This window comes from Anastrepha ludens, chromosome 3 (assembly GCF_028408465.1).
Source record: "Anastrepha ludens isolate Willacy chromosome 3, idAnaLude1.1, whole genome shotgun sequence".
NCBI lineage: Eukaryota > Metazoa > Arthropoda > Insecta > Diptera > Tephritidae > Anastrepha > Anastrepha ludens.
In genome coordinates this window covers 126377114-126521292 of record NC_071499.1, presented here as the reverse complement: position 1 = coordinate 126521292, position 144179 = coordinate 126377114, and the positions used below count along the sequence as shown (strand labels likewise).

At 35.4% G+C, this 144179-nt stretch overlaps 14 protein-coding genes across 28 annotated transcripts in view; 8 read left to right on the top strand and 6 right to left on the bottom strand.

The window, feature by feature from the left end:
- Positions 1 to 13518, top strand: part of LOC128859094 (uncharacterized) — a 13746-nt gene extending 228 nt beyond the window's left edge. Inside the window, exons 1-4 of one of the 2 annotated variants that reach the window (XM_054095807.1) lie at positions 1 to 565; positions 11815 to 11954; positions 12033 to 12189; positions 12255 to 13518. The exon at positions 1 to 565 is cut by the window's left edge and continues 228 nt beyond it. In XM_054095807.1, the coding sequence (XP_053951782.1) occupies positions 521 to 565; positions 11815 to 11954; positions 12033 to 12189; positions 12255 to 13094 (1182 nt within the window). In that variant the 5' untranslated portion in view covers positions 1 to 520 and the 3' untranslated portion in view covers positions 13095 to 13518. Of the gene's footprint in view, positions 566 to 11574; positions 11724 to 11814; positions 11955 to 12032; positions 12190 to 12254 lie in introns of those variants that run through there. The other variant, XM_054095808.1, reaches the window with a different exon arrangement.
- Positions 13519 to 24895: 11377 nt separating this feature from the next.
- Positions 24896 to 25529, top strand: LOC128859093 (DNA polymerase epsilon subunit 3). The gene has a single exon (XM_054095806.1). It carries the CDS (start codon positions 25028 to 25030, stop codon positions 25412 to 25414), a length of 387 nt encoding a protein of 128 aa, XP_053951781.1. The 5' UTR covers positions 24896 to 25027; the 3' UTR covers positions 25415 to 25529.
- Positions 25473 to 27819, bottom strand: LOC128859090 (anaphase-promoting complex subunit 7). The gene is made up of 4 exons (XM_054095804.1): positions 27004 to 27819; positions 26288 to 26946; positions 25946 to 26226; positions 25473 to 25874 (listed from the first exon to the last, which is right to left on the bottom strand). The coding sequence occupies exons 1-4, from the start codon at positions 27572 to 27574 to the stop codon at positions 25655 to 25657; spliced, it is 1731 nt and encodes a 576-aa protein (XP_053951779.1). The 5' UTR covers positions 27575 to 27819; the 3' UTR covers positions 25473 to 25654.
- A 447-nt stretch (positions 27820 to 28266) lies between these two features.
- LOC128859091 (uncharacterized) lies at positions 28267 to 29486 on the bottom strand. Its single transcript, XM_054095805.1, has 2 exons — positions 29395 to 29486; positions 28267 to 29341 (listed from the first exon to the last, which is right to left on the bottom strand). Exons 1-2 carry the CDS (start codon positions 29420 to 29422, stop codon positions 28419 to 28421), a joined length of 951 nt encoding a protein of 316 aa, XP_053951780.1. The 5' UTR covers positions 29423 to 29486; the 3' UTR covers positions 28267 to 28418.
- Positions 29487 to 29614: 128 nt separating this feature from the next.
- Positions 29615 to 33447, top strand: LOC128859088 (serine/threonine-protein kinase Pink1, mitochondrial). 2 transcript variants are annotated; one of them, XM_054095797.1, is made up of 6 exons: positions 29615 to 29694; positions 29748 to 30112; positions 30193 to 30589; positions 30660 to 31496; positions 31560 to 32570; positions 32650 to 33447. In XM_054095797.1, the coding sequence occupies exons 3-6, from the start codon at positions 30449 to 30451 to the stop codon at positions 32842 to 32844; spliced, it is 2184 nt and encodes a 727-aa protein (XP_053951772.1). In that variant the 5' UTR covers positions 29615 to 29694; positions 29748 to 30112; positions 30193 to 30448; the 3' UTR covers positions 32845 to 33447. The 2 variants fall into 2 exon arrangements, with proteins under 2 accessions (XP_053951772.1, XP_053951771.1); XM_054095796.1 differs by lacking the exon at positions 29615 to 29694 and having other exon boundaries at positions 29734 to 29817; positions 29990 to 30112.
- Positions 33448 to 33886: 439 nt separating this feature from the next.
- LOC128859089 (apoptosis-inducing factor 3) lies at positions 33887 to 47862 on the top strand. Of its 6 annotated transcripts, none has more exons than XM_054095803.1 (5): positions 33887 to 33970; positions 36740 to 36931; positions 36995 to 37182; positions 44188 to 45095; positions 46525 to 47862. In XM_054095803.1, coding segments are annotated over exons 1-5 (2049 nt in total). In that variant the 5' UTR covers positions 33887 to 33968; the 3' UTR covers positions 47284 to 47862. The 6 variants fall into 6 exon arrangements, with proteins under 6 accessions (XP_053951778.1, XP_053951776.1, XP_053951775.1 ...); XM_054095801.1 differs by lacking the exon at positions 33887 to 33970 and adding an exon at positions 34098 to 34132; XM_054095800.1 differs by lacking the exon at positions 33887 to 33970 and adding an exon at positions 34184 to 34266 and having other exon boundaries at positions 36740 to 36925; positions 37019 to 37182.
- Positions 47863 to 48711: 849 nt separating this feature from the next.
- LOC128859086 (vacuolar protein sorting-associated protein 26) lies at positions 48712 to 51609 on the top strand. Its single transcript, XM_054095794.1, has 2 exons — positions 48712 to 49120; positions 49642 to 51609. Exons 1-2 carry the CDS (start codon positions 48974 to 48976, stop codon positions 50998 to 51000), a joined length of 1506 nt encoding a protein of 501 aa, XP_053951769.1. The 5' UTR covers positions 48712 to 48973; the 3' UTR covers positions 51001 to 51609.
- Positions 51553 to 52189, bottom strand: LOC128859087 (ribosomal protein 63, mitochondrial). Its single transcript, XM_054095795.1, has 2 exons — positions 51909 to 52189; positions 51553 to 51824 (listed from the first exon to the last, which is right to left on the bottom strand). The coding sequence occupies exons 1-2, from the start codon at positions 52077 to 52079 to the stop codon at positions 51675 to 51677; spliced, it is 321 nt and encodes a 106-aa protein (XP_053951770.1). The 5' UTR covers positions 52080 to 52189; the 3' UTR covers positions 51553 to 51674.
- A 3097-nt stretch (positions 52190 to 55286) lies between these two features.
- LOC128859085 (required for meiotic nuclear division protein 1 homolog) lies at positions 55287 to 56739 on the bottom strand. The gene has a single exon (XM_054095793.1). The coding sequence runs from the start codon at positions 56623 to 56625 to the stop codon at positions 55402 to 55404; it is 1224 nt and encodes a 407-aa protein (XP_053951768.1). The 5' UTR covers positions 56626 to 56739; the 3' UTR covers positions 55287 to 55401.
- Positions 56740 to 56819: 80 nt separating this feature from the next.
- On the top strand, positions 56820 to 59146 carry LOC128859083 (lariat debranching enzyme). The gene is made up of 2 exons (XM_054095791.1): positions 56820 to 57150; positions 57211 to 59146. The coding sequence occupies exons 1-2, from the start codon at positions 56954 to 56956 to the stop codon at positions 58667 to 58669; spliced, it is 1656 nt and encodes a 551-aa protein (XP_053951766.1). The 5' UTR covers positions 56820 to 56953; the 3' UTR covers positions 58670 to 59146.
- On the bottom strand, positions 59050 to 60261 carry LOC128859084 (NAD-dependent protein deacylase Sirt4). Its single transcript, XM_054095792.1, has 2 exons — positions 59979 to 60261; positions 59050 to 59902 (listed from the first exon to the last, which is right to left on the bottom strand). The coding sequence occupies exons 1-2, from the start codon at positions 60154 to 60156 to the stop codon at positions 59160 to 59162; spliced, it is 921 nt and encodes a 306-aa protein (XP_053951767.1). The 5' UTR covers positions 60157 to 60261; the 3' UTR covers positions 59050 to 59159.
- A 1163-nt stretch (positions 60262 to 61424) lies between these two features.
- Positions 61425 to 85625, top strand: LOC128859081 (septin-1). 2 transcript variants are annotated; one of them, XM_054095789.1, is made up of 6 exons: positions 61425 to 62264; positions 82597 to 82789; positions 82855 to 83113; positions 83238 to 83603; positions 84600 to 84879; positions 84942 to 85625. In XM_054095789.1, the coding sequence occupies exons 1-5, from the start codon at positions 62247 to 62249 to the stop codon at positions 84847 to 84849; spliced, it is 1086 nt and encodes a 361-aa protein (XP_053951764.1). In that variant the 5' UTR covers positions 61425 to 62246; the 3' UTR covers positions 84850 to 84879; positions 84942 to 85625. The 2 variants fall into 2 exon arrangements, with proteins under 2 accessions (XP_053951764.1, XP_053951763.1); XM_054095788.1 differs by having other exon boundaries at positions 84600 to 85625.
- Positions 71844 to 72406, bottom strand: LOC128859082 (uncharacterized). The gene is made up of 2 exons (XM_054095790.1): positions 72014 to 72406; positions 71844 to 71918 (listed from the first exon to the last, which is right to left on the bottom strand). Exons 1-2 carry the CDS (start codon positions 72404 to 72406, stop codon positions 71844 to 71846), a joined length of 468 nt encoding a protein of 155 aa, XP_053951765.1.
- Positions 85626 to 93445: 7820 nt separating the features above from the next.
- LOC128859079 (phosphorylase b kinase gamma catalytic chain, skeletal muscle/heart isoform) lies at positions 93446 to 143674 on the top strand. Of its 7 annotated transcripts, none has more exons than XM_054095782.1 (11): positions 93447 to 93731; positions 94846 to 95254; positions 126548 to 126726; positions 126813 to 127097; positions 127217 to 127307; positions 127429 to 127565; positions 127865 to 127962; positions 128852 to 128935; positions 132029 to 132979; positions 139585 to 139743; positions 139979 to 143674. In XM_054095782.1, the coding sequence occupies exons 2-11, from the start codon at positions 95160 to 95162 to the stop codon at positions 140111 to 140113; spliced, it is 2214 nt and encodes a 737-aa protein (XP_053951757.1). In that variant the 5' UTR covers positions 93447 to 93731; positions 94846 to 95159; the 3' UTR covers positions 140114 to 143674. The 7 variants fall into 7 exon arrangements, with proteins under 7 accessions (XP_053951758.1, XP_053951757.1, XP_053951759.1 ...); XM_054095784.1 differs by having other exon boundaries at positions 93447 to 93854; positions 132029 to 132577; XM_054095781.1 differs by having other exon boundaries at positions 93447 to 93854.
- Positions 143675 to 144179: the final 505 nt, after the last annotated feature.

Sequence of the window (144179 nt, the reverse complement as noted above, 5' to 3'; positions counted from 1 at the left end):
AGTTAAAAATAAACTGTAGCAAGGAAAAAGGAGTGAAAACCAAATAAAATATTCGAAAAATATACGTTTTTATAGTTTTTAATAGAATTTCGAAAGAATTCTTCGCATTCCATTGCGACTTGGAAAACCAGACAACCAGACAACCACAAACAAATAAAAGCTTCCAACAATACAATTTTAACTTAATTCACGTGCGCAGTTTACCTTCTACGGCATTCGTTTTAACCGGGGTCGCGTGGAAGTGTGTGTGTATGCAAAGCATTCGATTTGACGCTGTTAGGAGTGTATTTAATTGACGCCTTTGCAACGTAAAGAGTGTGTTCGGGTGTGACTACATAAACCGAGCATATTTAGTTGAATTGCGTGAAATTTTGGCGCAACATAAAACGCATTTCCGTCGGCGCAACCTGTAACGCGTAGAAAGACAATCTAATTTAAGAGCTAAATAAAAAAGCAATTGAAGAGCTGTAGAAGCAGAGCAGTTGCCTAAGAAGCAAAGCAAAAACACAAAGCACTTAAAATGGCAGATGTTTCGCATGAATTGGGCGCACTACGTTTTGTGGTGGTAAGTTGAACAGTTAAAAGTTAATTTATTCTTACAAAGCTTGATAAAGCTGCTCGAAAAGGCACTTTTAAACTACATTATATAATACAATAAATTAATAAGAGCAAATAAAAATTAAAAATTGCATAAAATAATAAAAAAATTAAATTAAATTAAATTAAATAATATAAGATGAAATAATAAATAAATAGATTTAAATAAGATAAAATAAATAAAATATTTATGTAAGCAAATAAAATATATATTTATATATTGTACTTCGTAGGAATAATAAAAATAAATAGTTATTTTTTTTTACTAAGACCTAAAATAAAATAAATAAACTACTAAAATATATAAATAAATGAATAAAATTGCAAAATAAATAAAAAGAATTAAATTAAATTAAATCAAATAATATAAGATAAAATAATAAGATATATAGAAAGATATACAGGTATAGGAAAAAAATTCAAATAGAATAATATAAAATAAAATAAATAAAGTTTTTATTTTTTTTTTGTTGGTACATCGATATATGTTATATTTTCTTGTCTAAAACTTAAGCGAAATTTACTTTTGTGGCGCCAGATTTAAGTTTCTTCAAATTAAAATAGATGCAAATGAAGATTTCGTTAAACTGCAAAGAATTTTCCCAAATATTGTAATTGTAATAATAATAAACACATATTTTTTTACTAAGGCCTAAAATAAAATAAACCAAAATAAATAAAATCAAACAAAATAAAATAAACAAAAAAATTAATAAAATAAATAAAAAATTAAGTAAAATATTCAACTAATTATTTTTTTAACATACATATATAAATATTTATTTATTTATTTTATAAGAGTAATAATAATAAATAATTATTTCATTAAAATTTTTTTCACGCACCAATAAATTCGGCCGCCGTAGCCGAACGGGTTGGTGCGTGACTACCATTCGGAATTCACAGAGAGAACGTAGGTTCGAATCTCGGTGAAACACCAAAATTAAGAAAAACATTTTTCTAATAGCGGTCCCCCTCGGCAGGCAATGGCAAACCTCCGAATGTATTTCTGCTATGAAAAAGCTCCTCATAAAAAATATCTGCCATTCGGAGTCGGCTTGAAACTGTACGTCCCTCCAACAGACAACATCAAGACGCACACCACAAATAGGAGGAGGAGCTCGGCCAAACACCCAAAAAGGGTGTAGGCGCCAATTATATATATATACAATATATAATATATATAAAATTTTACAAGAGCATTGATTAGTAAGACCTTCGGCTCATAAAAGAAAATAAGATTAAAATAAAATAAAATAAAATAAAATAAAATAAAATAAAATAAAATAAAATAAAATAAAATAAAATAAAATAAAATAAAATAACATAAAATAACATAAAATAAAATAAAATAAAATAAAATAAAATAAAATAAAATTAAATTAAATTAAATTAAATTAAATTAAAGTAAATTAAATTAAATTAAATAAATTACAAGTAACGAATAAAAATACAACAAAATCAGAATACAATGAATATTAATTAACTTAAACAAAATTATTTGAAATAAATTAAATTAAATACACCAAAAACAATAAAAAGATAAAACACATTAACTGAATACAAATTTTAATAAAGTAAAGCGAAGTTAATATAAAAAATATATGTATATGTAAAAACTAGATTCAGTCAATGATAATTTTCTTAACTTGCTAATAAAGTAGACTTTACTAACCGAACGATAAACTATTCCAAGCTGTGAGTGCTTTAAAGTGACATTTAAGTATTTTTAATCTCAACAACCGTCTGACTTAAATAAGTTCGCTAGTTCTGAAACTACAGTAAAAATCTCTGAATTTCTTTTTTATTTATTTATAATTTTATTCTATTTAATTTTTATTTTATGAGCCAAGTAACCAGTGCTCTTTTAAAATTTTAATGAAATAATTATTTATTATTATTGCTCTTATTTTAATGAGTGGTATTGACGGTGAGCCAAACGTAATAACACTTTTAATTCATCAGAAATCATTACATTATAGGGATAAAGTTTGAAGAAAATTTTTAAAATTGTATTGATATTTTATCGATTTGGAAACCATTTCTTGAAAATTTTAAAACTGTCTATTTTTAAAAGGTCATAAATCCTCTGGCAAACCTGAAAATATAAAGTAAATCCATTCAAATGTTACAAAAATACTGTATTCTAAAAAATCCTCACTTAAAATTAAGTGATCTACATTCAAATTTTGTAAAATTTTTAAAACCTCTGGCCCCTAAATATCTCTTACATAGTACTAAAGATTTGACAATTTTCCACAAAATCGGATTGCAAAACTTATGCAATTAGCAGCAAGAAAACGAAAGTAAATAATTGAAGAATAAAGTAGCAGATAGAGCATACAGTGTGACGTCTGATGAGTGCCGTGCAGCAGGGCGTATGCGTAATGCGGTAGTTTACTTCAATTGAACCAATCGCCTACGCAGGGTGTGAACAATGATATAATAAGCTATTGATTCATACAATAATAAATATACAATATTAAAAATAATCGGGTTTCAGCGAGGTATTACCAAATAACATATATCTGTAATATACAAAATTTTCTGCTTCGCTATCCACACTAAGAATAGAAAATACTTTACTTTAATTTTTTAATTCATCAAAATATAAATATTTGTATGCTTTACATATGTACACAAATACATACGAGTACATATATGTATATATTCAGAAATTCTTGTTTAATTTTCTTCTCCTGTTTTTTGGAGTTAATAGCCAAGTATTTGCTTATATTTTAGCAAATTTCATTCGCTGCCAAGATATTAAAAAAAATCCAAAAATTTTTTCTATAAAATAATTCTGCGATTATAAAAAATTTCAAGGCCATTGTTTTTTATTACCTACATGACAGTGACATGGAATTTGTTTAGGTGAATGGCGTTGCTACATACATATGTACATTTGTGTGTGTGCTTTTGATTAATACACACAGCTTTAATGCCGCATATTTATTGCATGCGTTTAGTAAATGACTTTTGTTTGAGGCGTGGATATACATCTGTAGCATTTCGCAAAAGTGGCATTGTTAAGAAAATATTAGCTCTCTATTTTGAAAGCATTTGCTTTCATTATTTTTATAGTGCTTCAATCTAGAGTTGGGTGAGCGAAAACTTTTTAGTATCTACAGATCGTTTGCACATAGAAATGTGTAAAATTTGTAAGAAGAAAAGTAAAGATCTGTATACCTAATTTTTTGTCGCGACTGTTTGGTGGCCCAAATTGGAAAATCTTGTATTTAAGAGCAAAATGGAAAGAGTGCAAAGGGCAGCATCCAATTATCAAAGAAGTGCTGCCTTCTACCCCAACCAAGGCTTTTAAGACTCTATTAGACCTTCTCACCATAGATACCTATGGCAAATTTCGGGCTAATTGCAACGCAATTAGAATGAATGCATGCCTACCCTGGAAAGATTTCAGATTAAGGCGCTCGAAAATTCTTGGAACTCTTAGGGAAACACATAAAAAATCTATAAATATTTAGCGCGTTCACTTCTGCTATGTGTTTAACCGAGCCCCTCTTCCTATTTGTTGTGTGCGTCTTGATGTTGTTCCACAAATGGAGAGACCTACAGTTTTAAGCTCCGACCGGCAAATGGTTTTTTATGAGGAGCTTTTTCATGGCAGAAATACACTCGTAGATTTTCAATTGTCTGTCGCTATTAGAAAAAACTTTTTCTATAATTTTGCTGTTTCATGCAAATTAATTCTGTTTTGAGAATAAGTTTTCCACACCAATCTTAAAAAGATGTGAATGGAATAACGTGAAGGACCTTGGCCCAGGGTCAGTGGCCATCTTCACTAACAGCTCAATACTGAATAATACGGACAGAAGTGGCATCCACTCAGAAGTGCTGCAGTTAAACTTCTGTCTACGGATGCCTGACGTCTTTCAAGCTGAGTACCAACTAGTGCTATCATAGTGGACGTCAAGGACTAAGTGGGTTCACTCTACAAAATAATGGAGAGTGGCAACCACCGTAACCTAACCTAACCTTACTGCGGGTGATGACAGTTGACTTAAATGAGTCAATAGTACCGATCCATGAATAGTCGGTTGTATGAGAAGCTAATAAGCAGGGGCTTACACGGGGGTTTAATCGAATAATTTCTAAAGTACACCTAATTGTAAAAATTAAAAAATTAAAAAAAAAAAATTAAATTTAAATCATTTAATTAATTCCAATTCATTAAAAGCATTAAAAATCTGAACCAAATTTTGTAAAAATTATTAAAATTAAAAAAAACTAACTAACTAACAAACTATGAAGATTTTATATACATTTTATTGTTGTATTACTATGATAATTTGCCAATGCTAATATGACAGGTCGTTCGCGTTTAATTGTGACTTGCCCCAGTGCAATAAGTAGTTAAATTATTTTTATACATATATGTTTACAGTTATTAATATTTTTACATATAATTGTTTCTATCTTCTACTACAATCTTTATTATTTAAAAAACAAAAACACTATGCGTCATTCGCGCCACACATGACGTATTCACCCATTTCACACCTTCTTCACGGCTTACCACTACAGCCAAAACAAAACATGGCAATAGACGTAAATCAAAAAGCGAACGCACCCACATTTCATTTCTCACCTAGTAAATTATCTAGTAAAATAAACATTGTCAAAAAACGTTTCAATAATAATATACAAAAACAAAAATATTCAAAAATCTAAAAATCTATTCATAAAAACGTTGCAGCAAAAAGCAAGCACAAATTGCAAATATCCAAAAAAACACACAACAGCACCGCAGCCGTCGCCATGACAGTGATCAGTCGTCGCTCGGCGTCAGTTCACCTTCATGGTTTAACCTCACTACTTACCGCCGCTTTGTCAGGCGACCAAATCACAGATTTGCGCGACGCCTCTTGCTTTTTTGTTTGGCGGCAAAAATTCAATTGACGCATCCGCGCCACACACATCCGCCCGTTTGACTGCGGGACAAGTGCCAAAACTTTTGCTTAGCAGAAATCGGGCACACCGGACTCAACATTTTCGGCTCGTATATTTATGATACATGTGCAAGTATACACATATTTATGTGCATATATACGAGTATGTGAGTGTTTGTGCATATTTTAAAAACACTTGTCGTCGCTCAATCGGTGTGCTTTGCGCTAAATTTGCTAGGTTTATACTTGTATGTGTGTAGGCGAAATCGCCACTATGTAGGTAAGTATACGCGTACGTATGTATATATGTGTGTGTGCGTTTAATGAGGAGACACATGCTCCACTCACTTTTTCTCCTTTGAACCTATGGCGCATGTGAAAATACAAACCCGACTGGGGAAAATTCATAAGAAAAATAATATATTTTACTTAATTAGATTGCGAAATTAAGCAAATGACACGGAGACTCAAAATAATCGCACAACAATTTTACTTATCTTTATCTAGAGACGCTCCTTGCAATGTCAAAGACGCAGATGTTTGGAATTTAATGGAGACCTTTTTTTAATTATTTTAGTTTTACTTCTAAAATAAAAATACGACGCATACTTATTTAACGAAGAATAGTATTTGAGTTATTTTTGTTTTTTTTTAGAAATATATTTAATGTCTTCACAACGGACCCATTTCGTGGTCTAAGTGGCATCGTTGTCTCTATGTGCGATGCGGCTGCCAAAACAACCTATTTAATGTCAGCGTCAAAAGAAAGTGTACACCATATATTGACAAGTTTCGTCTATTTATTTACTAATTTTTTAATTTGTAAATCTATAGTTTATAGTACAATAAAATCCATATAACGCAAAGTTTCAAACTTTGTACAAAATTAATAAAAATTCGGCAAATTTCCATCAATATTTCAAACTTTTTAATCAGAATTTCTGAAAAAATTTCGAGTATGCAGTTTTATAGTACACTGCAAGTTTCAAGTGGTCAAAAAATTGCGTTGATTTTTGTCATTTTTTTCTGCTGGCGGTATTGGGTGCTGAGGCTTCATGTTCCATAAAGGAATAAAAGGATCAAATATGTATATATGTGCTTTCCGCCATATAATGAATGCTCGAATTCTTTTTTTACGAAGGTGTTTCCAAGCGAAAAATTAATAAAATTGCTAATATTCAAAGTCTTAAGAAACCATGCCCTTTTACGATGAAGTTACAGACTTTTATGTTTCTACAACAAAAAATATATATACTAAGGGCGAAAATATTCCTACAACTCGTTTTCCTACAATGCGGAACCAAACCATTGTGTGATAGGGGGAATTACACTAAAACACACTAAAAGTTTTTGTGAAGTGGTTGAGCTAAATATCTAAAAAGCAATAGTCGTACCATTTTGCGCGTGAAAAAAATTTTAAAAACTTAAAAATTTAATTTATTTAAATTTAAAAAGCTTAAAAATTTAATGAATATTTAAATAAAAAAAAAACAAATTTTGTTTAAAACAATGTGCGCACTTATTTTTAGTTATTTTTTCTTTTGCCATTCATTCTTGACGACAATTAAAAATTGTTTGTGCAAATTTCCTCACTTGTGCATATTTTTAGTCCTTGATTTATGGTGCACGCCTGATGAAATACCACAAAATGTTTGGAATTTTCAAAAAGCATGCTTACTGTAAAAAAATAACATTTGTATGTATGCACCCACATTTTTTTAAGCTTAAGGGGCTTAACACAAAGTTAAATGCGTAATTTTTGCGTCAACAAAAATGAAATATACACATAAATAAACTACCTTGTGTTTTCGAACGAAAAAAAGTGATTTGAAAGAATTATGGGAATTATATGAGTTAAAAAAACCTTTCATTTTAGGTTAGATTAAGTTAGAATGGACTTAAAGGGCTAATCAATTTAACGGATTCCACCTCGCTGCCCTTCTTTACCAAGCAAAAAAGCGAGATATCGAAGACCCAGATATATATTCAATTTTCCGTGATTGCCATCAACAATGGAGTTTCATTAAAGATTACAGATTTTCTGCATAACAAACTGCTCGTACCAAGATAAACGCCTACTGCAGTCGCACCACCAGTAAACGACCACCAGTAAGCTTTAGCGGGCCCTTAAACTGAGTATAACAGACTTGCCCCAGCTTTTTTTCCTTCCGTCGTATCCTAAAATTAAGAAAAACATTTTTCTAATAGCGGTCGCCCCTCGGCAGGCAATGGCAAACCTCGGAGTGTATTTCTGCCATGAAAAAGCTCCTCATAAAAATATCTGCCGCTCGGAGTCGGCTTGAAACTGTAGGTCGCTCTATTTGTGAAACAACATCAAGACGCACACCACAAATACGAGGAGGAGGTCCGCCAAACACCCAAAAACGGTGTACGCGCCAATTATAAATAAGTAAATACTTGTACATGAGTATGGGTATTGAAATCAATCAAAACCTCAATTTACCAGACAACACACAACCTTTCCGCTTAGCTCTTAAAAAAATTGATTGATGTGTCTTCCGGCTTGTGTAAATTCTTGTCTAAATACATATACATATTTGTAATTTAAAAATACTTGAAGAATTCGATTTTTCCCAATTATGTAGGGGTAATAATTTCCTTACATGAGTCATACTGTATACTTATATGCATGTATATGTACCTACATACATGCACAATTTTGCCGTACAGCTGCAGCTGTCAAACAGGCAAAGCAACAGTTAAGATTAACATAACATAAAAATAAAATTGAAATGAATGTTCAGAAGAGTGGCTGTAACAAAATGTCTTGTCTATAAAAATCAATTTTACATTTGATTAGTATTTTAATTTATATATAAATAGTTTAAATACTTGTATACCTACTAAATAAAAGCATCTTTACATGTAGATGAGTGTGTGTGGGCACATAAAAATGCACATTTCACGCATGTGGCCGAGTGTAGGCCGCGTGCAGCGTGCAGCTTCCTGGCCAAGAGGATGATGGGCATATTCTTTTTGGCATGTTGGCGTTGAAGGCTGACAGACGCTGCAGGAAGTGTAATTTTTGTGTCGGCAATTGTGTGGGCATATGAACCGTTGTGAAAAGAGCCTTTCTGGGGTGTGAGCTACAGTCTTCCGTATGAATTTTATATTTCTATAAAACTTTGGTTGAGACAAATTTTAAAATTTGGCATACGTATGTATATATAGTGAGCAGTTCTAAAAAAATCTTAGAAACAAGAATTTAGGACACGGACCTACTGGTATGAAAAAATGTTTTTCTTTATTTTATTTTTCAAAATTTGTTCCTAGTTAATAGAGAATGCAAAACACGTGTTTGAGTTTTTTTTTGGCAAGAAATTTCTGCTGCATGTGGCATGAAATAAAAAGTATTTATGTAAAATACATTAAAAAATAAATAAGATAAAATACAAAAAATGTTTGCTCTCAAATCCGTGGTACTTGGATGAGGACAAACTCATCTTGGTTTTCGAAAATAAAAGAAACAAAAAATATGGAAAAATAAAACAAAACAAATAAAAATGAAATTTGTATATAATATCAATTGAGATGAAATAAAGGGTTTTCCAATAACAGGTGTTATCTATCACTATCGAGAGATGATTAACAATTTTTAAGGCCGGAATTGGATGGTATTGATCTGGACAACGTTTATTTTGAATAAACACAACCATTGATCTTTTACGGGAAAAGTTTCCGGACCGTGTTATCTCTCCAAGACGTGTTCACAATTGGCAACTGAGATCTTGTGATTTAACACCTTGTGACTTTTTTCTTTAGGGCCACGTGAAAGAGAAGGTCTACGCCAACAGCCCAGAGTAAATTCAAGACCTCAAAGATGGAATTCGTGAGGCTATCGAGGTCATAGGTCAGCCATTTTGCAATTCGGTTATGGGAAATTTCATGAAAAAGATATTATCCTGTAAGCGTGGTCGTTGGGGTCATTTGCCCAATGATATTATTTAGTATTAACGGCATACCTTCCTCTTTATAATAAAAAAAACATCCAATCATTTATATGAAAAAATAGCATTTTTTTTGAATATCGAAGAGGTGTTATTCTTATTGGAAAACCCTTAATATATAAAAAAATTAAATTAAATTAAAAAAATTAAATTAAATTAAATTGGACTAAATTAAATTGAAAATAATAAAACTGCAAAATGAAATGAAAGGCGAACTTTAAAGTTAGTAGTTGTTTGCACAAGCTGCTCGAAATGCGCGAACTTCAGTTGAATGCGCCTTCAACTAATCGAAAATCTATTTTATTCAGAAAAATTCGACTTTTCGCCCAACTAAAATGAAATGACCAAATTTGCAGAAATATAACCATGACTAATACTTCTACCACACCTGTTGTGATTTATGCTTTGTCTTGTTTTCTTCTTCTAATATCATTTCGGAATTTTTAATCGAAAAACACTCCATCCATTTCACATTGTTGTAACCTTGAGGGCGGCAGTGTATTTCTTTAGAAACATTTCAAATTCAATTTCAAACGATTACACAGACAAAATACTTGGTGTTAGCATTTTAAAGAGCAGTTGTTATGCCATTGACAGTTGCGTTGTAAAAATAAATCAAAATTCGTGAGCAAGTTCAGGGGTGTTCTTGTTGCTACGATGCACATGCAACGGTATTTACAATGTTTATATTTATACCTTTTTGCAAGTGCATAACCACAAAATCAAGAATTTACTAATACAAACAGACTCGTACAGATTTACATATCTACAATGTGTAGTACCTGGCGCCATTTTGACCATTAGAGAAATCAACGAACTCTAACACTTGCGGGCAAGTAGTAAACACTGCAGTGAATTTGTGATTAATTGACAAAAGCAAATGCGCGCATAATATTTACATCCCTGCATACGAGTACATTTGTACGTATGCATTTAAGGAGCATTTTTTAAGATCACGTATACGCCCTGTGATATGCCTTGCTAATTTATAGCAGTGAGAGGGAAGAGAGTGAGTAAGTTTGTGAATGAAGCAATGATGTATTGTGAAATCATATTTGTTTATTCGCCAAAAAATAAAATAATGAATTGAAAAAAAATTAAGAGAAAATAAAATAATGAATTGAAAAAATGTAAAAAAAAATAAAATTAATTTAATTTAATTAAATCGCTAGCCCTACAAACGGCGTGTGCTAATGTGTGCTCTTTAATAGTATCATAGATAGCAGCATTGCAAAACCCACTCTGCATAGGTCAACGAGTCTGTTAAGACTCAAGACTGCCAATAGTATTGCCATAGCTGTCGTCTGAAGGCATATGTATATGACCGCTATGGCAGTATATTTATAGTAGTAGCTTACGCGATTTTGGCCGAGTTTAACAAAGAGTGCCGGACACATCTTTCTCGTGCTAACCAGCGCCAGATGAACAGACCAAGTGAATCCAAGTCCTTCTTCACCTGATCTATCCAACGCATCGAACACTGAATACTTTCAGAGCCAGAGCATTTGTATCCCTTTGGACGTAATGGCCCAGCCAACGAAGCCGCTGGTTCTTTATTTGTTGCGCTATGTCTACGTGATCGCCTGGTAGAGTGTTCGTTTTTTTCGTCGGGATAGGACTTTACTACTCTATTGCCTACTTAGCCCAAAGCAGCACTTGTTGTCAAGAGACATTTTTGGTAGGAGTTTAATTCTTATATATATTCAGAAGTACCAGAACAACCGAGCTCTCACGAGGAAGCTGAAGTTCTTCGTTTTCGATGGGTGTTGGTTGAACTTAAAAACCACATTCGGCACCTTTGAACGGTATTACGGTGCCCATTGGATTATTTGCCTGGCTATGATGTTTACAGCCCCCTTCAGTCACTACCAGCCGCACAAAGCCGTCTTGATATCCTGCCTACTAATTTATTCAAAAATTTACTAAAAGTGCTACTGAAAGTTTTTTATGTGGCGCAAACTCAACCTCTGCTTGTGAGGTAAATAATTCACTTTGCCAAAAAATGCTGTTTCAAATTTTAAATTGGAGTTAAAACTCATTTGGGAAATGAAAATTTTCAAATTATACAGATAATTTTCATATTTTCTGCCTTTCTATTATAACATAATGGAATAAATTTCGGCAAATTAAATAAATTTATAAATTAATAGTAAAGCAATAAATTTTTACAAGATCATCAATTAAATTTAAAAAAAATTGAACGCCCGTTTACAGCATCAACGAAGTGCTCACCATCATTATGACTCAAGTGCTTATCTGGTTTCAAACAAAAAGTTTTGCATAGTCTCAAACCAGACTAATCGATTTTCTTTCTGCTTCTTTTCATCCTCTCGATGTAGGACTCGTCGCTCTCCTCCAAGGTGGCAATGTTCAACAAACAAACGCAACAGCACCAACAACAACAACTGCTCAATCCCTTCTCATCAGCAACTGGACGTATGTCACCGAAGCCTAGCTTCTCCAAAGATGAATATGGCAAGTAAGTAGAAACTGTCTTACCCATATCGAGCGAGTGTCAGTCCCCGCTAATCGAAATTCTATTTTGCGCTCTTCACAGGCCATTGGCAGGTAGCTTGACCGAGATGCGCGGCCAGAAAGCTAATATGCATGTGCTCCGGGAAATGCTGGAGCTGTGTCAAATCATCGACTCAGAGGGCTACAATGTCAAGGATGAGCCGAATATGCGTGTCATACCATTTGGTGAACTCTTCAATGTGAGTATGAAATGATAACTTTATTATTTCGCTCTCTGCTCACTGTGCGCGCTTTCACTTGATAGATTTACAACTATATCTCCGATAAGGTGGTTGGCATATTATTGCGCGCGCGCAAGCACAAACTGCTAGATTTTGAGGGTGAAATGCTGTTCCAACGTCGCGATGACGACGTACCAATTTTCTTGCTCAAACCAATCGCCGAGATACGTCAAGAATTGCAATTGAAGATTGAAGATATTAAGCGAGCTGGCAGTCCAGCACCGCAAGCCACATCGCTGTTATTGGACAAAAGCGCACACAAGCAAAAGTTAGCATCACGCGGCTCCACGCCCTCAAACTCACCAGCGCCGTCAAAACCGGCAACACCAGCACACTCAAAGGCCTCCTCGCCGGCGCATTCGAAGGCATCATCTCCAGCGCCAATGGAACAAGTGCCAGCAGTAAAGCCACAAACAACAGCACAGCCAACGAAAATGGATGCTCAAGCGGCACCGGAAGTTAAAATCACAGCTGCGCCCGTTGTGGAAGCGACAGAAGTGGTAGCAGCAGGTGATCAGATGGCCAGACTGGAAGGTGGAGAACAGCCAAACGTACCAACGGAGAAGAGTGACGCTACAGCACCAGCTGATAATAACATAGTAGTGCCTGAGGTTGTGGCGCCGACAGTTGCTGAACACGTGGAGCTGCCGCCTGTATCTGTCAGTACTGCAAATATCACCAACCCAAATGCCACTGAAAACAGCGATCTACCTACGATTGTCATTGATGCCGCCGCCGTGTACACACGCACGGCACCGGCACCTGCAGAGGATGCATCAGCTGTAGCAGCAGCGGCGACAGCGCCAAATGCCACGATTACAGAGAATACGACCGCTAATAGTGAGGGAAATCCTCAGGCCTAATTTGAAAAGAAACTCTATTTTTGATTCGAATTGCTAAGCTAGTTAAACTTGTAAATGCTTCTCTAAATAGGGTTAGGTTATAGCGGGGTACTTATCGGCATATCACTTCTGTGTAAGCAAATGCAGTAAACTAATTAGTAGTTTAGACATTAGTGCAGTATTATATAATATTGTAAATCGAATAGAGAGGCAGCAATTGGCCGTTGGAATGAAGTTGGAAAATACTTTGTGCTTCATTCGAGCTGCTAAATTTGTTGTGCTCTGATAATTTGCGAAAGGATTAATGCCACTTATAAAATAATGATTTGTAAATAAAATTTGCTGTAGATCGGGTACTTAAACAGAAAATTTTATTATGTACAATAATCTAATTTTTATTTCAATAAAATAGTATAGACAGAAAGTAAACCAAAAAAATAAGTTTTATTTTATTCAATGGGGATCAATTCAGCTGATTTAATAGATTCGCCTTGCTGCGTATGTAATGAAAGAAACTGGAGAAAGAAAGAAATGAAGAAACTGGAGCAAAGAACACATAAAGACAAGAAAGTGCAGTTCCCGGTCCAAAACAACAACAAAACTTGGTAAGGAAATTCGACCGCGCAAAAACCAATTGGAACTAATTAGAATCAGCTTAGAAGCTATTAGTATTTTGGTTTTAAAATGATTGGTCCAGTAAATTTTATCCTTAGCCGATTTCAAAAATAACAAAATCCAGAAAAACTCTTTGAAAGCGAGGAGGTCTAGAAACCCGACTTGGAGCAGCGCACCCTCAAATATTCATAACTTCATCAACTTTGCTCAAATTACGCCGGGCACAGAAACGCAGCGGAACTGCGAGTAAGGTTGTTTGTATCTTAGATACACTTATATATATATAATAGGGGCGCACATCCTTATTTGGGTGTTTGGCCGAGCTATTCGTCCTATTTACGGCGTGCGTCTTGATGGAGTGACCTACAGTTTCAAGCCGACTCCGAACGGCAGATATTTTTATGAGAAGCTTTTTCATAGCAGAAATACACTCAGAGGTTTGTCATTGCCTGCCTAGGGGCGACCGCTTTAGAAAAACCTTTTTCTTTATCTTGGTCTTTCGCCGAGATTCGAACCTACGTTCTCTCTGAATTCCGAATAGTAGTCACTCACCAACTCATTCAGCTACGGCGGCCGCCTTAGACACACTTACCGATATTTATTTAGCGTATTGTCTATTTCAATGGAAAAATGTGCATATAAAGTCGCCAAACGTGCGTGGGAATTTCTCCTCTAGCAGCTGTGAAATCTTCTCCTCACTCAAGAAGTTCCACTGCTTCTCTGAGCCACTGTAATTGATTTTTCCTAAAATAATGCATAATATACAAATAATTTTCGAATTATGTGCTGTAACACAGAGACAACAGGGGCAGTGACAGTGCAAGGCGAATTCATTAAAGGTGTTGGCACTAGAGCAGCTGATTTTGTTTCTTGATTGTCAAAGCCTTCTTCTTTGTTATTCTTCGTTTGTTTGATTATTTTCATAGGGATTTTTACAAGAAGTACTTAATTACAAAAACAAAATACATGTAAGGTTGTTGCTCTACCGCAGCTCTACTGTTGCTCTTTACAGCTGATTTCAAAAACTTTCGCTGAATTGTTGTTAAATAAATGTGCCCAAAATTTTATTAAAAGTATCTCTATTAACCTTTTTTCCTTGACTACATTCATTTTCTTTTGACGTTTCTCGCTTCCTAAACGATAAATTAATTTAATTTCATCCAATTTATTCAAAAGTCCAAACGAAGAAGGGAAGCAGAATTCAAAAGTTCAAATTACACTTTAAAAATTTGCAAAAACACACGGAAGTTATCGTTATAATCCTAATGCCATGTTCCCATGGCACGTATGTATGTAATTCGCGCTCTAAGTAGTTCACCATTTAACCTGTTTCAACGATGCATTTGTAATTCACTTTGGCTCACCTTCTTGTTCTTGTTCCTTGCATTTTATTACTATTATTTCAGTGAATAATGAGCCTGTGCTAATTAAGAGGAAAGTACTCTGGGTGGTAAATTTTTAACAGTTCGAATCTTCGACATGAAGCACCAAATGATGAAAAAGTTAAGCAAAGGCAAACCTCCGAGTGTACATCTGCCGTGAAAAAAATTTCTCATAATAAATCTCTTAGATATGCTCAGGAGAAAATGATAGCTGTAATTCGCTCTTTGCAAACCGACAAGAGAAATCTTATTAAAAAGGTAGAAGAACTACAGTTTGTGCCCATTTACACGATGTCTCCTCTGGAAGGGAAACATTTTGTTCGGGGGTGAAGGACGGCCGCGGAAGAGAGAAGGGAATTTGTCTCCTGTACTGGCGACACGCTTTGTGCTTCTTATTCGTATTTCCAATCTTAAAGCAATTTTTGACAGTTGCTTCATTCGTTTTCTTCTTTCGTGGAAGAAAGTTCTAAGTTATGTGTTGGTTTTCAAGCAAACGGAAGATAACAACGATGACAAACATACAAACGCTGCTTGGGAAATGCACAATTATTTTTGCTAGTAAAGTAGTATAATTTAAAATAGTTATGGGACATGTTTATGTTGATTTCTAATTTTTCCCTGCATTTCTAGATACTCAGTTTAATTTTAAGTTAATTATTTACATATGAAGTATTTTTAATTTAATTTTTTTTATTCAAGTATAAGAATTTATAAATATATTTCAATAAAAAAAACAACAAATTATTTATTATTTAACCAGTTTGCATTTTTCATTCATATATTTAAGAAACTGTTGTCGAACGCTCTCTGCTTTACATGTAAGCGCATGCTAGAATACATCCGAACCAGACGATGCTAAAGTATTAAATGTCAAAATGTCGCCGAAAACAATTTTGCCCGTGTGGCCGCGAATGAGACATGAAAAGAGAATTTCCAGTGTCTCCATTCCAGATGTCTCCGTGTGTAAATGGGGTGTTTGAGGTAAAAGCCGTTCGTCACAAACTTTGCGATCTCGATTACCCGATTTACACACGGAGACATCTGGAAGGGAGACACTGGAAATTCTCTTTTCATGTCTCATTCGCGGCCACACGGGCAAAATTGTTTTCGGCAACATTTTGACATTTAATGCTTTAGCAGCGTCTGGTTCGGATGTATTCTCGCACGCGCTTACATGTAAAGCGGAAAACGTTCGTCAACAATTTCTTAAATATATGAATGAAAAATGCAAACTGGCTAAATAATAAATAATTTGTTGTTTTTTTATTTAAATAATAGGACTATGAATAAGTTCGTGCGGTTTTACAACAGATGGCGTAACTTGATTATTAATTCCATCGATCCACATTTCCAAACATTCATTGGAGAGCTACTGTCGTAAGGCACAAACGTCAGTATAAGTTTTTTATTTGAAGCGTAAACAACAATATTTTTACCACACTTGAAAATGTCGAATTTCGTGCCAAATAATGTGTTTTTGCGGGGAATTCTTCTTCATTATTTTAATATGAAGAAAAAAGCAGCCGAAAGTCATCGTATCTTGGTGGAAGTTTATGGTGAGCATGCTCTATCTGAGCGAACGTGCCAGAAGTGGTTTGCACGCTTTAAAAGTGGTGATTTTGGCTTGGAAGACGAAGAACGCGAGGGTGCGCCGCCAAAGTTCATGGATACCGAATTGGAGGAATTGCTCGATCAAGATCCGGCTCAAACGCAAGAAGAGGTTGCAAAAACTTTGGGAGTTGATCAATCAACCATTTCCAAACGTTTAAAAGCCATGGGAATGATCCGAAAGGTAGGCCATTGGGTGCCGTATGAATTGAAGCCAAGAGACGTTGAACGCCGTTTTATGGCATGCGAACAACTGCTTCAACGGCACAAAAGAAAGGGTTTTTTGCATCGAATTGTGACTGGCGATGAAAAGTGGGTCCATTACGACAATCCAAAACGTCGGGCAACGTATGGATACCCTGGCCATGCTTCAACATCGACGTCGGCGCAGAATATTCATGGCCTGAAGGTTATGCTGTGTATCTGGTGGGACCAGCTGGGTGTTGTGTATTATGAGCTACTGAAACCGAATGAAACGATTACGGGGGATGTCTACCGACGACAATTGATGCGTTTGAGCCGAGCACTGCGAGAAAAACGGCCGCAATACGCCGATAGACACGACAAAGTTATTTTGCAACATGACAATGCTCGGCCACATGTTGCACAAGTGGTCAAAACATACTTAGAAACGCTCAAATGGGATGTCCTACCCCACCCGCCGTATAGTCCAGACCTTGCGCCATCCGATTACTATCTCTTCCGATCGATGCAACATGGCCTGGCTGACCAGCACTTCCGTAATTACGATGAAGTCAAAAAATGGATCGATTCGTGGATTGCGGCAAAACCGACCGAATTTTTCACAAAGGGAATCCGTGAATTGCCAGAAAGATGGGAAAAAGTAGTAGTAAGCGATGGACAATATTTTGAATATTAAATTTGTAACCATTTTACGTCAATAAAGTTTCAAATTTCGAAAAAAACCGCACGAACTTATTCATAGTCCTATTATATTTATAAATTATTGCCCTTGAAGAAAAAAAAATTAAATTAAAAATACTTCATACATACATAATTAACTTAAAATTAACTTGAGTATCTAGAAATGCGGGTAAAATTAGAATTCAACATAAAAATGCCCCGTAATATATTTTAAATTATACCTACTTTACTAGCAAAAATAATCGTGCATTTCCCAAGCAGTGTTCGGATGTTTGTCATCTTTGTTATCTTCCGTTTGCTTGAAAACCAACACATTACTCAGAACCTTCTCCCACAAAAGAAGAAAACAAATGAAGCAATTGTCAAAAATTGCTTTAAGATTGGAAATACGAATAAGAAGCACAAAGCGTGTCGCCAGTACAGGAGACAAATTCCCTTCTCTCTTCCGCGGCCGTCCTTCACCCCCGAACAAAATGTTTCCCTTCCAGTTGTCTCCTCGTGTAAATGGGCACGATGTCGCTGCTACTATTCCCGCTTTGGCTAATGATATAAAAGCCCTTCACAACAATTTACATGTACTACACGACAATAATTCTGCAACAACAAAAAACAAGGATCGAGTACTTGTTTCTAACTCAACACCATCATCTTTCTCTTCTGCTCCATCTACCTCGTATGCACGATGGAGAGAATAATGAGATGGCGCCTATCGTGGTCCCGTTACTTTGCGCTCAGCGAATTTGACAACTAGTTAGACCCGATTTACACGAGGAGACATCTGGAAGGGAGACACTGGAAATTCTCTTTTCATGTTTCATTCGCGGCCACACGGGCAAAATTGTTTTCGGCAACATTTTGACATTTAATGCTTTAGCATCGTCTGGTTCGGATGTATTCTCGCATGCGCTTACATGTAAAGCGGAAAACGTTCGTCAACAATTTCTTAAATATATGAATGAAAAATGTAAACTGGCTAAATAATAAATAATTTGTTGTTTTTTTATTTAAATATATTTATAAATTATTGTACTTGAATAAAAAAAATTAAATTATAAATCTTTCATACATAAATAATTAACTTAAAATTAACTTGAGTATCTAGAAATACGGGAAAAATTAGAATTCAACATAAAAATGCCCCATAATATATTTTAAATTATACCTACTTTACTAGCAAAAATAATCGTGCATTTCCCAAGCAGTGTTCGGATGTTTGACATCTTTGTTATCTTCCGTTTGCTTGAAAACCAACACATAACTCAGAACCTTCTCCCACAAAAGGAGAAAACAAATAAAGCAACTGTCAAAAATTGCTTTAAGATTGGAAATACGAATAAGAAGCACAAAGCGTGTCCCCAGTACAGGAGACAAATTCCCTTCTCTCTTCCGCGGCCGTCCTTCACCTACGAACAAAATGTTTCCCTTCCAGTTGTCTCCTCGTGTAAATGGGCACTTACGTGATTTCTTTCCATCATTCTTGCCATAGATAACATTCTTGCCTCGTATGCTGCCGCTGCTGCAGCCGCTGCCGACTCTCCAGTCGTTGACCCGATTTACACGAGGAGACATCTGGAAGGGAGACACTGGAAATTCTCTTTTGAAGTTTCATTCGGGTTCACACGGGCAAAAATGTTTCCGCGACATTTTGACATTTAACACTTTAGCATCGTCTGGTTCGGATGTATTCTAGCACGCGCTTACATGTAAAGCAGAAAGCGTTCGACAACAGTTTCTTAAATATATGAATAAAAATGCAAACTGGTTAAATAATAAATAATTTGTTGTTTTTTTTTATTGAAATATATTTATAAATTCTTATACTTGAATAAAAAAAATTAAATTAAAAATACTTCATATGTAAATAATTAACTTAAAATTAACTTGAGTATCTAGAAATGCAGGGAAAAATTAGAAATCAACATAAACATGTCCCATAACTATTTTAAATTATACCTAATTTACTAGCAAAAATAATCGTGCATTTCCCAAGCAGCGTTCGGATGTTTGTCATCGTTGTTATCTTCCGTTTGTATGAAAACCAACACATAACTTAGAACTTTCTTCCACAAAGGAAGAAAACGAATGAAGCAACTGTCAAAAATTGCTTTAAGATAAGAAATACGAATAAGAAGAGCAAAGCGTGTCGCCGAGTACGGGAGACAAAATCCCTTCTCTCTTCCCCGACCGTCCTTCGCCACCGAACAAAATGTTTCCCTTCCAGATGTCTCCTCGTGTAAATCGGGTAAATATATCGTACGAAATGCTAAGGTTTGCAATAAGCTCTTTCCCGCTGCTCCGCCTAATGCCAAAATATCTAATACAGTACACAAAAACATAATACGCACTCTCTAGCGCTGCTTACTTCGTTGCTATCACAAAGCAATCAAGCAGTGCCGTCGGATAACCCTTCTCTTGCTGATTCGCAGCATCGTCGGTTAATGATGAAATGTTTACAACTGTTGGTGCTAAGAACAAAAATCCAAAACGTAAACCGAAAAACACTGTTGTTGGCTGCAATGCAAACGGTGAACTGGATGTAATTGTAGCTATGAAGTGGATACATTTGTCATATTTCAACCCCACAGTGACCGCTGAAAGCATAATCGAATATGTACACAACCACGCAGCGATCGATAAGAGCGACCTTTCTGTTATATGTTAGTAAAGAAAGACGTCGAACTTAAAGGACTAAAGAGAGTATCGTTTAATCTTGGTGTGCCCGAAAAAAATTATAACAAGATTTTCGACGCTTCTCTTTGGCAAGAGAATATAAAAGTGCGTCCGTTTAAAAATTTTCAAAGAGAAGAGACGAAACCGCCGCACACCTAGCGTGTACCCAAGAATGATAGAAAGAAGATTGCGCCCATCAGAGAGTACGTGACGTCACGTTTGCTGGGTTGTGCAGTATTGCCAACCATTTGGTCTTCGCAATAAAGAAAGTTAAATAAGACCACTCTGAGAAGATTTTAGTGCTAATGAAAATTAGTTGGTTTTTATAAAATTTGATATTTTGAAAGTGTGAATTTAATTATTTGCTCCTTTTAAGGTTATGGAAGAATATTAAATGCCCCTCTCTCAACTTTTCTTAAGATTGAAAACTTTTTACACATTTTAAAAGGCGTTTGAATTTACGGAATGCGCATTAAAGTCATAGAGGTGGAATCGTTTCTTCCGGCCATCAATCCTTAGTGGGACATAGGGCATCAAGAGGTGTATTCATTATAAAACTAAGCAACAAAATACCAGAAAATACTAAAGAAACCATACTGACATTTTTACAAAAAGAGTACCTTATCTAGTTACATAACCTCAAATATAGCAAATAAGTCGTTCCCTTAACAAAAGAGTCTCGCTTGACAAAAATAACTTATAAATTAAATTGTACATAAGCACAACACATTTATTAAAAAAAAACGCACATTCTAAAGACAATTTGTCACGCATACAAAGTTCTTTAAATGATTCAATAAAAATTTGTTGGGTTATTTTCTTTGAATGGGCATTTTAGTGCGTTTTTATATCCAAAAGTAGGCAATACTGCAGTAGCGAGAGAGAGATTTGACTGCCGAAAGCAGAAGAACACCTGCAATCGCGGGCAATGCTACCAGATGTTAAAAAAAGTAAAGCTAAATAAAACTAAGTGAATTATTGAACTAATTTAAAAAAAATTTATATTTTACAAAATTATAAACATTACTTTTAATTAGAACAGGCTAGAAAAATGTCACGAAGAAAGAACTAAAACTCTATTAAATACGGCAGATTTTCTACTGTATTATAAGAATGCTGGCGGCATAAGAACTAAAATGCAACCATTGTTGTTTTTCTCCTCTTCATCTGTCTATGATATCATAGTTTTAACAGAGACTTGGCTTTCTGAATGCCATTATACTGCAGAAATATTTGACTGTTAACTGTATAATGTATTTCGTAAAGACAGATACTCCGCACTACTGGTCTCTCTAAAGGTGGTGGCGTACTTGTTGCTGTAAGTTCGAGACTACCCAGTACACAAATCACTTTGTCACCAAGTACGAGTTCCGACAACGGATATTTTGATGTTGATCAAATAATAATTAAAATTAATTTAGGAAAATCGAATGAATTATACATTAGTTTAAGTTATATACCGCCTTCAAGCAGTGGCGGCGCTAGACCAAATGTGTACGTCGGCGACATCCACTTCGCGAGGCCTCTTTACTTCGCAGTGAAAAAACCCGTTAAATTAAGTGAGCCAAATTATAAAATAATTTATGAGTTTAACGAGTTTTATTGTTAATAAAATGATGACAAAAAATAATTACACACAAAAATTAAAATAGTCGAACTTTTCGGCTTTTAGCCGCTATTTCAGCTCCGATTGACAGAACTGATATCGCGGATAGTCTGTCTTGGCTCATTATGCTTCTCAAATAGGTTTTTATCAATTTCAACTTTGAGAAGCTTCTCTCAAGGGAAGCTGTGCTGACCGGAACTGTGAGCACGGTTCTATTTGTAATATAAGCATTTGGATATATTTCTTCTAAATTAATTTCTAAAATGTATTGAATGAGTTGTTTCGCGTCGTTGATAGAGTCTAGTGAATTAGTTTTTAAAAGCTGAAGCTCTTCATATAGTTCGAAAGGCTATATATCACTGTTTTCGTCTTCCCAAAGTCTTGCACCTAAATCAGTAAAATGTTTGAGAAGATCATCTTTTGGCATAGATTTCAAATAATTGATATCATAAATAAAACCAAATTGTTCAAAATATTCATTGAGCGCTGTAAATCGACATTCGGTATCGACTATTATAGCACATTATACCATTGTGTTAAAATAAATAGCTCTGAACTGCATTTCAGGAGATTCAACTGGTTCATCAGTATGTTCGTAACTAAGCATTCGTTTTTTCCTGGCTATTATTTTTTCCTTAAATTGAGACTGAATTTCATAAGTACTTTTCTCCACAAATAATCTAGCTTCTGTTACGCTTTTTTCAAATCCTGTATTTCGGAGTCCTTGAATGATAGGTGTGAACATGGATGTAGTTATGCATAAGTATAAGCACTATAAGTCATAAGTTTATTATATATAGAACGTACATATATTAGTAAAATAAATACATGTATTGTATGTCGAATATAACTGTGTATTATTTAATTTATGTTGGCTTGTGCAAGTAGCTCGCTGTTTATTTCAAAATCTTGAAAGTAGCTCAACACATTGAAAAGGTTGGCGATCACTGATATAGAGTATCAAGCGCACTTTTGCCGCATATAGCCTCTGCCAGATTAACAGAGTACACAATGATATGAATCGCTTACTTGGTTTAGTATTCATAAGCAATGATCTAAAGTCTGATGTCGAGTCCCTCTCTTCACCCCCTCTTCCTAACTCCATACACCACAAAGAGTTATGTGTGCGTTTTAAACATATAAGCTATATCAAATAAGTTATTAATAATTGCATAAATTATAACTTCTATAAAGCCAATTTCAACCAGATATCGCGGTCATTGGATTTGGTAGATTGGGAAACTGTCTTAAACAAACCCGTACTATCACAGATGTATGCTGATTTCGTAGGAAGACTAGAAAGGGCAATTCATATGTTTGTTCCAAATAGTGTCTGCAAAAAATCAGTCCAAACCGACCTGGTACAATTCTAGGCTCATTAATGTTAACAATAAAAAAACCAAAGCATACAAACTATACCGCAAATCTAAAAATAACGCAAACCTTTATGAAGCGTACAATCGTTTACAAAAAGAATTCGATGTTCTGAACAAATTTTTATATCAGAACTACATTTCTAAAGTGGAGAGTGGTATCAAAGAAAATTGTAAATCTTTTTGGCAGTTCGTTAACGGTAAAAAGAAAACAACTGGAATTCCAGAAAAAATGCGTTATTTGGGGGAAACGTTGTCGGACATTCAAAAAATTAGTAACCTTTTTGCAGATTTTTTTCGATCTGTTTATGTTCGTCAATACGACACCGGAATAGAAGATACCTACTTTAACAGCTCACGAACAAATAAAGGTTTCCAGCTCTCATCTAATGATGTACTCAGGGGCCTATCGGCCTTGGCAAATGACCCAATTCCTGGAGAAGATGGCTTCCCTCCTATATTACTAAAAAACTGTGCTACATCGCTAGCAAAACCATTAACAATTATCTTCAATAAATCACTAGCTTCTGGTGAGTTTTTACATAATTGGAAAAAATCGTTTATCATACCGATACATATGTAAGTCTGGAAGTAAGTCGGAAGTCCAAAATTATCGCCCTATCTGCAAAATCTCTTGCATACCTAAACTCTTTGAAAAGCTGGTTTATGATTTGATTGTCTTCCGAATTTCAAATCTCATATCGCCTAATCAGCACGGCTTTGTTAAGAGTAGATCTACTGTTACGAATTTAGGGTTATTTACAAATTATGTCTTAAACCAATTTGAAACAGGCCAACAATGCGATGTCATATTCACCGATTTTTCGAAAGCGTTTGATCGAGTCAGCGATAGTATCCTACTTAAAAAGCTGGGTTCATTTGGTCTTCATCCTAGCTTACTCAAGTGGCTTGCATCTTATCTAAAAGATAGAACTCAATTCGTTCGTATGAATAACATAAAATCTGATGCCATCAAAGTTACCTGAGGCGTACCTCAAGGTAGCCATCTCGGACCACTATTGTTCTTAATGTTTGTTAATGACATTCCAGACGTTTTTGAGACATCACGTTGTCTGATGTATGCAGATGATCTGAAAATTTACAGTCGGGTAGAGAACGTAACTGACTGCATAAGACTTCATGAAGACTTAACAAGATTGGAAGCTTGGTGTGATGATAACTCCTTATCTCTTAATGCTGGTAAATGCCAGCACATGTCATTCAGTAGACGAAAAATTACGATTGATTTCGATTACAAGTAAGGACGAGCTCGACCAAACACCCAGTAAAGAATTAAAACAAATTTACCGAAACAATTGAGTTTGCTGTTGGCAAACCATTTTTTTTGTTCTAATGTTATTGGTTAAGCGTCTAATGAATCCATTGACTTAAGTTCCAAGGAATTGAACTCAGCAAACACAAATATTTTTATATACTCGCTGCTCTTCTTCTACATCAAAGCTCTCGAAATATAAAAAGTTTTTAATTGCAACTCGCTTTGTATGACTAATTCCCGTTTTAATTATGAATTAAGTAATTAAGCTCGAAAAGATGAGATGAACATACTGTTATGACTACTTTTTAACAACAATTATGCATCGTGAATACACTATCAGATAAGAATTTATCGATTGTTTTGTAGGCCCAATAGTTAATGGCAAGCTTGTCATTGTGATTACACATGATAAGAAGCAGCATGTAACTTAAATTTTGTTTACCGCTTTGTCACTGGAAGCGAAGTGAGAAGTGAAAATAAATTCTACTGCGATATACTTCAAAATTTAATTTTGTAAAAACTTCGATAACACTTTTGTGATGGTTGAGCGGATTGAGGATTTAAATTTGCCCAACGCCGTTGTCGGACGCTTGATTAAGGATGCTCTGCCTGAAGGCGCGAACGTAAGCAAAGAAGCGCGTGCTGCCATAGCTCGTGCCGCTTCTGTTTTCGTGATTTTCCTCACTTCTACATCAACAACGCTGGCACATAAACAGAATCATAAAACCATTACAGCGGCGAATATTTTAGATGCATTGAAACAACTAGAATTCGAAAACTTTGTTGATCCGTTAACCTCTGATTTGGAGTCCTATCGTAAAGCCATGAAAGACAAAAAGGATAAAGCCAAACCAACTACATCGGCAGCTGCTAGCACCATCGCCGTTGCCAACGATAAAGAAATGGAAACCGAGAAGGTGTCGTAGAACCACACTATTTTCTTTTACTATATTGGATTTTTGCCCAAATAAATGTATGCACATATTTAAGCGTTCAAATTAACACAGTATTTAATATAAATATGGTTTTTTTGATATGGAACTATTCAGACTTATCACTACCAATAACTACTATTATTTGCGCTGTAGGCGGTTTTAGCTCAATATTTGTTGCCAAGCAAAATAAATTAATAGGGAACCCCACAAGTCTCGCAATACCACAAATTTTTAATTGATGACTTCGGACTCCAGATCTTGCCAGAATGGATCAGAATACGTGTCGGAGTCGTCATCATCATGCGAAGAAGATTCTTCTGCTTCATCATCAATTTGCCATTCCTCATCACGAATGCGTGATATCATTAAAGAAGTGTCTTGATCTTGTTTGTCACCGCCGCGTGTCAATGCATTAACACCTTTCAAAGCGCGGCGGTCATTAGGTTCGAGACTGAGAAGAGAAAATATAGAAATTAAATACTTCCGCACAAATTTTTGCATATTTCTTAGAAGCACACATACCTTAAAGCAATTGTGTAATATTCCAGCGCACCATCCAAATCTCGAACAGTCCGACGCAAATCGCCCAACATACTAAAATAAGAGGGGTTCGGAAAAGTCATGACCTGCTTCTTCAACATAGCACTAGCTTCTTGAGTCTCGCCATTCGCCTGGCACACATCTGCCATAAGCGCTACGGCGACCGCATAGTGCTCATCTATTTCAAGCGCTTTGGCTAAAAATTTTTTGGCACTTTTCTTCGCAAGCGGATTATTGGAATGCAGTAAGACACGCGCAAACATCTAAAATTAAAAAAAAAATTACAAACTAAGGTTTAAGTGTACAGTTATTATTTGAATATACCACATAACTACGCGGGGAATTACGGAAGTAGCGAACCGCCAAAGCGCACATAGCCTGCGCCTCGTCGCGTCGCTTCATGCCCACATAACAATGGTAAAGACCTTTATAAACCTCAAAGCGATAACTGGCTATACACTGCGCCGCACGAAAATACGAAATGGCTTCAAGGCGCTGTTTTAATTGTAAACAGATTCGTCCACGCAATAGCTGCGCCTCAACGTTGCGCTCATTCAACTCGATAGCCTTCTTTGCAAATGAAACGGCTTTCTCAATTTGACCTGCAGCATAACAACTCTCGGCAACAACAAACCAATGATCCGATTCAAGATCTTTTATCTTGCCCATTTGTGATGAGAGTTTATCCAATTCTGTCAATTTCTGATTATATTCATATACTACGGCTAAAGGCATTAGCGCTTCCGTATTGTGTGGGTTAATCATAAGTGCCGTCTCCAAATACTGCTGCGCTGGTATATATCGCCCATAATAATACAGACTTTTGCCTATCAAAGTGAGTAGGTAACAGTTCTGGTGGAATTTTGTGTTGTCGTTGATCGCTTGAAATGTCTTTGATGCCTCTAAATGCTCGCGTCCGTACAACTGAGCATGTGCCTTTATCCAACTGCTCAACCAATCAATATGTTTCGGTACAGCACTGGCTTCAAATTAAAAATAAAAACATTAACACTCAGCTAAAATATTTTAAATGCATTTACCATTGACCACCAATGAATTAACTTCAATGCCATCCATACTCAACATTAATAGCGCTTCAATAGCTCCTAGCGCCATGGGACAATCACCCAACACTTCCTTATAGGCTGCTATAGCCTCTGCATTATCCGTATTTTTACCATACTGCCAAAGCTGTGCCAATAGCATATTTACTTTCGGTGAACGCGCTTTTAAGGGCAGGGCATGCAATGCACCTATAGCCTTACGGTCTTCACCTAACTCATGGTAGCATTTGGCGAGACGGTAACGCGTCTCTAGCTCACTAAACTGCTCAAATGTGATCTCAATGCTAGCTAGTTGCGTATTCTTAGAACGCAACATAGTTTTACGCATTAATAACGCAGCTTCATATTGTTTGCTGGCTAAACGGTAATTTCGTTCATAATAATGTGCATTGCCACTAAAGAGCAGTACTTGATACTCCATTTCGGGAGTAGCAACATTGCGATCGTTTTGCAACAGAGTACTTAGTAAACTTGACAACGGAATAACACAAGAATACAACTCCTTGGCAAAGAGTTTCTTGATGTTAGCGAAAAGCACAGACTCCATTATTTCAAGACGAGAGCAAAGATTTGATGAATTGGTGGCGCTCTAAATGCTTACGATTAACGATAAACGTCAACTACGGCAATTAAATATATTTAAAAAAGGTTAATATTTTCTCGTTTGACGATACTTTGATTATTTTTTATGTTTATATTGCAACATACAGTATCAACTCTTTGCGGTAAATTAGAATCGGCCAAGAGATGGCAAGAATGTTAGAATACCGTGAAGGCCTGATAAATAATGCTTCTTCTTTTTCAAGTCACGGTTGCAATATGAAAAACATTTAATATGCACAATAATGCTTATAGACACAACTGTGATAGAATATACCATTATATATTTTATAATAAAAATAAAAATAAATAATTGGAGCGTACACTTTTGCTCAGTGTTTGGCCGAGCTGCTCCTCCTCTTTGTAGGATGCGTCTTGATGTTGTTCCACAAATGGATGGGCCTACAGTTATAAACCTACTCAGAACCGCAATGGTTCTCGTGAGGAGCTTTTTTGTGATAGAAATACACTCGAAGGTTTGCCATTGCCTGTCATTTTATAATTACTAATGAAATAAAATGTATGTGTAAATAAAAAACGGAAAACTGCGAAGTACTTCGCTGTTCAAAAGTAGCACTCGTTAGTAGGAGGGCTTCTTCTATGTTTTCATGTCAGCTAATACGAGTGCTAAATATGAGCACTTACTTACTGTTTTTATTCTTTTCGTAATAGTCAAGTTTATTTAAAAAAAAGTCAATACAAATCAGTATCTAATAAAACAACAAAACACAAAAATTCTAACATTAATTCTTTAACAAAAACATACATATAACATCATGTGAACTAAATAGCTATGGCTTTTTAAGTGCAAACAGACCAGATAAAAAGTTAAGAGCCATTCCAACAGATTTCAATATTTTGACGCAGTCGTTTGGATTTTGAATACCAATAACTTTTAAATCATCCATAGTTAAAGTAGAAAATACATCCAAATCAAGAATTTCTTCCCGTTCGAAGATTGTCCAATACTCTTGCATTCCAACGCGCGCCAATAACTCATAGATTGAAGGATTTGCCATTGGTGACAAACGATTCCATACCCAATTGAAAACAGATGACATACGCGAGTCTACTTCATCGCCCGGTGTATCATCGAAAACCAGTTTGGGTGGTCTATGACGACAAATATTTTCATGATGGCTTGTAGAAGAGGAACATGAAGAACTCGAAGACGACAAATCCGAATTTGTTGCCTTTGAATCATTATCATCAAGACGGTGCCCGCCACCACAAGAGGAATCGAAAGTTGACTCATATTTCGGTGGTTTGCTATTGCTCATACCCCAATTTGTATAATTATCTGGTTCACTGTTAGAAATCATACCCGAATTTTTTGAAGAAGTAGATCGCGCGGAAAGTTTTCGCGTTCTAATAGCATTTTCAGATTTGACATTTTTCGTGTTCAAATATGTTGGTTGTTGATTGGTGTATTTACATGGATTCACATTTATACCACCAGCCAGCCCAGCTGGCGAGGATCTAGGAGTTCCATCAGATTTGACATTTTTCGTGTTCAAACATGTTGGTTGTTGATTGGTGTATTTGCTTGGATTCACATTTATACCACCAGCTCGCCCAGCTGGCGAGGACCTAGAAGTTCCTTTAGTGCGTTGTGCTTCAATGAATGGTTTAAGCGAATCGTCACCACCTAAATTAAAACTAAATGCAGTATTCGTAGCGAACGGCTTGAGGGGCGTGAGGGGAGATTTTGGATCTGTTAAAAATCATTAATGGATTATGTTATTATAAACACAAAACTGTACATACCTCGATAAGCACGACTAAATGCGCTCATTCCTTTTAAAAATCAATTATTAAAATGTAACACAAAAAATTTGACGGTTTACAAAGAAGACAAAACAAGAACTGTTAACGAGAACACTCATGTATATATTAACGTACATTATTTGATGAAAGCAGTCGCATTTCAATGCAGTCCCATGGAAAATAACTGTAACTGAAACAGGTGCTTTAATCCCGGTTCAAAGTAGCGAGTAATAAGTACAGTTAACAGACAATACGAAGTATGCACGACGTATTTATTTGCCTTGAAAATATATCTTTATGGTACTGATTTTCATTGTTCTGTTTGAATTTTAATATAACTTTTAAATTTGTAGTATTAATGGTTTCATTTATTGCCGTAACTTATTCGGCACATTCGGCATTTTTAAATAAATTTGTCGTAAGGTAACAATTACACTGTTGTATACTGAATTCATGACAGACCACATTACTTGGATAATACACACCGTGTATAATACAGCTGTTTCTCCATTGTGATCGGGTCTCGTGTGTCGGTCAACTCGTTCTTTCGTGTGCTTATGGTTTGCCTTTCAATGTTTTTGTTTGCTAATTATAGCGATTACCGATAAAGCAGCGAACAGGCGAGTAAAATTTGCAGCAATATTTCAAGCGACAAGAAAATAAACAAGGCACCAACTGCAGAAATTTCAGCTAGTCTCTATAGTAAATGCAATCCACAGTAAGTTGTAGAAAAGCAGTAGTAGTGTAGTTGAAGCACAGTGATTACTAGATATTTATTACTTTCGTTGTTACATGCAGGGGTTCAAACTTATGCATAGTAAGTAGTCAAGCGTGGAAAATATTGCGATTGTTAGATAATTGCAAAAAAGAGGAGGAAACGCGTTTACACGTTCTACGTTCCTACGTTCAGCTGGTTGTCAAAACAACAATTCACAAACACAAGAGTACCCCCGCGGTGCGACAGAGAAGTAGTGTGAGACCAACAACTGTGGGTTTGCGGGCATCATATTTTACATTTAGCGGTGCATAGGCGTGTTAGCAGAGGTCGCCAAGTATGTCTGTGCGCCTACTAACCTTGCGACTGGTTAAACATGGTCGTTATTTCCTACAAAGCTACTGGAGACGCGATATACACGCCAACATTTTGGAACAAAATCGAGATAAGACGCGCCGAAGCTTACCCAACTCTTTGAGGGTATGGAAAATGTAATTTTTGAGTGCCTTGATAAATGTATTAAACTTCTTTTTGTCTAACAAACTTTCAGCCGGGTTCCGGTACTGTTACCGCGTCCACGCGACTTTTACCAGCTAGGGGCGCTCTTAATGGCATCAGAAATGCAGGCTCGAGTGGCTCGGCAAAGTCCCTTCCACGAACCGGTCTCTTAAGCGTTGGACAACATGCGCGCAAAGTATTTATCGATAACATCTTGAATCGTGTCACAACAAATTACTCCCAAGATTTGCGTAAACAAGCAACTAAAAAGCTCTTCTATGGTGATTCTGCACCTTTCTTTGCACTCGTCGGCGTAAGTTTGGCTTCAGGAGCAGGTGTCTTAACAAAAGAGGATGAATTAGAGGGTGTTTGTTGGGAGATTCGCGAAGCTGCCAGTCGTTTGCAAGCGTCGTGGAATTGTGATGAAATATCTGAAACATTGGGTAGTGATTTCAGCATAGATGAATTGGAAGTGGGACCAGCGATTGCCAAAGGTTGTGCCGCCGTAGTATATTCGGCAGCATTTAAAAATGATAGCAATACTGCTGCATCTGTAGAAACGCCAGCTTTAAACACAACGAATGATGCTGAAGCTGCGACAGCTATGGGCCGTGGTAGCCAACCTACACCGCTACAACAGCAATCCTTCCACCCAGAGTTAATGTCACCAATACAGAATATGTCGCGTTTCGTACACAATTTTGGCAGTTCTATGGATAACTTGAATGAATTGTATAATCAGAACTCGGCCGCGGCCGCATTTGTTGCCGAGCGAAGGGGACATCGATCGAGTGCCGAGGAAGCGGAAATTACGCAGAAATCGGACACCGATTTGAATAACGATATGAATGCGGGCTTCTCAGGTGTCAGCAGCGGAATGCAGAGACTGGTATTTATTAATTTGAATTTTGAGTATATTGAAATGAAAATATATGCCACTTATTGATTACAGCAACCGATTGACTCGCCTCTTGCTAGCATTAATCGTTATCCGCTCGCTTTAAAAATGATGTTTAACTATGATATACAAAGTAATGCACTCTCCATATTGCGCGCCATGTACAAGGAGACGGTGCCCGCACGTGCACGTCGCATGAATGACTCGGCAGGCGAGTGGGAGGTCTTATTACAAAATCAAACACTCTCTTTGCCGCCTCATCCAAATATAGTATGTATGTTTGGTTTCTTTTGTGATGAGGTGCGCAATTTCCCCGATGGTCATTTGTTGTACCCAATCGCTCAGCCGCAACGCATTAATCCACATGGATATGGTCGCAACATGTCGCTATACCTACTGATGAAACGTTACGACTACAGCTTACGTGCGCTGCTCGATTCACACAATCTGAGCGCTCGTACTAAACTATTGCTACTGGCGCAATTGCTTGAAGCCACCGCACATATTAATCGTCACGGCATTGCACATCGCGACCTTAAGTCGGACAACATACTCATTGAAAAAAACGATGACGATTCGCCACCAGTGTTGGTACTCTCTGATTTTGGTTGTTGCTTGGCAGATAAAGTGCACGGCTTGCAAATACCCTACACCTCGTACGATATCGACAAGGGCGGAAATGCAGCACTTATGGCTCCAGAGATCATTAATAAACAACCTGGTCCCTTTGCCGTCTTAAACTATGCTAAAGCGGATTTATGGGCTTGTGGTGCGATTGCCTACGAAATATTCGGAATGCGTAACCCTTTCTATTCATCCAGCGGTGGTTTGGCTATGGCCAATGGCGAGCAAACGCTATCGCTACGCAATAGTGATTATAAAGAGGACGATCTGCCACCACTGAGTGATGAATGTCCAGTGATTGTGCAACAATTAATCTATAATATATTGAATCCGAGCCCATCAAAGCGGGTTAGCCCTGATATTGCAGCGAATGTAATGCAGCTCTTTTTGTGGGCACCATCTAAATGGCTAAAGGCAGGTGGTATGCCCAACAGCCCGGAGGTGAGTACAACCGGGCTAAACGCTGTTCAACCGTTGCTCACTTAGTAATTTGTTTTTCTATATACCTCTACTTTTCTAGATACTCCAATGGCTGCTTTCACTCACCACAAAAGTTATGTGTGAGAGTCGCGCAGCTGTTGATCAGCTCAGCTTCAACGCGAGTGGTCGCCGCACTTATGTGGAATATCTATTGATTTGCAGTTTTTTGGCACGTGCACGTCTAAGACGTATACGTGGCGCACTCAACTGGATACAAGATGTGGTAGTGGCTTAAGCAAAAACCTCAACTATATTACTACTAAATTAAACCTAAGCGACAACTTACCGAATGTTAGCATTACTCAAGTATAAAAGCATACCGTGAAGTCCAGCACTATTGCTTGTAAAGCTATCACAAAAGCAACAAAAAACAAGTCAACAAATTTTCATCTCCTACACCTTCTAAGTTTGTAAAAGTTTATTTATATATGTACTTGTACCTTTATTGTGGCAAATTACTTTGCCGACTCTTGTCAGAATCACCCGAAAGAATGAATAATTTGTGATGAATGAGAATATAAAACGATTTACAGTTGTTAATATATACATACACATATATACGTATGCATACGTAGAAATTTTACCAAAATTATAATTTAATATTGGCGATAGGAAAAATTTGCATATTTTTTTATAGGCCTAAATTATTTCTAATCTTAAAAAGCAAAATTGGTATTGCAGACACTAAATACTAAAATAATTTGCGTGTTTAATATATTTATCTATATAGTTTATGATAAGAAATTCATTTTAATTGTAAAAAAAGAGAATGCACCATAGCATCTTCAAAATTATTATGTACAGAGATAATAAAGGAAATACATGCTTATGCACAGAATTTTATTCGAATTTGCATCACTTCTTTTCTAAAGATACATATACTTGTAATGTGCAAAAAAAAAAAATGTAAAACGCTGCTAGTCCCTTTAAATTGAATTCTACACCATCAACACGCCGTGGGCTTATATTCAAACAAGAAAGTTATTGTTGATGATGGAATATTGCTCTTCATTGTCACAAATAAACCAAATATTTTGGAGATGTAGCAAAGTAAGTTGAAGTAGTAAAATATTTTCAGTCGTTTTACCTAAATATTGTGTGATTGAGAAAGTAAAGAAATCTAAATTAGTGGTTTTATAGCTGTCTGTAATACAACTTGCCAAGTTCAAATGAGTCTGTCAAATTTGGTCCAGCTCCCTCCCAAATTTTAACGCATTAGTCAAATCCCAATCAGCTATAAATTTGCAACCCTGTCATCTCCAATCAGCTGTTACTAATTGCAATTCGAGCTCAACTGATGACAATAATACACACAAACCGGTGCAATCACATCTATGAAAATCATTGAACGGCGATAAAATGTAATAAATATTTTTAAAGTGAAATATTGGGCAATTATATAATATGCATTTACTTTATCTACATTTGTAGTTTGCATTGCCAGACTTACTAAGTACTTAAGTCCATTTTCGATTGAGTTTTCAAATTTTTATCAGCAAATAGATGGACGGAGTGCTAGAAAAGTAACAGAAACTAAAACAGCAAAACAAAAGTTGTGTTAAGTTTTTTCGCTTATCAGTGCGGTATGCATGGCGTCAGTGTTTAAAATATGCAAATATTTCAAATACCCATTCACTCTATCAATTGCGGCTTTTGAGTAAGCGGCAGCGGTTTCCCTTTATGCATATTTACAATTGCCAAATATTACTAGCAATTGAAATGAAAGAGTACACTCAATTCGGCAAATAGGTTTTGAGAATGTTTTGTAATTCTTTATTCGTGTAAAACTTGAAATGGTATTATGGAGACACGTAGTTCAAAAATTATGAATTAATTTAAATAATCAGATTTGATATATGGAAACAGTACATACATATCAGATTTTTAAATATTGTGAAACCTATATAAAATATTTGACAATGGTCTTTTCAGCTAACAATGAATTCGCCAAAGGTCATAAAATTTTAGAGAATGGTTATTAAATAAAAGAAATCGAAGGCATTAGCGATTTGCTGAAACCACAAAAATATTATTTTATCTTTTTGGTTTTGATAAATACATACACATAGGTATTTCTCCTATCTGCTGAACTAGTACATATATACACATTGTGTAGGCATTTGACTTTTAATGACACCGCAAACGAAGATTATATGTAGTTCTAGTAATTTTTATTTTATGCGGCTCCAACAGTGTGAGAATGTTGAATGTGGTATGTATGTATGTATGTATATATATATATGGTTATGCATGGGAAATAAAAATGCACTGGGGTATTATAGCTTTGTTAACATAACGGTTGTTTTTAATAGTACAACGAAATCGAGATAGAGAAGGATATACAAACTAATGTGTATTTAAAAATGTTTATAACGATGAAAAAAGTTAATTTAGTCATATATGTAAGTACATTTATCATTGTCTATTACACACGGTGAGACTCTGTAATTCACTTCGGAGTGGATTTCACTGAAATTTTCTGGCAATTGTGCCAAATATGTATATATTAAGACTTTTGCAACATTCGACAGAATAATCCGCGAACAAAAATAAATTTCCAGCAGAAACTATCAGCTTCCTCTCAAAATTAAAAGTTCATTTACTTGCTAAATTTCCCCTACTTGTTTGAAGTTAGAAATTTTTTCTAAATGTACATTGGTGTTTTACACTTTCATAAAATAAACCAAAGTTGGAAATGAGATTTCCTTTTGTCTAGTAATGATTTAAAAAGCATTGACCAGTGATCACGAGCATTTTTCATGTAATAGGCAGTTAAAATTTGATAAATTATATTGCGTCTCAGGCTAATCAGGCAAAAATATTTCAATTTTATTTATCAAACGATCTGATAGTTGTAATTATCATCACTACTAGACTATTTCTATGAATTTTACTCAAATCTTGCACTGGGTACTCATATACATACATACATGTATACATATAAAGTTCGGTTCGGCCCCAACTCGGACACTTCTTAACTTTTTTCATATCAAGTTTTCTGTTAGCTTTGCTCCCAAACAAAGCATATGCAAACATACATATACATATATAGTACATACATATGTACAACACGTAAAAGTAAGAGTAGCATTAGTACAAATCAGTTAGTCGTGCAAGTTGGCCAAGTTCGTTGCTCATATTTGATTTGTCGTTCACGCGTGTTGGATGTACGTAAGTTAATACATACTTGCCGAAAGGAATTCGAAATTCCTTGTGAACTTTCTGCTATTTGAATAAACACATAAAAGTGTGAACAATAATTAAAAAGATAATAAAAATAGTACAGTAATTAAACTCAATTCGTATAACTTAACAAATACCAATCAAACAAGTTCAATGCGAACCAAAGTGAACAGCTCTAGTAATAAGAGTTGGTAGAAACAAAAACAAACAAAAAAATGCAATAACAAAAACACGTAACACAGTGAATGATTGGGGGGAAAACCAGTCACGGCGTCGCGTGTTTCGTACGTATGTTTCTTATACGAATGAGGATTTATTAAGTCAAATACGTTCGCACATACATATGTAAACATATATATAAAATATAGTATGCACATAAATATGCATTAACTGCTTTGTAGAGAGATCATAAAAGTATACTAAATATTTTGTTTTTATTATACGGCTATCAAAGCTGTATATAATTATGTTTATGACATTTCATGTAAATGAATTGAAAATACCCTTCACCGGTTTTTCACGCATTAGTCACACAATGTAAAACATAAAGTTAAAGTTAGACACTATTACACATAAGCATATGTATGTATGTTGGATATGCATGCAAACATTCAAGTGCTGAAACACTAAATTGAGATAATAATGCAACAAGTGTTTTTCGTTTTAAATACATAAATAGCTACGTATTATTTACGCGCAACGCTATTATATAAATTATAAAATTTTATTCGTGATTTCATGCCTTTATGAAAAAATAAATATAATATATGCGTTCATATAAAAATTCTTTTTGTAATATACATAACCATTTATAAGTTGTGCTAAAAAGATTCCACGTACTTTTCTCTCTGACGTACATCTCAACGCATCCTATTGCATTGCCTCAATAACCTCTTACGTGTTTTGTGCGCATTTGGCATTACATCACAAACACCTATCACGCACAGGAGTTTATTAACGCGCCTAGGTGGCAGCATTTTATCATCCCAGTTATTGGTGCAGCAACAACAGCGCTATTATACCAATAGTAAACTTCTGACCACCTATCGTAGTGAGCTAAGCAATTCGACATTCCGACAGCAGAATTGGAGCGATAACTACCATTGCCACTTGAGGTCAGCCCAAAAGCGAAGGTCAGAGTGAGTTAGACTGTTTGGAGTTATGCCGAACTTTTGTTTTCATATTAATCGCATTATAAATAGCATTCCCTTTCGAACATTCAACAGGTTTTACCACGAAAAAACGAAACCGCAACCACAACAACATACAGTGCGTACAAATTTTTTATTAGTCAACAGAAAATCAGTAGCTATGGGTTCGGCAAATTGTAAGGAATATTCGACTACAACGTCCAAAGACGACGCGAATGCATCAACCAAGCATCAGGATGGTGAGTAAAGTAGAAACGAAATTATGGTTTGGGTGTTTTTCGTATTTACATACGTCCATATGTTTAAAATGTTTTCTTAAATGAAGTCTCATAAGTTTTTTGTATGCGCGTGTGTGTATGCGTAATGCTTAAAAACTAACGGATATCCACTAGGGTGGAATTGCCGCGATTTTATTGAATTTACTAGTCCATAATCCAGCCTTGGAAGCCTTAGACGATGAATGCATTGTATAAGCGAATCGTCCTTTTTACCCTCATAACAGGTTAAGCTTTTAATGAAAAAATAGGATCGACGCGAAAAATAGGATATTCACTAACCAGTTTAATTGAGTTTGGCTGTGATCCGACCAATTCCTTTTATAAAGAGAGTTTTAATACACAACTAGATGGCGTCTCTTAATTAAAGTTATATTAAACATCCACTTATATCGATGCAAAACTTTGTAAATTTCCTTTTTTTCTGCTGCTATTTTTCTCTCAACCCTCTTCAAATGAAAAACTCCAAAACTGTATGTCTCACAGATCAATACATTTTTCTTTGAATTTTTTATTTGTATATTGTCAATTAATAGTTTTTTAATTTCACTTGCGTGTTCAATAACAAATAAAAGTCGTTAAAGAAAGAACGAAACACCCAAAACTCCCGGAAAATTAAAGCCTAAGAGGTGCTAAAAAGTGGTAAGTTGCTCCTTGTGCTGTACCCTAATTCAAATATCAGGTTAAAAATTCTCCATCGCGTGATTGTCCTCCGGCGTGGAGATTACCTTTAGCTTTGCTGAAAAGGTTAAAATTTATTGAAATGAATTTAGTTTGCATGTAAACCCAAATCTCCGTAGAAACAAATGTCCGAAATGTGAAAAAGAAGAAATATGGAATCAAAAACACTACGCAAACTCAAAACTCTGAGGATTCTCGCTGTCTATTCGCTTTGCACAATCTGTGTCATTCATAATAATTCAAATGTCAGTCAGTAGTGAAATTTTCTTCTGCACATTCCAGTGCCGCTGAGCAAAGCCAAATTATTAAAAAATACTTCGTAGTTAACGCAATAGAAAGCGGCGAGGCAAGGTAATCTAGATTATAAATTATTAAAAAACCGTTCACAAAATTCAGGGAAGTCAGTGAAGTGAAAAAAATTAAAATTGAGACAATCAAGGCAGAAACATCGCGTCACAAAAAACAAAATGATTACATTAACGAAACATTATGATCAAACAATTGAATTACTTTGAATGTTGGTTTTGCTTTATCGCTCGTTAATACGAGAATACGCGTAATTAATTTTTCGTTTCCTCAGTTTTTTATGGTTTGTGTTACGTTTGCTTTTTTGCCAAGAAAATATCGCTCAAGGTTATTGCAACGTGAATGGCTGTTGCTTTAAAAAGCGAAATTAGCCGGCTTCATGGCTGTGTTGATGCGCCGGTAGGGGCGTATGAGTTATGTAGTTGTTGGCCAATTTGTTTAGTGTTGCAAAGTTGTAAAATAAAAAATTAAATAAACCGGAATAAATTGAGATAAAATAAAGTATGTTAAAATAAAATACAACAAAAATTAATTAAAAGTATAACTGAAAAACAAAATTAAATTAAATGGAAAGTTATAAGGTGAAAGAAATAAAACCTGAGTAAATAAAATAATATACAATTTAACTAAATTAAATTAAATGGAATTAAAAAAAAAAAATATTTATTTAATAGAAATAAATTGAAATTAATTAAACCACGGTGATGTGGGAAAAAAGATTTAAAGAGAAAGAAATTTAGTAAATGTAAATTTAGTGACAGACATACCGAAAGAAAGCTCTGCAATCAAAATGATAGAAAATATAATTCCTAACAAAGTAGTGATAAACTTTCACCTACATGAGTGAGGTTATCATACAATTCATATCATAAGTTAGCGCTCCACAAATTACATAACAAAATTAGATGATAAGCTTTGTCTAAACAATTGTTGCACTATTTTTTAATACGTACGATTATATATATGAAAGAATAGATATGTAAGTCGATTTATCTTTTTACAATACTCGCAATATTTTTCATGTTAAATTTTTTCGTTGATTTTTTATAAATCGAATATATGTACGTTGCTTGCTAAATTTAAAGTCACCTAAATTTTTGAGCACACCTTTTACATTCTTACATACTTATATAGTATAAAGTATGTATGTAAACGAGTATTAATCTAGACACCATGACGACGAATTATTTTGCAAATTTGTTATAATTATTGTAAATACAAAACAAATACTCTCGAGAATCCCATTAAAAACCAGTTGACTCGTCAGTTGAATACCATACACTCTCTTCCATATTACGCTCATATTTCACTCTCCTCGCACTCATTTGTTCGCATTGTAAACCAACAACTTGCCAGTGACATAATCAACGCAAAGTAATACTAAGTTGTACTGATGAGAAACCAGTATTAATGCAGTGTAGTCTGTGAGAACTAAGCTAGAATTTCTGCGCAAATACAAATTTCTTAAGTTTTGCTAATTACAGTTACTTTGTTGTAAGAAGCAGTTGATGATGAGCAGTCGTGAAACTATAGTGAAGAACCTAAAATTATTTCTATAACAACTTTTTCAGTCAAAGTGACTTTCATGCTGTGATTTTTAATAATAGGAGACAAATAAGTCTGTCAATAATAAAACCTTAAAGCCTTTTATTTAAAGAAGTATGTACAGTCGAACTTCCATATAGTGAATTCGCACGGGACCTGAAAATCACTTCACTATATAGAAACTTCATTATAAAGAAACATTGATTTTTTATGTAATTTTATTTAAAATAATCAGTGAGTTTGGTTTGAATTACAGTCTTCCATTTTTCATTTTCAATAAAAGCTTCCAAATCATGTAGAGAGTTGAAAACATTAATCGGCACGTCATTCCTCATTTCCACAAAGGCTCTAATTACGCTAATGGATGAAGCAGCTTGTATCAACGTACATAGGTAATGCCTCCTCAGTTTCTGCCAATTCTTCAACGGTCAAATCGTGTTCATCGTTATCTGAAATAATATTTACATATTAAATTTTCGTTTGACTATAAAAAGATAAATGCTTACCAGGTTCAGCTGGAACTCCGCGACTTTCAAAAATGCTGTTGAGAATATCTTCTTCGGATGGTTTGTCCCAAGTCTGCACACCATTATCAACATTTACGTAGTCATCAAACGATGCTTCGATATTTGCTACTTTTTTAAATGAAGACTGTAAAGCGGCCTAATCCGATATTAAAAGAAGGTCCTCTTCATCCCAATGCTCAAATGGAATCTGCATAACATCTTTTGAAAATCCAGCCTTTTTAAAACAGTTGGCAACTGTTTCCGGTTTAACATAGACATTCCATATATTGCTAAGATTTCGAACTGCTTGCAGCAAGTCTATGGCCATAACAGAATTTCCCTCATCCACTTGAGTCAATATATTCGTTAAAATTCGTTTTCTGTAATGTTGTTTCATGTTGTAGATAATGCCTTGGTCCATTGGTTGCAGTAACGAAGTCATGTTGGGAGGAAAATAAGCGAGATGAATGTTTCTCAACTTGTCTCTTACATCTTTAGGGTGGGCAGTGCAGTTATCAACAAAAAACAACACCTTTCTGTTTTGATCACAAAATTTTTTGTCGAGTTTTACAATCCATTTCGTAAAAATCTCACTGGTCATCCATGCTTTTTTGTTAAACTCATAATCGACACCTAAAGATTTTATTCCCTTGAAGTACCTCGGATTTTTGGCCTTTCCGATTACCAGCAATTTTAGCTTTTCTGATCCAGTCATATTGCTTCCCACCAGGACAGTTATTCTCTCCTTGCTTTGCTTCCCACCAAAGCATTTTTCATTTTTGAATGCCAGTGTTTTAATATAGTTGGCAAGCATTTGAAAAACAAAGCAGTCTCGTCGGCATTAAAAATGTCGTTAATGTTGTAATTTTCAATTAATTTCGGTAAGACGTTCGTCACCCATTCATCACGGTTTTCTATGTTGGTGTCAGCACTTTCCCCACATAATGTCTTTTGAATAACGCCATGCCGACTTTTGAACTTGTCTAACCAACCTGTACTTGCCTCAAATTCGTGGTGTCCTAGTGCTTCCGCAAAATCTTTGGCCTTTTGCTTCAATAATGGTCCAGATAAAGGGATATTCTTACCACGTGCAACGAGTAACCATTTCAGCATTGCTTCGTCAATATCCTCAAAATGACAAGGTCGAAGTCTTTTGCGTTTGGTATTTACTGCCACATCCTCCGCATTTTTTAAAATCACTTCCTTATTTTTTAAAATATTTGATAAAGTGCTGGGAAGAACTCCGAATTCATTGGCAATATCTTTTTTTTTTCTTTCCTTCATTAACTTTGTTAATCATTAATAACTTTTTTTCAAGCGAAATGCTGCTTCGATGCATCATTTTAACTTCAATCACGGAATAAAACTGTAATAGCTCAGCTCTTTCTGTTTTAATTTCCACATCTAACTGTAATTGTTTGCAACAGAAAACTTTTGAAAAAATTCACTATATGGAGACAAAAACTTAGGACGCTTGAATTTCCAGCTGTAAAATTTGTTCATTATATAGAAAACTTCACTATATAGAAATTCATTATAAGGAGACAAAAATACACCGAAAGTAGAACGAAAAAGCAGTGTCTTCGAAACCAGTTCATTATAAGGAGAGCTTCATTATATGGAAGTTCACTGTAGAGAAGTTCGACTGTATTTACTAAACGAATATAAAACAATTTGTCAGGTATGTCTATTTGTATGTACTATATGTATGCACATATATATATTGTATGTCGCCTGTAAACTTCAATGAACAGCGAATGAACATTCCTTTCACTTTTGCCATTATAATTTGTAACAAATAATTTTACATCAAATGAACCTCTGTCAATATTTTCATAATGATTATTGTTGAGTTTTAATGGTGCCCGAATAAATATATGTAAGTGTGCAATTTGCATACCTTGGTGTGCTTCTTGGTGTTTTGCACCTGGACGCTCGAATTTGGCAGGCAAACAAAAATTGTATTTTCATTAATAGAAACCTGTTTTGCCAACATGAAGTTGCTGCTCAATAAAAAATTCATTAAAGTGGATAGATTTTTGAAATAATGCCAATTTCTTTCTATTTGTCGTTTGTTACATGACCTCCACAATACAAGTACAATGTGGTTACGCCTGGCTTACATGCAGTTAGTTCATAAATTGTAAGTTTTCTCTTAAACACCTGGTCATGAAACATCAAAAACTATTGATAATTACAACAGATTGAAGCAAATAAATTGTTGCAAATTATCAAGTTGTGGTGTTGATGTATCCAAAAAACTTGCACAGTAGGGGAAAGTGAGAGAGCAAAATTGCATTTCATTCTGAGGGGAACTTGCAAGTTTTTACTGGATAAATTTTAACTTGTAAGAATTTGCAAGTGAGAAAAACAGCTGATCGCAAAGTAAAAATAAACACGAATTAAAATTTGGGAATTGAGTCAAAGTTCCAAATTTTAATTAAAGGTGTGATTCAAAGGGAGAATGTAAGTAAATATATTTTTGATAAAATTTATAAAGTCATATATTATATTAAGTAGGAATCGGCCAGTGATTTACACGTAGAGGTATTATGTACTTCTGAACCACAGTCTCCAGTCACCGTTGTTGCAGTTTCCGAAATACAAATCGGAAGCATTGAAGGTATCTTTTGTGTTTTATGCATGTACTTCTTGGAAAACGGAAGCAAGGGAAATATTAAGAAAGCTGTAATTGCCACAACCCTACAATTACTAATGAAATGTTCTTCATCTGACAGCGATGATGGAATAAAACAAATTATTGTGGACAAAATAAAATCTTGTGATTCTCGTTATTTTGCATTTTATTTGCTTAATTACAATTTAATATGAGGTGGCTCAACTGTAAGAAATTTTACTTTTTGTGATTTTTTCCGCCAACAATTCAATCAGCTGTTCGTAAAACTTGCAAATTGTTTCTGGTATTGCGTTCATGTACTTTTTTGATATCTTTCTCTTTGAGAGCGAATTCTCAGAAATTAAGTTACTGACAAGTTATTTGATAATTTTTACATGAACACACCTATTAACTAAAGCCCAGTTGATTTTTTCCATAAAAATCGTGTAAAGCATGATAAATACTATTAAAAAGGAGCATAATGCTTTTTCTCGCCTCTAAATTCCGTTTTCCCATTTAACCAAGAAAATTAGTTTTACTATTTTTTTAACTATTCCAAGACTGATAATGCCGATAATCCAGATAATCCGATAAACCAGCTCTTGTTATTTGAATCGCCTTAATTAATTTAACTTAACTTGGTTTTAAACATAACTGGTGCGGGGAGAATCAAAAAAAATGTTTAATGTTGCGATAGGACCAAGTTGATTGAAGCGATGAAAAGATCCGGCTCGAAGGACCAAAATGTTGCGGGAATGTTGCGTGGAGAATCCTTAATATGCAGGAAGAACCAATAATGCAGGAAGAATCTTGAAGGCGAAATGCTGCGGCAAAAGTCCTATTTTTCAATTCAAATATGAAAGTCTGCTGGTTCACTTTCGAAATTACAATTTTTAATCACAATTTTATTACAAACTATTCCCTATATAGGTATACACAATTATTTCAAACAAAACTTACTTATGTTCACAGAAAATTATATCGAATAACATGAATTGAAAAACATTAAAGTATTTTAAACTAATGCCAATTTTTAAAGGCAAACTGTATACATTTTCTGTTGGATTTTTACCGAAGGAATTATCTCAACACTATCGGTTTCTGTCGCTTTGGTTAGCCCGCCATACCCCCTAGGACAACTCCGATCCGCACGTTTTCAGAAAGGCGACTCGCGCTTATTTTTACCTTTTTAAGCATTCCTGTGTTTTTTGTTGAAATTTCTACTGTCTGCATATTTTTACAATCTTATCTATTTGCTTTCAAAAACGAATTCCATTTTTCATCTTTCTTTCTTTTCATTAACTTTCACCTTAGGTACATATCAGTCTACATCCGAATGCGACATGTCGGAATATACCAACGCTGTCGAAGTCTGCAACATTGACGATCTGCAAGAAAATGAAATGAAGCAATTTAATTTCGATGTGGACACAAAAGTGTTGGTGGTGAAGCAAGGAGGTCAGATAAAAGCTGTCGGCAATAAGTGTACGCATTATGGCGCACCATTGCACACTGGCGCCTTGGGTCAGGGTCGTGTGCGTTGTCCTTGGCATGGCGCCGCTTTCTGTTTGCGTACCGGTGACATCGAAGATTTCCCTGGCCTGGACTCGCTGCCCTGTTTTATGGTGCGTGTCGAAGATGATGGCAAAGTAAAATTGCGTGCCAAACGCACAGATTTGGAGAAAAATAAACGCTTGAAAGATATGGTGAAACGCGATATGTCGAATAAGCAATGTGTCGTTGTTATTGGAGGCGGTCCATCAGCTGCCGTGTGTGTGGAAACGCTGCGCCAAGAGGGCTTTACAGGTCGTATTGTCATGCTTTGCCGCGAACAAATCTTGCCTTACGATCGTATCAAAGTTTCCAAGTCCATGGACATTGCGCTGGATATGATACAATACCGCGATGCCGACTTCTATGCTCAATATGGCATTGAGGCTATGCTTGGGGTCGAGGCGACCAGAGTTAATACGATTGACAAGAAAGTTGTTTGCTCGGATGGGAATGAAATCAAATATGATCAACTCTTTATAGCTACTGGCTTGAGCGCCAGGAGGCCGCCAACACAAGGAAATAATCTGAAAAACGTGTTCACTTTGCGCAACTACGCAGATGCTCGAGTAATATTGAATGCAATTACACCGGAGACAAATCTGGTATGCGTGGGAGGAAGCTTTATTGCAATGGAGGTGGCTGCAGCATTGGTCAACAAAGTTAAATCGGTAAGAAGAGATACGTGAAAGATGGAATTAAATATTGTTTTTTTTTATGTTTATTCCATTTGTGGAACAACATCAAGACGCACACCAAAAATCGTCCCCTTAGTAAAAGCCTATGTGCTCATAGGATATTATTTTTTTGATTGAATTTTTGGATTCTCCATCGTCGATTTTACATGTGGTCAAAATTCTGTCAAATTCTAGTTCCACAAAGTTGGTCAAAACGTCAGTGAAAAAATAATAAATATTTACAGACATAACGAGATTTGAGTGAGAGCTACTTTCGACAAAAAGTTTGAAATTCATTTTCTCAAAACATCAAAAAATTTATAGGCTATTTTAATACTAAGGGGACGACATCACTGCGACACGATATATCCACATTTTGGAATGATCTCCGCAAAGTTCTTACATTTTCTTTAGCAAATTCTCACAATTTTTGTGCTTCGAAGCAAGTTGAACAAGTAAATATCGTCCAGATTGAAAAATGATTCAAAAGAAAAGTAAAAGGAAGAACAAGCTTCAAAAATGCTCGACCTAATCGACCAGGGTTGGATGTGCCAAACTATTACTGTTATTAACCTCTAATATTCCAGCTTACATTATCATGTCGATAAATTTTACTATATTCCTGGACGGGTATATTTCAGGCTTACGTGCTCGGGCTCTTTGAAACTTGTACCTAATTAGTTTTGAAGTGTAGTGAAATTAAGTAAGGGCATGTAAACAACAGCTGGTTTTGCTCATTGGGATCAATAATGATAGATTATTAGATTTAGCCATCAACCATTGGCTGATTCTTTCAAATTTGCTGAGCGGCTTGATCTTGGCCACACCTCTAAAAATTTTGTTCACCATGTATTCACACACTCGTCCAATCAGCCGTTGTTCAGACGGCAACGAAGCAAAATGAGTGTGTTGATTTTTTCCGTATATCACCAACACAATCTTAATTTTTTCGTAAGCAAACCATTGTCATGACTCCGATTACGTCAGCCAATCAGTTGATTCTTTCAAATTCGCTGAGAGACGGTCTGAACTTCTTCTAAACTTTTTTACCATGATCGGGGTTATCAGCCTTGAAAATAGTACAACAAAAAATGGATTTTTACTCTAACCTTGCCTTAGTTTCGAAATTAGGACTTTTTTTCTTTTTTATATTATAATTTTTTTTTATTTTTACTTAACTTATTTAATAAACATTTATTTATACAAGTTTTAAGAAAAATTGTAGCGCTAGCAACGAAGGCCATCAGCTATTAGGAAATTAAGTTTTTTTTCAGAAATTTGAGAAAAAAGGAATTTAAGAACACATTAATGTTAAGAATAGTTTGGAGTGCATAATTTAGTACAAATAAAATATGTTATTTCTTAAAATTTCATTTACTCGTACATAATACATTTACCTCGAATGTGCGTTTTTTCCTTGCAGGTAACTATAATATACTCAGGCGAGTATCCTTTTGCTCTTTTCGGCAAAGCGGTTGGTGAAATTTTTCATCGTTTGTATAGTGAGAAAGGGATTATAATGAAAGGTCACAGCCGACTCTCGGCGTTGCATGGAAATGCCGAGGGTGCCGTTACTGAATTGGAAGTTGCTGGCGGTAACAAATTAGCCTGTGATGTTGTTGTATTGGGTACTGGTTCAACATATAACACAGATTTCTTGGAAGGCTCAGGCATCAACATTAACGCCGACGGCTCCATCGACACTGACATGCATCTAATGACAAATGTGGTGGATGTTTATGTAGGCGGTGACATTGCGAATGCTCCCATATTGGCCAATGCAAATCAACGGGGCTCTGTTGGTCACATTCAGTTGGCGCAATATCATGGTCGTATTGCTGCTCTCAATATGACGGGTACAATTGAGGATTTGCGAGCGGTACCATTTTTCTTTACGATGATTTTCGGTAAAGGTATACGATATGCTGGGCATGGTCGTTTTTCGGATGTGTTGATCAAGGGTGATTTGAATAATTTTAAATTCGTTGTGTACTATCTGGATACTCAGGGAAATGTAGTATCGGTATTGACAATTGGCCACGATCCGGTCGTATCACAGTTTGCAGAATTACTTACTCAAGGCAAGCGTTTGCATCGCACGCATATAGAGAATGCAGCGGATCATTTGGAGTGGACGAATATGTTGAAAGAGAAGAAGTCGCGAGCGGTCTGTGACTGCTGAAGTGCATTTGAATTAATTGTGTAGTTTATTGTTACTCATTGGTATTTATTAGATAAAATCGCAAAGAATTTGCTAACGAAGTATTGAAATAAACGGAAATAAAAATATATACATATGTACATGCATATATATGTATGCTCAAAATGAAATATAAGGATATTATTTGTAATACATGTATTTGTATGTATGATGTTCATATTAAATACTCAAGAGATCGGAGAAAATGAACGCAGAATCGGAAGTCAAACAGGTTTATCGACCAAAGTCGTCTTCAGTAAAACGATACACATTCCGACTCGTTTTCGTCTTAGTGAACTCAATTTCAAGTGAGATCGAAAAGTACGAGGTTATTTTCATTTAGTTTCGATAATCAGGCGGTTCTAGTAATAAGTTCGTAAGGAGCTGCTATTAAGCGCGGATTATTGGTAAAAATTTCAAAAAAGTAAAATATTTTCACCTACATACATATTTACATAAAAAAAATTAGTCCCACAACTCCAACGCATTTTTATAAATTTTTGTAAATGTTTATGTAAGCCATCATGAGTAAATTGCAAATAAAAGTTCCGAACCTAAAAATGTGTAATCAAATATTAATTGTAATTCATGCTAAGGTGGAATCTAGAACTTGTCGTTTTCATTTCTATCGTTTGATCTTTGCTTATTCAAACAATTCTTATAGGAAAGATTTATTAAACTGAACAAAGATTATAGCAATAATGGTGGGAGCCGTAGCCGGATGGGCTTGTGCATAATTACAGTGCACAGTTTCAATACCCGCTGTGGGCACGAATCGCCAAAATGATTGAAAAGGTTGATTTTAACAGGCAGACAGTGCCAATGATATTTTTGCCGATCAATTCCTTTTCCGAAAGTTGTATCATATTTGATTTGCGATAAAAAAGATTAACGATCGTTTTTCTATAGACTGCTATATAGTATAACTAGTTTGTAAATTACTCCCTATTATTTTTTGGAAAATGTTGCAAAGGGATGGTCGTAGAAATCATGTAGGCGCATGCCATAAATTCGTAGTGAAGCTTGACCTATTTACTATATATATATTTTTTTAAATTTAATTTTTAACAATTTAAACATTGTTCACCAAATCAAAATTTTGTTTTTAATTTTTAACAATTTTCTCCTTGACTACTTAAACCAAAGTTTGAAGTACATTATCGGCATGTTGTTTCCTTCTTCTCAATCACCCTGTAGTACTTATCGACGTTCTCTGTTTATCGTACGTAAATCTATGTGCTGCCATCACCCGTGGCGGTAATAAAAACAAAATTAATCGGTATTGATTAAAATAAATACTATAAAAATCCCAACTACCAAAGAAAACTAAATTTGAACAGAATGAAATAAAACTTGAAAGTTATATTTAGTAAAAAAATCCACAACATGTAAACTCATTCATTAATCCCTTACGCGAAAATGCCCAACAATTTTTTGACAAGCGTTGACAACACCGACTGTCAAAAATTATCTAAATTCACAACTAATCAAACGCAACGAAGTTAGATTTCTTTTCTGCTGTTGATCAAACGCCCAATAATTTTTTTGTTTTCTTATTGTGTGCGCGTGTGATTTTCTTTAAAGATATCCGCATAACATTCCAAAACGCAGAACTTCAACAATAACCTAAGAAATACTTTGGCAGAGAGCGCAAAGATACAAGCCAGCAACGATGAACTTTCTCGGATTTGGTCAATCGGCCGAGATCGATATCGTTTTTGATGGAGCGGAAAACAGGAAAACTGCCGAGGTCAAGGGAGAAGATGGAAAAATTGAAAAAATGCTGTTGTATTATGACGGTGAAACTGTGTCGGGCAAGGTATGTGCATTAATTTATTGAAAACAAGTGCATATATGTTTTAGACCGAGGGGGGCGTATTAGGCAATGAGAGGCATACGGGGCGATAGTGACGATGCAAGAGTGACAGCTAACAACTGAGGTGGCTACGACCGACAGTTGGGTTACAGAGCGAAGCCACTTGTTTATAATGCATTGGATTGATATCTAATTGGAATAGTATGAAAAAAGTTAATTTAATTGGAAAAGCCTTGTGAGATGTTATCAGTCAAAATAAAACTTCGAAAGTGAGATTCCATTATGTTAAGTATAGCTAATTGTGTGCTAATAGCAATGAGTAGTATAGAATTATTGCAATAAATGAAAACTTCAGAAATATTTGAATTTGGGCAGGTATTGGAGCAAACATGCTAATGTTTGAAAGCATGAATGTCCTAATAACTTTTAAATGCTTGCGATTTTGGTGGAGATTTTTTATTGCATTGTAAATAATTAAAACCGTTCAGCAGATCTAAATAATTATTACTTCTCTTCTAATGTAGGTTAATGTGACACTCAAGAAACCTGGCAGTAAACTGGAGCATCAGGGCATAAAAATCGATTTCATTGGCCAGATAGAGCTATTTTATGATCGTGGCAATCACCATGAATTCAAATGTATCACTAAGGCCTTGGCCCGCCCCGGTGATCTTATACAAAACCACAGTTACCCATTCGATTTTCAAAATGTTGAAAAGCAATTCGAGGTTTATGCTGGTTCAAATGTACGCTTGCGTTATTTCTTGCGTGCAACCATTGTTCGTCGCATCAGTGATATTACGCGTGAAGTGGACATTGCTGTTCATACGCTTTGCAGTTATCCAGAGATGAATAATCCTATAAAAATGGAGGTAGGCATAGAGGATTGCCTTCACATCGAGTTCGAATACAATAAAAGTAAATACCATTTGAAAGATACAATAATCGGTAAGATATATTTCTTGTTGGTACGCATTAAAATAAAACATATGGAAATTGCAATTATTAAACGCGAGTCCACTGGCACTGGACCGAATATGTTCACTGAAAATGAAACAATCGCCAAATACGAGATAATGGATGGTGCACCGGTGAAGGGCGAGAGCATACCAATCCGCGTATTCCTAGCCGGTTACAATTTAACACCGACTATGCGCGATATCAACAAAAAATTCTCGGTAAAGTACTTCCTAAATTTGGTGTTGATGGACACTGAGGATCGTCGTTACTTCAAGCAACAGGAGATAACGCTCTGGCGCAAAGCAGACATACCGCGTTACCACAACCAAGGCCAACAACAACACACGAGTATGGTGCACTCTCATCACCCGCAACATGCGCCTGCACATCTGGTTGGTGGGCCTCCAGCGCCCACAATGACCAGTGTTGGGAGTGGAACCACTGCAACTGGAATGGATAGTGATTCAAGCGCTACAGGCACTGCGCCTGAGAGTAAGATGGGCTTGTTCACACGTGAAAGCCCAAATCAAGAATTCATTCAACAAGTGGATTCATTGCCCACTTCACCAACAACACCACCTCCTGTGGAACGTGGCATTGGTGATGGTGCAGCCGCAACCAACACTTCGCCTGTTATGTTATCTACTACACCACCGCCATTGTCACCAGTGTCAGCAACAGCAGCAGCGCTTGGTGCAAATCCCGATAATGATGATTTTGTGGGTGCCGAAACGCGACCGATAATAGCGGCTGCAGCGCCAGTGGAAGTAACACCAGACACTGATGATGGCATGACAAATGTGTCGCTTGCACCCACCGATATAGATATTGATGTGGCTTCTGCAAAACCAGATGCAAATGAAGTTGAGAAGACGCTTGAAACAAAAAAGCGTGAAACAGCCGCACCACTCATTGCGGATTGAAAATGCTTGGAGTTAGAAAACAGACAGACAATTAGTGTTGCAAGTGCTTAAAGCTTTCACTTCTAAAGCGATTCACCCAATGAATGTCCCTGCGCAGTGTTCGTTGGCTGTAACTCTACTATTGCTATCAATATCACATACATATTCCTGGGTTTTTAAGTTAGGTGGCGTATCGACGACGCACTCAAGAACGGCACATAAATTCATATTTGATTAATAGCAATTTGTGTTCATTGTTTCTGTTCCATTAACCTAACAAAAAATAAGCAATCGATACCCTATGACCCCTTCTTACATATAACCACAATACCCCCGTTCTCATAAAAAAAACTCTGATACTATTATATTTTTCCATAGTTATTAAAATTGTATAAAACTGCACTGTTCTCCAAAATTATATTTCGTCTTTAGTTATTTAAAAGTTGTATTCTAAAGCAAAAAAACAAAATGTTACACGTTGCACGGAGTAGTGTATGGTTAAAAACGAACAATATCTTTGAAAATAGCAAAAAAAGAATGTTTGTATCTTGTAGAAAATAAGTAAATCGTATATAAAATATATTATGCATTAAACAATTTATTAATAAATAAAAGAAAAACTATTTCATATGTGAGAGTTTATTCTATCTTAACTTGTTGGCCCTCTTTAGCAGATGACAGATTTAGTCATTTTCTTACTCCCAGGCTTCTTTTACTTTTAAATGTGCCAGTCGCTCTTCAATCGTTATGTGTGGTTTCAATTTCCCTAGAGTCTGTCTATCGTTCCACATCGCAAGTTTAGCTTGTGTCTTCCCCAGCTCCTTAGCATGACCTGACGATTCCTCCTTTAATACATTGAATATTGTTATTAATATTATTATTAATACGTATAGCACAAAGTACTCCTAAAAATAATACACACAACTTACAACTGTCAAGTAAGGATGTCGCAACCATAACATATTTTGCTCTTGTCTTTCATAATCGCGTTGTAGCGTGTCCATTGCACGCTTACTGACGGGTTTTATAAGTCGCCGCTTACCTCGGAAAATGTGTCCTGGCACAGTTTTCTTAAAAAAGTTAATTAACGTCAACTGCATTTTGCGCAAACTATTTAAAATTAATAAAAATATTTCCTCCAATTACACGAGCTGCACAACAAACAGCTGATGACATAGACACCTCTTTAACCGCTGCTATACACTGAACATACTCCAACACAGTAGAGGCATGTTCAACCAGCATTCAGCTCTGTTTACAACTTCTCCAGTAAAAATTCTTGAATCACGGACACAATTGATTCGTCTTTTCTCGATTTATTATTTTGATTTCAGTAATTCGCTTCCTGCTGTTGCATTTTTTTGTAGCAAATTTTGACTTTCAAAATACCAAATTGCATTCGCTCCCTTAAACGAAAATGCAAGGTGAGCCTGTTATTGAAAAAACTAAAATTTACGAATTTTAGATTTTCCTTGAATGATAGAATAGAAGATTGCGCCTTCTGAGTTCGGTATGATGTCAGCGCGGCAGATAATCTAACAAAAGGAAGAAAAATTAGTCGTTTGTGAAGAGGAAGAGTAAGCGAAAGCAAGCACAAGAAATTATAAAATATAAAAATCCCAATATTACCAAGCCATTCACTGAATATTTACAAACGAGCAACTTCCTCTCCTTTTGTTTGTTTATCTGCAGCACTGACATCATTCGGTTGTCAAAAGCGCGAAAAACAAAGTAGTGATCGTCGGAAGACGCCACCAATACATGCTGTGTTCTTAGTATAATTACAGTATCAAGAGAATCAAATCAGTGAAATTCGTTGGAAAAAAGTTCACTGCCAAAATTAAGACATACTGCAGCACACAACTGAAGCGACAACGAAAGTTCGTCTTACGAAATGAAATACAGGGTGGGCCATATAGCGTTTGCTTTTTGAACCACCTATTTTTTTGAGAATGGTAACACAAATGACATGTCAAATGTGTTCATAATTTACTTGAAGGTTTGATATTTACGAAATGGGACGCTATACGCTTCAGCAAAATTGGGAAATATTGAAAACCTATTTCCAAAGTGGTGAATATTCTTCTTCTTTTCTGATTTTCACATCGGTGGCTACGTCAATAAGCAAAATTGTCGAATTTGGGGCTCAGAAAATCCACACGTTACTGTAGAGAAGCAAATGCATCCACAACGAGTCACTGTTAGGTGCGGTTTTTAGTCTGGCGGCATCATCGGCCCATTTTTTTTGAAAATGAGCGAGGAGCCGCGGTTACAGTAAATGGCGGGCGTTACCGTGACATGCTCAACGAGTTGTTTCCAAAAATTGAAGAGGATGACATGGACGACATTTGGTTTCAACAGGGCGGTGCAACTTGTCACACAGCCAAAGTTACACTCAAACTTTTGGCTACCGTTTTTGAAAACCGCTGTGAGCTGGAGCTGTGAATTAAGCCCGTTGGACTATTTTTTGTGGGAAGCCGTTAGGGACAAATGCTATGCGAACCATCCAGAGACGATTGATGCTTTAAAATACGAAATCGAAGTTGTCATTCATGAAATGGAGCCCAAACAATCGAAAATGTGCTTAAAAATTGGGTTGATCGAATGGCCTACTGTAAAGCCAGTCGTGGCAGTCATTCGAACGATATTATTTTTCATTCATAAATGACAATGTTCAATCTTTAAAATAAAAAAAAACTAGGGTCTGTCAGACTCACGCACGGCAGAAGTGAAACTTCTAAGTTGGTTGTTCCATGCATGGGAGCCCCGGTTTAGATCTCTCCCCCCTCTCTCGTGTTAAATTCAGGTTTTCATATTTTTTTTTCTATATCACTCCACATAAATTTGTACTATTTATTTTTGTCCTTATTAGCTTCAAATTTGACACTTGGGTGCAGTATTGCACTTGACGCTGACATTTCTTTGCACTTCCAATGGTATTTTTTGCCTACTTTTGGTGCGTTAATCAATTTGCTTTGATCACCGAAACGGTTGAAATGTCATTTTACAACCTTCTACTTCAACTATCGTCACTCGTTTGGCAAACGCACTCATTGTATCGCTTCGTCTCCTCCATACCTACCATCTATTTACTTCACAGCAGTTTCTTATTGCTTTCCCGCTTACACACATTCAATCGGCGCTTTATCTGATACTCACACACAGCACTCATTTGCACGGGCTATGGCTATCTATAATACCCGTTGTCGGTTGTTGTGAAAGGCATTCGAGAGAGAAGGGGAGAGACGGCGTGTCTCGGTGGCTCCCTCACATCGTTCAGCGCTTGCGATGCGTGAGAGCGAATAGGCGAGAGTGGGAAGGAGCAGCTGCTCCTTGGCCCCGCCCATTTGACGGATTTCGGTAACGCTCCGAACTTACCGTTTCACTCGCCTATTTTCAATCTGCCTTGGGGCCCCCGACGCGCCTAAAGAAGTTTCACTTCAAAAAGTTTGAAAAAATATTGATTAGTTTTTTTTTTATAGCTGATTCAAAAAGCAAACTTTACATGGCCCACCCTATATAAACTAATTTACTTCGCCAACGTTATCTCTCTTACAGAAGTACCCCGCACATAATATTTTAAAATTTGAATTAATCGAAAAATTTGGGGCTTCTTCTTTGGTTTTTCATGTAAATTTCATTCTAGTTCTGTTCAATTCGAGGAAGTTCGCTCAGCTATTTGATTCTATTTGCACTATTAACTTATTTTCATTTAAACTTGTAAATAAATCCTTATGCCGAATAGTGCACGTAAAAATACATATATCCATATCACTTTGTATTCTCAATGCCCCATACTTGTATCAATTGCTTTAAATTATCACAAGCGTGTGTGAACAGAACTACATGAATTGCATCATAACAAAATATAAAAAAAAAACATTTCGTCTGGTAAGTCTTATATATATATATATATATATATATATATATATATATATATATATATATATATATATATATATATATATATATAATTGGCGCGTACACCCTTTTTGATGGTTTGGCTGAGCTCCTCCTCCTATTTGTGGTGTGCGTCTTGATGTTGTTCCACAAATGGAGGTACCTACAGTTTTAAGCCGACTCCGAACGGCAGATATTTTTATGAGGAGCTTTTTCATGGCAGAAATATACTCGGAGGTTTGGCATTGCCTGCCGAGGGGGCTACCGCTATTAGAAAAATGTTTTCCTTAATTTTGGTGTTTCTCCGAGATTCGAACCGACGTTCTCTCTGTGAACTCCGAATGGTAGTCACGCACCAACCCATTCGGCTACGGCGGCCGTCTGGTAAGTCTTACCGTTACAAAAACCAGTTTTATGAATATGGAAAAACTTTATTTGCCTACCGAAATGTATTAAACACTCTTTCATGGTCGGCTAAATGCATTCTCTTGATCAGAACCTCTCAACCCCTCTTCTTGCATTTCAATGTGATAGGGCTGCATCCTCTTCATCTTTGCTATAAAAACGGTCCATATAGTGTACTGTTTCGAACCCAACTTCTACCATAATCAGTATAATAATCATCCATTCCAAACGAATATGATGTGCGTCATTCAAATTGTGCGAGATTAATTCAGCCAACTCGACGCAGTGATTTATCTTTTCATTCATCACTTTCGTCCGCCGCGAAATACTAAAGTAAGAACACACTTGTAGGTACAATTTTTCCAACTCTTCGCGATCCCAATAGAAATCTGGCGTATCCAACAAATCCGACGCCAAATTGATTTCGTGTCGCAAAGCAAAAAGTTCTCCTGTTTTGCGCAGCACCTCGGCGCGCGACATTCGTATGCGTCGCCCTCGTTTTAAATCATCTGTTAGATATTCGATTGAATCAATGTAACGTTCGAGCATAGCTTCCCACATACCAAGTTTAATTGAGGTTGCCATTGCATTGGAGAATGTGTACTTTTGTAGAAAATTATCACCCTCTGATGCGAGGAAAAATTTTCCATTGTAGAAGAAAGCACGTGCCACTTCCGTATCTGATGCAGACACGATATCACCTTCAACATCAACTGCGGTGGAAGGTATGTACATATACGGCATTACCTCGCTTTCGCCACGGACTAGTGGACTTAAATATTGGTCCTTCTCGTACGGTCGCAAAAACGATAGTAAATTATTTGTTTCAATTTCATTGAAGTTCCACAATACTACTGATCCTTCGCGGAAGAAAATTATATCGCGTGCTTCCTCACCTACTGGATATTTCGCAGTCGCATATAACACATCCTGTTCCGCCCCAAGATTGTCTGTAGAGAAATATTTCTTAACAGTGTACAAATTTTGTTCGTTTAAACCTTTCATCAGTGCCTCCAAATCATATTCTTCGGCAGTAGTAAAAGCAGTAACGTTGAAAAATCCCTCAGCGGACAAGTCCTCAAAGCCATGGCCATCCCACTTCTTGCGAACGGTACGCTTTTTTAAAACTTGAGCAACTGAAGCACCAACAGTAGCCTGTTGTGCCGCCTTTCGACTATGTGTTAATGGTGTTGGAAGTTTCAATTCAAATTGCGTCAGAGGCTTTTGTGAGGCATGCTTAATATTGCTGCATGTAATTTGCCGATGAAATACACCAGTCACTTTCTGCGTTAAAGATGTGCCACCAGCACTTCTGGCAAATATAAGTCGCGCAAAGTTCATATTATTAAAATTCACTGTGATATTTAATATAAGTGATATTTTAATTTCATAATCCACACAGAATTTCACAGCCGGCTTTCAACTAACAGATGATTGGGTATGTATGTTCAGTTGTTGGCAACTTAAATAAAAAAAAAACAGTTTAGTATTTTATGTATTACGATTCATTGTGAACAGCACGCCAAACGCTGTGAATTATAATTTTTGTGTGAAAATAGCATAGTGCCGTTAGTGTCATGGTAACAAATTGTTTCGTTTTTAATAATAATCTTTTGGTATTGTTACAATATATTGTTTAATAAAGCGCAGCACTTTTGATTAAGTGAATATGAAGATTGCTGTCGAAGGTTGTGCTCACGGTGAGCTGGAAAAAATTTATGAAACAATACAGAGCATTGAAAATGAGGAGGGCGTCAAAGTGGATTTGTTACTTTGCTGTGGCGACTTCCAGGCTACACGTAATTTGGAGGATTTGCAGACAATGGCTGTCCCACAAAAATATTTGGATATGTGCTCATTCTATAAGTGAGTTTCGTGCAAGCACAATATTTATTTATTTATATTTATATGTATACTATTTTACAGATACTACAGTGGTGAGCTAGTTGCGCCAATACTTACGTTATTTATAGGTGGTAATCATGAAGCATCCAATCATCTCCAGGAACTACCGTACGGCGGCTGGGTAGCGCCGAATATATACTACCTGGGATATGCTGGCGTAGTAAAAGTAAATGGCATCCGCATTGCAGGCCTGTCCGGTATTTATAAGGGTCACGACTATTTGCGGGGGCGATACGAATTCGCCCCCTATACCGACACCACACGTACAAGTGTATACCATGTCCGCCAGCTCGAAGTGTTCCGCCTGAAACAACTCTCTGATTCAATCGACATATTTATGTCACACGATTGGCCCCGTGGCGTTTACAACTATGGCAATAAATCGCAATTAGCTCGCTTCAAACCTCATTTCCGTGACGAAATGGATAAAGGCCAGCTTGGGAGTAGGCCTTGTGAAGATTTGCTCAAATTGCTTAAACCGAAATACTGGTTTGCTGCACATTTGCACTGCAAATTCGCTGCTTTGGTGACGCATGATGAATTGGATGAAAGCAGAGAAGTTGCCGAAAGTAGTTATGAAAATCTTAGTTTAAGGAAAAAAGCAACGAGTGAAGACAGTGAAGGGCGTGTTACCAAATTTCTTGCCTTGGACAAGTGTTTGCCAAAACGTCGTTTTTTGCAGTTGCTTGATATTGAAACTCCAGTTTCCGAGAGTGATATACGTTTGGAATATGATCTTGAATGGTTGACAATTCTCTTTTTAACTAATAATTTAACCAACGTGAAGAGTGCAAAATACTATCTACCGGGTCCACATAATGCAGCAAGTACTGAACGTTACAACTTTAAACCAACAACCGATGAAATGGAACATGTACGCAACAAGTTTGCTTCAGACTTATTTGTGCCCAATAATTTCGTACGCACAGTTGAGCCCTACAATGCTAGCGAATCCAGTAATGGCTATACGGCGCAGCCTAAAGCGGTAATTAATCCACAGACTCAACAATTCTGCGACGCTTTAGGTATTGATGATCCCGTAAGTCTAGCGCTAATAATTGGTGGACAAGAGCTTAGCTATTCCAGTGCGTTGAATGAAAGCACTGACACTGAGTTCAACGATTCTGCAACGTCCGTTCAAACGGAGCAGTCGAGCTTAAATATGTCAAGCAGTACTGGTGATGCGCCATCACCGCGGCAAATTAGTCCTTTCAAGCGAAAAAGCAGTAGTAGTCTGAATTTGCCCAAACCCATTTCGGAGATAGATGGTGCAGAGGGTGAATTTCAGGAAAAAATAAATTCTGATGAACTGCATCTAGGTAATAGTTCTGCTGATGAGGCAGAAAAGGAAGATAAAGCGACCGAGAATGTAAACGAGGTGGATAGTGAAGTTAACGCTTTGAATGTGAAACCACCTGTCAAGAAGTTCAAGCGACGAAATCAGAGCTTATATATGAATGAAAGCAAAGAAGATGAATGAGAGCAGAATTGATAATAGTACATAGCGATAGAGTTAAATTATCGTGTGAGAACTGGCCTTACTAGCGATGTTCAAAGTGTATGATCCTATAACTTTTTTAAATTAAAAAAGTATCACATGTAATATTTTAATGGTTTCAATCATGAAGCAATTTTGACTGCAAATGGGTATTTTACAAGGCGAATCTATTAAAGGTGGTATCGGTAAATCAGCTGGTTTATTTTTTTCTTTCGCCGTGTTTATGTGGTTGTCATCCCAGAATGAAACAAAGGTGAATTCATTCTTTCTTTTCTACTTTGCCAATACTTTTCTTTGACAATCCAACGTACAAAATATTGTTGTTGGTTTAGTGCCACCACCTTTAATGAATACGCCTTAGGTATTTTATAACCAAGAGAGGTTGATAGATATCTCAAACACCTTTTAATTAAAATCAAATAAAATATTTAGCAATATATTGTCACATATTTACTTTAACTACATTTCCATATTATTTTTTAAAATTAAACAATTTCGGTAACACATCACCGCATTTGGCGGCCAGCTTCAAATCCGCCAAATGATCGGCACGTGTCTCGCCAATATTTACGATAGCCAAAGGCAAATTGAGGTCTTTTGTTTGCAGTACCATTCGATAGCCAGAAAATACCAGCAAACTCGAACCGAGTACCAACAGCCCATCGGCGTTATAAATCATCTCCGCAATGCGTTCGAGTCGCTGCTTTGGAACATTATCACCAAAGAATACAATCTCGGGTTTCATGTGACCATCACATATTGGGCATGATGGTATGCGAAAGTTACCTATGTACTCAGGTGGTATTTCCACATCACCATCCGGCCGAATCATATCGGGTGCATCACGAAATTCAGGATTTAGAGTGTTAAGAATGTCCTGAAATCCATGTCGATCAATGCGATAGTCGCACGATAAACATTTGACCACATAACCGCTGCCATGCAATTCTACAACATTGCGACTGCCAGCTTTCGTATGCAGCCGGTCAACATTTTGTGTTACTACAGCCTGTATACGTCCTTCGAGTTCGAAACGCGCCAACGCATGATGGGTACGATTGGGCTCTGTTGCTGAAAAAACTGGCCATCCTACAAAATTTCGCGCCCAATATCGTTGACGCACGTCAGCGGAGCGTACAAATTCCATATGTTGTATGGGTTTGTGGTTCGTGCGCGCGTATAAACCAACTCCCTCGGAACGGTAGTCGGGAATGCCTGGCAGTATTTACGTCGATCAATTGGGTATTTTTTGTAATACGTATATTTTGAAGTAATTTATGTTTATGCCTACCAGACTCTGTTGAAATGCCTGCGCCTGTTAGTACAACTATATTGGGTTTTGACATAAGGAAATCTTCCAGCCGTTTGATATCCTTCTCCAGCACTGGATTATGTTTAGGCACATATTGTTGTTTTGCAGCCCATTGGTTGAAGGAAAGATGAAATCTCTGTACTTGATTAAAACGCATTATACGCTTTATACGCCAAGAATTTCGTTGCAACTAATTAAGTTCAACGCACGTATCCAAAACAAATCACATAATGCAAAAGAAACAATGTTCATACATATAAACAAAACAAAATCAGCTGTGAGATGAAAACTATACGTTCACAATAGTGGTAGTCTAATATGGAGATTTGCACAAACAAGGAAACGAGTAAATACAATTAAATAATATTAAAACCAAGGCACAAGTGAGAAAGTAGTATCAGTGGAGCAGCTGGGTTTCATCTATTTATTTGGACTCTAAATTGTCAAATTTTTTGTTTAAATAGTTCTAAACTGACGATCTTTGTTTATAGATTTTAACATTCAACATTCAAACGCAAAAAAAAAAATACATTACTCTCTTGTTTTTATTCTACTGCTACTACCAGTTCAATACACAGAATAGTATTTTATCATTCTTATGTCCAATGTTCCTTCATACAAACATATTTCCAAATATTGATTTATTACAGAAACTTAAGTCTTGGCCCGTTCCTTGGCAAGGAACAGAACCTGTTTGCGAAATGCACCGCAGAAATTGTTTCACCACAATTCAACAGCAAAAGATTAATTAATATGGCGGCGGCAGACAATTGACAGGGAGAGAGCCAAGCCCAATACATTTTCATGTTTTTTTTTCTCACATTCTCAATGCACACAAAGGGTAAAGTAAACGCACATATGTAAACAAAACAAATAATTTTGACGTTATTCATATCTACGGCGAAAAAATCAGCTGGGCGGATGCCATCACCCGTAATAAAGCCGCTTTGATCCCTTCATTTGCCTACTATTTGTTTAAGTGTGTATCTAATTTGATAAAATTTTTACCCTCAATATGTTAAAATTTCCTACGTGAGTTATCTGTCCTTTTGTAATGTTATAATAAGAATTATGCTCATGTACTTATGTGCAGTAAATATTTAAAAAAATAGTTACATATTCCTAAAAGATTCTGTAGAGCAATGACCTCACAGTACGAGTATCATTTAACTTTCCAAATATTACAAATATTTAAAGAAATTAATTATTGTCATGTAGACAGGTGTAATATTTTTAAAAGCAATAAAAAAAGTGTAATATATAATACTAACAATTTTAAAGGAACAACAAAAAGTGTAAATATATTAACAATTTTAAAGGACATTAAATTTATTTTATTTATATAAATATTTGTGTGGCATCCCTCGTTTGGTTCTTTTATTCGCCCGATTTTTCGAGGCATTCCCAGTCAATCATTCTTGTGTCAATCTTTGGCAGTTAAATGCAACCGTTTGCAAGTTTTGCCGGTGATTTCTAAGTGTTCCTTAAAGTTTTCGTGAGTGAATGTGTGTGTGTTTTTTTTTAGCTGTTATTAATTATCGGTGCTCTTTCTTGGATTAAGTGCATTTGTAATAAATTCGTTTGCTGTGCTTCTGCTGCGCTTCGCTTGATGAGCAATAAAAACTGTGTTTATAATTTGCACTCTAATTATCATTTCGTACACGCACACCTAAATTGTGGAGAAATTTGAAAAAAACAATTGTGAAAGTGGCAAAAGAAGTAATAAAGTAAAAAAAGAAAAACGATAGGCCACGAAACAGCAGGGCCAAAGGCGTATAAACAAGGCAGCGCAAAAACTTCGATTGCTGCAGTAATAAATACAACAAAGATACTAGTCAACAGCTCTGCTTCACGTACACTGTGAATTGACGCAACGTGCTGTGCTGTTCGCTTCACAGTTCTTGCTCCTTTTATTGTCTACTTCGCAAGAAAACCTTGTTGTCATCGACGCCGTCGTCAACGTCGACGTTAACCGAATTTCGTTGCAGAAATTTCAACGCTTCGAATGTGAAGTTTGGTTTTGTTTTTCCCGTGTTGTTAGGTGCGTTGAATAAACGCTAGTACTCTGATAAATTGCGATAATTCTTAGCGGATAAACCACGTTCTATTTAACTTCTTTGAACAAACATATGCAAATAGAGGAAGTGTATAAAACAATTAAAAAATATTTCAAATTCCAAATTGTTTATAAGTTGCCGCACAAATAAGGAATAAAGAAAAATAAGCGAAGTTAGCAATAAACGTAAAATGTCGGACACAAAATCGGTAAGTTTATCATAAAGATCATCAAACCGTAAGAATTTAACACATTGCCTCATCAACACACAAGTTCCAGACGCCATTAATTTCGTGTTTTGTTGGTTGGGAGACTATATGAAATTTTATTTATAAAATCATTTTTACATACGCTGCACACAAACGAAACAGTCATTCAAGGGCGCGGCTGTCGTTGCAGCAGGTCAATCCGACAACAGCTCGCCTGACTGGCTGGTTTGGGTTGTGGTTGTCTCCTTGCTGCACAGACACTTCACTATGGGGTCTGCGTCATTGCTGTATTTTCGTGTATATTGTCTCTTCTGTTTGCGGGCTCATTTCCCTATGTCGCATAACTTTAAGCATTGCTACAAGTATCAATAATAACTAAAACAAAAACAAAGGCGAGTAGAAGATGGAAGATGTGGAAGAAAAACTTCAATTAAAGTGGTTTCTCAAAGTTTAAATATCATTGTGGTTGAAGATTAAAAAATTTTTTTATACAATAATTATGTCAATTTAAAAGCTTGTCGAATCACTTTGAAGTAAAGCGATTGATTAATTGAACTTATATCATGTACTCAGTTGATTGAGGAGCGTTCATTGATCAGTGTGGTATATATAGTGGTTTCTTTTGAAAAATTAAAAAAAATTGTGAGAAGTATTTTTTGGGTATTTTATTGGTTTTTTCGAAAGAGCAAACATTTCCAATATTTATGGAATATGATTTTATTCGTAGTAGTGCATTATGATAACGCAGTTATGGGCCTTGGAGCCTGTTTCTAACGCAATCTCACGAATATCTTTCTCGATATTCACCTTAAGGACTTGAATCGTTAATGGATGGTTCGGATAGCATCAGTCTTTCAAGGGCATCCCACAGAAAAGTCTCCATTGGCATCGCCAAGACCGCTGACAACACGATTTCCGAATTTGGCGTGCAAAGCATCGATGGTGGCATCCTACTGAAAACAAAGAGCGTCCAAGTCCATGTTTTTCGGAAAAAATAATTTTGACTCTTCAATAAACCCTCTTTGACTTTGGAAATAAGGTTCATTACAAAAATGTGACTGCAAAGTTTTCCATGCTGATTTCTGATTTCCACAGTGGATGAAAGGTATTTTTAATCTGTGGTATACTTTTCATAATATTTACATACATGCAGTTAATGAATGAATGGAAAGGAGGTTTGCCCTTCGACCTCACGGTTTTATGTGCACTCTACTCATGGCAGTATCTTATCGAACCCCAGCTCTCTCAATAAATTGGATTTGATTAGATCTGGTTGGAGCTGGATAGGGCCGATAAAGCAGTATATTCAAGAAAATTTATCGCAGAAACGTCAGGAGCCAGTATATCACAAGGGGTTTTCTGGAAATACCAGTGACTTAATCCTATTGTAAAGTACCCAAAGACAAAAAAAGAGGTTGTCTGTAAAGTCGGTTTACTGACGATAGTTTAACGTGACAACGTCATAAGAAAATATTGATGGAATGGTTGCAATTTTCAAAACAAAATTTTAATTTTATTTGTTTGATAGATATTTTGTATGGATATAGAGGAGGAGGTAAATGGAATTGCAATGGAATAGGTAAAGTTAAATTTACACAAACGTGAAAAATGACGAAACATTTATCAAATTCATGAAAGATATCTTCAATTTCGATTGTGCATCAGACGTTAATAAGTCAACAACACTTACAGGCATCATCATCGATTTGACTTTCTCAAGACACATTACACTTGAAACACTCCCTTTCATTTCCTATTTTTCTTATCATCGTTTATTCTCAACAGAGAATTGGTTCATTACCATGCACACAGGAAGAAGGCATATGCAAATACAAGTATGTGAATTTATATAGAAATGCGCATATACATACATATATATGCTCACTCAAGTAGGACAGAGCCAGATGTCGAATGTTGCCGAACGCGGGGAGCGATTGTGCTGTTGTTGTTGTTGTAGCAGTATCTTCGCCCTGTCAGTGTAGTGTAATTACCGGTCGTCTTCGTCTAGCTCATCTAACGGTAGGCCCATTAAACTGGCAGTTTCGACGGGTTGGGTCCAGAGGGAGAGAGGTGTTAGATGAGTGGGTTTGATGGGGCATGTGAAGAGGTGGTTAGTGTCGTGCGGGGTACCTTCACATGCTGGACATATGTTTAGTATGTCGGGGTCGATTCCGGATAGGTAGGAGTTTAACCTGCTACAATATCCAGAACGTAATTGTGCCAATATTATGCGGGACTCTCGAGGAAGCTGGAGCTCTTCGTCTGCGATAGGTGGTGGTTGGACTCCGATAACGGCATTCGGGGGTCGGGAGCTTAGGAAGGTGGTAAGGGTCTCCCGATGAATGTCGTTAATTGCCTGTCTGTATACTGTCTGATCCTGGAGTGGTCTGTCTGTTTTGTCCTGGATCTCGTCCACGTAATTGAGGAGGTGTCTCCTGATGTGCCTGGGAGGTGGCTCAGGCTCGAGCAGGTGTCTGCATGGGTGAGGCCTACGGTGACACCCAAGCAGAAACTGCTTGCCGAGCATTTTGTTATGCTCCTTAACCGGGAGCATGTGCGCCTCGTCGTGCAAGTGTTGGATAGGGGACATCAGGAGACATCCTGTCGCGGTCCTGATGGCAGTATTCTGGCAGGTCTGAAGCTTCGTCCACTGCGTATCACTGGTTCCAGGCGACCAGACAGGCGCGGCATAGTTCAGAACCGGTCGGCCTATTGCTTTGAAAGTCGACAGCAACATTTCTTTGTCTTTGCCCCAAGTGCTGCCGGCAAGCGACTTGAGGACCTTGTTGCGATTCTGTACTCTCGTTGCAATAGCGGTTGTGTGCGCCGAGAAGGAGAGCAAGCTGTCGAAGGAGACTCCCAAAATTCTGGGGTTGTTTATCGTTGGTATTGCGGTGTCGTCGACGTGTACCTGAAGTGGCAGCTTGACCTCCTTTGTCCAGGTGGTAAAAAGGGTCGCCGTGGATTTAGTGGGAGAAAGTTTTAAGTTTCTCGCAGTGAAGAAGCGAGAAAGGCGGGCGAGAAAGGCGGGCGAGGTAGTCGTTTACTTTTGAGCATAGGGCATCAATGTCATTGCCCGACGCCATTATCGTGCAGTCGTCGGCATATGAGACCAGTGAGACTCCCTCTGGTGGCTGGGGGAGTTTCGAAATATAGAAATTGAAAAGCAAGGGTGAAAGGACACCACCCTGCGGTACTCCTTGCTTTATTTTTCTCTGTTTTGAGGTTTGGTCTCGAAATACTACCGACGAGTGACGACCACTCAGGTAGTTCGCGGTCCACCTCTTCAGCCCTGGCGGGAGTGTCGACTGTAAAATGTCATCTAGTAGCGTGGCGTGGCTGACTGTGTCGAAAGCCTTTTGTAGGTCCAACGCTACTAGGACAGTCCTCTCGCAGGGGCGGTTTTGGTTTAGTCCGCGGTTTACCTGGGTGTTTATGACGGTGAGTGCCGTGGTGGTACTGTGCACTCTACGGAAACCATGCTGGTGTGGGTCTGGAGTCAGGTGTTGTGTGAGGAGTGGGAGTAGAAGGGCTTCAAGTGTCTTCACTACTGGGGAAAGGAGAGTTATCCGACGATAAGACTCCCCTTGGTTGGCGGGTTTCCCAGGCTTCAGCAGTGGGACCACTCTCCCTAATTTCCACTTATCAGGAATAATGAGAGTGGCCATGGACAAGTTGAAGACCTTTGTGAGATATTCTACTCCCAATGGACCCAGCTTTTTCAGCATCAGCATGTTTAGTCCGTCGGGGCCAATGGCTTTTGATGGTTTCATGTGTTTGATGGCCCCCCTGAACCTCGTCGCTGGTGAAAGTAAGCGGTGTTGTAGGGCAGTTTGTGCAGCCGTCTGGTGGCACAACGTTTAGATCTGTCGACCGGAGGATGCAATATAAATTGCCGGCTAAAATAGCTCGCGCATCTCTTCGGGTCCGACGAAGTACGACCGTTGAAGGTGATATCCACCTTGTCGTTGTGCTTCGTCGGGTTCGACAGGGACCTTACGGTGGACCAGAGCTTGCTCACACCAGAGGTGAAGTTACAGGACTTCAGATACTCTACCCATTTGGTCCGCTTATGTTGGGTGACCAGTTGCCGGATCTCCAAATTGAGATCCTTTATACGAGGATCTCCGGGATCGGCCTGGCGTAGGCGGTCACGCTCGTTTGCCATAACGGCTGCTTCGGCTGGGAAATTGGGACGTAATTCCCGGATCCGTCCAGCAGGTATGAAGCGAGCCGCGGCGGCTGTAATCGCCTTGCGGAATGCGCGTTCGCCTGCGCGCACATCGGTGGGAGTGGGTAGGGCTGTGAAGATGTTCTCAGTAAATTCCGCGAATCTAATCCAATCAGCTTTGTTGAAGTTGATGTATGACCGGTGATCCGCGGAAACAAAATCGGCGGGTCTCTCGATCGAGATGATAATGGGCAAGTGGTCTGATGCAAGCGATAGCATAGGTCGCCAGGTTATGCTATTTATCAGTCCAGCGCTAGCAATTGTTATATCAGGCGAGCTGCTACAATTGCCCACTACCCTAGTGGGGGCGTCGTCGTTTACAGTGCTGAACGTCGAATCGTCTATCTGCTCTGCCAATAGCTGTCCCCTACGATCATTTGGCAGGCTTGAATGCCAAAGATCGTGATGCGCGTTAAAGTCACCTACTACCAATCGGTTTTCTCCCCTGATGAGCGCACCAATATCGGGGAGATATCCTGCCGGGCAGCAGGTGACAGGGGGTATGTAAATGTTGTAAATTTCGAGCTCGGCATCGCCTGACCGGACAGCTATACCTTGACGTTCTAAGGTGCTGTCCCTGCGGTCGATGCCTTCATCAATAAGACGATACTGCACTGAATGGTGTACTATGAACGCTAGGCCATCACCGTTGTCTCGCTCGCGGTCCTTTCGGTGCACATTGTAGCCGTCCCTGGTAATCAGGGGGGAGCTAGCGTGCAGTTTTGTCTCCTGGACCGCAGCTATCTTGATTCCGAACCGACTCATGAAGTCGACTATCTCGTCAATCTTGCTCGTGAGTCCGTTGCAGTTCAGTTGCAGAAGCTTAAAGCTTCGCGGGAGTGTCGTCGAAATTCGGGGGGTGAGGGATGCGTGATGTTGTTTGCGTTGGTCCTGCTGTGCGTTCCGCAAAATGGGGAGTGGCCTGATGTTGTCAGATGGCCGCGCCACGGGGGGCGGTTGCGGGTGCAGAGCTCTGCAGCAGGGGGCAACGTAGTCGCGTGTTCACTCACGGGTGGTGTGCAGGCCGGAGCACCTCCGAAAGTGACACCAGCCACTGCAAGAATTGCATTGGACAGTTGTCAGGTTCCGAGGTACTACGGTCTGGCACACGGAGCAGACTGTGCGGGGGACCAAGAGCTGCTGGTTTGTCCCCGCACTGAGGTAGGAGCAGGAGGGTTGTGGGTTGGAGAGGGAGTCGTGTTGCTCTTGGGGGCTCCTGACCGTTGAGGTGTTGTTAGTGGCGGCAGTGTGATGTGCCGGCACTGAGGGCAGTGTAGCTGTGGAGGCGGTGACCGCCTGTGAGCGGGAGCAACACGTGGCCACATACCTTGTGGACCACTCCCTGTGACTCTTAAGGCCTGAGCAGGTCTTAAGATGGCACCACCCGTTGCACTGGTTACACCTAACCGAGGTGGAGTTCGGGTGGAGCCGTTTGTGGCAAATGCAGCAGTAGAATACTTCAGGTCCGGGGTTGGGTTCGACGCCAGCCGGGAAGAAAAGTATTTGGAGCAAACTGGCTGCAATGAGTTGCTCCTGTGACGATAGATTTAGGGTAAAATACGGTACACTAGACAGGGCTAGTATACTGGGGCGGCAGCCCTTGGTCGGGAATAAAAACCCGAGTCATTCCGGTAACGTAGAACCGGCTGCCATGGGAATGCTCTTTGTCGTTCGTTCCGCGCTCTCGCTTGCAATTCAAGCACATTAGCTTACATTTGCTTGCGTACGGAATAGATTCGTATATTTGATATGCCCATATGATTTGTATGCATCTTTACATATAGATTTGTTCTTTTTGAAAATTGCGCGAAATTGTATATGTATATGCATGTTTATATACATATATATGAGTATACAACATATCTTATAAGGTATGTGGTAAATATTACCATACATTTTTTCCTTCATATATAATAAAAAAATTAATAATAATAACATTAAAACAACAGGTATTATTAACAAACTTGGTTTTATTTTAAATTCTTCAAGTAAATCAAATTAATAATAATCAATAAGAAGGCATTTGCAAATACAAATACGTGAATTTATATATGTACATATGCGCATATACATACCTATATACGCTCACTTAAATAGGAGAGAGCAAGATGTCGAACGTTGCCTTTCGTTTGCTTTGTCGTTCGTTCCGCGCTTTCGCTTGCAGTTCATTCAAGGTAACGACAATAAGCAAGGTAACGACAAATGAGCAAGGTAACGATAAATAAGCAAGGTAACGACAAATGAGCAAGGTAACACTAATGAGCAAGGTAACGACACATTTTTTCGTGCGTGCAGCCTGTTAAATCGAATTATAAGACGTTATCACGTCAATAACATCAATTCAACTTATCCGCTTTTCACTGAGGCTAGTCACTGAAAACCACCATTCGAATTTGTTGGAGCATACTGAACAGGAATTTTAAAAACATGAGCTTTTTGGATAGCCGATTTGATAGAAATTGATGCAGAAAGTTCTCAACATCTTAAAAAAAAGTCATAAATCGAGTAAATAAATTAAGTTCTCGATATGTTTATGTTACGTTATGTTTTTCTAGTAAAAAAAAAAATTGGTGAGTGGCAGCACTGCCTGTGATATATTTTCAAAAGGATAATTTGTACACACGAAAAACAAACAAATCCAGAAAAAACGATATTTGCACAAATGTTGATAAAATCTACAAGCGTGCACTCAATGCAGCACAAAGTCACCTATCTCCTGCATTCAACCCTTTTGGTGAACTCAGAACAACAACATAAAGTCAATTGAACTCGAAGCAACAACGAGCAACTTGTACTGGCGGGGGTGTTTAAATACTGTGAATTGCGCACTTTAGCTCCAACACCTTTTATACTTTTTACAATATGAGCTTTTATGTTGTGCCATTGTATGGCTGAATTGAATGAGTGAACAGCAACAAAATACCAAAAGCAGAAATGGAGGGGTTATGGAGGGGTTATGGAGGGTTAGCCCCCATTAGCGAATTCCAGCGCTATCGAGTAATCAACGAGGACGTCTGTGTTGACTAAAATTAAAAAAAAAAAAATCTATAAAAAATATGGAAAATAAAAAAATAAAAGTAACACAAATCACCCGACAAACGATTAAAAGAACTGAGTTCAGATTGCATGAGTTCAGAGATAAACATTGAAAAGTATTTGTGTAGAATGCAGTTCATTTGCATTTCTTTTTTCTTTCTTACTTCTGTCGTACCACCAGCAAATACAAAATACTGCTGCTGGGGCGGAATATTTTATTCTTAAAGTTAGTACAGTATATTTTTAATTTTTCCATCTTCTATAAAAATATATTTTTTAGATTTCACGGTGGATTTCAAGATGTACTAAATATTGTGAGATTTGACAACTCAGTACAGTTGCCTTTTAATGGATGATAATGTTAAAAAAATTAAAAAAAAAAAAATTAAAATTGGTATTTTTTTGTCATAAGTATATTTTATTTGAGAGCGTTGTCAAATCTGTTCACATTTTGCTAAATAAATTTGTGTATATATAACATTTGTGTTCTTTAGTATTTCGTTAGAATATTCAGTTTTTTTTTTAATAAATTCAGAATTTTTTTGCATTATCGCGGGGTACGTTAAGTTTTCTGTGTGACTGTAACTGACTGCAGTTTTCATAAAAGATAAAAGAAAAAAATGCATTAAGCAATTGTTCTCTGTGAATTTTATAATTTTTTTATACGCAATACGTATTGTAACCCCTTTACCATCCGAAAGCCTCTGCTGCTAGAGCTGCATTTGCTTGAGTTCACTAATAATTTTATTATCATGTAAGCTTTTAAAGATTAAATTAAAAAATTAAATAAATCCTCTTTACTTAATACGTAGATACAAAATTTGTACAGAATAGATCTCGATCGCCAACCATGAATATTTAATTTCCAACCATGAATATTTAATTTAATATCTGCTTTCTAGTGTCACTAGTTAATTTTCCGCGAAAATATTATTTCTTACGTGGGTACGCTACTTAAATTCCGAATTAACGCTGCCCATGCCTTTAAATAATTTTTTTATATATAATATGTACATACATACTACACATATATTTCTAATAATCAAAACGGTTTTATTTTGGTGATGAAAAACTTGCCAAGTCAACTTGCCAAACAGTGAAACAACATATGTAGATATGCGCGAAGAGAGAGAGAAAATACATAAGAGCAATTAATTGAACCTTCATGTATTCTAAAGGTAAGAAGGTTGCATTGGGTATGTAATCTATTCATGATAAAATTATGAACTGAACATTGTCCAATTTTTGATTTCAGTACTTTAAGAGGCCGACATTTTTGTATAGGAACTTGACCTGAATTAACTACATATATGTAAATCAATACTCCCGTGCTGAAATGAGATGTGAAGTTTGATGCTAATGCCACAAAATTATATCGCGTAATAACATACTTAGTTTTAACTACATAAATGAACTGCTCGATGTGTATATGTATTGTGTAAATAAGGCAATCGACTACGTTGTTGTTTTATGTGTGAACGTATAAACAACAGAAAGTAAACAATAAACTATTAACAAACACTCACACATACGTTTACAGTAAGCACACTAAAAGTAAAAGGTGAACAGAACTCGGTAAATAAGCTCTCATTAATATATTTGTATGTATGTATGCTAAGTTCATTGTTGACTAGAAAATTTCCTATCGTGTATGAAGTTAAAAGTCGTCCAAAAATAAAAAAATAATTTTTCATTTGTTCAACTAGTAACCATGCAGCCTATGATTAATTAATAAATTATTTTAACTTAATCGCATTTGATAGCATACACATTTTGACATATGAGTTGATTAATGAATTCATGTGAAGCATATTGCACTAAATCCAACGGATGTCATTTGTAGTTCGGTGGAGGGCCAGTGAAACAATGAAATGAAATAAATTTAAGCGGTTTTACTGTCGCTTGAATTAATGAGGTCTTAATTTTTTTCATATTGTATTTTATGCCATTGTTTTTTATTTTTTCCATAGATTTTTTTTTTATTTAATTTTTTTTTTATTTAATTTATATTTTATTTTTATTTGATTTATATTTATAATTTTTGTTTTTATTTTTTTACATATATTATTTTTTTTATATATGTATATACTTTTTTTATATATATTTATATATACATATATAGTTTTGGTTTGTTTTTAAATTGCCACAATTTCATTACCGCTCTACAAATTCTATTTAAATTTTTTAATGAACAATTCATAAAATAACTGAATTCATTGAATATCTTTTCTTTTTGGAAACATTCTGAAAGTATTAATTAATTTCAATTATCCGCAATTACGGCACCTTAACCCTAATTTGCATGCAATATGTTATAACAGACCCGTCGACCACAGCCAAGCGTGCTCGCACAAATCCGTTTGACAAGTGGAAGTCAGTTCAATCACCTTTATTATGACAACAACAATACAAGGCAAAAATGTAAAGAAAAAAATACATTAATAAAAATAAAAATAAAAAATTCTTTGCTGCTCCTCTATACCAATGTAAGTGCGCTCGTAGCAACGGCATGTCGAATTAGAACGCTACTGCAACACCCACGAATGCCAAACGGCCCCAGAAATACAATAAAAGAAGTAATAAGTAAAGCGTATATGAGCGGACCTGTAAGTGAAAAAACTTGTGATAATTGCAGCGCTGTCGGCAAAGTTACTGTCTGTCTGTCTGTCGACTTGTTCGTGGCCTGTGGTGTGCCAATCTCGAAATCATTTGAGCGGACGAAAGAATTGTTGAATGTTGCATAATTAATTCTGAATGTAAATGTCGAATGGTGCTGTAGGCAAGCAGTCGGGCAGACAGTTATGCCATTATGCATTTTTATATGTCTTAGGGCCATTATAAATGCCCTCCAATGGCACCGCCATTGAGAATGCATCGTTTCAATTGTCTAGCGTTGAGAATAGTCTTCAGTAGCATTGGTTTTTTTTTTTTTTTGTTTTGTTTTAGAATATATAAATAATGCCGTCAGCGCTGGATTTATTCATTTTTGAATATGTTTCGCTTTGTGTGAAATTAATTTTCACTTACACGCTCAGTCGTTCAAGCGGTTATTCGATTTGTCACCTACAATACCTCCCCCTTACTTTTCGCTTGTGCTCATTGAACGAATGTTGCTTGAGTTTGACTTTTGTTGTCGCATTGTAATGGCTGTGCATGATATAATTTGTGTTGTATAGAAAGCGAGATAAGTGTGGTACGCGAAGCACTTTGCTGTGATTGAAATGCGGCGCACGCTGTACAATTTGTTATCGTTTTGCGTTTGCGAAAATTCCATTTGTTCAGTAGTGAAAAGACGTTACACAAAGTATCAATTAAAAAAGAACTACTACTACACTTGCCCGAATCGTATATACACACACTACCGTGATTAGGTTGAGAGGTGACTTTGTCTATAAATTTTACAATTTTTATTTATTCCTCCAAATATACATACATATCTATATTCTCTAAAGAAAGCTGCTTCTCTTCTAAGGAGTCGGGTGGTATTTTCAGTCTATTGAATGGATAGATGTTGTAGAGCCAGATTAGTTGTGTATATGGAGTCCTTCGATTAAATGGCCACGAACAAAAAAATTAAAAAAAAAAAAAATTAAAAATTAAAAAACAAATTAAAAATTAAAAAACAAATAAAAAATTAAAAAACAAATTAAAAATTAAAAAAAAAAAATTTAAATTAAAAAAAAAATTTAAATTAAAAAAAAAAAATTAAAAATTAAAAAAAAAAATTAAAAATTAAAAAAAAAAAATTGTTTTTATAACATTCATTTTTGGACAATATTACTGAAGTGAAAGCTCTCCTTAAAAATCTGAGTTATTCCGGTATCGTACAATCGACTTTCGGGGAGCGAATAAACGTTTTACAAGGGGACTCCTCACTATCGACTGGGCTTTTCGATAGTATAGCTAAGCATAGATGGACACAATGCAAACCTATCTAATGTAGCTCTTAGAGACCTCTGTTGTTGTTGTGTTGTTGTAGCAGCATAAACATTCCCCATACATCTACGGGGAATGCTGTTGGAGTGGCAATTCTTGGTCAGATAAAAATCCGAGTCGTTCCGGTAACGTAGAACCGACTGGGACTTCAAGTCTGGTAAGCCTCTGCACTATGCCCTTTTGTACGATGGAACCACACACCATGAAAGGAGAATGCATAAAAAGAGGGAATGCTGAAAGAACTGCACTGGAACTGGACAACGGGATAACTGCAAGCAAAAAAACTACTAGAGTTACAACAGGAAACACCATCTAGATAGATTCAACATGTGGTATGACAGTTGGATTCTGTGGTTTGCCTGTGAGACTATATCTAGAAGACGAGAGCAGTATAATATACGTGAACACACAATATTGTAACATCAAAAGTCATTAGTGTCTGAAGAAAATTTGTAGAGTCTGGCCGCTGTGAACATTTTTTTTTTCACTGTTATGCACTCACGGAATAACAATGGATTTTTGTACATCGTACTTTTATTATAAAACAAACTATTTTTCAATTGTCCGCTAGCTTTTTATTATTCATGCCTTTTTGCGCATATTCGCATTTTCAAAGTCGCGCTTAGTTGTATGCTCATTGTTCACTAATTATCAAGAAAAAGTAGTTTTTCTTGTCAACACCATTTTTTTATCGAGTAAAGTTAAAGTAAAAAAATTTCCAGCATTCAGCATTTTTGTAAACTGGAAATTAAATATTATATGTGCACTTTTAATGTTCATCTGAGTCATTTATTTGGATTTTTTTTATTATTTAAGTTGCCAAGTATACAGAAGTAATCGAGAAATGTTTTCATAAATAAAATTTACATGCGTATTTTCGTATAAACTACATGCATTGGTATGCATTCACTACTGTTCACATTTGGATGTAGGAAATTGTTGTTACATAATACGTACATATTATGTATATATGGGTGAACGATATGAAGTGTTACCTATTCAAAATAATTACCATAACTTTTTTTGTGTGAAATTAGTTTTTATTGATTTCAAAGACAAAATTGTTCAAAAATGATTACAATTTTAACATATATTCACTTTAGCTCGATATGACCACCTTTTGCCTAGACATAGCCTTCAAACGGTCAAAAAAAGAGTTGCATGCTGCACGAATGTGATCTTGAGGTATTTTGGCCCATTCTCGTATAATCGTTTTTTTCAGCGCATCCATACTGGCATATTTTTTAGTCCTCACCTTGCTCTCCAAAATGGACCAGATGGAATAGACTATCGGATTTGCGTCTGGCGAATTCGAAAGCCATTGTGTTTTGTTTTTTTTTTTGTTAACGAAGGGGGAATCTTTCATAGATACCGTCAACTTAGACGGCATGCCCGATTCATACTGCTTGTTAAGGATACACCTCATTCGGGACCACGCACAGTCAGTAATTTTCATACTGTCTGGACTTGCAAAACAGTACACCTACATACTAAACCCTTGAACTCCGTCTCCTCCACCACTCTCCCTGCGGAACTGATTCAATGTATTACTTCGCAGGGCTGCTTAGCTATATAGCTTCGTCAATGTCTATCGGCTAATGCGTCTCATTTGCTCAATGTATCTGAGTTCTTTTTGAATTCTGGTAGCGTATGCAGCTACCTCCTCCCACTTTTCTTCCGATTGCAACATGAACTCGACTACGTCAGTTGCATTTGGAATTATTCTTCCTGTTCTAAAGCGTGGGCAGTGGAAACTGGCATGTTCCACGTCTTCTTCTACATTGATGCACACAGGGCAGTAGGGACTGTCATCATGCTCGAACCTATGCAGATATTTCCTAAAACCTCCATGTCCAGAAAGGAACTGTGTCACATAGTAGGTTGTATCTCCAAAACTCCGATTTAGCCATGGTCGCAAATCGGGAATCAGTTTATAGGTCTATCGCCCTTTACTGGAGGTATTCCATCGGTCTTGCCACCTGGTTAGTGACACAAGCCGCTCTTCTTCTCTCACCGCTTTTTTATTTATTTCGGCATCCGCTGCACATCTGTCATAGACTCGCTTCATTTCACTCGCGAGAATATCCGCTGGTATCATACCAGCTATGACAAACGCCGCGTCATCCGATATTGTTCTATAGCCGCAACATGCCCTTAGAGCACTTAGCCTATATACAGACAATAGCTTCCTTTTGTTATCCTTCAGTTCCGCCGCATTTGCCCAAACTGGGGCTGCTTACAGGAGGACTGAAGTGGCCACATTTGCAAGCAAATTCCTTCTAGTTGACTTAGGACCACTTAAGTTAGGTAGGATCCTTGAGAGTGCCACTTGTATGTTAGCGGTTTTCTCTACCGCGTAGTCAATATGGGCCATAAAATTTAACCTACAATCTATAATAACTCCTACATAGGTATTTCAGAGCCGGCTGTGAGTGAACAATTTGCTCTCCCACTCTGATTCTCATCTGCTCGACTTTTTTCCGACTTGTTATCAGAACCGTCTCCGTTTTTTGCTCTGCCACCGTCACTATCGCTATATCATCCGCAAAGCCTATTATTCTTACCTCTATGGATATCGGTAAGCGAAGGACTTTGTCGTACATGATATTCCAGAGTACAGGACCTAGGACCGATCCCTGCGGCACGCCAGCAGTAACTTTGTACCTTTTTGTTCCAGCACTGCTCTCATACATCAGTTCTCTATCAGAGAAGTAACTCCTTAATATCCTGAGAAGATACGGCGGAATGCCAATTTCATACAGGCTATTCAAGATGTGCGACCAGCTTGCCGAATTAAAGGCGTTTTTGACATCCAATGTGGTTACAGCTCAGTATTCCTTGGTGCCCCAACGCCACCGCTTTCCTTCTATTGCCTTAATAGCCGTTTTGACAACCGTAGTAACTGCATCAATCGTCGAGCGGTTTTTCCGGAAGCCAAACTGCATTGTACTCAATGGGAACATTCTCTAGTATAGGCAATAGTCTATTGCAAATAATATGCTCGAGTATTTTGTCTGTGGTGTCCAGTAGGCAAATCGGCCGGTACGAGACGGGTCATCGGCTGCTCCTTTTCCTTTTGGTATCAACACAAGTCGTCGCAATTTCCACTGTGTAGGAAAAACGCCTTCGTCTAAGCATTTTTGTAGTACCGCAACAAATATTTCGGGACGCAAGCGGATAGCCGCTTTAAGGGCTACATTTGGTATGCCATCCGGTCCCGGTGCTTTTCGGTCGCCGATTTTCTTGCACGCTTCCATTATCTCTATTGCAGATACGACTGGAATCTGCTGGGTGTTTACGGTATCTGCAAATTCTAATCTATCTATACTGGGTCCCTGGGGAAATAGCGTCACTACAATTCGATTAAGAATAACTGGACATACGACTGATGGAGCTCGTTGTCCCGCCAGTTTCTTTAATACCATTTTGTATGCAATACCCCATGGGTTTATGTCCGCATCGTTGCACAGTTGCTTAAAGCTCTCGACTTTACTTTTTTTAATCGTTTCTTGTAGTGCTTTCCTTGCCTTTCGAAAGTGCGCTAGCACCGTTTCATAGCAAGTTCTGCCCCTGGACCTTTGCATTTTACGTCGCGCTTTGCTGGCAGATCCGTCTCAGTTGCGCTATCTCCTCAGTCCACCAATAGCAGGGCGCTCCTTGTCGATTTGGCCTTCTTATTGGCATTGCCGCATCGCAAGCTTTAGACAAAATGCTCTTTAGTTGTTGAGCTTGCTCACTTGCTGTACCTCGCTCTAAACTTTGGTCGTTTAGTGCGTATCCAAAGGCCTCGGCCTTTCTGTCATTCCACCTTGGTCCTACTGGCTTAGTTGCGCGTACTCTTATTCTTTGTCAGTTCGAATAGAATTGCCTGATGGTCACTGTGAGTGAATTCCTCACTTACTCGCCACTTGATTTTCTGCAAAAGTGAGCTGCTGACAAGTGTTAGATCAATAATAGATCCCGTACCGGCCTTGCGATATGTAAGCGCGCGACCATTATTTGCGATACTAATGTCTACTCTAGCAATGGCTTAAGTCTACTACCGCACTCGGTAGCCCATGCGTTGAAATCACCGCCAATTACCACTGGCGACCTAACTTCAACGTCCCGCGTGAGATCATCTAGAAACGTTTCGAAGCACTCTCGCGTTCATCTAGGCGGGGCATAGCAGCTATACATATAAATGTTGTCCACTTTAGCTCTTACGAAGCCCTCCACTTGATCATAAATCTCTTGGAGAGGGTGTTTGCGCGTCCAAATGACAGTTTCCATGTCTTTGCTGCAACACCATCTAGCGTCCTTTTTAAAACTAAAGGGGTCGCATATTAAGGCTAACTCTGCTCTCTGCTCTATTGAAATCTGAGTAAGCAGGTCCTATGCTGCTTCGCAGTGGTTTAAGTTAATCTGGATAACTCTCATCTGCTTTGGTCACTCAGAGCTCTCTTGAAAACTGGGCATCTACCGCTGCCCGCTATATGCTTAAAATTGGACTCCCCTCTGGCTTTGCAGAGCATGCATTCTTGCTGCATTCCTTCGCGATGTGGCCTTCCTCGCCGCACTTTCTACACTGTTTTGAACGATCTGCTTTGTTTTTGCAGTCTCGCCGAATGTGTCCAAACTCTAAGCATTTAAAGCATCTTGCTAATATTAGGCGTTCACGGATCGAACAGTTTACCCGGCCCACTTTGACTCGTCCAGCAGCGGGAATTTTATTCGCCTCTGTTTCTGTCAGGCTTAGGACTGCGGTCTGTGTGCCATTGAACGCCTTTCGTATATTTACTACCTCTACGGTAGTTGCCCCAATGTCGAATTGATCGCATATTGCGCTTATTATGTCTTCTTTGGTAGTGATCTCGTCGATGTCTTTACACTCGAGAACCTTTTTTTGTGTTAGGCTCCGTACCGCCCCTCGTTGCCCTAGTGTTGCCTATTATTGAGGTGAACTCCTTGGTTTGTTCACCCGCATTTGATAGCTGGATGAGTATTTCACTCTTTTACGTTCGCCTTATTTTTGAGACCATTTTACCAAGTTCTCCGAGTTTGGGGTCGGATTTTACTGACTTCAGTATTTCCGCGTAGGAAGTTTCGCCCTTCGCTTCTATCACTATCGCGTCAGGTCTAACTCTCCTTGGTCTTGCATCCTTTGGCTTGGTTTTCTTAGCCACCGTTCTCTACTGAGTTGCATCTGCTTTTTTAGTTTCCCTACGTGTGGTGGAGGTAGGTGGTGTTCCAGTAACTTGCTGCACGCCTGTTCTGTTCTTCTCCAAGTTGATCCGCTTAGGTTTTGGAGTCAAAACCGCACCATACAGTTTCCTCTTGGGGTCTGGGTTGCGCATTAGCCATGGGGATGTTTGTGAAACGCTGCTTTTCCTAATTACCTCCTTGGTTTTTGGTCTAACTGCTCAATGGCTGCCAGCTCGTATAGTGCCTTGATACTCTTTATGGCATCTCTCATAGGCTGGTGTATAGAACGCCTTTTGCCCTCCTCCAGCCCTCCTCCTCAACAGAATGCCGTTCGCTTACTATCCGCGCTGTTCACGATATTATCTTTCATCGCCTTCGTCTCATTTTCGCGCGATGCAGCAGCAAGAACGGGAGATCTGAGAGTTTTTGATGTCCTCCGGAATGCATTGGCTTCCGCCAATCCGACCTCATTATCTCTACTGCCGTTATTGCTGCCGCTTTTTTGTCTGGTTCGTTGCCACTTAGTAATGTCCATTGTGTGGACGAAATGAAGTGTGGAACATGATTGTTTAACCATTCTTAGTTCACACGAGCTTTATGAGACGGTGCCGAGTCCTGTTGGAACGACCGAAAGCAGCTTCTTAAACATTTTCCCGATAATAAGTCGTATTCACTTTGACACCAGGCTCGATAAAAACGATTGGAGAGCATCCATCAGCGGTCACTGCGGCCCAAACCATTACTTGCGATAGGAAATTGCTTCACGTAGGCTCAAATTCTCGTGTGAGCGTTCGGTCAAGTAAACACATTCGTTTTGAGTATTTATGAACTGCTCAATTAGAATTTTTTTTTCATCAGAAAACACAATGTTAGGAAATTCGCCACGTTAGTGCAAGCGTAACAACTGCTTTGCTCTTTCGCACCGAACTTTTTTTTGCTGGGTTGAAAGATCGTACCAGTATCATTGTAACGTTTTATAGTGCGATACACAAACATTTTATTCACTTTGAGGTGACTGAGCTCACGAACAATGGCTGGTTGTGATTTTCCAGTCAAATATAACGCAATCACTCTATTACGTTTGAATTCCATCACAAAAAAAAAATGCAACAAAACTGAGACGCAAATGCTTTTGATGGCTTATAAAGAATATATTGATCTGTCATTAGAACAATTTTACCGTTGACGTCATGAGCTGTTTTACAGATACAAGCAGTGTGAAGTTGGTAACACTTCATATCGTTCACCCTGTAAAATATGTATGAGTCAAGAAGAAAAAATGTAGTAAATATTGCAAGAGTTATGAGGTATGGTTTTGTGAATTTTGCTGCCGGTTTTTATTCTTTTATAATCTTTTTTACATTATGGCCCCCGTAGCCGAATGTTTTGTGCGTGACTACCATTCGGAAGTGCGAAGGACGAAACACTAATTAATAGAAAAAGTTTATTCTAAAAGCGGTCGCTCCTCGGCAGACAATGGCAAACCTCCGAGTGTATTTCTGCCATGAAGAAGCTTCTCATAAAAAACGCCTGCGGTTCCCGACATACGTTCCTTCCATTGTCAAAAATAGTAAGGGGTTATATACAGTTAGAAGGCCGAAAAAAACTATTTTTCCAGAATTTTTTCTGAGAAAACTTTTAAATTTATTGATCTAAAAATCTGTACACATATTATGTTATCTTTTAATTGTATTCTGAGATTTAGTATTAGTAAAAATATTTATTTGAAAAGGAGCTGCAGCTGATCTCCGGGAGCTTCTCTCAAAAAAAGACGTTTTGCGGTGACCACTATATCTCTGAACTCGATCCTCCAAAATTAATAAACCAAACGGATTTCGTAATGTTAAATCTAGTAATTAATCTAAGGAATAAGCAAAATAATTTTTTTGACAAAATGGCAGTTTTTCAAAAACAAAAAAATCGATTTTTAAGCTAAATTTCGTCCTTAAATTGTTTATAAAATATATATATATATTTATCGGTGAGAAAAAATCTTCGATTAATTACTAAAAAATATATTTAAATGTTAAATTTTGAGACTAATCGTTTTCGTGTAATGTTGGTCACCGACTTTGAAAACACCATTTTGCACCTTACATAGGATAAAATTTTGTTTGTATGTAACTTCGAAAATATTCACCGGAACGATATTAAATTTTCTTTGTGCATTCTTAAATATATTTACATATGTACTTGAAGAAAAAATTCAATTTTTTGGAAATTCTAACTGTATATAACCCCTTAAGCCACACACTACAAATAGGACGACTTCGGCGAATCACACAAAAAGGTTGGAAGCGCCAATTGTACATAGATTTTTTACTCATTTTAGTTATATTTTATTATTTACTTAAATTTTATTCATAAACTTTTATTTTGTTACTTTGTTTTTATATTTTACTTAGTTTTCTGTTGTATCAAATTTGAGTTTTATTTCATTTGGTCCCTTTTTATTATAGCATTCGACAAGAAAAGTGGACTATTCTTTAGAGATTAGTTGATAAAATAGTCCTTTACAATTTTTTTTTATTTATTTTTCGTTGCACTTTTTCGTATTTTATCTATTTATTTTTCTTATCACATCAGTTTCCATCATATCCCATTATATTTCATTATTTTCTCATAGTAATTTCCTTTTGATACTCCTCTTTCTCGGTTTGTATTATTTTTGCCCATCCAATTGAAATTCAACACTTCAAGCCATGAAATTAATGAAAAATTCTGTTGCTCAAACCCTCTCGCATTCGCTTTTGATTTTAAAATCCTACTTTGATTCCATTAAATTTAGTCATTTATAATTTACAAGTTAATCATATTACTCCGTGTAATGCAGCGACTGCAACAACAACAACTACAACACAATCGGTTAAACACACATAATACGCTTTAAATTCACCACAAATCTTCACACCAATTGCCGACAAGCTGCTATTGGTGACGTCTGTGTATTTTTGCTTCAATTACACGTGTGTGTATTTGCTGCAGTTGTAGTGGTTATTTTTGTGTTCGCTGCGTTTCGGGCTATTCCTTATCGCATGCCCAACACTCGTTTGTTGCTCGTCAGCAGTAATGCACTTTGCAGCCTGCTGGGCAATTTGAATAACTGTCTGACTGCATAGCACAACAAAGAATATGGAGAATCGTTATTAAAAAAAATCATATCAACAGTGCTGTCTGACTTTTTACAGAAATAATTACTGAATAACCGATCACCTGAGAAGTGAATCTACTAAAAAAAAATAATATTTAAGAATACAAAAAGTATAAGGCGCGAAATTTGTAAAGTAGCAAGTTTCACAAACATTTGATAGTTTAAGTTTAGAACTGCAGATATTAAAAAGCTTAAAGATAAAACTGCAAATCGCCAATTATTTGTACAGAAAGCAGTTATCGGTCACATATAGAGATACATCGCATGTACATCCGCTGTAAGGTGTAGTGTTAACTAATTCGCCATCACTTTAATCTCTTTGGTATCGTGAGAATGTCATGAAAATTGTTTTTTTTTTTTTTTTCGTTTTGTAGCCAACACGCTTGCCTTTGTATGTACAGAAGAGCTTATCGCTTAGTCGCCTGGAAATGCAAGTTCAAAACAAAAACAAATAAAAAAAAGAATGCCACTAACCCAACCCATCTGGATTCATCAAACACAGCGCCAATGAATGCAATTTACATTTTCAAATCCGCTCTATTCGTTTTTGTGATGGCCACTAAAACACGCGGCTAATGCGGCGTCACGTTTTCATATTGACCGAACGTCTGATCGTTCAGCCGGCCACATAATTACCGCAAAAGTGCGGAAACTGCTACTGCAATCGGTCGGTGTCTTTGGCATTAATTACATTTTGTTACATTCCGTTTAATTGTTTATTCGCCACCCCTCATTTAAAATTTGTTTTATATTTTTTCTGACCCTTATTTTCATTTTCCACATCTTATTTACAGTTTTCGAGTATTGAAACGCCTGGTTATGTCGGCTTCGCCAATCTGCCGAACCAGGTTCATCGAAAATCGGTGAAAAAAGGCTTCGAATTCACATTGATGGTAGTTGGTGAGTCGGGACTGGGGAAATCGACATTGGTCAATAGTCTGTTTTTGACGGATCTATATCCGGAGCGGGTGATAACAGATGCCATAGGTGAGTGTTTAAAGAAATCGCTTTTCAATATTTTCGAAAACATTTGCATTCCTCCCTACTTTCAGAAAAACAAAAACAAACTGTCAAATTAGAGGCCTCCACAGTTGAGATTGAGGAGCGCGGGGTTAAATTGCGTCTAACAGTTGTGGATACGCCGGGATTCGGTGATGCCATCGATAACTCGGATAGTTTCAGCGCCATACTAGCATATATTGACGAACAGTATGAACGTTTCTTACGCGATGAGAGCGGCCTGAATCGACGCAACATTGTCGACAATCGTATACACTGTTGTTTCTATTTTATATCGCCTTTCGGGCATGGGTGAGTATAGAAAAATAAGGAAATATTTAAAAAAAATATCTTTCCGTTATCAATGGCAGTGCTAACTTGGGCTTTTACTATTTTTCGCATTCTTTTTTAATCGTTATCTCTTTCGCTCCCACAGCCTCAAGCCACTCGATGTCGAATTCATGAAAAAATTGCACTCGAAAGTAAATATTGTGCCTGTGATCGCGAAAGCTGACTGCCTCACGAAGAAGGAGATCCTGCGCTTAAAATGTCGGATCATGCAAGAAATAGAGGATCATGGCATTAAAATATATCCACTGCCCGATTGTGATTCCGACGAGGATGAGGATTACAAAGAGCAAGTAAAGCAGCTTAAGGAGGCGGTTCCATTTGCAGTGTGCGGCGCGAATACACTACTCGAAGTGAAGGGCAAGAAAGTGCGTGGTCGATTGTATCCATGGGGCGTTGTAGAGGTTGAAAATCCCGATCACTGTGACTTTATCAAGTTGCGCACTATGCTAATGTGAGTTGAATTGAAGGCTTAGTTGTTAAAGTAAGGTTTGGTATTACTTTTAGCGTACAATTAAAAATTAAAGGAATAAGCAAAATCCGTTTTTTTTTTTTTGAAAAAAAGGCGGCTTCTAAAAAAAATCGATTTTTGACCAAAATTTCGTCCTTAAATTGTTTATAAAAAAAATATTTATCGGTGAGGGAAAATCTTCGATTAATTATCAAAAAAATATATATATAAGAAGCTCGTGTTAAAATTTGAGACTAATCGGCGGCCGCCGTAGCCGAATGGGTTGGTGCGTGACTACCATTCGGAGTTCACAGAGAGAACGTAGGTTCGAATCTCGGTGAAACACCAAAATTAAGAAAAACATTTTTCTAATAGCGGTCGCCCCTCGGCAGGAAATGGCAAACCTCCGAGTATATTACTGCCATGAAAAAGCTCCTCAAAATATCTGCCGTTCGGATTCAGCTTAAAACTGTAGGTCCCTCCATTTGTGGAACAACATCAAGACGCACACCACAAATAGGAGGAGGAGCTCAGCCAAACACCCAAAAAGGGTGTACGCGCCAATTATATATATATATAATCGGTCTGGCCATTTTCGAGTAATGTTGGCCACCGACTTTGAAAACACCATTTTGAGAAAAACTCGCTGCCTTGTACTTTCAGGCACTCTGAAACGCCTTTGCAAATTTACGGGTAACTTCGAAAATATTGACTGGAAGATATTACATTTTCTGTGTGTATTCTTGAATATATGTACATTAAGAAAATAAAATAAAAAAATCAATTTTTTGTAAATTCTAACTGCTATAACCCCTTAAGTTTGGTAAAAAATAATTATAAACAAAAAACAAAAAAAAAAGCGAAAGAAGTTAAAATGTATCGAAATTTAATTCCTTTCTCTCAATTGGCACGCCTTGGCGCGATAATTTAATCTAATCATGTTTTTTTTCAAATATGCTAGCAATTAAGTAATCTTCTCCTTTTCCTCACCCATTCCAGCACTCACATGCAGGATCTGCAGGAAGTCACACAAGAAGTACATTATGAAAATTATCGCTCCGAACGTTTGGCCAAGGGACGTAAGGAAAATGGCATGAAAGTAGAACGTGATTCCATGGTGCCAACGCAAATTGTGGTGAACAGCGTTATATCGGAGAAGGATCGAATATTGCAGGAGAAAGAGGCCGAATTGCGACGCATGCAGGAGATGCTGGCACAAATGCAGGCCAAAATACAAGCGCGACAATAGGCCTGAGAAGAACAGAGAAGAGCTGTGCAGGTATAAGCATAAAAAACTACATACAACAACAATAACTACAACCGCAGTAACAATAATAATAGTAATTAAGAACAGACGAAACGATTGCTAACTAATGGCGGACCAAATCCCGGCAAAAAAGTGCATTACTATTAGTCACAACAACAAATATCAAAACACAAGAAGTGGCTTTTCTTTTCAAAAGCCTTGAAAAAACTATATGGGCTGCAGTTTCATTAACTAATGTTTTCAAAATTGTTCCCTTTTTTATTTCGAAATATTTTTTTATTACTATCTTGAATTTTGAAACATCTTGCACATAGACGTACTTTTTTCTGTAATTTCTGTCTTGCTAAAACTATTTCGTATTATTTTATGATTAATAATAATAATGCTTACTTTTAAAAATATCATATACATACATACATATACAACCTATACATAATACTTTTTGTAATTTATGTTGTTTTCATGCTGAAAAACAGTATATTTTTGTAATGTTTAATATTACGTATGACAAGTATAAATTAAAATTCTGAACGTGAGGAGAGTAAGCCAACAAACGTAGCCTATTGAAAGGTGGCATAGGTACTTTTTACAAAAATACAGGGCGACTAAAAAGTAAAAAAATAAATACAACTACGAACACGGTAAATGTAAATGTCTTTCAAATCCTTATAGAGACTTTGGGCTGCAGTTATTTGTATTGTTAAATAGAATTCACGTGATTATACACCACACACACACACCTTGAAGTATGTTCTAAATTTTGCTCATACACACATATATATATACCTAATATACATAACTACATGTATATATGTATAAGTACTCAATACATAATCACTAGGTATCATCACCGTTACATAAAAAATATGCAATTGCATACACATATGTACATACATGTATGCTTTCGACCCCTTGCAATCTAACTATTTGAACTACTTTATCACAAACACTTGTGCTATACCATATCCGCCCGTTACTTTTAAACACGCATACATATACACCATACTCCTGGTCATTGTTGGAAGTTTAATTAAGCACAGCATTCCTTTATTTTGTGCGAGCAGTCACTTGAGTTTGTTGAGATGCTTAATTGCCGCTATTTTGTTGCATATAAAACATACAAAAAATATTACAAATATATAAATAAGGAGATGAAGGAAAAACGCTCATTAAATTGCTTATGGAAATATTTTTATTAACACTAGAATGACCGAAGCGGTCACTGTTTTCATACAAATTTTTCAAGCATCAATAGCGTTCTGAAATTTGTGCTTTTTAATACTTTGATGCATACTAAAATATTTTTTTATTTAAAATTAATTCCTATTGAAAATTATATAGACGATACTCATGTCACACATATTATGGCTTAAGCGCTTATCTAATCAAACAAAAATATATATATTTTATTTGACATTTTCGATTCTGTATTTTAAGAAATACATATTGAAATTTTTGAATAAAAAATAAATTTTCATAATTCATAATTTCGTTGTTATACCACAACACATTACTAATATAAATTAAAAACGGGTTGGTGTCGATATTCTGTATGTACAAAATTCTAAAAACAAAATTCTGCTTTTTAAAATTCTGCTTTTTTTAAATTCTGCTTTTTTAAAATTCTGCTTTCTAAAATTCTGTATTACAAAAGAAGCAATTTACAGAATTTTGTCACCCAGAATTTTGTAATACAGAATAATGACACGCTCCCATTAAAAACCTATGCGTTCTTCAATTTAAAATACAATTTTTATTTTTTAAGAAAGTTCTTTTATAAATATAATATTTGCTTGGTGCTCTGGCTTTTCTACTTCTTAGATTTTCCTATAGACACATATGCATAGAAATATAGGTAATATACATACTTAGATCCATACATATGAACGATTTAGAATCAAAACAATTAATACATACAAAAACAAATGAATTAAATGAAAACTATTTAATATTTTGTAAACTTTAAATGCTAATCGCAATCAATTATAAAAGCTGCATTAATAAATATATTTATATGTATGTAGTTGTATGGCAAACATGAAATATAGAATATTTAATTATATTTGCGCTAGTAAAAAAAATTTGAAAATCGACAATTTGCTGCTGATTAATTCAAATATCCAATAATTAAAGAATTTCACTAGTTAAAGAATTTCAATATTAAATAAAAAAAAGTCAAGTAAAAGTTAAAAATGCAAACTCAAAACAATTTACAAACTTATAGTCTCAGTTGTATGTAAACGTTGATGTGCTGTGGTATATTTCAAGTCTGTCTATTCATTTCAGTATGCGAAATCATTATATGCAGCTATACTACGTATGCATTTACACAAATAAGTGTTTGCACAAACGATCAACAAAGATACGTGTAATTATAAACATTTAAGTTATATTATAATAAAAAATCTAAATACATTTATACTCGCTTTTATACCTACATCAAATGCTGTATTATTTTAGCAATTTCTTCGAGCCATCAGCAATTGATTTTTGTCATTTTTGCATATTGCAGATATGCATTTTTTTTTTTTTGTGATTATTCGTTTTACATTTTTTTGAATCATCAGTAAAATCTTCAACTCAATTAACAAATAACTTGAAAGCATCCAATTTGTTGTTTATGTCATTGTACGTTAACATACGCATGCACATATGTTAAAAATAAGCTTCACTAGACATTTTCATGAAATTTTCAACATTAACCCTGCTACTACGTTAGGGTCTTTTGATTACCCAAATTGCATATAACATCGCCGTATTTCTAACTGGTGGAATATATTTGAAAGTTCTTACTACTCAGTGCATCAATTGTTGAAATATATTGAATTCAATTAGTTTTATCACCATTTTAGGCTTAGAAAATTGTTTATTGCAAGTGCTTACGCATATAATGTTCGGGTCATTTTATGACCCCTATCATATTTGTAAAACGAATAGTAAATATATAATGTAATATCCCCTGTTGCAGAGTCATCGTCTGGAACACCTCTCTGTTGTGAATGCTGGAATGCGTTTACAGTTATAATTTTTGTATTCAATAACAACGAAACCAAATACTTTCAGTTCTGTGCTAAATATTGTAGTGATCAGTTGCTATTGTAAATCTAAGTTTATAGACGATAGTTTTTGATAAAACATGGAATCTAGACATACTGTAAGTATATATAACCTAAATTTTTTTCCTAAATTCATACTAGTATTTATACGGTAAAATTCGTTGTTGTATTTACTTGGCCATAGTGTCAGCGTGGACAAATGACTGAGCATGATATTGGTGTATTCTTGAGTGACCTTGAAGACGATGCAAGTGATGATTGTGATGCTAATTTTGTACTTGAGGAAGACGAATGTTTATCTTCAGAACAATCCATTTCCAGTGGCACAGAAGCCTTCACTTCATTGACCGTAACTAATAGCACATAAGTTTTTGATAAAGATCGGATGATAAAGTGGACAACAATACCTTCTTTGCAATGTCTAAGTCGTGCAGCAAGTGAAAATATTCTTCACGGAAAACCTGGAGTGACTTCTTATGTTATTCATCGTATTTCAAAAATTCGTGATACTTTTGATGTATGCCTTACAGAAGCTATGAAAAGGGATATAATTCACTACAGCAATTTCCAAGGAAGTGCTGTTTTCGAAAATTTTCAAGCTATAGCTGCTACTGAGTTCGATGCTTACCTGGGACTTCTTATACTTATTGGTATTTATTTACAATATATTTTTCATATTATAATTGTATAACGGACATATTATTCTTTTAGGAGTCTACCGGTCATACGGTGAAAGTCTTAATTCCCTGTGGAACGAGTTTCATGGACGTCCGTTTTTGAGAGCAATCATACCGTGGACGAAATGTGACTACCGATAATTTTTTTACGAGTCATAACCTTGCATTAGAACTGCTAAAGCAGAAAATTACTATTGTTGGCACAGTAAGGAACAATAAACGTTTTCTGTCGGTTCATGCAACATCACAAGAATTGCGTAAGCTTCCAATACACTCAAGTACATTTTTTTTTTTCATGAAAGAGAAACAGTAGTTTTGTATGTGTCTAAAAAATACAGAATGATTTATTTGCTTAGCACCCTTCGCTATAATAGCAACATTTTGGAAGATCATCAAAAAAAAATTCCGGAAATAATTGAATACTACAACTCGACAAAAGGTGGAGTCGACACATTGGAAAAAGGAAAACCAATCGGTGGCCAAAAGGAAAACCAATCGGTGGCCAGTTGCCCTGTTTTCTAATTTATTAGATATTTCTGCTCTAAACGCTTTTATAATATGGACCGAAATATATCCTAAATGGCAAAAAAATAAATTGCATAAAAGGCGCCTATTTTTAGAGCAACACGGTGAAGTTTTAGCTCAAGAACATATCAAGAGGCGTAGTCGGCTTCCTCGCGCGAAAGCCTCTGCATCATTGGTACGAAGAATTCGAGAAGAAGACAGTGCATCACCATCTACGAATTCGCCTTCTCCAAAACGAAAATGCGCTAGTGAACGGAAAAGGTGCAAATTTTGCCCGTCGAAAAAGGAAAAAAAGACCTTTACTGAGTGCATAACTTGCAAAAAACCTGTTTGTCCGTCACACCGACACACAACCACTCTAACGACGACATATTGCATTGATCACAAGCCTTAAAAATATTTTTGAACTGTACAAACTTGAATTTTCTCAATAAAAAAATGTGGGGTCAAAATAAGGCCCGAACATAACATGTGTATTTTTTTTCTAACATAGTAGCAGGATTAAGTTTTCATATGATATAGACGGTTTAACCAACTAAATAGAGATGTGTGAGGTTAGTATATTACTTCTTAAGTAGTTAGTAGTTGGTACTTACTAACCTCATATATGTAGTTGAGTTGTAGTTGTATATAACCGAATACATTCTCGACCAAGAACTGCTACTTCAGAGGTGTTTAAGAAAAGCGGTTGGGGATTATTTTATGCTACCATAAAATCAGCAATACAAATTTAGGAAATACAGTGCGCCACTTGAGTCACCGTACTCTTGTTACTTTTAATTTTAGTCTTATATTATTCCAACGAATGTGAACATAATCAAATAACAAAAGTCTACGTACTCTTAATTTCGTGCGCTGTCTGGCGCCAGTGTTCTTCTTAAAAATAACGGAGATTTTTGAAAAATATGTGCAGTAATGAGTAAATTGAGTAAATTCAAAATATTCGATTTTTATAGACAAAATGCCTCGAAAAGAGTTATCACTCGATGTTCATGGAAATATCCTGCATCCTACACAAAAGCGCAGAAATCTTATGCAGAGATAGCTAAGATTATGGGTAGAACCAAATCCACTATTCAGAATGTCATTGGACGATTCAAATACGAAGGACGCATTAAAAATAACAAAAGATCCGGCCGGCCACATGAACTTTCCAATCGTGACAGGCGCACAATAAACTATATAACTTTAGGTCCTACACTCCTCGCAAGATGCCGCACATAAATTTAATTAATAGAAGGAAGCACTTAGAGTTTGCCAAAGCGTATGTGGACAAACCAATTGACTTCTGGCGGAAGGTCATCTTCTCAGATGAGTTGAAGTACAATATTTTTGGCTCAGACGGGCGTCTCCGCGTAAGGAGGAGACCAGGAGAAGCTCTAAGTCCAAAAAATACCATAAAAACCGTAAAACACGGCGGCGGAGGTATTAGGGTTTGGGGCTACATAACTGGAGCAGGAGTCGAAAATTTGGAATTTATCGACGGAGTGATGGACCAATACGTGTATATTGATATTTTGAAAAAAAGTATATATGAAGAGCAGCGCCGAGAAATTGGGAATAGGTTCCGATTTCTATTTTCAGCAAGACAACGACCCTAAACACAACGCAATTAACACCAGGCTATACCTTGCGTACAACACTCCACACCTTTTGGAGACGCCACGACAGAGCCCGGATATAAATCCGATTGAACACGTGTGGAATATGCACCACTTAAGCAATAAAAACCCCTGCGAGAAGCATTGTACCAAGAGTGATGCGCAATGGATCCCAATCACATTGAAAAACTGGTGATGTCGATGCCAAATCGCCTCAGAAAGGTGATTAAGAAGAATGGTTATCCCACTAGATACTAAATTAAAAGTTGTAATGAAAATAATGTTCCTTATAGTTAATAAGATTATATTGTTTGTAAGAGTACGTAGACTTTTGTTGAAGCAGATATTGAAGTTCCTTTTGTTTTTAATTAATAATATTACATTAAGTTTGAAATCTTACTATTTTTATTTCATTATTTAAAAGAAAATATATTGTTCTGTTAGCCTGCATCAAAGTTTTTTAAATTTAATAAAAATTTGGCCAAGTTACAGGATGATTTGTGCAAATATAACCAGAGTACGGTGACTTAAGTGGCACACTGTATAAGTTTTTATTGTTCTGAAATCACAAAACATTTTTATAGCTCTAGAAACATAAAACTTCTTCCAATAATTTTGATTTGTGACGAATAACATACAATGGGTATATTCAGAAACGCATTACAAATGCGCAGTAATTGCAGCGCTGGCAGCACTGCCAATGTGACAAGTGTTGCAATTGATAGATTGGCAGTATTAAAATTTTTCCTGCAAATAACGCGCGACGTTTGATACAAAAATGGCGTTTTCGAACGCGATGCATTTGCAGTACTGCCATATTTGCATTTCTGAACGCATTGCCAACACTGCAAAAGTACGTTGCGCATTATAATGCGTTATTGAATATACCCAATATTTTTTGTGATTGGTGGGTTGGTTACCGGCGTCGGAATGTGCAGCACAACATACTAGCATCATTCTTTGCTCTTTCATAAGACCTTCGTCGAGGAGATGGCTTCCATCGGCCGCTTACTAGTAGCACATTCTACATATTTTGGGAGCATTATGGGAGATTATCCAAAAACAGGTTATCTATACAGTATTTAAAACTTTTTGTTTTGAAAAAACGATGCAAACCTCGAGTTCATCTCCACCACTGCAAAACTTGACGAATTTCCTCAAATGGAATTGCAAAAAAAGCAAAAGTGAATGCCAAGATGCTTAAATCTCAATCCCACGAGAGTACGACAGCTGAGGAGGAAGTACTGATATGATTTTACCTTACACTACAAATAATTCCTGCAAAAAGGACTCGAAAGTATGCCAAGTATCACCATGTGGATACCTAAGGAGCAAAAAGGACATCCATAAAATTCGATACCTACGGCTTTGGTAACCTTAGAAGTCCCTTCAAGCTCTTCTGATCCACCCGTGGAGTTCATGCAAAGCCTCCCTTTACAGAAGACCGCAGGTTTTCAAGAGAGTTAAATCCTCTTATTTCGGCGGAAAACCATCTTATGGGTCGCCTGTCTAGCTAACTCATCTGGCCAGCAGTTTCGGGAAGTCAGGCTTTTCTTCCGAATAGTTTTGAGCGCACCATTAATGAACTCAGGATTATAATTGCCGCTTGACTGTCGAAGTAAATGTTTACTTCCGTCAGTAGTTATACATGCAAGCACCCAATCAACTGCTTCTTTGATTGCGCTACCTCCGCTTGGAATACACTGCAGTGTTTCGGAGGCTTGAATTTGAGCTTGATGCAGAGCTCCTCACATAATACTCCTCCATCAATTCTTCCGCCCATGTTCGAGCGATTCGTGAACAAATTCTCCAGGCCCTCTCTCCAAGTGCTAAACTTCGCCCGCTCTTCCCTTCAGTGCATATGACCCCTCGAGGGTGTGAACTCTAAAGTTTCTAAGGATACTGGAGTGCCCATTACTAACCAACAAGAAGTAAATATACACGGAAGCCACCTAGCAAATAAGTAAACAGAGAATGTTGGTTAATTTCATAAACTTAGTGGCGTTACCAACTATTTAGGCAAAGAAAAAGTAGCCAACTACTTGCGGCATGCCAACTGAATATGCGGACACATTTATTTATGCCTATTTGCTAAGAATATCTGAAGTGATGAATGTTGTTCGCCAGTTTTGTTCTACTCAAAATATCAAATATCCTTCGTCATGAGTCTTTTTAGTGCCACAACCTTTTTTAACTGCGGCAAATAGTTATACATGTGAACACACAAGGTAAATATTTACGAATGTCGGGTAAGAAGATAAACTTGGTGGCGCTGCCAACTACTTAGTCAACTCAATAGTAGCCAACTGTGAGTAAACAAAAAAATTAAAACATGGTCTTGAGTCGAAAATTATATAAATTACGACTACAAGTATAACGAATTACGTTAGCGGAAGAGAAACCCATTAATAATATTACGACCAGCATGAGGTATACTCGTACTAAATAATCAATCGAATTACCGAATTTAAAATTAGAGATCGAAACTTTGTGCGCAATTTTTCCAAAAATTATTTTAATTTAATTAATAATTTTCTATTTTTAATGTTTTACCTACTATTTATTTTTACGTTTTAACTACTTCTATTAAGAAATATTCTTTTTTTAAAAAAAGTTTATCCTAACCTCAGCACAAGCTGCCGAAACATTCTTCTGAGTACTCAAGGGTTAACTACAGCAAATTTACCTATAGACGTAATGTCAAATTGTTTTCTTATATCTTGACTGTTTTTCCTCAACGTCTGCGACTTGCTTCCGACATTTGCTGTGGCCATAAAAAATGATTCTGCTCCTCGGGAAGTGACTACATCACCCATTTATGAACGAATCATACCACGCCGTGGAGCAACTCAACGCAAGCGCGAGCGTGATATCGTTGAAAAGTGAATTCAAATGTAAACGAAGTGTCAGTGGGTAAAGAGCAACATTAGAAGCAGTGTAAAACGAAGCGACGGCCAACGCAATGGAATTGAAATCGCATATAATTTATAAATAAACTCGTTGTTGTATGTATTTCGCGAATGCGATCGCAGAAATTTTACTATCCTAAAGAAAACTTGTTGTAAAAGTGTAATTAATTATACCAAACAATAAAAAAAAAAAATAAAATAAAAACGTGGTAATTGATGGTAAGAATTCACTACTGAAATGCAACTACCGTGAAGTATGGCAAATTCGTATTGAAAAGCAAGGCGAGAGGACAAAAACGCTAAATGTACTATAACCTTTTTTGACATTGAACGGCAGCAGCGGCACTGCAACAACAAGAAAATACATAAGTAGGAAGGGGCCGATCATTGGCATTGGTATTGGAGCAAGCCTAGCAAATTGCAAGAGACAAAAGCACGGGAACGATTTCAGCAGACTTTTAGTCAGACACAGCCAGATATCTTTAAGAGACAGCTGATAGTATTTATATTTATAAATATAAGAACATAGAATAGAAAAGTATTCGAATGGTTCTAATAGTAAAACTATTTACGGAGAAAGAGTGTTTTCTACCTTCATTACTAAATACTATTACCATTACCTTGTTACGGCAGCAAAAAATATAATATTTCTGTTGTAACACCGAAATTAAGAAAGGGCAACTGCACTTTGTTTTGTAGTAATTACAAGAGTTTATAGAATTGTGTATGTAATTGTAATTGTGATAACAAGAATTGAAGAAATGTTTGTAAACCAACAATGCATCCAATAGGAATTGGAGTTTCTGCCAATTGGAGGTGCTGGCTTCAATGGAATTCAAGTACACATCAACGTTTTTGACGTTCTCCCTTGCCGCGAGCGCGCGTCAACGCCTTCTATCAAGTGTAGGCAAGTGTGAAAATTTGAATGAAAATTCACATATTCGTACGAAAAGCTTTGTGTTGTTGTGTAATCGTGCAAATATTCTAACAAGTTGCCTAAAGCCGCAAAATTATTGCGATAAAAAATGGAAAAAAACTTATTTCCGAAACAAAATGTATAGAAAAACATACATACTAACGACACCGCGCTGCTCTTATTGAATCACGCGGAATAAATTAACAATTAAAATATTTCCATTGTGGAGTGTAGTGCTAAATTAAACTTTCCTATTTATTGGTTTATTAATTGCAAAAATTATTTTTATATTAGTATACCAGCGAAAACAGCCATTGAGTGCAATAGCTATCCTAAATGCTTCGTCGTTATAAATAAAATAAAAACTAAATATTTAAAGCTGCAAAAATCAAAAACCAGTCGACTCACAACGTCTAATGGGGTTTAGTTACTAGTTGGCACAGTTAACTGTTTGACGGTATAGAATATCACTGATTAGACGCCTACTTACTACACTATCTATTCGGAACTTATTGGATTAAAATAAAACTCGAATTTAAAACAAGTGCGCACAGAAGAGATTACTTTTTACATTTTGAAATTTGACCGCCAAAATTCCACCAGCACCAATGGCTAAGGACGAGGAGGAAGATGATGTTTTACCCGATAAGGATGCTGCCAAAGGCTTCTACGCGAAATATGAACCCAAAGAGATATTGGGAAGGTAAGAAAGGTTATGAACTAGGATGCAGTTTTCTTAATTCTGTTAGAAAACTATTGCCAATTGGCATTTTTGTGTTTTTAAATAATGTAAAAAGGATATTCTTTAATGCATTTCTTACATAAAGACGTTAATTTCTATGCATACATATGAATATGCCCATTAATATGTATTAATGTCTGGGTTATTAGCGATTTTCATTTCTAAATCCTCGAATTAGTCATAAATATGTATAAAATAAATAAGCGTTTAAATTATATGTACATAACTCAGTTTATGTACATATACCTTTGCCGTTCATATAAAAATTATTTTTCAACAATTCCAACGTGTCGCAAATACATACATTGGGCAATGGAAAAATCTCAATTCTACTTGTAATAAAAAAATCTGTTCATTAATTCTTTATATCAAATCGGTTAGGCCGCTAAAATTGCTGCCAGTTTGCTTCGGTATAAAGTAGAAAAAGTAAAATTTATTAATTAAAAGTAATACGGCTATGTCCATGAAAATACTGGAAAATCATTTCAAAGCATGTACATACATACGTACAATGTATAGTAGACGCCACATTTTTATCAAACAATACATCTAAAGCTGTTGGGTACTGAGAAAGTACAATAATTGGAAAAAACTGGAAATTCGAAGCAATGTTTTGAACTTACAGAGTATTACAACAAATTTCGTATCAAGTTTTAGAGTATTTTCGGTTTTTATGGATTGCGAAGTAGGTATAGTTAAACGAAATTAAAACATTCAGTCTGTTTAATTCGAGTTTAATTTTTCATATATCCAGAATGCGCGCTGACATTATAAACATATGCACATAAATATGTATGACGTGTTGAGAAAGGCCTTATGACAGATTTCTTCTTTTCATTCACCCTTAAAACGAGTGCTTACTAGGGGTGGGATTATTTTCGAATAATATTCGAATAAACATTATTCGAATAAAACGAATAATACTATTCGTTTCAAATAATTCGAATAGTTCATTATTCGAATACCTTACTATTCGAATACCTCACTATTCGAATAGTTGACTATTCGAATACCTCACTATTCGAATAGTTTACTATTCGAATACCTCACTATTCGAATAGTTTACTATTCGAATACCTCACTATTCGAATACCTCACTATATATTCATTAACATCAGGGAGAAAATGCTTTTAAAAATATAAAAATTACATTGGCCCTTCTCATGGTGCATGCACTTGTACATAAACCGATTAGTAGTCCGCTAATCTAAATAAATATTTACCAAAAATATTCGAATAGTGAAGTATTCGAATAGTGATGTATTCGAATAGTAAGGTATTCGAATAGTAAGGTATTCGAATAGTGAGGTATTCGAATAGTGAGGTATTCGAATAGCATTATTCGAATAAACGAATAAAAAATTCGAATAAATATTATTCGAATTACGAATACCTCTCGAATAAAAGATTTTATTATTCGAATAATTTTTATTCGAATAGTCCCACCCCTAGTGCTTACCCAATTGGGCCTTCTAGTATTACATGAACTCTATAACTACACTTGACTGTTTTACCGATCTTAGCAGATTTTTGTAAGGCCAACAACAGCTAAAATGCCAAAACCATAAAACTTGTTTCTCCGTTACTGGAACGTTTGGGATTTATAACCGCCCAAGAACTGTCATTTCAGCAAAATTTCCTAAAGATTGTTGGGAATGTTTTGCTTTTAATATACATCAACGAAAACTTCTCGCAAGGTTGCCATTGTTGACATATTTATGCGCTACATCGTTTTTTTGGTACTTACATATATACATAGTTTTTCAGTTTTGTATTTTTTTGTTCTCTGTTTTCGCCAAATATTCATATGGCATAATACAAAATTTTGCCGCCTTGCCTTGAACGAAAGATCAAATGTAAATAGTTGACTGCATATCTGATTACGGCATACCTAATCGTGACATGAACTAACTCAGACTAAATATGTAACTATATTTTTTAAACTTTCATAATTAAACATTTATAATCAAAAATTTAGTATGGTTAATATGTATTGATATTATATGATATCTGTGTGTAGACTATAACATCATTCCAACTGCAATAATAAAATTACGAATCATTACAATTTCAACTATTTAAATTACAAAGTTTAAAAATAAAGCAATCACGTACTTATTAGTGCAGTAATATGCACGTATCTATATGTATATACACATATATACATACATATGCATGGATACGTATAGGCAGTATCGGCGAAAACAGCATTGCACAAAAATTGAATAATTTTCAATAGAAAAAGGGGCCCACATGCAGGTACACGTATGTGAGCTAGTTACAGTCAGCCAAGCACCAGCTTAAGCAGATCACACGCCATTGCAACAAGCCATCAACGGCATGAAATGCAAGCGCACAAAACACACAACAGGGAGGTGTGTCTCGCTTATCCAATTTGACTGCATAAAATGTCTGGTTGAGAGCGCCGATGCGACGGCTGGGGTCCCCACCACAAAAAAGAATAAATAAATGAATTCTTATAAATTGCAAACTTAGTAATTGACAGTAAAAGCAATTGAAAACACATATATTCTACATATACATAAGTATGAATACGTATATACACATATGACTGCAGGGGCATATCCATGCATACATACATGCAGCCGTTTTGTAGAGAGGGGCGTGTGTTTGCGAGCCATACAATTATGTGGTTCACCTGCTCACAAACCGGTTGATCATTGCATGAGCACATTGGTATTCGGAAAAAAATTTGCCACGTGATAGCGAAAGACACACCACAGAACAGACGAGCTACAAACATACCTATAAACTCTTAACGTACAGTCATACACGTATATACATACATGTACATCTAGTACGTGGTAAACCGACCGGGCCCCTCGTTTCTCGGAAATGCTTATGCATTAACGAATATCAGTCAACAGCTGTTCAAATCGGCGGGGGTCAGAATACGGTTTTCGACACTCTATATATAGAATATTTGTAGCGAACACCCAAGCATTGGCAATAAATAGAGAAAGAGAGGGGAGAGTAAAAAAATAAAAGACAAAAAAAAAAAAACAATAAACAACGCTTCGAACTTGTTTCATAACTTGAGCGTTTTTTGTAAGCAAGTGTGTGCGCAGCGAACGCTTGCTAGTACCGGCCCCTCTAATTGAGGCGATGAAGTCGGGTGTAGTGGAGATGGTTGCAATGCTTGCTGTAAATTTGCCCACATGTACATACATATAGGTATAGGTATATGTATGTGGCCCTTTGAAATTTGTAGGGAAAAACTGAAAAATGTACCGTCACTGAATAATTTGCATGCCTTAAACAATTACAGAAGTCTATTTACATATTTATAATAATTAAGTACTTTGCAAATTAGTTTACATTTAATTAAACTTGATAAAACTACATTCAAGTACATTGATCCTTAAGTGCCACTCCATTTAGACAAGCCTTTCCATGATTAATTTCAACACTATGTTATAACTTTTATAAAGTTTAAGCGTTAAATTACAAAACAAAAAAATAATAATTTGTTTTAGAAATAGTAGTACTTTAGAAAGTGGGATTCTTTATCTTTTACCTGAGCACGATTTCACACAATTTTTGAACCAATAAACGAAAAGGTACATAATAATAATAATAATAGTTTACCGAAGACGGCCGACGCAAAATCGGAAAGTCAAATTTATATTCGGCCAAGGACAATCACTCCAGCAGCATTCCCCTAACATTTATGGGGAATGTTTATGCTGTTACAGTGAAAACAACAATGAGAGCTATAGCTTGTAACCAAGAATGATAGAAAGAAGATTGCGCCCATCAGAGCGTACGTGACGTCACGTTTGATGAGTTGTGTAGTATTGCCAACTATTTGCTCTTCGCAATAAATTTAGTACTTTTTTATACCGAAAATGCGACAATTTTTAAGTTTGGTGTTTGTTTCTTTTTGTTTTTAATTTAAAGCTACCGAAACTTTAGGTTAAAAAAAACTGTATTATTATACAAAAGAAGTTTGAAAAAGGCCTGAGAAGATTTTAGTGCTAATGAAAATTTTTTTACTCTTATAAAATTTGATAATTTAAAAGTGCAAATTTAATTTTTGGCTCTATTTAAGGCTATGCAAAAATATTAAATGCCCCTCTCTCAACTCTTCTTAAGATTCAAAACCTTTTTACACATTTTAAAAAGCCTTTGAATTTATTGAATGATTTTTTTACTCTTATAAAATTTGATAATTTAAAAGTGCAAATTTAATTTTTGGCTCTATTTAAGGCTATGCAAAAATATTAAATGCCCCTCTCTCAACTCTTCTTAAGATTCAAAACCTTTTTACACATTTTAAAAAGCCTTTGAATTTATTGAATGCGAGTTAAAACCATAGAGGTGTAATCGTTTCTTCCGGTCATCAATCCTTAGTGAGACATAGGACATTAAGAGTTATATTCATTGTAAAAATAAACAACAAAATAGCAGAAAATACTAAAGAAACCATACTGACATTTTTACTAAAAGAGTACCTTATCTAGTTACATAACTTCAAATATAACAAAAAAGTCGTTCCCTTAACAAAAGAGTCTCGCTTAACAAAAAAAAAACTCATAAATTAAATTGTACATAAGCATAACACATTTATTTAAAAAAAATTTCTCACGCATACAAAGTTCTTTAAGTAATTCAATAAAAATTTCGTGTTTTATTTTCTTTATAAGGGCATTTAGTGCGTTTTTATATCCAAAGCTAGGCAACTCTGCAGTAGCGAGAGAGAGATTTGACTGCCGAAAGCAGAAGAACACCAACAACACCGGCAATCTCGGGCAATGCCACCAGATGTTAAAAAAAGTAGATCTAAATAAAACTGAGTGAATTATTTAAATAATTATTAAAAAATGTATATTTTACAAAATTATAAACACGACATTTTCATTAGAACAGCTAGAAAAATGTCATGAAGAAAGAACTAAAACTCCGAGACCAAAAATAATAAAATAACAAAAAAAAAATGCTAAATTAAGTTACGAAAATGGTAATCTGGCCATACTGGAGCTAAAATCACGCAACTAGTTGTCAAATTCGCGGAGCGCAAAGTAACGGGACCACGATAGGCGCCATCTCATTATTCTTTGCATCATGCTTGTAACTGTAAGGCTAGTACTAAGTACAGAGCCGTTAAATTTCGTCAGCAACATGCATTTGGCATGCCTTGAAATGTTGCTAGCAACATTGATGATTGCCAAAAGAGAAGAGATGTCAAATTTATAATAATAATTATTAAAGTAATTTTTTAAGCATCGTCCCAGAAGCAATTGACGAATTTTGATAAGAAAAGTGTTTTCAAACAAATTAACACACACATCTATGCATATTGACACAAAAAAATATATAAAGAAGATTTACGTACACTTATTGCGAAAACGTTTCGCTTAAAAATGCTATGTATTCGGAGAACTTGAACTCAGGCACTTCACTCGCAAACGAACTGTTAGTTTTCGCTCAATTTTAAATGACATGCGATTTATAAATAGGTGTGACAAAATGTTGCTGTCATGTTGCGCGCTGTTTTCACGGCGTGAACTGAGTACCACTTTGAGATACATTGAAAGATGAGATACATACGAAATTTCACGCTTATTTCACGGCAATGCAATTTGTTTTTTGAGAGCCATTTCAAATGAATCGCGAACTTAGTACTATGCTTTAGAGAGACGGACTAAATGTGAGATCTAACATTTAAAAGTACATACATATGTATCGTGTAGAAAATTTGGCATATTTGTATTCAAAAGTGGGCGAACCTTCGCCCATTTTCCAAAATTTTACTCATGTCTAATTTTTTTTCAAATTCATTATTTGTAATTTTGCTTATTACAACAGAGATATCTCGGTTATTGACCGATTTTAGCCATTTTCAACACCAAAAGACTTTGAAGAAAAAGTAATATGTGAAACTAATTTCATGGGAATATATTAATTTTTGTTCGTGTTATTTTACGCACAAATGGACAGACATCGTCAGAACAACTCTTCTCATCATTCTGAGCGTTTTGATATATATAAGTCTATATCTATCTCGATTCCTTTATGCTGTTCCATACAACCGCTATGTGAACGAAATTATAATGCACTTGTCCACAAGTGCACGGGTCTAAAAAACCCATATGTAATCGATATAATAAAGCTAATAAAATAATCTACAGTGTTGACCACCTTAACGTTTTTTTTTATGTATATATTTTCTTAAAATAACTTTTAAATAATAAAATCAAACCCACAGCTACGAACAGTGATAACAGCGCACACGTGCCATCAACGATTTCTGTGACAAAATTGAACGAAAATACAATGAAAGGGAATATCAGTTCGCCAAATCTGCTGCAAATGCTGGTGTGACAGACCTTTACGTCTGCTCATAACTATGTATAGTATAACCACAATTTACTGAACCCGAGATCAGATGTGACAAAACACATACATACATATAAACATAGTAAATTCTCTACTTTTCTATAAAAAGTTGAATTTCATCACTAGAAATTGGTTTGCTGACGTTAATCTGGGCACACAGCGCTTCTTGCTCTTTCTTAGCTCTTAATTCTGAATATATACTTGTTGTTTTTGTAATGCCTTAATTTGTATAATATGCTGCATTGTAGCTGTTATATGCAATTTTTTTTTTGTGTTGATTTTTTATGTGTATATAATTTTTTTGTTAAATATTTAGATAAGACAGCTTACTGGATTTATCTAACTATCATCAGTTTTTGTGGGTTGTCGGCGTGCGGTCGAGTGTTTTTGTTTTGCAAAACACATTTCATCGATTATTTGCCATTAATTGTTGATAAATTGATTGCATGGAGATTTGCATCTGAATTTTTTTTTACAAGTGCTTAGTTGCGCTAAATAGGTCAGTAAATGAATAAATATCGATGTTGTCGATTATAGAACAGTGGAATAACACTGATTTCGGATGTAAGCTCTTCTGTTGATTTCTTGCTGTATTTATGTTATATAAAGTATGACTATACAGGATGGTTCAAATCCAAGTTTCTTTTAATCCTTCAATTTATGATTTTTTAGGTTAAAAAAATAAGACGTTGACAGCTCTTGCATTCAAAATTCTTGATTGCCAGCCAGTAGCACACTTATATAGAATGAAAGAAATTGCTTTACTCTTCAATAATATTAGGGAAATCTCCCAAACTAATTTCCAAAATGAAATGCTGCGTTGCTTGAGTGATTGCCGAAAAGAAGTATTGGCACTTTTATGTTGGCAGATATGTTAACAAATAAAATTGCTGTCTCCAGACATCGGAAAACATGACCTCATTGATTCATTTTTTTTTTAAATGGTGCTGAAAACATGAATTCACTTAACGGTCAACTTTGCAGAGTTTTAATTACCGACGTTTTGTGGACAGAAGTTGAAAACTTGGACGAACTTCCATTAAACCCTCGATCAATTAACCGCCAAATTAGGTATTTTTCACATGTTTTGACGATGTCGATTTGACCGCCTCGGACTTGCAATCTAATATCGTTGTGTGGTGTGCGGCAAGCGCCATGTTGAGCGAACAATGTATAAACGATTCAATTTCTTAAGGCCAATATCGTCATGGCTTTCGACGAGATATATGTAGAAAAAATCGATAAGATTTGGCAAAATTGGGTTCATAGCAGTCTAGAAGCGGCCACATTAATGAGATCTTATGTAATTCGTAAATCATGGAAATGTTTGCTCTTTTGGTCAAAGGCAGCTTTTATTAATTTTATTTCATAATTTTTAATGAAATGCATCCATTCGGATCACCCTTTGCTTCTTTCGGTTTTGCGCACTTTTGGCATTGAGCGAATGAGTTGCATATTTTAAAGTATGCCGAAGTAGTCACATGCCATGGTAGGTTTGTGAAAGTAAAGATTTAAAATAAGACAGCGTATTTGATTTTTTTTCTTCACTAGCGAGTGATTCATTTCTACACATGATCGCTTTACGAACAACTTTAATGTTGACCTTTTTCCCGCTTTTGTGCAAAATCTTTTATGCTAACTATTAAATACATCGCACCCTAAGTACAAAAGGGGCACAACTCAAAATTTTCCACACTCGAGCTTGACTTGTTTACAGTAGCACAGAAAACAAACTATGTGACATATCACGCTGAAATTTGCCATGTAAGCTTATAACAGTCCTACCAAAAAACAAAAAATTTATTTTTGCCATATGTCATCCGCGGATCGTTTTATTGATAACGTCTCGTTCATATTTGAGCAGAAGTACATTTTGAGTTGTGACCCTTTTGTATTTAGGGTGCGACATGTTTACTAAATCCAGTTTTCATGCACGTATACAGACATACATACATATATGTATGTGCGTTTGTATGTAGTATTGTGCAGAAATTAACCTTCAACTGCATGCTTGTTTTCTTCCTTGTTTGGTTTGATGAACCTACAATGAAAGCAAAACTTAATAAATAAAATCTGTTTATTGTTCAAATCTGTTTTATTAATTAAATATAGACGCCTTTACTTAAATTCTGCCTGAAATGTACTAAAAATTGAGTTCTTGCAAATAGACACCAATAAGCGTTCATGGGTTAAATCTTGTCGATACCAGTTTTTCATGTACAATTTTTTTATATAAAAAATTTGAATTTTAAAATTTCTTATTTTCAAGCGCGCTATGAGTTTTTTTATTTCATTCGCCCAGCGTACTTCTCCAGTTCTCAAAATGCTTATAAGTCAACCTCGGCCAGATTTTTTCGATCAACTCCAAGCCTCTTAAGTTTTGACTTCGTTTTCTCAGTTTACCTACTCTGCAATTCTCATTACGCTTATGAAAAATAAATATATGTACATGGAAAGCATTTATAAAGTCGTAATAGATTGAAATCTAATCTGCATAGTTTATAACCACACTATCGTGTAATCACAGAAATTATCGTTGACTTTGCTGGCCGCCCAGGCTATAGGCTTATCGCAAGAACACTCTTTCTGCAATAGCATGATGAAATAAATAAATGGCCGAAGCTCACGAAAATATTAAACGAACTCTGCTCATTCCATACAACCGACCCTCCTGACTTATTTAAATAACTTATTTTAATTGTATTTAATTTTCTATTATAGTAGCTTCGTGCAATTGAACAGCGATGCTGCGAGAGGCTCGTCCGCTCCTTAGATCGATTGAACGAAAGTCGTTGACGTCATTAAAATAAAAATCATGCATGAATCTGAATAGCCATGTAAATAATGACAACAGACGTAAATTTATAATAAAAGTAATAATTAAGACACACAGGGATTTCCAATAGAGATGCTTCCACTTTGACAGTCGTGTTAGGAAACCTACAAAAAGCTAGTGTTAGTAAACCGAAGTAAAATTATGAGAGTAACTTCGGCTTGCGCGTCATCGGGGATTCGGTAGCAGAATTCTGCTCGCTCATGCAATCAGTCATTGTTCAGAAAATGTCACTTGCATAGATTTTAGTCCAGGAAACTTTTTTTTAAATTTATATAACATTTCCATCTTAGATTACTTTTGAGTTTGCTGCCGCTACCGTGTTTAAACGCAAACACCAGTAAAAAAAACACACTTATCAAATCCGTTACAAATCTCAAACTCATCTTTCACAGCGTATTTGTGTTGGGCTTGGATACATTTTAATATTGAATAGTGCAATAGTGTTCATTTACGTAATTTTCCCCTTTTGTATTCCCCTTCCTGACAACAATGTTTTGCAGCTTGTCAATATCGAGACAATTTGATTGGCTGCTGGCGTCTAAAATTTAGATATACATACACATGGTAGAAAAAGTCTGCGTTCACCCACTGTTATAAAGTATTAAAATAATTTAACGTGTTTATCTTAAAACTCTCAGTTATTTCTTTTCACTTATTTCAAAGAAAATTATTCGTAGAGGGTATGACCAAATTTTTTTGGAGTTTGAGCTGCGTCGTGTTCAGATAACGGGATTGTAGTACAGTTTCTTAAATAGGCTGAGCAGAAAAAGTGTGCGCTCATTTCGAATAGTGACGATTATTTGCATGGCAATTACGTTAAATTTAATTTTAAATCATTCATGTAGTTGACGCGGTTAAGAACAAATCTAAAGAGGGAAAAATTGATATTAGAAATACATTTTTTGCTACTGTGGACCAAAGGCGAAAAGAAATAGATATTGGTGAAAGGAAAATCATTGTAAGTTTGTGGCAAAATAGTAAGACCTATCGGGAAATCGCGAAAATTGTTGGGAGGCAATACTCCTCGGTCCAAAGAGTGATAAACAACTTCAAGCAAACGAATTGTTTGGAGTCTAAGCCTCGTTCTGGGCGTCCAAAAAAACTGACGGAAAGAGAAGAACGCAACATAAATATTCTTGTGAAGTCTAATCCACGACTAACAGCAAGCCAAATTTCAAAAGACATAGAAGTAAAATACCAAAAGAAAGTACATCCAGATACAGTAAGAAAAATTCTAAAAAGAATCGGATTTCACGGCAGAGTGGCCCGAAAAAAACCCTTCATATCGCGAGTAAATCGACTTAAGAGGATGGCTTTCGCCAAGGAATACGTAAATAAGCCACCAGAGTGTTGGAATAGTGTGATTTTTTCAGATGAGAGCAAGTTTTGCATTTTCGGGATAAAAAGTCGTAAAATTATTTGGAGGAAAAACGGAACGGCACTTGGAAAGCAAAGTCTGGTACCTACGGTAAAGCATGGGGGAGGAGGTGCCATGATATGGGGGTATATGGCTAGTTCGGGCGTTGGAAATATGCAGTTTTTTGAGTCGATAATGAACAGACATGATTATCTCGATATTTTAAAAACGAATTTGAAAGAAAGTGCAATCAAACTGGGACTCGGTGAAAGATTTGTTTTCCAACAGGTCAACGACCCGAAACACACAGCAGAGATTGTTGGGTTGTGGTTGTTGTATAATGTTCCAAAACAACTTCGCACACCCCCACAATCACCTGACCTTAACCCCATTGAGCACTTATGGGACGTTCTAGAAAAAAAAAAACGAGAGCGTATAATAACTAGCAAGGAAATGCTTAAGAACGCGCTTAAAGAGGAATGGGAAGCCATAAGTCCAGAAATAACAGCCAAACTAGTTGGATCAATGAAAAGACGCCTTCTAGAAGTCATAAAAAGGTGTGGATATCCAACTAGCTATTAATTTTAAAACATTCCTATGATCTTAAGCCTTTTATTTTATTATTATTGAAGTGAACGCAAACTTTTTCCGTTTAGTTTGAATGGCCTTTTTAATTTTATGTGATCTCATTTTAAATTTGATTTTGTTATTGGTAGCGAAATATGTGTGATAGTTACGTTTAAGTGAACTAAATAAAACTCATTAAAAAAAATGTCTGAAATATTTATTGTTTTGAACTTTTTCTAATGCAAAGAATATTTGCATAGGTGAACGCAGACTTTTTCTACTATGTGTACATACGTAAAGAAACGAATTACTTTACATACAGTGGCACATTAAAGTCTACATACCCCATTGAAAAGCGAGGTTTGGAGATTTCTGTGAACATTGTAGCATTAGAATGTTTTCCAAACAAATCCATTCTAACAACAAACAATAAATTTTAACAAAAAAATTTTAATCCAAAAATATTTATTAACAAAAATGAACAAAATTCATTTTCCAAACACAGAAAAGTCTGCGTACGGCTTTGTAGTGGAGTACACAAAATGCAGTTCTGTACTCAAACAGTGCTACCAATCACTTCAGGCGTCTTTACTATACCGTAAGTTAGAAAGAAGTTTAGTTCTTCGATATTAAAATTGTAGCTGTGTTAATTTAACCAAAATGGGTAAAGAAATCTGTGTTAAAGTACGTGAGCTAATTGTGAAATATTATAAGGAAAAAACACCTTTAAGAGAGATTGGACTGGTCGGACATCCAAAATCAAGCATTCAAACAAATATTCGGAAATATAATCACACTAATAGTGTAGAAAACAAACCAAGAAGTGGTCGCCCACCTAAACTGACTCCTCGTGCTAAGCGAAAAATATTGTTAGACGTGCAAGAAAATCCAAGAATAACAGCAATAGAAATTGCAAAAACCCTGAAAAATCAGGATATTGCTTCAGTGCATCCAGAAACGGTGAGACATTTATTGAGAAGCAATGGAATCCACAACCGTGTGCCTCGAAAGAAGCCATTCATCAGCAAAATAAATATGGAGAAACGAGTCGAATTTGCTAAGAAATATATTGATGCATACGATGATTTTTGGGCTAATGTTTTATTTAGTGACGAAAGCAAGTTCAACTTGTTTGGCTATGATGGCAAATAAAAAGTATGGCGTCGAAATAATGAAGCATTATTGCCCAAAAACTTGCTTCCTACGGTGAAGCACGGTGGTGGCTCCATAATGGTTTGGGGCTGCATGTCAGCGGCTGGGGTGGGTAATTTAACATTTATTGATATTAATATGGATCGCATGGTATATTTGGACATTCTCAAAGATAATTTGAAGCAATCCGCGAGTAAACTGGGTCTTACGGCGGGTTGGTACTTTCAGCAAGATAACGACCCAAAACATACCGCTGGTGTTGTCAAAGAATGGCTACTATATAATGTGCCCCATCAACTTCATTCCCCACCCCAGTCACCGGATTTGAACCCCATAGAGAATTTATGGGATGAATTGGATCGTCGCATTAGGAAAAGGACAATTAAAAATAAACAGGACCTCAAAAATGCTTTACTTGAAGAGTGGAATTTAATTTCGAATAATTACACAAAAGTATTGGTAAATTCCATGCAAAATAGATTAAATGCTGTTCTAGAAAGTCGTGGCGGACCCACCAATTATTAATTCCGTTGTCTTTTTATTTCCTTTTAAGTGAAACACATTCTTTTTACAAAGTATGCAGACTTTTCTGTGTTTGGAAAATGAATTTTGTTTGTTTTTGTTAATAAATATTTTTGGATTAAAATTTTTTTGGTAAAATTTATTGTTTGTTGTTAGATTGGATTTGTTTGGAAAACATTCTAATGCTACAATGTTCACAAAAATCTCCAAACCTCGCTTTTCAATGGGGTATGTAGACTTTACTGTGCCACTGTACATTTATATGTTCATATGTATGTATGCTATAGAAGTACGCGGGATTTTTTTATAAATCGATTTTTTCAGTGCAGTTTAATAAAAAGTGCAAATTTCCAAAAATGTAAAAAAATTGTAATATATCGATTTATGTAATGTAATATATGGGGAAAGCCGTCCTTACTTTGGCATACAGTTAAAATTGCATTAAATCGGTCGAAATTTGTTTTTGAATAAATCCAGCCGGCTTGAAAAATGTAGTTTAGAGAAAAACGCGTTCAAAATTTCCAGTGCGCTACGCAACGAACTGAGAGGGGCTGCGCCAAAATTCAAAACAGAAGTATTAATACATTTGCTCCCCCTTAATCCACTGAGGATGTAATTTTTAGGGTATTAAAACATTTTTTAAGCAAAAAAAATTTATGTTTTGTGTTTCTACAGTGGCTTAACCCCGTAGACAAGGGAACTTCTATCTACTTGATATTGAAATAAGAAATTAATTGATTAAGCAACTCATACAACCACAACTTCTTCACCTAAGGTGAAAATTGAATCATGCGAAATTATTTCTTTGTTGTTACTGAAGTCAAAAGTGCATAGAAATGTTCCAATAATAACTCAAGTGTTCGAAGGTAAATATCCAATGATAAATAAACGAAAGAAACAATACTTATTTTTTCCATAATTTACTGAATGAAATGTGTTTAAAATAAACTCACCTGTTAAAACTTCTACTTTCCTTTTCGTTGTCACTTTTTAATGTCCCGTCTCCATTTTGGTGCTCAATCATTTACGCGCTGTACTCAGATTTCGAAAAGCTATTTGCCCTCGCTTCACTGCCTCGGGTTTCTTTCGCCGAAAAATGGACATCGAAAGCGCCATTTCCTTTTTGGCAAATAAGTCAAAAACCTTTTAGCAAAAACAACAAACCTATCTTGAGCATATGTTGTACACAATAACAAAACAAGTTCGATTCAGCTAGCAATGAGAACCTTCGGTTTCAAAAACTGCCAACTACTATGTGTGCACATTAACATGTGTGCACATACATACACATACAGCAATCAACCAAATGGAATCTTCCATATATTTGGGCCTTAGTAAATTCGATACGAAACCGAACAGCACAATAACACTAAAGGTATCGGAAAAGACAAAAAAAAAAACCAAACAAGCTGCAGTTCAACAAATCAACATTTTGTTGAAGCCGTGAGAAGTTCCTCAATGGTGCGCTCACAAATGAGTCGCTCGCATTGCAACGTGCCATTGGCGGCGTAGGCAAACCACTGCTGCTGCTGCTGCTGTAGGACAACTTGCAGCTGTCTTAAGTAAAGCAACAGCGTAGATGTTGTAAAGTGTCAAGGAACTTTGATAGTTTGTAATGTATAATTGTTTTTCAGTCAGCAGTCTTACGATCGCTCCTTTCCTTGTTGTTTATCAATGTGAGCATAAATTGTGCATTTTTTTATTTTTACTTTTTTGTACATTGAACCAAGGTAAATGCTACTTGTTTCGATTTCTCAGAAACAGTTATTTAAAACCCAGACCATTGTATAAGCGCAAAAGTATTAAGAATGATGACACAGTTAGCTGGCCAACTTTTTTATTAATGTATTCATGTGTTTGATTTATTTATTTATTACATATCATATATTTTATTTTATTTTTTAATTTTCGTGGTTCATTAACTATAAATAATACTACGCATTGCAAATGGTTCGTAAACCCTTTGGCATTTCCGCAACTACATATATACATACATATGTACGTATGTATGTATGTTGACTTGACAAAATTATTATATTTCTTTCATTGCTTGATATTGGGCGATCATCTTTTTTTTGTACTAATTGGAAACATCGTATCGTGCTACATAAATACATACCTTTGAGAGAAAAATAAAAAATGGCAAATAATGTTGTTAAATTGTTGTTGGGTCGAATTCTTGTTTTCGTAAGAATTAAAAATATCGTACCGTAAATAAATGCCCACTAATTTGTTAAGTTTCTGAAAATAACATTTTTTTTTATTTTGAATTTTTTGTTTGTTTAGTGAAGGCCCTAGGAGTGCCTCTGAGCACGTATGTATGTAGGTATGTAAATCGGGAAAAATTAACACTGTACATACCGACATATGTACATGCATGCATACATATTTTCAATACATTTTTGTTAAATTCAGCAGTTTTCGAGCTTACTAGTCTTTGTAATTAATTTCTGTCTACGCTACTAGTGAGATACTCACGAGTATACTTACACACTTTACTGGAGTTTTACACATTTCTGTTATTCAATGCTCATCATTGTTGCGAAACCATTTTCTGAGTCAACTAAATTATTTTTGTTATTATATTTCTTTAACGCTGATGATGATGATGAGACTTTCTTAACCCTTTAACGCTCATTGAGATCATGCGTTACATATGATTTTAATAATTACAAAATTTTATTTATTTTTTACAATAATTTTTTAGAATAATAATATATTTTTTTTTTGTTTTACTGATCAAGTCAATATTTTTTTTTTTTTTTGTAAAATATCTTCTATTTAGTGGCAAAACCCTAAAATTAAAAAAATACGATCTGTTGTCTGCTTTGCTTAATTTTCAAATCCATATTTTAGAATTCTCAAGAAGTTTCGAATAAAAATATGTATGTATGTAATAGAAGAAGTTGTGGTTCTTTTAAGGTAACGTTGCTTAACGATCTCATCTTTTTATCTCTTCTTCTTACGTTTGTCTCATTAGCATGAAACAATTTTCAACCGATTAACTCTTTGCACTCGAGAGGTGAGTCTCACCAACCACGTGATTTAATACCGCAACTCGAGAGGTGACACTCGATCACCACTTTGTTAGGGGCGGAAATTCGATAGGCATACATCCCCGCAATTTGCATTTTTTCGCTTTTATTTGTTATATTATATATGTATGCTTTTTGAATTACATTAGATATACTTATAATAATTTCGTCACAAAAAAAATTATTTGCAACAGTCTAAATTTTACGCCATCAGGGTGGACTTATCCTTTAAGTGTAATTCCTTCCGATTTTCAATCGCTTTACATTGTTATCAATTCGAATAAGTCTCGAACATATGATAAGATCACGTGATGGGGTTACTTGATGAGATCACATAATGAGTTCTAATGTCCAATGCATCTAAATAACGAAAGGCGTCTATTTTCAAGACAACTTCAAGATCGCAATACGAAAATCTTTCTTATGCAAGCGGAATGAATATTGCTATCGCTTTCGCCGAAATTTGAAAAAAAGTTATGGTTTATTGTCACCACTTATCCAAAGGCTTTCAGTTCAACGGTATTCCCATAAAAATGTATTCTGTTACATTAACAGCAGCACGCCGTACTCTGTATTAAAACTCGCCTGAATAATGTCCACTTTTATAATCAGTAAAGTGACGTGATGCTAAGTACAGGGTTTTTCAAGAATCGAGTTTCTTTTTCTTTTGCCTCTCGAATACGGTGCCATATCGAGAAGATGTAGGTAGGAAAGCAAGAGAGGCATATACATCGTACGTTCAGTTCAGCTCAGTACCATATTCGGTTTTTTTAGGTCGGGATGAGATATTGTGGAGAGTAGAGAGCACAATCGATCTTAAGTTTGAAGTGCAATCTCTAGTTACATGCATCCATACATTCACATTCTAAATTTTAGTTTAATTTAAATTTAAAAAAGAAACGGAAGCTTGAAAGACGCTTTGCGAATTAAAGTAGTCATTTATATGTATAGATGTATGCTCAACAATTGCATGAGAGTATTATGACTGCAAAAAAAAAAATACAAAAAAAATAACAATCATTATCAAAATAAATTAAGAAATAAAGGAAGTGGTAACGTCTTCACTTAACAGAACCAAAATTTATTTGACTACCTAAATACATAACGATCTCAAATTAGATTAGGTGTGTGTAGCTGCTGCCACAAGCACATTATCGCACGCGCCCAGCTTCTGTATCACGACATATCACATCAAATGGTGATAAAAATAGAAGTATATACAAGGATTTTGCAATTGCAAGATTTGTAATTTTTGCAAATGGCGTCGCACGACAATCATATTTGATACTTGTGAAATAGATAATTGGATGATTAATTTTGCGCCATCTTCTATATACATATGTGCTTCTAATTATGAAATCTGAGCGAACTGATCACCAGCACTTATGTATTTTAAGCTGCGAAAAAAATTTTTGACGGTATCGTCATAAAACTAAAATGTGTCCTTACTCTTACTTGGGAAGGCATAGTAAATTGGAAACTTTGTAGCCGTTTTTCGCGAATTTTCGATGTTTTGATTTTATGGCATTCTTTCGCACAAGGAAATCAACATATATGATGATCTTATAAGCTCATACATACATATTTATATGGTATTTCCAGCGCATTTATTTTTCTGTACCGGCGCTGGCGGTTGTGTGTTTCTGCAGCTCTTAAAATACAAAATTCAATTGCACACACAAATAAATTTGTCTGTGTGAATTCATGTGTATGCGTTTGTATGTTTGTATGAAACTAGTTATTACCTCTGCCATTCATTGGCTCATATTTAATAAATTTAAACTTTTTGACCAAAGTCAAATAAGCAAACAAATATATGTAATTGTCTTTTAGCGCTTTGAAATGGCAAAATAACGCTATGGAGTTAAGTATCAAAGATGTACCTATATACACATGTGTGTGTGTGTTTGTAAATACATACATATATACAATATAATTTAATTAACGAAAATTTCATTGATTTTTTTTGCGCATAGTCAGAGCCAAATATTTTGCTAAAAAAAGCAACAAACGAAAATTGGATTCACTCGAAAAAATGTGTAGGTAGATGGGTATGCCAAATACTTGAGGGGTGATTAGCACGCAACGAATGTATGTAGCTGATTATATTTTGATTATATTCCATACATATAAATATGTATGTATGTGCAGTGAATCAATCACGGGGTAAGGTATTTAAACCTCGTTCTTTTTCATCACTTTAATTTTTTTAATTGAATGCAGAATATCTGAAAAATATATTGTGCCAAAATGTCAAGACGATGAGAGCAAAATTAACGAAGTTATTAGTATTTGAACGCCCATTGTTCCGGGCTGGGTTTCCCTAGCTGCTCGATTTTAAAACGTTTTTTTTGAAACTTGTTTTTGTTTTTTTTTTTAATCCGTGAGCGCCTTAACTCAAAATTTACCGGACTAATCGGTTTGAAATTTTGTTCAGCACATCTTCACGTAATTCCTTGAGATGTTTAGTTTTTTTTATATATTTTTTGTATATTAATCTAACAATAAAAATCGGTTTTTTGTTTGTTTCCAAATCCTGAGAAAATTTTAAGAAATATCAAGAAATATGTATAGCTTTAAAAAAAAAATTGGGTGTAGTGTAGAACACATATCAGAAATGAAACTTTCAAGACAGTCAGAGAAAGAAGGAGAGAATGAGAGAGAGAGAGAGAGAGAGAGAAAATATATATCTAAATAAATTCACAACATTTGCAGAAAATACAAATAGACAAAATTTACAAAAAACGGAGAAGGGTCGACCGGTGTAGGTAAACGCCGGACACAAACCGTGGCAACAACGCGCACTACTATGAGCGTTTATCACCCGCACAAACGTAGCGATTCCAGGACCGCAGCAACGGAACCAATTACCGCAAGGCAATACCAATAAATCCGACGCTGGAATGGATAGCGCTTTATAGTACGCACAAGCACTAGCCAGGAAACGGAAATAAGCGCCAAAAAGTAGGCACCAAAAATAAACGACAAAAAATTGGGACCAAAAAACGCCCCAAACAGTAGGCATCAAGGAAATATAACGCCAAAAAATAGGCACCAAAATATATTTCTTACAAGTTTGCACCAACAAACAAGCGCCAAAAAGTAGGCAGTGTTATTTCTTACTAGAAATTAGCAACCACAAGAAAAAACTCAGGAAAAATAGCCTAAAGTGTATCTAAGATATATAAATATAAGGTATAGCTCTCTCTCTCCTTTTCCTCTACGTTATATCTTTTTGTTCTCTCGCGGAACGAAAATGCCCAAATCGTTGCATGACCTTGAAATTTTACTCTCCATTCTCGCGCGACCATCGACGCCTAAGAAATTTCACTTCAAAATAAATTTTGAAAATAAATAAAAAATCCATTTGTTTTAGATAATTCCGTTGTGAGTAACGATGTTCGCCGAAAGTAATTTTTTCCGAGGTGCCTCCGGAGATTCCAAAATATTGTTCATGTATGTATGTATGTGTACCACATGTGCCATTATTATATGAATATTTACTCCAACAAACTAACACTACCCTCGCCAAAGAAATATAGCTTTTTGACCGAATTAACTTTACCCAACGCTCCTCCACACAAGCACGAAGACAATCTTTCATTTTTCGAAAAATGTTGGAAGTCTTATCTTAATCTATCAGCTCTTTTGGCAACCTTTCTCACAATCTTAAAGGACAACTAAAATCTTGTTTTCTTCCTTTTAATGCATATTTCACCTTAGCAAACAGGTAGAATTTGCACTACGCCAAATTCGGCGAATAAGATGACTGGCCTAACACTGGCATGCTGTACTTGGCTAGAAACTTTTTGACGAGCAATGCAGAACCAGTTGTTTCACCACAATTGGGGTAGTTTTTTCTTTCTTTACGTGAGCCAATTTAGAATTTTGGCTTAGAACAGGAAAATGAGCAAAACATAATCCTGAAATAAACAAAACACAATGAGTAGAAAAAAAGTTATAGTTTAAGAAGGGCTAAATTTTGTTTCCAAATGTTGGTCACATAAATTTTTATATTACATGTAAAAAGTGCTAAAAATCGATGTTTGATAGTAATTATATTGCTAATAAGTAGAATTTCTCAAGGATCATTTTTGTGAAAGATTCTAACTAACCCTTTAGCTTCCCTTTGTACAGGTGAATTTGAAGCCTTTTTTAAGCACTTAATGATTTTGAACAAACAGCGCTCGCGGGCATGGACTTACTCTAACGCACCAACCCGAGTACTGCTCACAGATTTCGACATGTTTGTATTACATACGACAGATGAACGAATCGTGTTTGCTACTCGCTACTTGCCATTTCTTATATGTATGCATGTATTTATTTTTGCACAATATAAACTTTTTAAAAAGATAGACCTCATGCTTCTGGTTACATTTTTGTGAAAAAAACGTCAATTGGTTAAGAAAAGTTTAAAAAGTGGTTTTAGATCAGAGATTTGAGGACTAAAATATTTCACAAAAGGCAATTTTCTAAGAAATCCATCGATATATGTAAGCGATTACTCGTAATTGACAGAAACACTTTTGGGTACACATATGTATGTACGAATATCTTCGTCAACCCCACTAATATTTTCCTACAAATGCTTTCTTAGAAAATTTGAGTGCTCGAATTTTGCATTTAAAATGGCTTTGTGGACTTTTCTTAAAACCAGGGTTGAAATACCTACTATATGCGCAAAAAGCGAAGCCAAAATGTTCCACTCCACTGGAATGAAATGTTCCTTGTGTGATGCTACTATAGAATATTGATAATAATATGATCAAAACTTTTAAGCATTAACCACTGTAAAAAAGAGAATTATATGGTAGATATTCAGGTACAAAAATGCTGATTTACAGTAGTGTTATTTTAGAAAAATTGGGGTTATTGCTATTATAAGCCCTGCCAGTATGGTGTAGTCGCCGGTTATCATCGTCTGTCACATTAAACGGTAGTCCCAAGAAAAATACTGTTTCTGGTAGGGTCCAACGGGAGAGAGGTGTTAGGTGGGTGAGTTTAAGGGGGCATATAGGTGGTTAGTATCGGGCGCGGTATGCTGAGTATGTCGGGCCGCATAGGTAGGAGTTTAACCTACCACAATATACTGAACGTAATTGTGCTAAGATCAGGAGTTAGCGTCTTTCCTAAACTTTTAAATTAATTATTTATTTATCTATTTATATCAATAGTACAGAGTAAGACTAATATCTTTTAATAGTACTTCAACATTAGTAAATATACATATGTATGTATAATTTCCCTCTTTGATTTGCGTAGCGCCTCATGGTAGGCAATACTATTTGAATTTTACCTCAAAGGGAAAATGAGTAAAGTGTATGTAATGATTTCAGTCATCACCCTCAAGCAGTTATCGTGCATGTATTTTCCAATGTGAGATAAAGTCCTGTATAAAAAACGGAAAATTTACAAAATCATATTTGCTTACAAAGCTTTGAATCATTGTGAGTACAAGTAATACCCCGTCATAAAAGGTTTTACAAAATGTATCATGTGATTATAGAGCTATCGCAATGACAGGCTTATAAAAAAGGTAACTACGCGCTGCCTAAATGCCTATACCACCTATCTACGCTTGCTTACATCCATATACATACATACATACATACATTTATATGTACGCGTACATCGTGCATTCACCAATCACACGGCCGTCAGGCGGTCTTGTAACAAAAACTAAAAGAGGAAAATGCAAACAATTTACTACAATTATATTTGCTTAAGTAATTTTAGCGGAATACATACATACATATACATATACAATGCAATAAACGTTTGTGTACTAAATATTCTGGAAAACAAGACCACCTTACTTACTCTTCTAGTTTTACTGCTCAGTGTGTTCTATTTTTTGTTGTTATTCGTACTAACCATTTTTCGCTAATAGTTTCTCGGGGGTCTTAAATCAACAGAAGCCCAAATCAACAAATGATAAATGTAATAATAAACTATTTAGAGTAGACATTTGTTTGCATTAGTTGATGATTATATATGCTTACAACTGAAATACATACATATGTACATATGGATGTAAAACTAAGTTGCGTACTATGTAGACCACGTGATGCCACTTTTTCCATTACACCACTTTTATCATTTCCTGTTCAGCATTTAAAGCTCACGAATTTAGGGATTGGTAATTATTTCAAAATTTTCCCATCAAGATCTCCTCAGATATCAGCGAGTGGGTTTTTCAAAATACGCGCCTAGGTGTTGTTTTAAAATAAAACATGTACAAATTTAGATTCCTTAAGATTTAAGTATTTTTATTCAAAACAAACGGCTCTTAACAATTGAATGTGAAAAATTACATTATTTAAATATCCACGTTTACAGGAAAAATCTGCCAAACAATTGATTCACTTAGCGCTACAGCAGCAATATTCTCAATGGAACGTCCAGTTTTTGATCTGCCAGTCTATCTGCTTTTTTCTATCCTCGACAGAACCAGTTTCTTGAAATGTTTATAAAACTTAGTACACGCATTGCTGTCTACCTCATATAAATCAGAAATCTGTCCGTCTGATATTGTAAGTTATACTCGTAACTCTAGCATTGTTGTTTTTGTTGTAGCACTTCACAAGGTCCTGCCAGAGCGGCGTAGTCACCGGTCGTCATCGTCTAACTGAACTCAAAGACCCAAGAAGTGTGCTGTTTCGACAGGTTACGTTCAGAAGGCGAGGGGCGTTAGGTGAGAGGGTTCGAGAAGGCATCTGAATAGGTAGGGAGTATTGTACGGGATACCATCACACGCCGACTGTAGCTATTTTTTCGTCTTAAATTTATTTGGAGCTTCAGTTCATACCATTTTTTTTTTTTTAATTAGAACGATACTTTTTTTTAAGTTTCAAATAAAACTGTGGACATAATTTGTAATTATTCAGTAATAACTAGTAAATGTGTACCCGAAAATATTTCAAAAATTCAAAATTTAGTTGAAAATCTGTTGAATTTTTCTAAATTTTTTATATATTGTAATAAACCCAAAGAACGGATTTTCAAAATTGAAAAGATTTGTCTTGATGCGCTTTTGCAAACGTATGACGAAATTTAATGTGTCTCCTGGAAACATCTAGACCAGGCATTATTTTCCTTGCTGACTAAAAAGAATACGCTTCGGCACTCTAGCCCAGAGAACACGAATATTTGTTTTCAACGTTCTATACCACTCTTGGAGAACAAAGCCCTATTTTCGCTATTTCAGTATATAAGAGATTTCCATTATAAATAAAATTAAATTAATTAAAATATTGTAGCAATCACTTAAGAATTATTTAGAATACTGAAACCAAAAAAAAAATTGCAAAAAGAAAGCTCAGGCTTGACAAAAAGTGATATTTATATGTACCCCCTTAATCAGTATTAAACACAATTAAAATCAGGCGCAAAGAATTCAATTAAAACAAGCAGACATTTCTTGCTTAAACGTAGCCTTAATTTTGCCCAATTTAAGCAAAGTTTATGACAAAAAAAATGGTAGATAATACTGTATGTTTGTTTGAATATCCATTGCCTTTATTTAACTTTCTATTTAGCATACAGTTAGTGGTTTGCGCTTTTTTCTGCATCTTAATTTCTCCGCTTCTAATTAAATACTACACAAGAAAAAAATAAAATAAATAAACGTACGTATATACATATATATATAATTGGCGCGTACACCCTTTTTGGGTGTTTGGCCGAGCTCCTCCTCCTATTTCTGGTGTGCGTCTTGATGTTGTTCCACAAATGGAGGGACCTACAGTTTCAAGCCGACTCCGAACAGCAGATATTTTTATGAGGAGCTTTTTCATGGCAGAAATACATTCGGAGGTTTGCCATTGCCTGCCGAGGAGCGACCGCTATTACAAAAATGTTTTTTCTTAATTTTGGTGTTTCACCGAGATTCGAACCATTCGTTCTCTCTGTGAATTCCGAATGGTAGTCACGCACCAACCATTCGGCTACGGCGGCCGCCTTACGTAGGTATCCTACCTACCTAAATATGTACATATGTGAGTATACAGTGCCAGATAAAAAGAAATTACCGCAATGACTGAGTGGCACAATCATTCATTCAGTCACCCTTTCCTCCGAGTGAGTGTCCATTCCGGCAATCGGCCCAACCATTTATGCGCCGCCTACATTATTAGCTGCTCAAGCCATGCGTTTGGAGCGTGCTCTGCTACAAATACAATACCTAAAAACTACATACACACACCTTCCACTGTATATTTTTTATAAAATTAGCTAGGTATTTTTATATATACAAACCTAGCGAATGCTTGATTGTCCAAATATTTTTTATATATGTAGGTACGTTTTGTACCTATATACGTTTTGTTTGTACGTTTGTCCAATGCATCTTTTGAAAAAAATTTCGCACCACATACACATCCAAACCTTTTTGACCTTGAACCGAACATCATTCGACGGACATTTGCATGGACGTAAGTATGCATGTACATATGTAGTGTTACAATTGTGTTACTGTTTATTTGCTGGTCACAGCCGGTGTTTTGCAACGCATCCCACAACCGGTGACCGGTCTGCTGCTTGATATTATACAAAAATGGCATTTTTTCCTTTCTCACTTTTGTCAGTTGTTGCTGTTGTTTTACTATGAGTGTGACTGTACTATGTTTTGTGGCTGTTCGGGATTCGCATAGATGGCATGCATAATGTCTTACAGTAGTTCAAACGATTAATCAATCGTACGTACTCAGCGTTCAACTTTAAAAAAGATTTTCGATTTTATTTCGTAAAAAGCATGTTTTTCAAATATTTATAGTGTATTTAATTTTCAATTTAATTTAATTAATTTTTATTTATTTAATTTAATTTAATTTAATTTGTTTTATTTAATTTAATTTTTTTTAAATTTAATTAATTTTTTTTAAATCTAATTACAATTTGTTTTTAAACTAAATTTTTATTAAATTTTCATTTCGAAACATTGTTTTTAGATGATTAAACGAAATAATTTTATAGAAATGTACCTATGTGTGTATGTACAGGGTGCGCCATCTTTTATGTCGGTATGAAAACATTGAATAACTTTGAAAAAAAAAAACCAATTTGTATAAGTGAGGTATGTTTATTTGGTTTGGTTATTTACAATTTATTAAAACTATTTTTTGAATAGAATATCAATACTGCGATCTTTTTTCTGCGTTTGTCATCACCTTGTCAAGCATTTCAGGTTTTATAGCGTCGATTTCGGTTGTTTCGGTGTAAAGCGATCCATGGTTGAAGTTGTACTGAATTGACGTATCGAAAATATGTACATACTCATATGTTGAAGTCGATCGGTTGGTAAATGACAAAGTTATTCAGCGTTTACATATCAACGTAAAAACTTGCGCACCCTGTATAACTTATTTCCTTTCCGCACAATTTGTCAAATGAGGAAATTCAGAAAAATTGCTATTTTATAGTACAAATGTATATTATTTGCACAAGTGTTTGAGTCTTATTATCTGCTAAATTGTCTGAATTTGAATCATTAAAATAAATTCAGATGTAAAATAATAAGCGCTGGCGCAGAAACCTGCCAGCTGCCTGTCTAATGACGAAAATAAAAGAAACCTCCGTAAATGTTCTTAATGAATGTTAAAATAATAAAATAAGTGATGCGCAATAAATCGACTGTTCTAAAAAAAGAACAAAGCAAAAATATCTACTCACGTAAAAAGCAAAACTAAAAATTGGTCATAATCGATCTGTTCAGGGACTGCCTCAATGAAATTAATATAAACGTATATATATGTATTTATATATATAATTTATGTTAATTAAAACAAAAGTTATACGCTGGTTCAATTTAGAATTTATTTTATACAGCGATTACTCAGCAATTCCTATACATACTTACATATACTTATATGTATATACATCCATATTTATAAATACAGTTATAAATTTAATTACATAATTGAAATTATAATTTCTAATATTGAGCGCGCTGTAGTGTGCCCAATTAAGCCGACAACTGCGCTCCCGTGAAGCGCCGTATAATCATATTGCTTGCACGCTATTTGCACACCAACTACGCCATCTTGAAGCCATCCTTTAGACCGAAACAGGCCTTAGACATTTATTGAAAATCAAAAACAAACAGTATAACTTTCACTTTTAAACTCAACATGATTTCGAACCCTTTGTGTCCAGTAGTTTTATGTAGTTCGAATGGGAGTTTGAATCAACTCAGCATCTACCTCGTGGCTATTTTACTTTCACAAGTCTTCGACTTAGTTATTTTGGCTCTTATTTTATAACTAAATCTGAGAAGTTCTTAGTTTCGGATATCAGTCACCTGCGGAATTCCCTCATCAACATGCAGCGTTTTTCTTTCAGTAATTCCTAACTAGTAACCATTCGTCTATATTTCTACACCTTTCTTCCTAATGGTATCGGCTTCTGTACTTAACCTTTTCGGTGCACATTTATTTGATAGAAATTCTGCGTTTAGAGCGCATTTAATTTTGTGAGCAATTAGAAGTTGTAGATTTTATGCCACAATTCATTTATTTCATATTATTATTATTATTATTATTATTATTATATATAAGAAAAGTAGAGGAGATCCACTACTTTACATTGGAATGGAGCACTAGTATAAACACCTTCGGCTCTTATTTCATATTATTCATCCTCAATGATTCCAATGGTGGTCATATGCTGACTCCATGGGTTGTGTCCTGTAATAATACCGACCATCAGCCGAACGTCTTTTCTTCCAAGTTTTAATAGAAAGTTTGACAGTTTTCTGTTCGGACTTGTCACAAAACACTTTGCAGCTCTGCACCGTTCTAGATCGGAGCATCGCTCTTTATGTAAATTGCGTACATAATCGCTGATCCAATTTATGATACCTGCGTAACTGATTCCAATTATTCGCTCTGGCCCTTGTTCGCTGAAACCGCTGATCCACGGTTGGCCAATTCATTGGCTATTTCTTTTCCTTGAACACCGGAGTGTTCTGGAACCCATATAAGTACAAGCCTGTTTTGTCTTGCGAACAATCTTTGAGGCTTGCTTCGCGTTCTCCAAGGTCTTCAGTTCAGCCTGACTGTCACTGAAAACTCCAATCTGTTTCCCGCTCCATCTCCTCTCGATTATCCATTCGGCTACTTTCAGGATGGCAAAAATTTCCGTTTGGAAAACAGTTGCCATTTCCCTCATAGCATAGTGATACTTATTGCTATTATTATTATATTAAAGGATTACTAAAAAGTGTTTCATCACATTGATCAAAATCACTACTTGCTTCAAAACTGTCGCAAAAATATATTCTTTTCTTCTGCATCCCAAGTAAGGTTCACCACAATATTGAAATTATTTGTTCTGTTGCAGCTAATACAAATTGCTCTCAAATAAACAAGAACGAACATGTTAAATATTGCCTCCATTGCAATGGGAACGTTATGTGCGAATTTGTCCAAATAAATGCATGACATTCTGATACATTTCTTATTCAGTCTAACTTGTAACTCCATTTGGAATCGCTAGGGACCAAAAGGTCTATGCGTGGTTTATTGCCAACCAGGCCAACCTAACCTAACTTAACCTATAAATTTCATGTGCGGTATAGTCCATTTTATTCTTTATTTTTATTGTTTCCATCTATAGACTTACTTGAGCGCCTTTTTGCTTTTTTTTGTTTATTTTTAAATTCGTCTAATCGTTGCCTTATCGCTACGATTTCCAATTTATTTGTAATTGCATTCTCATTATTCGAACTCTGCTGTTATGAATGTACATATAAATGTGTAGGTGTTTCGTCTGTTGTTGTTTTGAAATAATTACATACTTATCTTGTATTGAATAAATATACCCGCATATAATTAATTGTTTGAACTTTATTGACTTTCTATGTTCAGCCTGTTTCACTGTATCGCAGCCCGCAGGCTATACCTATGGTCCGTTGGCTGGCAGTGTGTTTCCTATGGTGTTGTGCCTTTTACAAAATGTAATGAATAAATGTGTCCTCGTTTTGTGAAAATTCTTACAAATAATTTACAGATGCCTATTTGCATGTACATATGTGCATATCAATGCAATTGTGTGTGTATACGTATTTTTATTCTTAATCATGTGAATCGCAAATATTTACAACGATTCGTAATAAACGTGTGGAAAGTGTGCAGACAACAAATTTAATTGTACTATATGAAAATCTGCAGGGATTTTTAGTTATACTACGTTTACATCGGAATCATAAGCAAAATTCTTAATTGACGAATGAGGCCTCTTCTTTTCGCCAAGCGGTAGCCAGTGGCGCATAGATGAAATACCTGTTTTAAGTGGTTAGGGCTAATCAGGGGCCCGAAAAATGATCATTCTTTTTTGCTAGTCGATTGCTTTATTTTACAAAAAAAAAAACATGACTTAAGCAAAATTTCAAAAAAAAAAAAAAATTAATAATTGTAAAAGTTATCGCTGTTTGTGTGGAGCCCGTTTCTTCAGAAGTCCCTTGCGGTGATCATCACAAGTCCTTGGAGATTCATCTGAATCGGACAAGAGAAATTAGTTATATTAATAGATAATCAAAGCTTTTTCTTTGTTTTTCAAAATTAACAAAATGGCGGCCACAGAAAATATTTTTCAGATTTTCGAGAAAAAATACAACAATTAATTGTTTAAAAAAATCGAAATTAAAAAAAAAATCCTTCGATCAGGCACGAGTTTTTTATGTTTTTTTATTAAGCAGTTATTAAGTTACAGTGATCACCAGTTCAAAAAACATAGTTTTGAGCAAAACGCATTTAAAGTTTTGCTATCGATTTATACGAATTATTTAATTACTTATACTGTGTCATCTATTCCTGAGTCATATAATAGTTCTTCAGCCATCATAGCAGGTTCCAAAATATAGATTTGCCGTTGCCTACGTAGCATTCTACCTTCTCGAGTGTTATCGTTAGCGTGCTTATCTGCCACTTTCATTCGCGTGTGCTGGTAGCTATTTGCTCTCGAACGCTCCGGAGCGCCCGAGCGCCCTTTGTTAAGGGGTTATATACCTTGTGAGTCCGAAAAAATGGACGATTGTCATAATTTTTTTTAAATATGTTTTAGAACTTTTATTCAAATAAGGCATATATCATACTGAAGGGTAACTCTTGAAGAATACATTTTGGTGTTTTTATTTTAAAAATGTTATTATTTATTGTCGATATCGCCCCTCCTCCGAAACGCCGTTTTTTTAAAGAGGCTTGTGGTGATCACGGTAGCGCATGAGCAGCTCAACTGAAATCAAAAAAATTAAATGATTATTGTAGAAAAATGTTTTTTAGTGAATCTGAACGGTTTATTTACTCAAAAAAATTTGTTACAAAAAAAATATGAAAGCCGCTTTGCACCAAAAAAACGATTTTTGAGGGGTTGAAAAATTAAAAAAAAAATGAACTCCAGCGAACTATGCAAATATTTATAAAAAGTGAACCGTTCAGATTCACGAGGTTGTAACTTCGAATAATTAAAAAAAAGTTTATGCAAATCGGTCAAATAGTTTTTGATAAATAATGATCACCGCGACGGTAATTTTCAAAAAACACGACTTCGAGATAATCGCGTTTAAAGTTTTGCGCGCACTTCATTTATAGATAATTTGCGCGCTTCCACGGTCTGTAACTTTCGTTTTAATGCTCCGATCTTTATGATTTTTTGAATTTATATTTTTAAGATGATGTACTTTTAGAATATGCCATAAAAAATTTTCCGATTTTTTAGTCCAACACGAGGTAAATAACCCCTTAATTGTTACTTTGTACTTTAAGAAAATGGTAAAAAATCCAATTTTTTTGAAAATTCTGACTACCCCTAACCCCATAAATAAACATATTTTGGCAGCGCTGGAATAGAGTTAAAGCCTAAAATTAAACGTGTTTGTAAAACAGTGAGTTATATCAGTTTAATGAGGTATAACCATATTCGCTAGTGGCGAATATTGCTCTACAACTTTGTTGTTGCTTTCACATGGAAATTTTTCGTCAAGTGGCGAATAGATGAGACCTATACGAGTATTTGAGCTTATTTAGCTGAAACATGTCGGGCTCTGAAACACATATATATATATACATAAGGGGCATTGTAACTGTTGCATAGCATTAAGGGTACTTTTTCATTGCAAGATAAACTTTATCTTATTAGTTAAACTAATTCTGTCAAGTTAAACTAATTCAAGCGCTCAATTTTGCAGGATTAAAATCAGTTTAAAAATTCACCACAGGCTTGAATCAGACAGTGTAAGGCATAGAACTTAACCATATTTGCAATTAAGACAAATCCATACTTAAATACGTACTTTAAATATACGTCTATATAATTTTTCTCAAAATCTAGCTCAATAAAAATGTATAAAAATGTTGCACATACATATACGAATATTTATTATTTGATAATTATGCCAAAATTGCAGCGGCATTTAATGCGGTATGGCGTGCGCGGCCATTCAACTTCAATGCGTTTATGGTTGATGGATTTGGACACTCTCTCACACAATCTACACAAGTAAGAGAATGTTATAGTGTGGGGAGACCGCTAATATGCAGAGATCGTATTCCGATGTTTTGTTGTCCGACTCTCGAAATTAGATGATAACGAAGTCATCAGTGCCTCGCGTGAAACTCGAATTTGCGTTCGTAGGTACTATTTGCCTAAGTTTAAAATATGTAAATATGAAATTCTATTTATTTATTCTCCTTCTTTTTGCACCAGCGCTCTTTTCGAGTCAAAAATTGTCTTAGTATGCAATACAAAATTTCCAAGGCGTGGTGGCGTATGAAGTGAGGTATTCCACAAACAGTTTCATGCAAAGAATTACGGAAAATTAAAAATATTGATGGAACACCACATATCGCATGTATGACGCACTACTTTTTCGGGTCAAAAATCGTCTCAATAACCAATACGAAATTTCCCAGGCCTGATGGCGTGTGAAGTGAGGCATTCCATGAACAGTTTCACGCAAACATATGTATGTACGTATGTACGTGTTGTCACGTTAGTCGGATCTACGCTGCCTTATCTACATACATACCTTGATTTGTATCTGTTTTAGGACCGAAAGCTTTTTGGGAAGTGCCTTATACGATGAGACCGCAAAGTTCTTTGAGCTACCTATATACAGTAGCATTAGAGGTAGACCTCTTTAAAGGCATTATCTACTACAGTTTTTGAATTATGCCACAATTTCACTTTGGGATTATTATTCTTAAATTGCCATCCCATCCCATCACAAAGTTTAGATCTATTCGTATTCACTTCCAGTGCCCATAGCCAGATTTGATACATAATACATAAATAAGCCTTTCCTATTTGGTGCTTATGTGACACAATTTATTATTATTATATTCTATACCATATATCCTGTATACTCCATACAAGATATTTGTTTGCTTTAATAATATATTTATTCCCTTTTCTATGTCACTTTTTAGGGGGATCAGTTCCACAGTGCGCCGCTGCATTGAAAAGGAGACAGGCAAAGAATTTGCCGCAAAAATCATAGATCTTGGCGCCGCTACCGAAGCCGGCGATACGAATCCATATCACATGCTTGAAGCCACAAGGCAGGAAATATCAATACTCAGACAAGTTATGGGGCATCCCTATATAAGTGAGTGAGCTAACCACCAACCGTTTTATTTCTTATGCTCATCGTTTTTCCTTATGCGAAATAATACTCTATTTAAACTATTGCAGTTGATCTACAGGATGTCTTCGAATCGGACGCTTTCGTCTTTTTAGTATTTGAGTTATGTCCAAAAGGCGAACTCTTCGATTACCTCACCTCGGTAGTAACGCTGTCCGAGAAGAAGACTCGCACAATTATGCGACAAATATTTGAGGGTGTCGAGTATATACACTCGAAAAATATTGTGCATCGAGATTTGAAACCCGAAAATATTCTCCTCGATGAAAATCATAATGTTAAGATAACAGATTTTGGCTTCGCGCGGCAGCTGAAGGGCGATGAAAAGTTGGCAGGTGAGTGGTAGAGGGATGTGCTGCGTTGGCAAGGCTGGATTTTATGATTTTACGAATAGTCTTGTGTTTATTTTTTTTGTTGCAAGCTGTATTTTTCTTACGGTTTTTCTCTCTTTCAGACCTTTGTGGCACGCCCGGTTACTTGGCACCGGAAACACTAAAATGTAATATGTTTGAGGGGTCGCCAGGCTATTCCAAAGAAGTTGATATGTGAGTATAAAATGTAAATAATATAAAAAGTTAGTTACACGCTATCTACGCACCTGCTATCTGAATCTAGTGCGAAAATTTAATACGAGTATAATCATATTTATTTCCAATGATCCACTAGTTGGGCCTGCGGCGTCATTATGTTCACATTGCTAGTTGGTTGTCCACCGTTTTGGCACCGCAAACAGATGGTCATGCTGCGCAATATAATGGAGGGCAAATATAGTTTCACCTCGCCCGAATGGGCTGATATATCAGGTAAAAAAAAAAAAACAAAAAAAAAAAAAAAGATTTTAGGGAGAAAAATAAATCCATTATTTTTGCGCAAATTGTTTAAAACTGTTTTATGGTCGATCTTTAGATCTTTAGCGATACCGGCCAGCTTCGATTATTTCAGTGATAGAGCATAAACTTTAAATTGTTTGATCTATGCTTTACGCGATATCGATCACTACAGCCATCTACCGAGGAAATAGTGGATTTCTTTTTCCCCCAACCTAATATATTCAAATTACAAACACGTTAATATATCGATTGTTCTAATTCTCGCCACACAGAGGATCCAAAGGATCTGATACGCAAATGTCTAGTCGTCGATCCTGCGAAACGAATCACAGTGAAGGAAGTATTAAAGCATCCATTCTTCAACCAGATGGTAAGTCAAACAAAAACTGTTTAAAAATAAACAAAATTTAAATAAGAAGAGATATTTAAATATTAAAAAACAACAAATATTTAGTGTAAAAAAACGCACACAAACTTTTTGCTCACCCCTCTACTTTTTCACATTATGTATTTTTCTGGAGGTCAAGACGAATTGCAGTTTATAAATGAGTAAACTATAAACTTTTCTATACATACAAATATTCAGCGTATAATAGTATGTATATCTTGATGACACTCTATCACTCTTTCTGCGAACACCAGTACACTGTAACGCGCATTGTTTTCTAATTAGCCTTTTTGTATGCCACTATTTTCGTTTTTTTTTCTTAGAACACTCAATAATTAAATTTCTGTTTTATTAGCATACCATTTTTCAATACATCTTGCTTTTATAACATATTTAATATAGGACGTAATACTATATTATAAAATGATTATAAAATGTTATATTTTTGTTGGTTACTTAAATTGTCGTCGGTAGCGATGTATTTTTTGTTTTTTTTTTTGTCGATTTTTCTCAATTTTTATATTTGTTTGAAAACCTATTTTCTTTGTTTTCTCATAATTTCTAACTATGATTTTCTTTCTTTTTTTCTTTCATTTACTCACTACCTACCACTTGAAATATACAAATTATAAAACGATGTGCAAAATTTAATACCACATTCGGCTATCGTACAAAAATTTGTGAATCTCAAAAATTTACACGTCTCTAATTATTTACCAACGCACCTACAATAAATTCGAAAAAAAAATAAAAATTAACATACCAAAATTTGTTGCCAAAAATTTTGCGACACAAAATTTATTGGGAAAACAATTCAAATCAAAATAATCAATCCATCAATCAAATGTTCGATCTCGTAACACTCGAAAAGTTATTCGAGCAAAATATCGATGGACTGAAGCGCAGCCTATCCACCAAATCTAGGAGAATGAGTCGCATCAATGACATTGCACTGGTAACGAAATGTTTCTGCATATTGAATAGAAACAAAAACAACAACTACAAAACAAAAAACCAGATTCATAAATATAACTACAATACTTATTGTTACTTTGCTAACATTATAAATAGTACAACAACTAGAAAGAAACAAAGAGTGATTGTGTTGATCTTCCTACACTACCAAATTTTCTATTTTTTATTAAAATTAATTTAATTTAACCCATTTAGACGCTAACTATTTTAATATAATATTTATTTATGCATTGTTTTTTTTTTTTATTAATTACATGCGTTTGTTGTGTTTTGTTAAATAGAAAGGGAAATGATTGCATTGCATACAGCCTAAGCTAAAAGCGAGCTAAGTTATTCAAAAACCTATTCAACTACAAATATTTTCTTATTTTTGGCTTTTGACAGCAATCACTTTTATAATATTTTATCAGAATTAGAAAAAAAAAAATTGGAACTCAAAAAAATTTGCTTACGCTGTGTGTAAGGCTCTGTTTTGTTCTCTGCATTGTTCTTACCTTATCATACGAAGTGTGTTCTCTTGCTAATTTTCTTTTTTGTGTTTCTTCTTTTTTGTATACGTTTTCTTGTTGTTTATTTTGTGCGCGTCCCATTTTATAACTTGCTTTTGGGATTTCAGTTGCATTTTTTACGTTTTTTTAATTGTGAAATACATTTATGATTTTTGTTTTTAAGTGTAGCAGATACAAAAAATCTTATGGATATGCAAATAAATTTTTAGTTTTTATATCACAAAATGTAAAAGTTAAAGAGGTGGTCATAAAGTTGCGCACTTAATGTTTATATTTATTGATCTAATTGAATTTTGGTATATAACTGAAATCTCGCTGGTTTTAATGGCCAAAAATGGGTTTACTAAAACAGAAATTAAAAGAAAGTTAGATTAACCCTCCGTTGGGCACCTTTTTAAAACCTTCGGTTGGGCATCCGGGTCTGGACATTTGATCGTCCTCTTCGAGGATCCTTTTCAAAAGGTTATATCCATAAATTAATAGAAAATTAAATTTTAAGAAGGTACCTGAAAGCTGAAGTCATTAGCTATAATAGAAATATGTTAAATTCACGTCCAAAGTCGACAGCCAGTCTGGCCAGCCCTGGGTGCCCTACGGAGGGTTAAGCTTGGGTGGCTGTGCCTGAAAGACACACACATAGAACGCCCTTTTGCGCTACAAGTAAGGAACCAGATAAATAATATTTGATCACAATTGGCCACCGAGATTTTGTGATTTAACACCTTGTGACTCTTTTCTTTGGGGCCACGTAAAAGAGAAGGTCTACGCCAACAGCCCAGGGTCGATTCAAGACCTCAAAGATGGAATTCGTGAGGCTATCGAGGACATAGGCAGCCACTTTGCAATTCGGTTATGGAAAATTTCATGAAAAGGATATTGTCCTGTCAGCGTCGTCGTGGTGGTCATTTGCCTGATGTTATTTTCCACTATTAACGGCATATCTTCCCCTTTATAATGAAATAAACAGCCGATCATTTATATTAATAAAAAATAACATTTTTCTTAGAATATCAAAATAACACCTATTATTGGAAAACCCTTTATAAATACTAATAGAATAAAATTTTTCGAAAATACAATTCTCTTGGTATAAAATTTATTTCTTTTAGTGCATACATCTCGGTGAAATATTTTTGACGAATGTCAAACTTTCGTTTTCTGCTTAACAATTTTTCAAAAGTGAATCCATATATTCTCAAACCTCGATTTTCCAGTTATATGTCCAAAATATATAGTTTTTTTTAATTTTTTTTTTATATCTTTTTAAATTTTTTTAATTAATGCTTCACTAAATTCAAATTAAAATCTAAATGCAGATCTATTCTAAATTTATTGTTAATAAGTGTTTCAATACTTTATCATTGACCCAATCGTGCGCAACATTGTGAATACCTTTTAAGTTAGTATTTATTTTAATTTGACTTGCAACCGTTCGATTTTGTAAAATATGTTATAATTTTTCAATACGAACATGTTTGTATATGCAATTAAATTGCAATTAAATTTTCGTTTTGCTATGCATATTTTCTGCTATTTGCATGTACAATTTATTTTAAAACTTTTTTCGAATAAAGTGCATGTTCAGCTCTTAAAATATATATAATTCTTTTATTATTTTAAGCAACTGTTTTACTCTATTAATTTAAAGGTGCATATATAGGTTTTGGAATAGAAAATAACATATCAAAATTAAATTTCATAAATGTAAATTAGTAATTCCCACAAATTATTATTTTTTAACGACTACGCACAAGAAAGACGAATCAATGAAGAAGTTAGAGGATTGAAGAAAAGTAAACACAACATCATTTAAGTATTTACAAAAAAAAATTATGGAAAATATTTTGAAGGAAATTTAGAAATTTTAGACTTAATCGTTTCTGCTGAGTTGGTATTTATAAATTTGTCTAGCGTGCAACAGGTGCTTAAGTTAGTGTTTAAACCGACTACTCCAATAAATGTGCGCACTCAAATTTTATAATAATTTTTTTTTTTGCACTTGCATAATGAACGAATCTAAAATATCGATTTGTATAGGCTTTATTCGTAAGAAACTATATTTACTATATATTGTAAATTTTTTAATAGAAAGCCTTAGTTTTATAAAAAGTAACCGTAAAAGTGTCACCACGCAAGTCGGGCCTTCATTGGCCGAAGGTCGCGACCCGACCCAGTACTGTCATAATGACAGCAATTGCAAAATATTTTCCTCTATCTCGTCGTTGGTTTTAGCAGGCAAACATTGCGCCCCAAACCCCTAACCCCAATCATCCCTAAATGTGTTAAAATTATACATATATGTAATTATTATCATTGTTTTTTGTTTTGTTTTTATTTTGTGAAAAATATCGGCTTAAGCCAAGCCAGAGCATTTGTGCGTTTATTTGCCTTAAATTATGAAAATAAAATTAGATTTTATAAAAATAAAAAACACAAAATTAAATTTGTACGCACATTTCTAATCGTCAACCAATCTCATCCAAATTTCCTCCTCTCACACTGTGTCCCGCCCGCCCATCTTTCTTTTCTCTCTCTCTTCTCTCTTTGTTTCTGTATATTTTTAGGTTTTATGCCCTGAATCGTCGTCAGATGGCCGCACCACTTATCATCTTAAATCGCAAAATATACGCAACACACTTAGCAATGGCAATCAGTTATTTTATCATGCCAATTTTAATAAAACTCGGACGAGCTACAGCAATAACATACAACATACCCCTAATTCCAACTATAACTCTAACAACAACAACCGCATCAGCATGACAAACTTGTACTTAAGTAAACAAGCGAATAATCATAGTAATACAAATACTCCTTCCACAACCTCTTCAAAATTCACAGCAGCTTTTTCAAATTGTACCGCCAATAACCAACAGTACAATAACAATTATAACCAAAGCAATTATCAAAGTAATGGTGGCAATATGTTTATAAATTCCACGGCTGGTCCGGATACATTTTCAGCAACAAAATCATATACGAGTAACAGTATTGGCAATGCGGCGCCGACGCAGACGCCGACGCCATTTGCAATGCAAGAGCAACAGCAACAGCAGCAGTTATATCGGAAAAAACCGCAACAGCAGCAACAACAACAAGCATATGAACAACAGGTGCCAACAACGCAGTTCTACGATCACCACCACAACCACCAAAATCACACTAACCACAATAATAGTCATCATCATTCTCAATCTCATTATTCTCAAACTCAACATTGCCATTTAAAACCGTATCTTCATTATTGTCAATGTCAGCACGGTCAAGCGCTGCAAGTAGATCAACAAGCATCTCAACAGCAACAACAACACGACATACATTCATTAACAGGTGTAAGCATATCATCCACTTCATCCGCTTCCACTTCATACCACTCACTAGCACCGAGCTCGCCACAGCAGAGGTTGATGTTGACGTCAACAGACGAAACAACGGCGGCAGCGACAACTACGTCCGCTACCACGTCGAATAGTTTGTCGCATTGTTGTGTTGAGTCCCTAAATTACGACGCACAGGTTAGGCGCCTAAATTCCTATTCCATTTACAATTATCATATTATTTGTGGCTAAAAAGATAATTCTTTGATGCTGTTGAGAAAATTAGTTTGAAATATTTATTTAATTATTTCACTTACTTACAATTAGCTAGAACTCCATACCAAGTATTCTAGGCCTTGTGGAGTTCAGCGCTTTTTGCAGCTCTAAATTTTGTTAGCGATTAAAATTTGGTAGAGAGTTTGAATTTAAAATGTCTGTAGGACATAGCGTAGCTGGAGTTTTAAGTTCAGTAAGGACTTAATTGTTAATTTTTGCTAACGCACATGAATTTCGGGTATCGTGCTTATTTTTCAATAAAATTATTTTCTAACCTAAGTTGATATTTTATGTTTTTAATGAAATATTTAATATTAACATTTATAAAAATGCTAATAATAGGCAGATTTAGGAAAATAAATATACATACATTTGCAGCATTGTTCTTGAAGAATTATGTGTGCTTGCTTGTGCCATATCGGTGGCATAAAACTCGGCTTGCCTGAGTAAAAGCTCAACCTAAATTTATGCGGGCTGTATACGCATGTCATGTATTTTTTTCTAAACTCAACGATTTACAACACTTTTTACCTGTAGATAAAATATCTCCATCTACGTTTGAGCACTAAACTTACTATACGGTTTTTGTTTTTATACATAAAACTTTTGGCTAAGTCTTAGTGTATCCAGTTTTTCCTTCCTTTCTCATACATTTTTGTGGTTATTCCAACACTCTATCATTTTGCATACATATGTACATATTTCTTCTCAGTACATCTTTATACCCATGCTTTATTGGTTTCGCTTTGGGTGGCGTACAAATATACATATTTATAAAGTATTGCTTTATAGGTTAAAAAAAAAATAAATAATTGGCGCGTACACTTCTGTTAGGTGTTTGGCCGAGCTCCTCCTCCTATTTGTGGTGTGCGTCTTGATGTTGTTCCACAAATGGAGGGACCTACAGTTTCAAGCCGACTCCGAACGGCAGATATTTTTATGAGGAGCTTTTTCATGGCAGAAATACACTCGGAGGTTTGCCATTGCCTGCCGAGGGGCGACCGCTATTAGAAAAATGTTTTTATTAATTTTGCCTTCACCGAGATTCGAACTAACGACCTCTCGGTGAATTCCGAATGGTAATCACGCACCAACCCATTCGGCTACGGCGGCCGTTAGGTTAGTTGCTATTTTTTGCTAACTTTCAAAAACACAAAGTAATACTATTTACAACTTGTTTTTGCGTATTTAAATAAATAAAATATCCGTATATGCACCTTTATTGATAGCAAAAGCATACATGCTTACATATGTATGTATGTATATATTTTGGAGTAGACGTGTATAACTAACTTCCAATTATTTTTAAGCTAACAATATTAACAACTAACATTGGAGTTTCTTTATTTTTTTTAATTCAGTATGTAGAATAATCTTGTACTTAGTGGGTAGAATAGATATTATAATTTTTTTTATTTAGAAAAATAATTTACCGTCAAGCCCGTTTACATATCACATATTTCATTTTTTTCTTAATTTTTTTTATACGTCCATAAATCATAATTCCAGATTTCTTAAAAAAACTTACGAAAAATGAATAAAGTGCATCAATTTTTTTTCAGATTTTTCCTAAATTTTTCGGGTAAACAGTTTTGTAGCTTAGTTAATTTTCTTACCTTATCATGCCATTTTGAAATAGCAACTCTTCAGAATTTAGAAGTTATAAGAGTTGTCGCTATTTCATTTTTATAATAAATTACCAAAAAATTAAACGAGAAAAGATACCAAACAATAACTGTACGATTTTCATTGACACTCACTGTAGATGTATACACGTATGTGCATTATTATTTCACAGATTCATAATAAATTAAATGATTTACAAAGTAAAAGTTGTCATATTAAAATATATTAAAGACATTTTCAAATTATTTGATTGTAAATTTTTGAAATTTAAAAAATTATCTAAAACTAAAATTCTCATATTGCTCCCCCATTACAGAGAAGCATATGTGCAAGGATTAGAAAAAGTAATGTGATAATTTAATATAATCTCCAGATTAGTACTTGTTATGTTTTGTATATTTCTACTTTTGTTTCAATCCAGTAAATAGTAATAGTAATTTTTTATCATAAATTAATCAAATACATCTGTAGGCATTATTTGTAAAATATAGTATTCATAATAATAATATTATAATAAGTGTACCTATGTACATACACTTAGTGCAATAAGTCTACACTCCTAAGTAGATAGTTGAAAAAATAAAAAGTGAAAAAAATTTACAACACAAAAATCGAATCCGCAAATGACGAGTGTACACTTTTGACGCTCGTCTAACTACGTAATATATTACCGAAAATAAGTACCGTTAAAATTTATGGCGAAGCATTGCGATGATTTTTTTTTTGTTGCCAGGCGATAGTAAACATCGAAGATGATGAATTTGAATTCATACGAAGTAAAGTGGTGCACAAGTCGACATATATGTGCTTTCAAGTCATTTGCTAAATTCACACAACAATGCAGTGTTTTGTTCTCAACTAACAGTAACAGGCAATAGCAGCTAGAGAGAAAACCAAATCATGCTTTTGCATGACTTGTTTCTCTCTCAGCATTGTCACTACACACATATTTCGGCAAGATAGCAAGAAAAGCAATGACACTGAAAGGCAATGAAAAACAATTCAATTCAAACAAGTGAATTGTGTCAAATGTGGATTATTTACTTACATGAATTCCTGATATTTTAAAATCAAATAGGCAGTTAATGTTTGGTATGATGGTTTTGTAGAATAAAAATTATATTCTGATTAATATTTGAATACAACTTACACTTTGCCTGCAAATATTCTTCTGCGCACTTTATTGGCTTTTAAATTTACTAAAAGCTGTCTTATTTCATAACTTCAATAGCTTTAAAAATTATTCATCGAAAGTTTACCGTTATTTATTAATATTCTGCCCTTAATACGCAAAAGTGCGCGAGGAGCGAAGAAATGTGTATGTTTGCAATTTTCATACATTTCGAAGGTGTGCTAATACACACTACGTACATACATACATATGACACCAATTCACACATTGTACTTGATGTCTTTCGGCAAAGCTTGTATGAGAATGTTTTTCTACCATTGTCATGCAAGCATATAAGCAGCGTCGTGCAATTCGTGTACTGTCGATAGAGCCGAAGTAGTATTGCTTGTTGAAGACAGTTTTTCTTCGTTGCTGTTCAAGTTGTGTGCCTACATTGCTTTTTGTCATCACAAACAGTGTCACATGCAATGTGTGACTTGTTGCTTTGTAATAAGCAAGTCATTTGTGCACCACTTTAATACGAAGCTTCCCGTTAGAATTTCATGATAAATAGTATTTAAAAATAGGAGGGGCGTAGACTTATGATACCTAGTGTATGTGTGTACATATTTATGTAGTTTTTGTCACCCTCTAATGCTTCCTCTACCCACATTTTATATGCTTAGGTGTATGAATGTCTTAATAATACCATTTTTTACTATATAGAACAAAATAATTATATACATACATAAATATGTATGTGCATATGTATGTATGTGTTGTTTCAACGCATTTGCACTTTGCAACGAAAACTTGCACAAACCCAGCTGCACTACTTCAATGCATGCAAACCACACCTAGCGCATAAGGCTGTAGCATTTTTATTGTTGTAAAACTACATTATTCTAGGCGTTAGCTCAAAAATAATGAACGAAACCATCACATTGTGTGTTATGTGTGTGCGTGTGTGTTCCTTAAGTCTATATAATTACCAAAACACTGAGAGGAAAGGAGTAGTAGTTTTATTTCCCCTCAATTTACATGCATACATACATACATACATATGTATACAAATCAACTAAAACATACCAAATTTTTAACTTTTGTTATTATTATTTTTTTTGTTTTTTTTTTTTGTTCTGTTACCTTTATGCATTTGTATGTACTCGTTATATGTGCGTGTGCAACAATACTCTTCCCACAAACATACTAAGTTCCTGTGCCTGCGTGCATTTGTGTGATTCTACAACACTCCTCCAAATACACATACATACTTTCTTTATGTGTGTGTTATATGTGTATCGATCTATGTACAATACACACGTGTGCATACGTAGCGTCCTAGTGCTAGTAAGCAATTAAAATCAGCTGTGAAATCTCTTACAATCAGTTGGTGTTGTGGCAATGAGAATTTGCTTGTGAGTACCAACAACAACAGCAAGAACTATAAAAACGAAATATGTATACAATATATAAATATGAAGTATTAATTTTATGCGAACAGCAAATTTTGTATTAAGAAATTATCAAAATAAGCACATTTTAATTAACAACCTAACTAATCACAATTATTTAATGATATTTTAAATAATAGTTATGAAAAAATTTTCTATGGGCGCTTGTTGGTTTCTTGTTAATATTCCTGTATTGCCAGTTTTGTTTTGATTAGCACAAATTTTATTAGCATCTATATAACCTTGACACTTCAAAAACTTCATACAGAGTTTTCCAATTATTTCTTACACTTAGGCTTTTTCTTTTAATCTAACGTTTCCACTTTTTGTACCCGTCCACAGTTTGCATTGATTATTCATGTTCATTTAAAATAAGATGCTCTACATACATACATACATGCATATGTAATATTCACACAAACCTAACAATTAACAAATACAGTCGAAAGTTAATAACTTAAAACTTACGCAACAACAATATGCATACGAATTTATAAAACTAAAAAGATATGTATACATATTTCGAGTTGAAAATTACTTTGTGATTAATGGAAGTAATGTAGCAAAACTAATGCACAAGTAATTCGTTGAAAGTTATTGTGGTTTGAGTTTTTGAGCTTCGACTGTAGCTATTCATGTAGAAGAATTGAAACAGTATTGGAAAATTTGAAAAGAAAAGAATATATTGTAATAAAAAATGTAATGAAATCCGAAAAATAGTTTTTTCAAGTAAAATTTTTACTTCTGAAATTTTTTTTCTATATCGAAAAACAAACCTATTTTTTTTTCATTTTCGAATATAAAAAGATAGAAATTTTTGAAACTCCTCTAAATGGGAAATCTTTTTTTTTTTATATTTTAAATTTTGTAATAAATTAATTAAAATTTTAATATTTTAAATCTTTTAATAAAAAATTAGTACTGTACATTTTCTTCGAATCTCCCATTTTTAATTAATAAATAAAATTAAAATCAATTAATTAAAATTAAAAAAACTCTTAAAAACAAATTAGTACTGTACATTTTTTTCAAATTCTACTTTTACATATGTTTTTTAATAAAAATAAATAAAATTAAAAAAAAAATTTCAAAATCTTAGGCTATCAATTTTAAAATATTTTAAAATTTTTTCTAATCTTACTTTTTTTACTTTCTAAAATTAGAAGATTGTTTTTGATTTACAATTTTCTTTTTTAAATACTACCGTTTTTATATTTTTTTATTAAGTTTGTTTTTTTAATTCAAAAAGTTTTGTTTTTTAGGCCAGAAATGTTCTAAATATTTTTTTTAATTGTCTTAATTTATTTTTTGTTTTAATTTATGAAATTGTTCTAAGTCTTAAAAAAAGTTAGTACTGTACTTTTTTTCAAATTCTACTTTTACATATGTTTCTTAATAAAAAAAAATTAAAATTAGTTTCTAAATTCTAAATTTTTAAACCAAACATAAAATTTTCAAAATCCTAGGCCATCACTTTTAAAATATTTCTTAATATTTTCAAATCTTACCTTTTTACTTTCTAAAATTATAAATTTGTTTTTTGAATCAAATCCATTTTAGTTTTAATCTAACATTTTAAATAATCAGGTTTTTCAGAAATGCTCTAAATAATTGTTTTCTTCATTAAAAATTTTGATTTTTTAACTTCCTCACACTTAAAAATTGTCGTTCTTTTTGCAAAATTTTCTTTCCAAATAAAACAAAAAATAAATTTAAAAAATAGTTACATTCTTCCAAAACTTATTTTCTAAAATGTAAAATGGTTTTTAAATTAAACTAAAATTATTTATTTATTATTTTCTATTTTCTAACATTCGAAAATTATCTATATTATATCAATTTTTTTTTAATTTTCTCATATTTTAAATAATTAAAGTTCTATTTGCTTTTAATTGGCTAAATAAAAAATAAAGAAGGGCCTACAATAAATGTATATTTTTTTAATTTATAATGTTTCCTCAATTAAAAATTGTCTATCTCGATATTTTAATTTTTTTGTAACATTTTAAGGGAGTATCTATTTTTTTTATAGAAAAATATAAAGGAAAATATAAATTTAAAAATTGTCGAAATTCGAAGTTCTACTTTTTTCTTTTAATTTTAAATTGTTGGGAAATTCCAAAAGTTGCTTAAAGTTACGTAATTTTTTTTTTTTAAATCTTTCAATACGTAAGTAGCACTCACATACTTGGTTTGTTTGCAGTTGCGCTTAACCAATCAATTTAATAAATCATTTTGAAATGCTATACCAGCAGTTTTTAACAATTATTTATGTTTTTTCTTTTTCTCTTCCATATTTATTGCTTTTCACTTCTTATTCAAATTCATACATTTAGCTACGCAAACAAAGCCGCTTTAATGCGCGGAAAAAGTTCCAATTCGCCATTTTGGTTATACGCGCGATGATCAGGATACGCCGGTTACGCTACACCGCCGAGCCCCTGCGCGTTGAAGAGGCTATACGCGATCCATATCGAGTCAAGGTGCTCCGTAAGGTAAGTGGAAAATCACCTATTTTCTGCTATTTTATTTACAAGAAAATTAAAATAATTGTTAAAATAAAAATATACTCAAAATTATGAAGTAGCCGCAAACAGTTTTTCTAAGCAAAATTAATCAATTAAATTTGGATTTAGTTCGTTGCTATTTATTGTATTTTATTTTATTATCTTTTTTTCATTGCCCTTCTGAGCTGAAAACATTTCTAACCTTCTTTTCTGATTTCCACAGGTCATTGATGGCTGCGCCTTCCGCGTCTACGGTCATTGGGTGAAGAAGGGTGAGGGTCAGAATCGCGCCGCTCTCTTCGAGAACACCCCACGCACAGAGTTGCATGCGCTCTACATCAACAATTTAAGTCGATAGTTTAATGACAGACTAAATACTACATACATATTAATATCTAGAATGGTATAACGCGGAGTAGTGCGGAGAAAGACGAAATTGAAAAAAAGTGCTGAAACTTGTAACATGAAATTTTCAATCAAAACCAAACCACATATTTTTCTTGCTATTAGCGTTTAGCGAAATGAAGAAGGAATTTAATTTAAAGTGATAAGTGAGCTTATAACAAATTTATTGAATTCAAACATGTTATGTTTTTTACTTTTTCGTTTGCACTATTTCAAGTGTAGTGACTTTATTTAAAATTATTTAAGTATTAAGAAAGTTATAGTAAGAAAATACGTAGAGGACCAATCCTAATTATTGACTTCTGCACTTAAGCTGAGCACTGTAGAATTGTTTTGGTTTGTAATTTCTTAAAATTCGTAAAAAACAAGAAAACAGGAATGAAATACATATAAAAATGTGTGTGGAATGCATACGTATATGAACTAATATTAATGCATTGCGTAACACCTGTGCTTTAGTTTGTATTATTTATATAGTTTAATTATATTAATAATTGAAGCTTTGTATTATTAAGTAGAAAAAAAGAGGAAGAAAATAAATGAAAAGAAGAGAACACCTAAGCAAATTATGCGGTACCAAATTATTTTAAATTTAAATTTAAAATTTTACTAAAATGCAATTTAAATAGATATTAAAAGCTGAATACAGCGGTGCAAAAAACAGAAAAAACAAACAAAAACCATTTGAAGATATGTAATAATTTTACTTAAGTTAAATATTGTATATTTGTATGAGCGTGAAAAGCAAAAAGAGAAAGACAAATGCATTGTGGTGAATGCACTTTTACGCAATTTATATAGTTACTATAACACATACATACATACATGATGGATGTGCTACCAGAAGCTGCATACTTTTTAATACATACACACATATATTTTATTGCGCAAAATACTTACTTATACATACATGAACATGTTATATAAATATTTTTTTAATTTGCGCATATAACGAGCAAACTGTTACACAATAGTTAAAACTCACACATGCATACATATGTATGTAGCTCACTATACTCATTTATAGAAAGAAAAAAATTGTTCTAAAATATTGAACGCAAAACTGATGCACTGCTTTTTTTTCTTAGATTAGTGTCCATATAAAAAATCTACAATAAATTTCGAGTTTTTCATTTTTCGAGTTAGGTTAATGGCTTCTTGAGTGGACGCCGATGGACGGGTCTTAAAAATGTTTTTGTGCAGATGATTTATTACTGTTTTTATATACCATTTTTTACGCTAGCGGTTGCCGTAGCCGAATGGGTTGGTGCATGACTACCATGTGGAATTCAGAGAGAACGTAGGTTCGAATCTCGGTGAAAGACCAAAATGAAGAAAACATGTTTCTAATAGCGGTCATCTCTTGGAAGGCCATGGCAAACCTCCGAGTGTATTTCTGCCATGAAAAAGCTCCTCATAAAAAACTATATGCCGTTCGGAGTCGGCTTGATACTGTAGATGCCTCCATTTGTGGAACAACATCAAGACGCACGCCACAAATAGGAGGAGGAGCTCGTCCAAACACCCAGAAAAGGTGTGCGCGCCAATTATATATATATATATATATATTGAGCTCATATCAATAAACAACTTTTACAGTAACAGACCTTTTATTTGTTGTTTGACAAAAATAATTGAGGTTTGCAAAGCACCCCTAAAAAAGTCGCAAAAAGCCAATTAAAGCTCAAGAAGCACGAAAGTAATTAATTGTTTTTAAATTTAAATAATTTGTATCATACTCGGTGGCGTAGGTTGGTAGGTAGGTGAAATGGTGGAAGTACCACTTTGGCACTCCCCAAGTTTTGATACCGTTATGAGACCTCCAACAGGCAGATATCTGCAGAGCTGTTGATGTAATGGATAAAATTGATGGGACTTAGGCTGTCGAAGAAAGGAGCACCCAGTAACCTTAATCGACTAGCTGCCAAACCCGGACATTTACAGAGAAAGTGCTGCTTAACATTCTCTTTCTCTGAAAGATATCCACAGCTTCTGCAATGGGGGTTAAATGGTATACCTAGCGTTTCCGCGTGTGTACCGATCGTCCAATGACCGGTAAGCACAGCTACGAGTTTGGAAATTGAATGGCGTGGAGTCCCCAGAACTTTCTGAGTCCTCCGTCTATTGTACTGAACAAATGGAGTTCCATCTTTTCCCCTTTAGCAACAGTCTGGGGGATGCCTATGACCGGGTAGGGGGTCTCTGAGACCAATTCAGTCCTCTTGTCGGTAAGCTTATCAGCAATGTATTTTCGCTCTATGTGATTATGCCCTGGAATCTAGATCAGCGAAATGTTACCTGTACACCCAAGATATTTGATCTCCTCCTTACAGGAGTTGACTAGTTTGGATCTGCACCATGGCGTCGTTAGAGTCTTGACTGCGGCTTGACTATCGGAGAAAATGTTAATATCTCCCTCGCATTCACGTTTCCTAAGCATTTTGTATCGCGTAAACCTAATCGCAAAGACTTCTGCCTTAAAAACTCTGGCAGTATTGGGCAATTTTAAGGAAAAGATAAATTGGCTTATTTAGCGAAAACCTCTGCTACGACTTCCGATTCCATCTTGGAGTCGTCAGTGTAGATAGAGGTACCAGCTAAAGTGCCAATTTTTCCCTCGTTCCAATTCTGCCTACTTGAAAAGATAGCGTAAGATTAAAGATTAATTCTGTTTTTGAATAACTTTTTTACTAAATAAAAATGGAAATCTTTATTTTGACCTTTACACACTCCAATGCTTGTCTGTCTGTATATTGCAGCAGTTTAATGTGAGTGACGTACGACGCCATTTGCAAAAATCACAAATCTTCCAATAGGGTGATGAATTTTCCGAAACCTTGTATGCACAAAATTATAATTCGAAAATTTTTCTTTTTGGAACTTTTCATGAAATGCTTGCCTGCCCACAGAAACACATCTATTCGCTTCGTAATTCATTTACTTAAGGTTTTCAGATGTGGCGTAGCTATCTACGTTATAAGTGAAACATTTAGACTGTCACATCACAAACATGTTTTGAGCGATCCACTCAAAACATTTCTGTACACTCAAAACTTAAACGTTTACATTTTTCATGCGGGAAATGGTATCTCATCATTTTAAATTTTTCGTCCACAAAATATCTTTGTTGACTTAATATTCAAAAGTCCATCTGCAAAACTAAATTCAAGAATTCACAGCGAATACATATTTCGTATATAACAAATAATACATGTTGGCCCTTACCAGCCTAAAAATCAAATAACTTTAGAATGAAAATAACTAAATTTAAAACAGTCAGTACCTCTAGTGTTTTACCCGCATATTTTACATAGAAAAATATTCACTCAGATATGTGTGTGTGTAAATAAATACTCCTAAATAGAAGTAATGTCTCCGAGTATGTATTGTAATATAAGCAGTTGCATTAAAACATTTCTTACGTTATAATGTTTGTATGTATTTTGGATATCAACGAATAACAATATTGAATTTTGACATAGAAAAGTGAGAATAAAAAATTAATAAAATTTATGTTGTTAAAATAAAAGCTTCGTACATTATTTAGATATTTGTGTTGTCGGTTATCTAAACTGGCACTGCAAACCATAGCGTTGAACTTGTCCAACATCCGGTGCCTAGAAGTATGCCACACCGAATCACCAGCGTGCTTGTGTAAGTACTCGTATACTAGAATTTCCACGGACACTTCCCAGCAGCATTTAAGGTAGGCTGTTGCGTCGTAGCGGTTGTCCACTATGGGACACATTCAGGCTCATAGCCCATTGTGACAGTATTTAAGGTAAGGAAGTAAAAAATTACATGAACGAAGTAAATATAATATTTAATAGCTCTTTAAAACATTCCAAACGGACGGCGATGTTGTAAAAGCTTTTGAAACTTTCACTGAACGTTCAGTGAAATTGTTAAATCTATGAAAGTTTAATAAATTGGGTAAACTGGGTAATAAGCTGTGAACTTTAATTTTAGTTTCTCGAGAATGCATGTTTGGTAGCGCCGTCTTTCTCCGATTGTTAAAA

Excerpts from the sequence above, each read along its gene's own strand:
- LOC128859093 (XM_054095806.1), top strand. The coding sequence starts at position 25,028 with ATGGTTGAGCGGATTGAGGATTTAAATTTGCCCAACGCCGTTGTCGGA.
- LOC128859090 (XM_054095804.1), bottom strand. The coding sequence starts at position 27,574 with ATGGAGTCTGTGCTTTTCGCTAACATCAAGAAACTCTTTGCCAAGGAG. Across the intron at positions 26,227-26,287 it reads ATTCCCCGCGTAGTTATGTG|ATGTTTGCGCGTGTCTTACT; the intron begins GTATATTCAAAT and ends TTTTAATTTTAG. Across the intron at positions 25,875-25,945 it reads TATTACACAATTGCTTTAAG|TCTCGAACCTAATGACCGCC; the intron begins GTATGTGTGCTT and ends TTCTCTTCTCAG.
- LOC128859091 (XM_054095805.1), bottom strand. The coding sequence starts at position 29,422 with ATGAGCGCATTTAGTCGTGCTTATCGAG. Across the intron at positions 29,342-29,394 it reads ATTTAGTCGTGCTTATCGAG|ATCCAAAATCTCCCCTCACG; the intron begins GTATGTACAGTT and ends GATTTTTAACAG.
- LOC128859088 (XM_054095797.1), top strand. The coding sequence starts at position 30,449 with ATGTCTGTGCGCCTACTAACCTTGCGACTGGTTAAACATGGTCGTTAT. Across the intron at positions 31,497-31,559 it reads GCAGCGGAATGCAGAGACTG|CAACCGATTGACTCGCCTCT; the intron begins GTATTTATTAAT and ends TATTGATTACAG. Across the intron at positions 32,571-32,649 it reads GTATGCCCAACAGCCCGGAG|ATACTCCAATGGCTGCTTTC; the intron begins GTGAGTACAACC and ends CTACTTTTCTAG.
- LOC128859089 (XM_054095798.1), top strand. The coding sequence starts at position 34,199 with ATGGCGTCAGTGTTTAAAATATGCAAATATTTCAAATACCCATTCACT. Across the intron at positions 37,183-44,187 it reads ATCAACCAAGCATCAGGATG|GTACATATCAGTCTACATCC; the intron begins GTGAGTAAAGTA and ends CTTTCACCTTAG. Across the intron at positions 45,096-46,524 it reads TGGTCAACAAAGTTAAATCG|GTAACTATAATATACTCAGG; the intron begins GTAAGAAGAGAT and ends TTTTCCTTGCAG.
- LOC128859086 (XM_054095794.1), top strand. The coding sequence starts at position 48,974 with ATGAACTTTCTCGGATTTGGTCAATCGGCCGAGATCGATATCGTTTTT. Across the intron at positions 49,121-49,641 it reads GTGAAACTGTGTCGGGCAAG|GTTAATGTGACACTCAAGAA; the intron begins GTATGTGCATTA and ends CTTCTAATGTAG.
- LOC128859087 (XM_054095795.1), bottom strand. The coding sequence starts at position 52,079 with ATGCAGTTGACGTTAATTAACTTTTTTAAGAAAACTGTGCCAGGACAC. Across the intron at positions 51,825-51,908 it reads GACATCCTTACTTGACAGTT|GAGGAATCGTCAGGTCATGC; the intron begins GTAAGTTGTGTG and ends AATGTATTAAAG.
- LOC128859085 (XM_054095793.1), bottom strand. The coding sequence starts at position 56,625 with ATGAACTTTGCGCGACTTATATTTGCCAGAAGTGCTGGTGGCACATCT.
- LOC128859083 (XM_054095791.1), top strand. The coding sequence starts at position 56,954 with ATGAAGATTGCTGTCGAAGGTTGTGCTCACGGTGAGCTGGAAAAAATT. Across the intron at positions 57,151-57,210 it reads GATATGTGCTCATTCTATAA|ATACTACAGTGGTGAGCTAG; the intron begins GTGAGTTTCGTG and ends ACTATTTTACAG.
- LOC128859084 (XM_054095792.1), bottom strand. The coding sequence starts at position 60,156 with ATGCGTTTTAATCAAGTACAGAGATTTCATCTTTCCTTCAACCAATGG. Across the intron at positions 59,903-59,978 it reads AGGCATTTCAACAGAGTCTG|GCATTCCCGACTACCGTTCC; the intron begins GTAGGCATAAAC and ends AAATACTGCCAG.
- LOC128859081 (XM_054095789.1), top strand. Across the intron at positions 82,790-82,854 it reads GGTGATAACAGATGCCATAG|AAAAACAAAAACAAACTGTC; the intron begins GTGAGTGTTTAA and ends CCCTACTTTCAG. Across the intron at positions 83,114-83,237 it reads ATATCGCCTTTCGGGCATGG|CCTCAAGCCACTCGATGTCG; the intron begins GTGAGTATAGAA and ends TCGCTCCCACAG.
- LOC128859082 (XM_054095790.1), bottom strand. The coding sequence starts at position 72,406 with ATGCATTCTCAATGGCGGTGCCATTGGAGGGCATTTATAATGGCCCTA. Across the intron at positions 71,919-72,013 it reads CTACGAGCGCACTTACATTG|GTGATTGAACTGACTTCCAC; the intron begins GTATAGAGGAGC and ends GTCATAATAAAG.
- LOC128859079 (XM_054095782.1), top strand. The coding sequence starts at position 95,160 with ATGGCTAAGGACGAGGAGGAAGATGATGTTTTACCCGATAAGGATGCT. Across the intron at positions 127,098-127,216 it reads GGGCGATGAAAAGTTGGCAG|ACCTTTGTGGCACGCCCGGT; the intron begins GTGAGTGGTAGA and ends TCTCTCTTTCAG. Across the intron at positions 132,980-139,584 it reads CCCTAAATTACGACGCACAG|CTACGCAAACAAAGCCGCTT; the intron begins GTTAGGCGCCTA and ends TCATACATTTAG.